Raw genomic sequence first — 107,234 nt, 5'->3', positions numbered from 1 at the left:
CCTCTCCTCTCCTCTCTCTCCTCTCCTCCTCCTCTCCTCTCCTCTCCTCTCCTGCTCCTCTCCTCTCCTCTCCTCTCCTCTCCGTCTCCTCTCCTCTCCTCTCTCTTCCTCTCCATCTGCTCACCCTTTCTAACCCCTCCCTCTTCTCTCCCCTCCCACCCTTTCATACCCTTCCTCTCCTCTCCTCTCTCACCCTTCCATACCCCTCCCTCTTCCTCTCATCTCCCCTCCCACCCTTCCATACCTTTCCTCTCCTCTTTCACCCTCCAAACCCCTACTCTCCTCTCCTCTCCTCTCTCACCCTTCCATACCCCTCCCTCTTCTCTCCTCACACCCTTCCATACCCACTCCTCTCCTCTCTCACCATTCCATACCTCCTCCTCTCCTCTCCTGTCCTCTCCTCTCCTCTCTCCTCTCCTCTCCTCTCCTCTCCTCTCCTCTCCGTCTCCTCTCCTCTCCTCTCCTCTCCTCTCCTCTCCTCTCCTCTCCTCTCCTCTCCTCTCCTCTCCTCTCCTCTCCTCTCTCACCCTTCCATACCCCTCTTCTCCTCTCCTCTCTCACCCTTACATACTCCTCCGTCTCCTCTCCTCTCTCACCCTTCCATACCCCTCCCTCCTTCCATACCCCTCCTCTCCTCTCTCACCCTTACATATCACCTCCTCTCCTCTCATCTCTCACCCTTCCATACCCCTCCCTCTCTCTCCCTTCCATACCCCTCCTCTCCTCTCCCACCCTTCCATACCCCCTCTCTCCTCTCCCACCCTTCCATACCCGTCTCTCTCCTCTCTTCTCCTCTCCCACCCTTCCATACCCGTCTCTCTCCTCTCTTCTCCTCTCCCACCCTTCCGTACTCCTCCTTCTCGTACGGCCTATAACACTCCTCCTATTTCCACCTAATCCTTCTTTCTCTTGCACTTTCTCTCCTTTTCCCACCTCTCAGAAAATATGATAAAAGCTCAACGCCATTGGAAGAGAGGTTTACTGGTTGAAATCTTGACCCTATTGGCTTCTTCTGAAATCTCATATATCTCCAACCTATCAAAGATAATAAGTCCAGAACATCTAATATTACGTGTGACATGTACATACTGTATTACATTTAGGAGGTGGGAAAACATAACATACATTGAAAGAGGGGAGGAACGCGTTCCCTAAAAGTGGTTTGGATTAATAAAGCTCTAACAACACTTTCAAAATACTGATAGACTCAATTTTGTAAAGCAGACATATTTGTCACTCGAGTCATACAGTGTTGCCCCCCAGGCCCCCATGGTAGACTAGATGATCCAGAGACCCAGTTCTGTCCTGGACCGGGCACACCTGTAAATTACACATCTTGAGCGAGAGTGTGGCTGACCTGCTATTTATGGGCACGTGAGACATAATTGCATGCTGAGAGAACCACACCATTTTGGTGGTAATAAACATGTACATTGGAAGGTTGGTTGAGGAGAAGTCTATTTCTGTCTTCTCCTTCACGAGTTCAAAGCAGCGATGCATGGGGGGCCATTTTTACAGTCTTTAATATGACTCGACTAGGAATTGAACCCCCAACCTTTTAATCTCAGGGCGGACACTATAGCCACAAGGCCACTTATTTGTCCGTAAACAGGAAACTCTGCTTGGCAGGCAGGCAGGCATGGGCAAGCAGAGCAGTGATATATTCAGGCTGTAAAGACTAACCACCAGAGAGCTCTAGTCAGTTCAGTAGAGCTGTGTTCATTAGCACACATAAACACCTCTGCTGTGCAGACAATAGCAATGGTGCTATATAGTCAGAATGAACATTCTAGTAAATGTAATTCTATGATTGAATCATCCTATATACTGGCTTAAAGTCAATCATTCAGAATACTTACTCTCGAAAGAAAACATACCTTAAGAGACATGTTACAGTATTACATAGCATATAATAACATACAGATTAACATATTATATGCATAACGAGTAGGAGAGAGTACTGAATACAATAGCCTATATAAATACACCTATGATTACTATGTCTAAAAGCTGTGTAAATACAGCAGGCCTACACTCTATTCGAGGTGATTATACTGTACATGTACACAATGCTCCTCCACTACCTCACATAACCCCACCGTCCTCTCACCCTCTCCAAAGACTACACTGAAAAAACATCTAGCCACGTTGTCTCTCTTACTCTCACTCTCCTCCGTGTCTCTCTCTCTCTTTTCTGCCTCTTCCTCATTCTCTCGCTCCCCGTTTCCCTCAGAGTTTGTCTTCTTCTTTTCCCTCTCCCTTGCTGTGTAGTCCAGCCTTTCTGTGTAGACCAGCTCTTCTGTGTAGTCCAGCTCTTCTGTGTAGTCCAGCTCTTCTGTGTAGTCCAGCCCCTCTGTGTAGCCCAACTCTTCTGTGTAGTCCAGCTCTTCTGTGTAGTCCAGCTCTTCTGTGTAGTCCAGCCCCTCTGTGTAGCCCAACTCTTCTGTGTAGTCCAGCTCTTCTGTGTAGCCCAACTCTTCTGTGTAGTCCAGCTCTTCTGTGTAGTCCAGCCCTTCTGTGTAGTCCAGCCCTTCTGTGTAGTCCAGCCCTTCTGTGTAATCCAGTCCTTGCTGTGTAGTCCAACCCTTCTGTGTAGTCCAGCCCGTCTGTGTAGTCCATCCCTTGCTGTGTGGTCCAGACCTTTCTGTGTCGTCCGGCCCTTCTGTGTAGTCCAGCCATTCTGTGTAGTCCAGACCTCCGGTGTAGTCCAGCTCTTTTGTGTAGTCCAGCCCTTGCTGCAGTGGGAGGTGTATGATGTGGTTGTTGCAGGGATGAAGGGAGGGTCAGTGTAACTGAGTTGTTTCCTGTGTGCAGTACAACTTAAATGCCTTCTTGGAAACCACAGTGCTCCGGCTGCATGAAGGTCACTGACAGGACCTACAGTCAAACTGCCCTACTGGAGTGACACAACTTGGATAAAGAAATGAAAGTCACACATCTCACTTTTGCTGTGTGTACTAGACCAGTGTTTCCAAGCCCTGGTCGTCCAGTACCCCCAACAGCCCTGGTCCTCCAGTACTCCCAACAGCCCTGGTCCTCCAGTACCCCCATCAGCCCTGGTCCTCCAGTACCCCCAACAGCCCTGGTCCTCCAGTACCCGCAACAGCCCTGGTCCTCCAGTACCCCCAACAGCCCTGGTCCTCCAGTACCCCCAACAGCCCTGGTCCTCCAGTACCCCCAACAGCCCTGGTCCTCCAGTACCCCCAACAGAACCTGGTCCTCCAGTACCCCCAACAGCCCAGGTCCTCCAGTACCCCCAACAGCCCAGGTCCTCCAGTACCCCCAACCGCCCTGGTCCTCCAGTACCCCCAACAGCCCTGGTCCTCCAGTACCCCCAAAAGCCCTGGTCCTCCAGTACCCCCAACAGCCCTGGTCCTCCAGTACCCCCAACAGCCCAGCCCTGGCCCTCCAGTACCCCCAACAGCCCAGCCTAGGTCCTCCAGTACACCCAACAGCCCAGCCCTGGTCCTCCAGTACCCCCAACAGCCCAGCCCAGGTCCTCCAGTACACCCAACAGCGCAGCCCTGGTCCTCCAGTACCCCCAACAGCCCAGCCCTGGTCCTCCAGTACCCCTAACAGCCCAGCCCTGGTCCTCCAGTACCCCCAACAGTACACAGTTTAGTTGTAGCCCTTGACAAACACACCTGGTTCAGCTCATTGAGGGCCTGATGATTAGATGACAAGTTGAATCAGGGTGCTTGTCCAGAGTTATAGTAAAAATGTGTACTGTTCGGGATACTCGAGGACCAGGGTTGAAAAACATTGTACTAGACTATAGTCACAGGTCCTTCGACTCCTTGCTTCACTGTCATATGAGAGTTCTACAAGGTAAAATGGCACCTTCACCTGTTCCCATGTCGAGTCTTCACATTCTCTCGAAAGAGACATTTAAATAGTTGATATACTCATACTCTGTAAGATGTACATGCACACCATCCCTGACTGGGCCACCAACAAAAACAGAAACCATGCAGCAAATGCATCCCAAAATAGTACAAATAGCGTTTTGTGTGGTCATTTAACCTTTACATAACTAGGATCTCACAGTGAGATCAGAAGACCTCTTTCACGCGAGCTCTGACACATATAACACTGCACCTACTATATGTTGTGAACAAAACTAAATTGGGACATGCATTCAGCCTGTATGTGAAATTATTGTGCAGGTACAGTATATGGCCAATCTTTTCCACTGCCTTCCATTGTGGCTGGTTTTTCTTCGTACAATATGGTTGCTGTTTTGTCCAAACTTGTCTACATACCTGTGCAGTCAGAAATATAGCAACGGCCTGAAGGCTTCTGTAGGTCACATAATATATTTAAGTACCTGCTTGGATAAAATATCCAACATTTTATTTTTAGCAAATAACTCAAATGTTTAGAGGTCACCTATTTTATGGCTTTTGTTTTAAGTCACAATAGAACTCTACTTTTACTATCCTAATCTTTAGTGTTTGAGAACCATTAGAGTTTCTTAGCTCACCTGTATTCTGCTCTTCTGTTTAATCATATGTTGCACTTTCTCTGTGCAAATAAATAGATTCAGCTAATGAAACATGGTGCATTTTTGTGTGATTTGCTCACCTAAGAGCGCTGAGATATTGCCTGTCAACAACAGTAAGCCTGGGGGGACAGCTTCATCCTTTCTTTTCTTTCCATTCTTGAATTCGTTTGCTCTGTGTAACTATCTATTGCAGCATGCTCTTCAATATTCTGTGCTAATGACCCCTGAAAAGGGAAAGTTCAAGGATTTCTTAAGCAACAATGAAGAAACATATGAAAGCAGGGTCGTACACAGACCTGTTGGGAGGCAGGTACTCAAACCAAAAGAAGGGCACCCCAATATAATATGGTCACAGACTCGTTGGGCAATTCTGACTTTTATTAGACTTGATTTAGTTCCATAGCAGCAATAGATGGCCATATCTTAATGGCTAATTCAATTAAACGTATTGAACAATAATTTAACAACCACTTAAATGTTTTTACCCAAAACAAAAGGGTACTTTAGGGAATAAAAGGGCAATGAGGCATGTGCTCTGCTGAGGTCAGCGGTTGACCCCTATCTGTGCACGTGTCTGCATGAAAGCAACTCAGAGAAAACTTTCAGCAAGTATTTTTTAATTTATGTCAAATATACAATAATGCTTGTAAATCTTTTCCAGGGTCATGAAAACATGATGGAATGGAACCTAACCTAAAGCATGCTTAAACATGGGTAGGGTTGTACGCAAGTGCAACCATTTTGGAAAAACATACTCAGCTTAGCAACAGAAGCTTAGTAAGTACAGTACAATATCTAGACGGATATCTGTACGAAAGAATGCTACAACTAAGGTTGCAGACACCTAAACAGTATGCACACTGCTTATGACTAAAAACCTTAAGCCTTTGGCATCAGTCTGAGGAACGTGAAGCATTCTCAAATCCACAGCTTATTCTTGGGCCGTCCCAAACAATTTCATCAGACAAAAAAAAAGAGATGGGGAAAAAGTGAACAGTTTCTATAAACAGAGAGGATAAGAGGTAGAAAATTACAGAAACAATGAAAGAAAATCACCAAACAGTGACTCAGAAGAGTGAGAAACAAAGACCAGGTAGGTAGAGCCAGGTAGGCAGAGCCAGGAAGGCAGACAGGGCCAGGTAGGCAGAGCCAGGCAGGGAGAGCCAGGAAGGCAGAGCCAGGTAGGCAGAGCCAGGAAGGCAGAGCCAGGTAGGCAGGCCCAGGCATAGCCAGGAAAAAGTAGGCAGAGCCAGGCAGGCAGGACCAGGTAGACAGAGCCAGGTAGGCAGGACCAGGTAGGCAGAGCCAGGCAGGGAGAGCCAGGAAGGCAGAGCCAGGTAGGCAGGGCCAGGCATAGCCAGGGCAAAGTAGTCAGAGCCAGGTAGGCAGAGCCAGGTAGGAAGAGACAGGTAGGCAGAGCCATGAAGGCAGGCAGGCCCAGGTAGGCAGAGCCAGGCAGGGAGAGCTAGGTAGGCAGAGCCAGGCAGGCAGAGCCAGGTAGGCAGGCAGGGCCAGGTAGAGCCAGGGCCTGGCAGGGACAGGTAGGTAGAGCCAGGGCCAGGCAGGCAGGGACAGGTAGGTAGAGCCAGGGCCAGGCAGGGACAGGTAGGTAGAGCCAGGGCCAGGCAGGGACAGGTAGGTAGAGCCAGGGCCAGCCAGGGACAGGTAGGTGGAGTCAGGGCCAGGCAGGGACAGGTAGGTAGAGCCAGGGCCAGGCAGGGACAGGTAGGTAGAGCCAGGGCCTGGCAGGGACAGGTAGGTAGAGCCAGGGCCTGGCAGGGACAGGTAGGTAGAGCCAGGGCCAGGCAGGGCCAGGTAGGTAGAGCCAGGGCCAGGCAGGGACAGGTAGGTAGAGCCAGGGCCAGGCAGGCAGGGACAGGTAGGTAGAGCCAGGGCCAGGCAGGCAGGGACAGGTAGATAGAGCCAGGGCCTGGCAGGGACAGGTAGGTAGAGCCAGGGCCAGGCAGGGACAGGTAGGTAGAGCCAGGGCCAGGCAGGCAGGCAGCGCTGTGAACCCCAGTACTCTGGGAGTGACTGGTCTCTGTATCTCAGACTCCATGAGTGAGAGAGCAGCCTCCTCTTCTGGTTAAATATCCAATAAACAACAGAAAGAAGAAAACACAGCAGAATGATCTCTTTGTATTTTGTTATATATTTACTGTGTGTGGAAGGGAATGACAGAAGTCCAATTGATTTCAGTCAAATTTCAGTCAAGTAAGTGTCTGTCCAAATCTTTTTTCGATAAACACAACAGAAGAACCAATATCATGTTGATGAGTAATCAAAGTAAGTCTAATTGACTTATTGTTTGTATCCTGTGTTTCTGTCTGCTTTCTGTAACCACTCTCCACATTGAAGTTTAGATTGTCATGGTCATGATAGACTTTTGAAGACGCGTCAGCAGCATTTTATGTTCCACTCGGTGGCGCTACACGACCGCTAACACCATTCCCTGGAACAGGATCTGGTACTGTTAAAAATGGAAAGGAGTATGGCAAGAGAAAGCTGACCCGTCTTTATCTAACGTCTCAGGAAGCTGCCCAGTCAACTGACGGGAGGTGGCAGATAATTCAAGGATTTTTTATGTTTGGTATCAACACAAATCGTTTGCTTTGTTCTCTCCATATCCTGTGACATAGCAATACAGCCCTATCTAAATTCACCTCAGAATGACCTTAGTGTTGTATTAGTCAGTGTGGCTACAGTAAGGCAAGTACAATCAACATCCTAGTGTATAACCTATAAATGACCTTTAACCTTTGACCTGAAGAATCTGGATGATCCCGTTGGCTATTCTACGATCCTGCAGTGAAGTCCAGTTGGCTGATGTCTTTATATATCCTCCAGAGACGGACCCAAATACACAAAACACATCTGTGTGTGTGTGTTTGTATAGAGTGCATTCGGAAAGTATTCAGACCCCTTGACTTTTTCCACAGTTACGTTACAGCCTTATTCTAAAATTGATTAAATAAAATGTTTTCCTCATCAATCAACACACAATACTCCATAATGACGAAGCAAAAACTGGTTTATATTATTGTTATTTTATTCCAAATAAAAAAGAATCTAACTTTGTGAAACGCCACGTGATATGTATTTTCTATGAGTTATGTTCACCAAGGATGACAAAAACCTCTAGACTGGTTAAATAGACCCTAAACCTATTTAGAACTGGACTGGAGAGGTCAATCTCTTAAATCTAAGAGTGCAAGGACAGAGAGCTGTTTGGCATCTGTGTTGGCTCTAAGATCATAAGGGTGTCTCTGTGCTGTGGTGGGAATCTAGATAATTTTTCTTCAGAAGGGGTTTCACCATAGCAGTTTTTAGTGCAGTGGGGAAAGTGCCTGTGAACAGGGAGTGATTAACAATAGCTTGCACTTCTTCAGATATGTAATTAAAAACTGTTTTGAAGAAGGTGGTCATCCAGGGAACATAAATCCATAGTGCCTTTGCGTGGTAGGCTAAGGCACACAATCATCAAACTTCTCATCAGGTCTTGCTTGACTGATACCCAGCCTAATGTTGGTTATCTTATCTCAGAAATATGCCGCAAACTCATCAGATTCAGATGTGGAGGAAATTTCACATAGGTTTGTGCTGGTAGGATCAGAGACAGGATTGTGTCAAGGCACAGATCTGGGGAAGGGTACCAAAAAATGTCTGCAGCATTGAAGGTCCCCAAGAACACGGTGGCCTCCATCATTCTTAAATGGAAGAAGTTTGGAACCACCAAGACTCTTCTTAGAGCTGGCTGCCCGGTCAAACTGAGCAATTGGGGGAGAAGGGCTTTGGTCAGGGAGTTGGCCAAGAACCCTATGGTCACTCTGACAGAGTTCCTCTGTGGAGATGGGAGAACCTTCCAGAAGAACAACCATCTATCTCTGCAGCACTCCACCAATCAGGTCTTTATGGTAGAGTGACCAGATGGTAGCCATTCTTTAGTAAAAGACACATGACAGCCCACTTGGAGTTTGCCAAAAGGCACCGAAAGAGCTCTCAGACCATGGGAAACCATTTTGTCTGGTTTGGTGAAATAAAGACTCTTTGGCCTGAATGCCAAGCGTCACATCTAGAGAAAACCTTGCACCACCTCTACTGTGAAGCATGGTGGTGGCAGCATCATGTTGTGGGGATGTTTTTCAGCAGCAGGGATTAGGAGACTAGTCAGGAGAGGGAGAATTTAATGGAGCAAAGTACAGAAAGATCCTTGTTGAAAACCTGCTCCAGAGCGCTCAGGACCTTAGACTGGGGCCAAGGTTAGCCTTCCAACAGGACTTCCTAAGCACTGTTGGGTGGTCTTTTGCATGGGGTGATGTATGTTTCCTCTAACAATCAGTATTCCAGATAGATGCCACAGACACAGGAACTTTGGTATAAAACTCTTTAGTAATAAAATGCAATTGCAGACAGAGATTCACATATAGAATACCTCAGTAGTCTAGAGTAAAGATCTGTTTGGCGAAACAGGAGACAACGCTCTTTATACTAGTTGGTGTGGACAACCTACCGGCAATCATATCTTAACATTGTTGCATTGGATTAGATACAAAGTATGTAAAATGAGAAAAACATGTCTAGACTGTGGTTTCTCACTCTACTATCTCATCCTTGAGGCTACGTGACTATCAGCAGGTGCAGACAATTCTCAGTCTGAGAACTAAAGCAGTACATCTCCATTTACCCAGTACTTTTCCACCATTGCGCATTGCAAGCATACAAAGGTTATCACATATATACAGTAATCATGGCACTGGTGTAAAAGCATTGATGAGTATATATTGAGTATATATTGAGTACATATTTTTTTTAATCCATTTTTAATTCATGCTGTAAAGTAACAAAATGTGGAAAAAGTCAAGGGGTCTGAATACTTTCCGAATGCACTGTATATACTGCAGAGATGGACCCAGTAGCAGTGCGTGGTTAAAATCACTGGGGAAGCAAAGCCAAATAAAATGCACTGTATATACTGCAGAGATGGACCCAGTAGCAGTGCGTGGTTAAAATCACTGGGGAAGCAAAGCCAAATAAAATGCACTGTATATACTGCAGAGATGGACCCAGTAGCAGTGCGTGGTTAAAATCACTGGGGAAGCAAAGCCAAATAAAATGCACTGTATATACTGCAGAGATGGACCCAGTAGCAGTGCGTGGTTAAAATCACTGGGGAAGCAAAGCCAAATAAAATGCACTGTATATACTGCAGAGATGGACCCAGTAGCAGTGCGTGGTTAAAATCACTGGGGAAGCAAAGCCAAATAAAATGCACTGTATATACTGCAGAGATGGACCCAGTAGCAGTGCGTGGTTAAAATCACTGGGGAAGCAAAGCCAAATAAAATGCACTGTATATACTGCAGAGATGGACCCAGTAGCAGTGCGTGGTTAAAATCACTGGGGAAGCAAAGCCAAATAAAATGCACTGTATATACTGCAGAGATGGACCCAGTAGCAGTGCGTGGTTAAAATCACTGGGGAAGCAAAGCCAAATAAAATGCACTGTATATACTGCAGAGATGGACCCAGTAGCAGTGCGTGGTTAAAATCACTGGGGAAGCAAAGCCAAATAAAATGCACTGTATATACTGCAGAGATGGACCCAGTAGCAGTGCGTGGTTAAAATCACTGGGGAAGCAAAGCCAAATAAAATGCACTGTATATACTGCAGAGATGGACCCAGTAGCAGTGCGTGGTTAAAATCACTGGGGAAGCAAAGCCAAATAAAATGCACTGTATATACTGCAGAGATGGACCCAGTAGCAGTGCGTGGTTAAAATCACTGGGGAAGCAAAGCCAAATAAAATGCACTGTATATACTGCAGAGATGGACCCAGTAGCAGTGCGTGGTTAAAATCACTGGGGAAGCAAAGCCAAATAAAATGCACTGTATATACTGCAGAGATGGACCCAGTAGCAGTGCGTGGTTAAAATCACTGGGGAAGCAAAGCCAAATAAAATGCACTGTATATACTGCAGAGATGGACCCAGTAGCAGTGCGTGGTTAAAATCACTGGGGAAGCAAAGCCAAATAAAATGCACTGTATATACTGCAGAGATGGACCCAGTAGCAGTGCGTGGTTAAAATCACTGGGGAAGCAAAGCCAAATAAAATGCACTGTATATACTGCAGAGATGGACCCAGTAGCAGTGCGTGGTTAAAATCACTGGGGAAGCAAAGCCAAATAAAATGCACTGTATATACTGCAGAGATGGACCCAGTAGCAGTGCGTGGTTAAAATCACTGGGGAAGCAAAGCCAAATAAAATGCACTGTATATACTGCAGAGATGGACCCAGTAGCAGTGCGTGGTTAAAATCACTGGGGAAGCAAAGCCAAATAAAATGCACTGTATATACTGCAGAGATGGACCCAGTAGCAGTGCGTGGTTAAAATCACTGGGGAAGCAAAGCCAAATAAAATGCACTGTATATACTGCAGAGATGGACCCAGTAGCAGTGCGTGGTTAAAATCACTGGGGAAGCAAAGCCAAATAAAATGCACTGTATATACTGCAGAGATGGACCCAGTAGCAGTGCGTGGTTAAAATCACTGGGGAAGCAAAGCCAAATAAAATGCACTGTATATACTGCAGAGATGGACCCAGTAGCAGTGCGTGGTTAAAATCACTGGGGAAGCAAAGCCAAATAAAATGCACTGTATATACTGCAGAGATGGACCCAGTAGCAGTGCGTGGTTAAAATCACTGGGGAAGCAAAGCCAAATAAAATGCACTGTATATACTGCAGAGATGGACCCAGTAGCAGTGCGTGGTTAAAATCACTGGGGAAGCAAAGCCAAATAAAATGCACTGTATATACTGCAGAGATGGACCCAGTAGCAGTGCGTGGTTAAAATCACTGGGGAAGCAAAGCCAAATAAAATGCACTGTATATACTGCAGAGATGGACCCAGTAGCAGTGCGTGGTTAAAATCACTGGGGAAGCAAAGCCAAATAAAATGCACTGTATATACTGCAGAGATGGACCCAGTAGCAGTGCGTGGTTAAAATCACTGGGGAAGCAAAGCCAAATAAAATGCACTGTATATACTGCAGAGATGGACCCAGTAGCAGTGCGTGGTTAAAATCACTGGGGAAGCAAAGCCAAATAAAATGCACTGTATATACTGCAGAGATGGACCCAGTAGCAGTGCGTGGTTAAAATCACTGGGGAAGCAAAGCCAAATAAAATGCACTGTATATACTGCAGAGATGGACCCAGTAGCAGTGCGTGGTTAAAATCACTGGGGAAGCAAAGCCAAATAAAATGCACTGTATATACTGCAGAGATGGACCCAGTAGCAGTGCGTGGTTAAAATCACTGGGGAAGCAAAGCCAAATAAAATGCACTGTATATACTGCAGAGATGGACCCAGTAGCAGTGCGTGGTTAAAATCACTGGGGAAGCAAAGCCAAATAAAATGCACTGTATATACTGCAGAGATGGACCCAGTAGCAGTGCGTGGTTAAAATCACTGGGGAAGCAAAGCCAAATAAAATGCACTGTATATACTGCAGAGATGGACCCAGTAGCAGTGCGTGGTTAAAATCACTGGGGAAGCAAAGCCAAATAAAAAAAGCCATATTATAACTTGTGTTGTGATAATTGCATTGTTTGCTTTATAACCTGTTAGTTCATATGCCTTGTGACCGTGATATTTTGGCCCAACACCAAGATAAGACACAGTAGCAGAATAAATTCAACCACACCATTATTTAATCTCAGAACCGGAGAGCAACATCTGTCCAGCATTTAACAAACAGTTACATTTCCTACAGCAGGGTCAAGCAAGTTTAAAACCATGGAGAGTTATCGCAAGTCAAGAAGAAAACTACCATGGACTGCCACCTCATATTTAGCTGATGTTGATTGGACTAAATAATGGAGGCAGCTCCTGTGATTTGAGTGTGTGTGTGCAAGTAGAAAAAACATATTGACTCACCCTACTTGTAGAGTAACACCGATGGCGTCCTCCTCTTTCATGTTACCTAAACAATCTATGACTGTCAAACAGTACACACTTTTAACTTTTGTTGTCCTAGGCTACCTGGCTAAAATGTTTGCTCGCTAGCCTGACTTCTTTTCATGGGCAACGATGTTCCAGGCCAGCTAGTTAACATTAGTTAACATTAGTTAACATTAGCTTACTAGGTCGTCATTCTAAATAAGAATTTGTTCTTAACTGACTTGCCTAGTTAAATAAAGGTTAAATAAAATAAAATACAAATCTAGGAACATGTTGAACTTCCATCCTCCAGGCCAGGGGCACAATGGATGGCTTACAGAGACAGAGAGGCCCTGTTTCCCTCACTCAGATGCTTTCTCCGGTGAGAGTCATTCAGCCTCTTGCGAATTTAAGGAAATGTATGAAACACAGAGAGACAAAATATTAAATGATTTGTTTCTTGGTAAATGTTTTCCTTCCCTTGGGATCCATGAATACACACACTGGAAGGACCCAAACACACAACGCACATCTGGGTTATCCCAGGCAGCTCAGCTGGACACTGGCTTGGGTCAATACATGTTCTAAATCTGTGTGAGATACAACTTAGCCTTGTCCCATACTGTATAAGCTGTAGCCCCATCGCTCGTTAAGCCATAGAAGAGTTGGGCACAAGACATAAAGCTTCTGTTCAAGTTTGTGTAACAACAGTCTTCTGAAGTGAGCTTTAACAGAGGGCACGGTAGATACTCATTAGGCAATATCTAACAGTATTTGGTAGAGGGAAAACAGCTCCCTTGTTTGACGTTTGTAACACGTGATCAAACTCTCTAGACTCAATAGGAGATTATACAACCCACTGATAAAGTGCCACTCTGGCTTTATTCAAAGAGGCCAACGAGCCAGAACTGTTTGCAAGCGACAGCTTAATAAAACAGAGGAGAGAATAGAAGAATGAAATGTCAGGAGGAGTTTGATTCGCTTAAAACTCCACACTGCAGAACTGTGTCTGTGTATGTTTTCACTCATTAGATGGTTCTCCAATCGAACGTGCTTCCGCATATCAATACTTAGGCATTTGGATTGATATGGATTTGACGTTTAAAAAACATATAGATTAGTCGCTTTAGAAGCTACGTTTTAAAGTTGCCTTTTTCTCCAGAAACAGATCGTACCGTTCTCTAAGCAGTGGGATGAAGATTATTCAGTCAACCTTGTTATCTGTTGTGGTTTATGGTGATATTATTTATCAAAGTGCACCTGCTACTACTGTTAAACCGTTGGATGCCATCTACCATAGTGCCCTTCGTTTTGTTACAAGCGACAGTTTTGATACTCATCAAATCAAATCAAATTGATTTATATTTATTTATTTATTGTTTAACCAGGTAGGCTATTTGAGAACAAGTTCTCATTTGCAATTGTGACCTGGCCAAGATAAAGCGTAGCAATTCGACACATACAACAACACAGAGTTACACATGGAATAAACAAAACATACAGTCAATAATACAGTAGAACGAAAGAAAACAAAAAGTCTATATACAGTGAGTGCAAATGAGGTAAGTTAAGGAAATGAATAGGCCATGGTGGCGAAGTAATTACAATACAGCAATTAAACACTGGAATGGTAGATGTGCAGAAGATTCATGTGCAGGTAGAGATACTGGGGTGCAAAGGAGCAAAATAAATAAATAAATACCAGTATGGGGATGAGGTAGGTAGATAGATGGGCTGTTTACAGATGGGCTATGTACAGGTGCAGTGATCTGTAAGCTGCTCTGACAGCTGGTGCTTAAAGCTAGTGAGGGAGATGTGAGTCTCCAGCTTCAGAGATTTTTGCAATTCGTTCCAGTCATGGGCAGCAGTGATATAGCCCTTCTTACATCAGCTGATATCTCAAAGTGCTGTACAGAAACCCAGCCTGAAACCCCAAACAGCAAGCAATGCAGGTGTAGAAGCACAGTGGCTAGGAAAAACTCTATAGAAATGCCAAAAACTAGGAAGAAACCTAGAGAGGAACCAGGCTATGAGGGGTGACCAGTCCTCTTCTGGCTGTGCCGGGTGGAGATTATAACAGAACATGGCCAAGATGTTCAAATGTTCATAGATGACCAGCATGGTCAAATAATAATAATCACAGTAGTTGTCGAGGGTGCAACAAGTCAGCACCTCAAAAGTAAATGTCAGTTGGCTTTTCATAGCCGATCATTGAGAATATCTCTACTGCTTCCGCTGTCTCTAGAGAGTTAAAAACAGCAGGTATGGGACAGGTAGCACGTCCGGTGAACAGGTCAGGGTTCCATAGCCGCAGGCAGAACAGTTGAAACTGGAGTCATCATGCCAGGTAGTCCTGAGGCATGGTCTTAGGGCTCAGGTCCTGAGAAAGAAAGAGAGAATCAGAGAGAGCATACTTAAATTCACACAGGACACTGGATAAGACAGGAGAAATACTCCAGATATAACAGACTGACCCTAGTTCCCCAACACATAAACTACTGCAGTATAAATACTGGAGGCTGAGACAGGAGGGGTCAGGAGACACTGTGGCCCCATCAGATGATACCCCCGGACAGGGCCAAACAGGCAGGATTTTACCCCACCCACTTTGCCAAAGCACAGCCCCCACACCACTAGAGGGATATCTTCAACCACCAACTTACCATCCTGAGACAAGGCTGAGTATAGCCCACAAAGATCTCTGCCACGGCACAACCCAAGGGGGGGCGCCAACCCAGACATGTCAGTGACTCAACCCACTCAAGTGACGCACCCCTCCTAGGGACGGCATGGAAGAGCACCAGTAAGCCAGTGACTCAGCCCCTGTAATATGGTTAGAGGCAGAGAATCCCAGTGGAGAGAGTGGAACCAGCCAGGCAGAGACTGTATCCTGTATCAAAAGGTTGGCTGGACTTCGCTAAAGATCCGTAGATGGCTACATTACTCCTTTTTGTTTACAAGTCCCTACTTCATGAATTCATAAATTCCATCTTATCTGACTTTGAAGTATAGACATCTGAGTTGCCTAAACTGTTCACGGGATTGGTTAACTCTTGAAGTTCCTAGGGTCTCCACTGAGCTAGGTAAATCTGCTTTTAGTTTTAATGCAACGCATTGCTGGAACAAAATTCAAAATACATTTAATCTTGACGTTCGGGTTACGTTCGGCCATTTAAGGTACTGATTTGGGATTCATTGTAGAGGGATTTTATTTTCTGGGTGATATGTGATGTTTTATTTGTGCTTAGCATGACTATGTTTATACAGTGCATTAAGGAAGTATTCAGCCCCATTTAAATAAGTATTCAGACCCTTTACTCATTACTTTGTTGAAGAACCTTTGACAGTGATTACAGCCTTGAGTCTTCTTAGGTATGACGCTACAAGCTTGGCACACCTGTATTTGGGGAGTTTCTCCCATTCTTCTCCGCAGAACCTCTCAAGCTCTGCCAGGTTGGATGGGGAATTTTGCTGCACATCTATTTTCAGGTCTCTCCAGAGATGTTTGATTGGGCTAGTGAAGTAAATTATAAAAATAGTGAAGACATCAAAACTATGAAATAACACATATTGAATCATGTAGAAACCAAAAAAGTGTTAAACAAGTGTAAATATATTTTAGAATCTTCAAAGTAGCCACCCATTTACCTTGATGACAGCTTTAGACACACTTGGCATTCTCTCAACCAGCTTCATGAGACACTCAACTGGAATTATTTTCCAACAGTCTATAAGGAGTTCCCACATATGCTGAGCACTTGTTGGCTGCTTTTCCTTCACTCTGCGTTCCAACACATCCCAAACCATCACAATTGGGTTGAGGTCAGGTGATTGTGGAGGCCAGGTCATCTGATGCAGCACTTCATCACTCTCCTTCTTGGTCAAATAGCCCTTACACAGCCTGGATGTCACGTGTGCTCCCTCTTTGACCTCAAGGTCTCTAGGCTGCTGGTTTATGGCGCACACCTGTTACCAGCGTTACGTGCATTTGCACATAATGAAACTCACCTGGACTCCATCACCTCCTTGATCACCTCCCCTTTATGTGTCACACTCCCTTTGGTTTCTTCCCCAGTCGTCATTGTTTCTGTTTCTGTTTAAATGTCGGAGCGCTTTATGTGTTTCTTGTTTTCTTTATTTATTAAATGTATTCACTCCCTGAACTTGCTTCCCGACTTGTGTAACAGTATAGCTTCCGTCCCTCTCCTCGCCCCTACCTGGGCTCTAACCAGGGACCCTCTGCACACATCAACTGACACCCACGAAGCATCGTTACCCATCATGCCACAACAACCGCAACTACTCCAAGTTCTCAGAGCGAGTGACGTCACCGATTGAAACGCTATTAGCGCGCACTACCGCTAACTAACTAGCCATTTAACATCGGTTACACTCACAGTATACATCGTTACATTGGAGGTGTGTTATGGGTCATTGTCCTGTTGAAAAACAAATGATAGCCCCACTAAGCGCAAACCAGATGGGATGGTGTATCAGTGCAGAATGCTGTGGTAGCCATGCTGGTTAAGTTTGCCTTGAATTTGAAATAAATCACTGACAGTGTCACCAGCAAAGAACCCCCACACTATCACACCTCCTCAATGCTTCACGGTGGGAACCACACATGCAGAGGTCATCCGTTCATGCCATAATATGTACATGGTCTTTTACCAAATAGGGCTATCTTCTGTATACCAGCCTTACCTTGTCACAACACAACTCATTGGCTCAAATGCATTAAGAAGGAAATAAATTCCACTAATTAACATTTAACAATACACACCTGTTGATTGAAATGCATGAAGCTTGTTGAGAGAATGCCAATAGTGTGCAAAGCTGTCATCATGGCAAAGGGTGTCTATTTTGAAGAATCTCAAATATAAAATATATTTGGATTTGTTTATCACTTTTTTTGGTTACTGTATGATTCCATATGTGTTATTTCATAGTTTTGATGTTTTCACTGTTATTGTACAATGTAGAAAATAGTAAAATAAAGAAAAACCCTTGAATGAGTAGGTGTTCTAATATATATATATTGTGTATATTGTGTAAAATGTGTTTTTGTATTGTGTTACACAGGGTGCATTTGGAAAAGAGACCTAGGTCGCAATATTTCTTACCTGTCAAAATAAAAGGTGAAATATAAAATTACAATAAAATACGAATCCCTACATTTGTAAAAGGCGTTTTTCTCTGCAGAAGTTGCATTTGGTCTGGTGTGTGTGTGTGTTCGTGTGTTCGTGTGAGTGTGTGTGTGTGTGTGTGTGTGTGTGTGTGTGTGTGTGTGTGTGTGTGTGTGTGTGTGTGTGTGTGTGTGTGTGTGTGTGTGTGTGTGCGTGTGTGTGTGTGTGCGTGTGTAAGTGTGTGTGTGTGTGTGGTTACTGTATGATTCCATATGTGTTATTTCATAGTTTTGATGTTTTCACTGTTATTGTACAATGTAGAAAATAGTAAAATAAAGAAAAACCCTTGAATGAGTAGGTGTTCTAATATATATATATTGTGTATATTGTGTAAAATGTGTTTTTGTATTGTGTTACACAGGGTGCATTTGGAAAAGAGACCTAGGTCGCAATATTTCTTACCTGTCAAAATAAAAGGTGAAATATAAAATTACAATAAAATACGAATCCCTACATTTGTAAAAGGCGTTTTTCTCTGCAGAAGTTGCATTTGGTCTGGTGTGTGTGTGTGTTCGTGTGTTCGTGTGAGTGTGTGTGTGTGTGTGTGTGTGTGTGTGTGTGTGTGTGTGTGTGTGTGTGTGTGTGTGTGTGCGTGTGTGTGTGTGCGTGTGTAAGTGTGTGTGTGTGTGTGCGTGTGTATGTGTGTGTGTGTGTGTGTGTATGTGTGTGTGTGTGTGTGTGTGTGTGTGTGTGTGTGTGTGTGTGTGTGTGTGTGTGTGTGTGTGTGTGTGCGTGGCATGTGTGTGTGTGCATGTGCATCAAAGGTGGACAATGACTGACATTAGTTTATTGTGAAATGCCATCTTGATTGAGGAGTGTTAAGGCCATGGGTGATTCTTTGACTCTGAGCTCCTTTTTATTAGATGCCCTTGGTGCATCAAGACCCTCTGTCAGTTACACAATCCTGCTTCAAGACATGTGCTTTTTATTTGTCCTCAGTTGAACACGTCTTGGTGTTATTTCCACAATATTCACCTAGCCTAACACGAGTCTCCTTGGCCAGACTCAGCGCTCTGCAGCTCTGCAGCCTAACACTAGTCTCCTTGGCCAGACTCAGCGCCCTGCAGCTCTGCAGCCTAACACTAGTCTCCTTGGCCAGACTCAGCGCTCTGCAGCTCTGCAGCCTAACACTAATCTCCTTGGCCAGACTCAGCGCTCTGCAGCTCTGCAGCCCAACACTAGTCTCCTTGGCCAGACTCAGCGCTCTGCAGCTCTGCAGCCTAACACTAGTCTCCTTGGCCAGACTCAGCGCCCTGCAGCTCTGCAGCCTAACACTAGTCTCCTTGGCCAGACTCAGCGCTCTGCAGCTCTGCAGCCTAACACTAATCTCCTTGGCCAGACTCAGCGCTCTGCAGCTCTGCAGCCTAACACTAGTCTCCTTGGCCAGACTCAGCGCTCTGCAGCTCTGCAGCCTAACACTAGTCTCCTTGGCCAGACTCAGCGCTCTGCAGCTCTGCAGCCTAACACTAGTCTCCTTGGCCAGACTCAGCGCTCTGCAGCTCTGCAGCCTAACACTAGTCTCCTTGGCCAGACTCAGCGCTCTGCAGCTCTGCAGCCTAACACTAGTCTCCTTGGCCAGACTCAGCGCTCTGCAGCTCTGCAGCCCAACACTAGTCTCCTTGGCCAGACTCAGCGCTCTGCAGCTCTGCAGCCTAACACTAGTCTCCTTGGCCAGACTCAGCGCTCTGCAGCTCTGCAGCCTAACACTAGTCTCCTTGGCCAGACTCAGCGCTCTGCAGCTCTGCAGCCCAACACTAGTCTCCTTGGCCAGACTCAGCGCTCTGGAGCTCTGCAGCCTAACACTAGTCTCCTTGGCCAGACTCAGCGCTCTGCAGCTCTGCAGCCTAACACTAGTCTCCTTGGCCAGACTCAGCGCCCTGCAGCTCTGCAGCCTAACACTAGTCTCCTTGGCCAGACTCAGCGCTCTGCAGCTCTGCAGCCCAACACTAGTCTCCTTGGCCAGACTCAGCGCTCTGCAGCTCTGCAGCCTAACACTAGTCTCCTTGGCCAGACTCAGCGCCCTGCAGCTCTGCAGCCTAACACTAGTCTCCTTGGCCAGACTCAGCGCTCTGCAGCTCTGCAGCCTAACACTAATCTCCTTGGCCAGACTCAGCGCTCTGCAGCTCTGCAGCCTAACACTAGTCTCCTTGGCCAGACTCAGCGCTCTGCAGCTCTGCAGCCTAACACTAGTCTCCTTGGCCAGACTCAGCGCTCTGCAGCTCTGCAGCCTAACACTAGTCTCCTTGGCCAGACTCAGCGCTCTGCAGCTCTGCAGCCTAACACTAGTCTCCTTGGCCAGACTCAGCGCTCTGCAGCTCTGCAGCCTAACACTAGTCTCCTTGGCCAGACTCAGCGCTCTGCAGCTCTGCAGCCCAACACTAGTCTCCTTGGCCAGACTCAGCGCTCTGCAGCTCTGCAGCCTAACACTAGTCTCCTTGGCCAGACTCAGCGCTCTGCAGCTCTGCAGCCTAACACTAGTCTCCTTGGCCAGACTCAGCGCTCTGCAGCTCTGCAGCCCAACACTAGTCTCCTTGGCCAGACTCAGCGCTCTGCAGCTCTGCAGCCCAATACTATCTTTCTATATGTAATACAGTCAAACCAGGACACGGCAAACTCCTATTTCCAAGTTTGATTGAATAGAACCGTCCATATCCACTTATCAGGGACATGATCCAGCTGGGCTACCCCCCACCCACCCCCCCTACTGTTGAAATATTACTGACAGGCTGCAGATATACTGTTGAAATATTACTGACATGTTACAGATGTACTGTTGAAATATTACTGAAAGGCTACAGATATCGTCACACCCTGATCTGTTTCACCTGTCTTTGTGATTGTCTCCACCCTCCTCCAGGTGTCGCCCATCTTTCCCCAATTATCCCCTCTGTATTTATACCTGTTTTCTCTTGTTTGCCTGTTGCCAGTTCGTCTTGTTTGTCAAGTCAACCAGCATTTTTGTATCTCAGCTCCTGCTTTTCACAGTCTCTCTTTTTCTCGCCCTCCTGGTTTTGACCCTTGCCTGCCCTGACTCTGAGCACGCCTGCCTGACCACTCTGCCTGCCCCTGACCCTGAGCCTGCCTGCCGACCTGTACCTTTGCCCCACCTCTGGATTATTGACCTCTGCCTACCCTGATCCTCAGCCTGCCTGCTGTCCGGTACCGTTGCCAGACATGCAGTTGACATGTTACTGATAGTTTATAGAGCATCTACAGATGGACTATCCAAATAAAGTGTTACCATAATGACGCCAAGATGTCTGTATCATTTACGGTTCACAAAACATAGAGTCTTACATGATCCATGTACAGGTCTAAAAAGGGCCTAAAATTGCCAATTTATTCACGATTTTATTCAAAAATGTTTGTTATACAAATGTAAAAAGCATGTTAAACATCTATCCTCTGAATGTGTCGAAGTCTAGGTGATGTGAGTAAGGCGGAGTCAGGCGCAGGACACAGAGATGAGTAATAATAGTAACTTTACTCAAAAATAATCTTCCAACAAGGAGAAGAAAAATCCAGAATCACATAAACGAGACAACTGACAACAATAAACACGCACAAAACCATGATGTCTCCAGAGGGTTAAATAGGGAAATAATTCAAACGTAATGGGAACCAGGTGTGTACAATACAGACAAAACAAATGGAAAAAGAAATGTAGATCGGTGGAGGATAGAAAACCGGTGACGTCGACCTACGAACGCCACCCGAACAAGGAGAGTCGTGACACAAGGAAGTTCCTATGTGAGAATAGTAGAATAAAGCACATGGTCCTTGTCCCAAATGTCACCCTATTCACGTTATATACGTAGATGTAGGATAATAATTTGTTCACATCTATTTTTGCAGAGAATTTTTCTGCACAGCAAGCAATGCAAACTTGTAGTGTATTCAAAGTTTAAAAAGGCTTTTAAAGTTTATCATTTCCACTTTAAAATGTCAGATTTTATTTTATTTGCCCTAACGAAACCCCTACAAAAACAAATTAATTCATTATAATCCACATAATAATTCACATTTCCTGTTGCTGCAGGATTATTTTCCTGTTGTAGTAAACTGGCTCAAATTAAGATCCGACATCTGAAGTGCACTCGCTACTTAAAGGGCCCTTTAAGCTACCATTTGGGACGAAGTCTAAAGCACATGGACGGTAATGTCTCTTGGGTTCCTGGAACCACAGACATTATTAGTGGGGGGAAAAAATCACAGCCACCTTTAGATAACTACAAAAGTGGTTCAAAACAAGAAAAAGAAGAGACAAATTGAAGCATCAGTGGTTGAATAGAGTTTGTGTCTTTATCAGACAAGCATCAGTCCATAACAATTATTGCTGTAGACAGCTAGTAAAACATATACTAAGGTATATATAGGCTATCCTTTGTAAGTACATTAAATGTATTTACGTTAAATGCAATAATTGGGGCCTCACTCATTCAGTCCTCAGTTCAGCCTGCCGTGCTACTACTCTATGTGTAAGTGCTTAAAGGGATAGTTCACTCACATTTTGGGGGGATTGTATTAACAGTGGACTAATGAACAAAATACTAAAGACAGTTTTTGAGTGAACTATCCTGTTAATGTACATTTAAATACAACAATTGATCCTCGCTGATTCAGTTCAGTCTGTTGACTGAATTCAATTCAATTAATTCAACTAATTTCCTCATCAACTTCCCCCTGACAACCTCTACATGATTCTGTCAACCCCTATCTCTCCTCATTCATGATGGATAATAAAACATTTACATACCATAACGAGTCAACCCCAAATGGGATAGATTCAAGCTAGTGCATAAGTAAGCCTCACAACAGATGAAACTCATTCGAGCATCTCCAATAGCTCTGCTTTTGGCAGGAATAGCTGTCATATGCATCCCAAATGGCAACCTATTCCCTATATAGTGCACTACTTTTGACCAGAGCCCTATGGGAATAAATATGGAATTTATTTAACCTTTATTTTAACTAGGCAAGAATAGAAATAGGTTACCATTTAGAATATAAACGATGTGTTGCTACGGTTTCTTCTCATGTCTTTTGTCCTTTTCAACGTTGACTGTGGAGAAGATTTAACATCAAAGGACGGATTGTGTATGCATTAGAAGGACAACTCACGGACTGAACCCCCTGCAGAGAAGAGGAATCACATTGGATCCAGGCACAGCAGTGATGATATACGCATGAGCCCTGGGATTCAACTGTTCAACTGTCTCACATACCAGTACTCTGCTTTAAGGAGTAACCGTCAAGCCAATTTTGCCTCTCTGACCACTCAACAACAGGAAGTTCTGGGGTTCAAATAGTTTTTGTTTTCTTTCAAATACTTTGAGCGTTTGGGTGAGATGGGTGATGTTTGCACTTTTGGGAATATTCCATTGGTTACATTCCACCAGTCAAGCTTAATAAGTAGGCAAGCACAGTTTAAGTATTTGAAATATGGCAGTACAAGCACTTCCCATAGTTCTGGAATACAGAATCATTTCAGAATCATTGAAATTACATTGACAGACGGCAACACAGGGACCCCTATGGGTTTAGAAGGATGGGAGGTACACTGAAGTCATTTTCAGTGTTTACTGCCTCCAGCTAGTTATTTTTCTGTGAAAGAACTCAGTTCACAATTTAATAACAAAGGAGAAACAACAACAAAAAACAGCAACTAAGTGAAATGCTCAACTGAGGATCCTGCGGTGAACATATTTATGTTTTGTGTGATGACAGCATTCCATTGTTTTGTGGAAGTTAACTAAATGTACCCAACAGATTCAACCCCCTCCACCTGACATTGATTGATACACAGTCATCATGAATTGTATTCAACATTTATGCTCCTTTTCTTGAGCCTAGAAGAAACAGCCTTCAGTCCTGTGTTACCTACAGATGATCTAACTAATAGACATCATGCACAGACTTAACAGGAAATTGAGAAACTCTTGGAGGACAGTGGAAGTTGATAAAAGTGTCTTTGGGCCCTTAGCCTTGTTCAGGGTTTTGAAACACAGACAGCCGGCCTGTATGACTAGAGGCTACTTCAATCAACACGTTCATCTTTCAGATGTTCCACTCATGTGTCTTTTGGAGCAACAACAGCGAGAGAGAGAAAGAGAGAGAGAGAGAGAGAGAGAGAGAATGAGAGAGCACCATGGGAGATGGCTAATCTGTTAATCAATAGGCTCTCCTTCCTGAGAACCAGTGCACCTATTAATCACTCTTGCTGAAATATAAGCAGATTTGCTGAACGGTAATTAAAGGTTGTGGAAAGCATTATTAGGCCTGTTGGGATTGGCCGGGGTGAGTGTGTTGCTATCCAGAACCACTAGGAATGGAAATGGAGAAATGGAGACAGACACACACAAACACACACACACACAAACACACACAAACCCACACAAACACAAGGGCAGTGGGCTGACAAATGAAACTAAGTTAAAACTTAATCAACAGGGTTGATTTGTTCGTCTTTAGAGCTCCAGCTCTAAGATCACCAGTCTACCACCTGTACCACAAAAGACCTGGGCTTCTGAGGTACAGACTAATCTGGTCCACAGAAGACCTGGGCTTCAGGATGAGGTACAGACTAATCTGGTCCACAGAAGACCTGGGCTTCAGGATGAGGTACAGAGTAATCTGGTCCACAGAAGACCTGGGCTTCAGGATGAGGTACAGAGTAATCTGGTCCACAGAAGACCTGGGCTTCAGGATGAGGTACAGACTAATCTGGTCCACAGAAGACCTGGGCTTCGGGAAGGTACAGACTAATCTGGTCCACAGAAGACCTGGGCTTCGGGATGAGGTACAGAGTAATCTGGTCCACAGAAGACCTGGGCTTCAGGATGAGGTACAGAGTAATCTGGTCCACAGAAGACCTGGGCTTCGGGAAGGTACAGAGTAATCTGGTCCACAGAAGACCTGGGCTTCAGGATGAGGTACAGAGTAATCTGGTCCACAGAAGACCTGGGCTTCTCATGTAGTAGCAGTGGAGCCTGGGGACGATGTCAGGCAGAGACATCTGTGTCTGTGTAGAAATTAGGCAATCTTAGTTTGAACTGTGAGGGGGGGAAAACACAGTTAAAAAATTATATTCCCCTTCGGCACTAATGGTTGACAGCTTATCAGTGAAGATTGAAGTGTCTCACACCAGATTCCAGTGCTGTGAAGATCCGCTCAAGTGTCAGTTACTATCGTGTCCAGAAGAAAACAAAATGGACTCGTTATTCATTCTCACAGTGAACTGGGCCAGTAGTGAAATAAGATCCAAAGCAACGCTTCTCTGTCTGATTTTCAACTATTTCTGTCCCTGTGGATGAAGACATCATGCAGAATGGTGAATATCAAAGCATAACCAAACTCTGTATTAGTGTTATCCAGCTCAGCCTCTCTGCCTCTTTAATATCTCTTTCAGTTTTTTTCTCCACCAGTAAACATCAGTTGGACATCCTCCTCTTTCGGTATCTCAAGCACGCACGAACCAACCCAGCTACCCACGCAGGCATACACACACACATACACACGCAGGCATGCAAACATGCACAGTGTCACTGCTGACTAGGTGTGTAGATAGGAATCAGGCACAGAGAGCAGAGAGGTCCAGGGGAAAGAGGCACTTTAATGCGGCACCAAAAGTAAATGCCCAAACACGCAGGCCCGGGGGAGCCAACTTCGGCGGGAGTCGTGACACACAGACACGTACGCCCACACACATGCCCGCACAAATGCACGCATACATACCACCCTAATGCAATCACTCAGATTAAAGATGCACAATCATGGCCTGGCTTTAACGTATACTGTTTAGCTTAATCTGTGAGCTTCTAAATGGGTTTAAAGAGCTTTTAAATGGCTTTCAGACAGACTGACAGGATGACTTTGGGAAGATTTTGGTCTCTAAACTCTTCAAAGTGACACAGTTATATAATATAAGGGTTTAAAACTTTTGATTTTCGGCTGCGACATATCAGTCAGAAATCGGAAACCATGGGATGAAAAACGATTGACCCTTGGCACCTTTCAGAGAGATAATATTGAGGAGTACAGAAGAGGCAGCCTTGAGAGACATTTAAAAAACACAGGAAAGGAGATTAAATTGAAAAAGCTTAGATGGAAATATATTTCCATGTCCATTTTAATTTCCAAATAGACAGGTTGTTTGTCTTGAATGACAATGACAGTGATGCTCTTTTGCAGACAAAAGGTTTCTCTATCCTCAAGAACAAACGTTGTCTGCAGTCTGTATTCATTTTGTTGACCGGATTTGTGATCATACAAGATCATACATACAGGGTTGTTTATTTAAGTATTAAGGCCTGAGGGGCTGTGGTATATAGCCAATATACCACGGCTAAGAGTGCCTGGATACAGCCCTTAGCCGTATCAGCCCTGGCTGAGGGAAGGAGGTTCTCACCCAAGATTTGACGGTACATGGCCCCGTCCATCGTCCCTTTGATGCGGTGAAGTTGTCCTGTCTCCTCAGCAGAAAAACACCCCCAAAGCATGTTTCCACCTCCATATTTGACGGTGGGGATGGTGTTCTTGGTGTCATAGGCAGCATTCCTCCTCCTCCAAACACGGAGAGTTGAGTTGATGCCAAAGAGCTCCATTTTGGTCTCATCTTACCACAACACTTTCACCCAGTTGTCCTCTGTGTGGATCTCTTCAGACGGGCATTAATATCTGCTTTCTTGAGCAGGGGGACCTTGCAGGCGCTGCAGGATTTCAGACCTTCACGGCGTAGTGTGTTACTAATTGTTTTCTTGGTGATTATGGTCCCAGCTGCCTTGAGTTCATTGACAAGATCCTCCCGTGTAGTTCTGGGCTGATTCCTCACCGTTCTCATGATCATTGCAACTCCACAAGGTGAGATCTTGCATGGAGCCCCAGGCCAAGGGAGATTGACAGTTTTTTTGTGTTTCTTCCATTTGCGAATAATCGCCTCAACTGTTATCACCTTCTCACCAAGCTGCTTGGCGATGGTCTTGTAGCCCATTCCAGCCTTGTGTAGGTCTACAATCTTGTCCATGACATCATTGGAGAGCTCTTTGGTCTTGGCCATGGTGGAGAGTTTGGAATCTGATTGATTGATTGTGTTGTGTCTTTACTATCATTAACTGAAGACTGATAGTTTTTATCAAAGATTCTCTGTAATTAGTTATTACGCGATTAAACTGATTAATCATGTAACCGTAATTACTAGGAAGTCGGGGCACCAAGGAAAAATATTCAGATTACAAAGTTATCATTTCCTAAAATAACCTTTCAGATATTTTATCTGATCAATTAGTCTTCGAATTAATGAAATATTTACTTTACCTCACGTTAGTCTCATTCCAAACATCGTAAATTGTTGGTTATCTGCACGAACCCAGTCTTCACTATGAGTCATCCATACATCAATTGTCTTAAATAATTTATTTATTACTAACTAAGTAATTCACAGAAATGTATAAACAAACAAACAATCAAGGTAAATGTGGTTACAAGAAATGATAGGAGAATGTGCCCTAGTGGGCTAAACCGGCATGGTGGCTTGTTAGACAAAAGGGAAGTGGGGGTCGACTAAGAAGTCACTACAGAGTGATAATTATAACAATTGAAATGCTAATCCTTTGCACATGAATGCTCACTCATTCGGGAACAATTGCAATCAATATATATATTTACGCTCAGTGTTTCGTCTTGATCGCTGGTGAAAATATTATTTATTTTGTATAATTGTCCATCTCTCTCCCTCTCTCTCTCTGTCGTGGTTAGAGGGGATTGTTCAGAGTGACATTCGTTATAGAATGGATGTTTCGGCGGTTGTCATTCTTCGAGTTCAATGATACCGAATTCCTAGCTGCAGACTAGTAATTAATATCAAAGACTTGTTCTTATTCTGTCGGTCATCGGGTCCTCATGAGGCATCCGGCTCTTTGTTCTCTGTACCTGTGTCGCTTCCTCTTGCAAATAACGGGGATGTCGGCCTTGTTGGGTGTTTGGAGAATGTCCTGTGCATCCTGCTTGTTGTAGAAAAAATCTTTGTCTATTCCGAGGTGAGTAATCGCTGTCCTGATATCCAAGATACGGTTGCAGAAACATTATGTACAAAATAAGTTACAAATAATGCAAACCCCCCCCCCCCCACATAATAGCACAATTGGTTGGGCGCCCGTATAACTGCTGTCATTTCTTCCGGCGCCATTTTATCCACCATGAGAAACATAATTTTCACCTCAGAAAAGATCAATGAAGATGTAGTGTACATTAGAAGTTTAAAAAATAAGTCCTTTGCACAGCAGTCCAATTCTTAAAACAATTCACACACTATTGAATTTTAGTAAAGATGAGGTTTCCATTGTTGCAAAAATGCACTGATGTCCTTTGTATAATCACTTACAGTATGCACTTTTAAAACTGAGACAATTTTTTACTTAATACTAAACTCAATTTCGTTATCTGGGAGCATAGCCACAGAAAGTCTTTATAGGCTGAGGAGTAGATATTGAAGCCAGGATCTTCATCAAGATATGTGGGGAACATAGAGGCTTGTCCCGAGAATCTGGACTAGATGGCACTGTTGCTCTTTTCAGAGTAGAGTGCCATAAGATGGAATATTATGTCTTAATACAAATGAGAAAATAATAGAACCAGTGAAATGAATCAAGATGCTTCAAGGCTCCGAGAACTGCTGTTTGAAAAGACCGCCTGAAATTTCAGCCTGTTTTGGTGGGATGACATCACCAGGCATTAAATGAGTTAATAGACCAATAACAAAGATAGTTCTAAACCTCTTAGCCAAAAACAGCTTATTTTCACTTTTCCCCTCCCCACTCAGACCAAAATTCTTGCTTTAGAAATTGCTCTTTGCTAAGATGCTATTTCTGTTTATTTGTTAACCATTGTAATTGAAAACAATCACAGTAAGGTTGTGACCCAGAAATGATTTGATATTGAGATAAAAAATGGCTGCATTGGACCTTTAAACTGGTAAAATAACTAGCTAATCATACTACGTATGTAATAGATGCCATCACATGACTAATGGCCGTAAGTAATTGCACTCGTCATAATAACTCATGAGTGTTCATTGGCCACAGGGCACTTCTACCGCCGTCAGATGATGCAAAGAGAAAGAGTACATGTTGAGAGCAGTATTAGGGTTTTGGCTTTGTCCTTTTGACAGACATCTAGGATGGGGTTCAAATATTTTAAAAAGTACAGGGATCCTTCACACCCTCACTAGGTCCTTCTCTAAACTGTGTTACTCTCACAGAGAAGTCAGAACACGAGACAGCCTGAGAGAGGCTATCGATGGGTGCCCAAATTGACAGTCACCTATGGATAACGTCACGAAACACTACAACTCATCCTAAGTATCAAGAAGATTTCCAGGGGGATTTGCAACGATGATTCATTGTATACAAAAAACTGCTGGGTTTAATTAAGAATGTTAATGAAGTTGTCCTCTCATCAAACATTCTCTGTGAGGCTTGTGTGTGGATCTCTGCAGATATATACCTATAGCTTAAGCTGTAGGCTACATGGTGAGAGGTGCGTGGGCTTCCCTTTTCATTCCACTTGCTTAACGCCTACATTTATGTCAGATTCCACCTTTTCAATGGATATTTGCCACTGACAATCAATCTATTTAATTTGAATGTTGCGAAATCTGACAATCAATCTATTTTCATTTGAATGTTGCGAAATCTGACAATCAATCAATTTTCATTTGAATGTTGCACAATCTGTGGCTAGAACAGATTAAATCATGAATATAGAGAATTAATACATAGATTTCAAGGAAATTACATAGAAAAGAATGTGAAATTACCTCCACAAATACAATAGCAGTCAAACGTTTGGACACACCTACTCATTGGGGCGGCAGGGAAGCCTAGTGGTTAGAGTGTTGGACTAGTAACCGAACAGTTGCAAATTCAAATCTCCAAACTGACAAGGTACAAATCTGCTCCTGAACAGGCAGTTAACCCACTGTTCCTAGGACGTCATTGAAAATAAGAATTTGTTCTAAACTGACATATATAAAGGTTAAAAATAAATGAAAGTCAAGGGTTTCTCTTTATTTTCTACATTGTAGAATAATAGTGAAGACATCAAAACTATGAAATAACACATATGGAATTATGTAGTAACCAAAAAACTGTTGAACAAATCTAAATATATTTGAGATTTTAGATTATTCAAAGAAGCCACCCTTTGCCTTGATGACAGCTTTGCACACTCTTGGCATTCTCTTTACCAGCTTCACCTGAAATGCTATTCCAACAGTCTTGAAGGAGTTCCCACATATGCTGAGCACTTGTTGGCTGCGGTACAACTCATCCCAAACCATGTCAATTGGATTGAGGTTGGGTGATTGTGGAGGCCAGGTCATCTGATGCAGCACTCCATCACATCTGGCAGGTTTTATTTCCGATCACAACTTGCAGACTTGTTTACGTGTTGCTGTGCGTTTTGTTGCCAACCTTACTTTGCTACCTGGCAACTTTACGTTTTTTTTTTTAGTATAGTTTTAAGTCCAATACCCGCATTATTAGACTTAAAACTAATCATCCAGCTAAAACTGGCGAGTGTAGAGAGTATAGAGATATTGTTATCCACGTCGGCACCAACAATGTTAGAATGAAACAGTCAGAGGTCACCAAGCGCAACATAGCTTCTGCGTGTAAATCAGCCAGAAAGATGTGTCGGCATCAAGTAATTGTCTCTGGCCCCCTCCCAGTTAGGGGGAGTGATGAGCTCTACAGCAGAGTCTCACAACTCATTCGCTGGTTGAAAACTGTTTTCTGCCCCTCCCAAAAGATAGAATTTGTAGATAATTGGTCCTCTTTCTGGGACTCACCCACAAACAGGACCAAGCCTGGCCTGCTGATGAGTGACAGACTCCATCCTAGCTGGAGGGGTGCTCTCATCTTATCTGCCAACATAGACAGGGCTCTAACTCCTCTAGCTCCACAATGAAATAGGGTGCAGGTCAGGCAGCAGGCTGTTAGCCAGCCTACCAGCTTAGTGGAGTCTGCCACTAGCACAGTCAGTGTAGTCAGCTCAGCTATCCCCATTGAGACCGTGTCTGTGCCTCGACCTAGGTTGGGCAAAACTAAACATGGCGCTGTTCGCCTTAGCAATCTCACTAGGATAAAGACCTCCTCCATTCCTGCCATTATTGAAAGAGATCGTGATACCTCACATCTCAAAATAGGGCTACTTAATGTTAGATCCCTTACTTCAAAGGCAATGAACTAATCACTGATCAAAATCTTGATGTGATTAGCCTGACTGAAACATGGCTTAAGCCTGAGGAATTTACTGTGTTAAATGAGGCCTCACCTCCTGGTTACACTAGTGACCATATCCCCCGTGCATCCTGCAAAGGCGGAAGTGTTGCTAACATTTACGATAGCAAATTTAAATTTACAACAAAAAAATGACGTTTTCATCTTTTGAGCTTCTAGTCATGAAATCTATACAGCCTACTCAATCACTTTTTATAGCTACTGTTTACAGGCCTCCTGGGCCATATACAGCGTTCCTAATTGAGTTCCCTGAATTCCTATCGAACCTTGTAGTCATAGCAGATAATATTCAAATTTTTGGTGACTTTAATATTCACATGGAAAAGTCCACAGACCCACTCCAAAAGGCTTTCGGAGCCATCATCGACTCAGTGGGTTTTGTCCAACATGTCTCTGGACCTACTCACTGTCACAGTCATACTCTGGACCTAGTTTTGTCCCATGGAATAATTGTTGTGGATCTTAATGTTTTTCCTCATAGTCCTGGACTATCGGACCACCATTTTATTACATTTGCAATTGCAACAAATAATCTGCTCAGACCCCAACCAAGGAGCATCAAAAATCGTGCTATAAATTCCCAGACAACACAAAGATTCCTTGATGCCCTTCCAGACTTGCTCTGCCTACCCAAGGACGTCAGAGGACAAAAATCAGTTAACCACCTAACTGAGGAACTCAGTTAACTTTAACCTTGCGCAATTCCCTAGATGCAGTTGCACCCATAAAAAGTAAAAACATTTGTCATAAGAAACTAGCTCCCTGGTATACAGAAAATACCCGAGCTCTGAAGCAAGCTTCCAGAAAATTGGAATGGAAATGGCGCCACACCAAACTGGAAGACTTCCGACTAGCTTGGAAAGACAGTACCGTGCAGTATCGAAGAGCCCTCACTGCTGCTCGATCATCCTATTTTTCCAACTTAATTGAGGATTTATTTTTATTTTTTATTTTTTATACTGTCGCAAAGCTAACTAAAAAGCAGCATTCCCCAAGTGGGGATGGCTTTCACTTCAGCAGTAATACATTAATGAACTTCTTTGAGGAAAAGATCATGATCATTAGAAAATGGACTCCTCTTTAAATCTGTAAAACTGTAAAAAATGTTACCTTTATTTAACCAGGCAAGTCAGTTAAGAACACATTCTTATTTTCAATGACGGCCTGGGAACAGTGGGTTAACTGCCTGTTCAGGGGCAGAACGACAGATTTGTACCTTGTCAGCTCGGGGGTTTGAACTCACAACCTTCCGGTTACTAGTCCAACGCTCTAACCACTAGGCTACCCTGTCGCCCCAAAGCTCAGTTGTCCTGAGTCTGCACAACTCTGCCAGGACCTAGGCTCAAGAGAGACACTCAAGTGTTTTAGCACTATATCTCTTGACACAATGATGAAAATAATCATGGCCTCTAAACCTTCAAGCTGCATACTGGACCCTATTCCAACTAAACTACTGAAAGAGATGCTAATGTGCTTGGCCCTCCTATGTTGAACAAAATAAACAGCTCTCTATCCAACGGATGTGTACCAAACTCACTAAAAGTGGCAGTAATAAAGCCTCTCTTGAAAAAGCCAAACTTTGACCAAGAAAATATAAAAACCTATTGGCCTATATCGAATCTTCCATTCCTCTCAAATGTTTTAGAAAAAGCTGTTGCACAGCAACTCACTGCCTTCCTGAAGACAAACAATGTATACGAAATGCTTCAGTCTGGTTTTAGACCCCATCATAGCACTGAGACTGCACTTGTGAAGGTGGTAAATTACCTTTTAAAGGCATCAGACCGAGGTGCTGCATCTGTCCTCATGCTCCTAGACCTTAGTGCTGCTTTTGATACCATCGATCACCACATTCTTTTGGAGAGATTGGAAACCCAAAAAGTTCTGGCCTGGTTTAGATCTTATCTGTCGGAAAGATATCAGTATGTCTCTGTGAATGGTTTGTCCTCTGACAAATCAACTGTACATTTCAATGTTCCTCAATGTTCCATTTTAGGACCACTATTGTTTTCACTATATATGTTACCTCTTGGGGATAATATATATGTTACCTCTTACTATACATGTTAACTAATGTTAACTTTCACTGCTATGCGGATGACACACAGCTGTACATTTCAATGAAACATGGTGAAACCCCAAAATTGCCTTCGCTAGAAGCCTGTGTTTCAGACATAAGGAAGTGGATGGCTGCAAACTTTCTACTTTTAAACTCGGACAAAACAGAGATGCTTGTTCTAGGTCCCAAGAAACAAAGAGATCTTCTGTTGAATCTGACAATCAATCTTGATGGTTGTACAGTCATCTCAAATAAAACTGTGAAGGACCTCGGCGTTTCTCTGGACCCTGATCTATCTCTTGACAAACATATCAAGACTGTTTCAAGGACAGCTTTTTTCCATCTACGTAACATTGCAAAAATCAGAAACTTTCTGTCCAAAGATTATGCAGAAAAATTAATCCATGCTTTTGTTACTTCTAGGTTAGACTACTGCAATGCTCTACTTTCCGGCTACCCGGATAAAGCACTAAATAAACTTCAGTTAGTGCTAAATATGGCTGCTAGAATCCTGACTAGAACCAAAACATTTGATCATATTACTCCAGTGCCATTTCAGGGTTTTACTGCTAACCTACAAAGCTTTACATGGGCTTACTCCTACCTATCTTTCTGATTTGGTCCTGCCGTACATACCTACACATACGCTATGGTCACAAGACGCAGGCCTCCTAATTGTCCCTAGAATTTCTAAGCAAACAGCTGGAGGCAGGGTTTTCTCCTATAGAGCTCCATTTTTATGGAATGGTCTGCCTACCCATGTGAGAGACGCAGCCTCGGTCTCAATATTTAAGTCTTTACTGAAGACTCATCTCTTCAGTGGGTCATATGATTGAGTGTAGTCTGGCCCAGGAGTGTGAAGGTGAACGGAAAGGCTCTGGAGCAACGAACCGCCCTTGCTGTCTCTGCCTGGCCTGTTCCCCTCTCTCCACTGGGTTTCTCTGCCTCTAACCCTATTACAGGGGCTGAGTCACTGGCTTACTGGTGCTCTTTCATGCCGTCCCTAGGAGGGGTGCGTCACTTGAGTGGGTTGAGTCACTGATGTGATTTTCCTGTCTGGGTTGGCGCCCCCCCTTGGGTTGTGCCATGGCGGAGATCTTTGTGGGCTATACTCGGCCTTGTCTCAGGATGGTAAGTTGGTGGTTGAAGATATCCCTCTAGTGGTGTGGCGGCTGTGCTTTGGCAAAGTGGGTGGGGTTATATCCTTCCTGTTTGGCCCTGTCCGGGGGTATCTTCGGATGGGGCCACAGTGTCTCCTGACCCCTCCTGTCTCAGCCTCCAGTATTTATGCTGCAGTAGTTTATGTGTTGGTGGGCTAGGGTCAGTTTGTTATATCTGGAGTACTTCTCCTGTCTTATCCGGTGTACTGTGTGAATTTAAGTATGCTCTCTCTCAATCTCTCTTTCTCTCGGAGGACCTGAGCCCCTGAGCCCTAGGACCATGCCTCAGGACTACCTGGCATGATGACTCCTTGCTGTCCCCAGTCCACCTGACCGTGCTGCTGCTCCAGTTTCAACTGTTCTGCCTGTGATTATTATTATTTGACCATGCTGGTCATTTATGAACATTTGAACATCTTGGCCATGTTCTGTTATAATCTCCACCCGGCACAGCCAGAAAAGGACTGGCCACACCTCATAGCCTGGTTCCTCTCTAGGTTTCTTCCTAGGTTTTGGCCTTTCTAGGGAGTTTTTCCTAGCCACCGTGCTTCTGCAGCTGCAATGCTTGCTGTTTGGGGTTTTAGGCTGGGTTTCTGTACAGCACTTTGAGGTATCAGCTGATGTACGAAGGGCTAAATAAATAAATAAATGTGATCTGATTTGATTCCTTATTGGTCAAATGGCTCTTACACAGCCTGGAGGTATGTTGGGTCATTGTCCTGTTGAAAAACAAATGATAGTCCCACTAAGTGCAAACCAGATGGGATGGCGTATCGCTGCAGAATGCTGTGGTAGCCATGCTGGTTAAGTGTGTCTTGAATTCTAAATAAATCACCGACAGTGTCACCAGCAAAGCACCCCCACACCATCACCTCCTTCTGCATGCTTCACGGTGGGAACCACACATGCGGAGATAATCCGTTCACCACAAAGACACAGCGGTTGGAACACAAAATCTTCAATTTGGAGTCATCAGACCAATGGGGCAAATTTCCACCGGTCTAATGTCCATTGCTCATGTTTCTTGGCCCAAGCAAGTATCTTATTCTTATTAGTGTCCTTTAGTAGTGGTTTCTTTGCAGCAATTCAACCATGAAGGCCTGATTTGCGCAGTCTCCTCTCAACAGTTGATGTTGAGATGTGTCTGTTACTTGAACTCTGTGAAGCATTTATTTGGGTTGCAATTTCTGAGGCTGGTAACTCTAATGAACTTTTCCTCTGCAGCTGAGGTAACTCTGGGTCTTCATTTTATGTGGCGGTCCTCATGAGAGCCAGTTTCATCATAGCGCTTGATGTTTTTTGCGACTGCACTTGAAGAAACTTTAAAAGTTCTTGACATTTTCTGGATTGACTGACCTTCATGTTTTAAAGTAATGATGGACTGTTGTTTCTCTTTGCTTATTTGAGCTGTTTTTGACATAACTTGGTCTTTTACTAAATAGGGCTATCTTCTGTATGCCCCCCTTCCTTGTCCCAACACAACTGATTGGCTGAAACACATTAAGAAGGAAAGAAATTCCACAAATTAACTTTTAACAAGACATACCTGTTAATTGAAATGCATTCCAGGTGACTACCTCATGAAGCTGGTTGAGAGAATGCCAAAAGTGTGTAAAGTTTTCATCAAGGCAAAGCGTGTCTACTTTGATTTGTTTAACACTTTTTTGATTACTTCTGTACATGATTCCATATGTGTTATTTCATAGTTCTGAGGTCTTCACCATTATTCTACAATGTAGAAAATAGTAAAAATAAAGAAAAACCTTGAACGAGTAGGTGTGTCCAAACTTTTGACTGGTACTGTAGTTCTGACTACACAAATAAAACAGTTATATGTGATGCCTGAGTTTTGCAAACAGGCATTCCCTCATAATATGAACTAAGAAACAAGCTTGATTATGTTTACCAGATGGCCACTTCTCTTGTGTTCAAATCCTCTGATTGACAGTCAGTTTCTCTGGGGGAAATACATTCTCCAAATACAGTCTGGGCCCCCGTCTATGCCAAGCAAGGCGTGAATAAAGGAAATAACTGGTATCGTGTTGAATTGACAAGCACTTTACACCTGTTACGGAACGTGCGGTCCATCGCTGTGCTGTTGGCTGCTACCCAAGGGGGGTTAACCCAGGCTATTTACTCTATTCAGCAAACTATAAATTACTTGTCAAAGCCTGTCACACAGAGAACCAGCAGTTAGAGGCGAATGGAATTGAGCCGTAGTAATACTCAATTATACAGGACAAAAGCATGCAGAGCACGACACACCGAACTGCCTTCCAAGGGTAATAAAAAACACGGCTGCATCAATGCATACAATTGTGAATTTACCTCAGAATGGATTATTTCTGTTGGCCGTGTAATAAGAAAAGCAACAAGACAAAACAGTGATGTCTATAAATAAGATGTGATGATGCATGCAAATTCTCCTGTTAACATATTCAAAGATCAAGACGAGGACATCGGTCTTATTTGTTCGGTCAGTGTTCAGTCACTCCCACTCTTTCATAACACTTGTCAGAATCAGGGCAGATGCAATGTCAAAACAGGCTTCCACTATTATGGTAGTCAGACTTTGAGACCTTGGAAGTCCTGGTTCAAGATGGTCACCAAGACAACCCACACAACTACCTAATTCATTTCCATCATTATTCATTAACCTAGGTATAGATAACTTTGTCAGTGGCTTATACAGTGACTCATCAGTGATGCTATTTTTTCACCTCACAATGTTTTTCCTTCATGTTTAATTCTTAAGATTCTATTGATGCGTGCGTCAATCTAAGGAACATAATAAACACATCCCCATCAAAATCTGTCAGTTTAAGAAAATTGTTATACTTGAGTAAAAGTAAAGACACATGAATAGAAAATGACTCAAGTAAAAGTGAAAGTCGCCCAGTAAAATACTACTTGAGTATAAGTAAAAAGGTATTTGGTTTTAAATATACTAAAGTATCAAAAGTAAAAGTATAAATTGTTAAAAATTCATTATATTAGGCAAACCATGGCACCATTTTCTAGTTTTTTTAAATTTAGGGATAGCCAGGGGGCACACTGCAACACAGACATAATTTACAAAGGACGCATGTGTGTTTAGTGAGCCAGATCAAAGGAAGTAGAGATGACCAGAGATGTTCTTTTGATACTGTAACTGTGTGAATTGGACCATTTTCCTGTCCTGCTAAGCATTCAAAATAGTTTTGGGTGTCAGGAAAAATGGATGGAGTAAAAAGTACATTATTTTCTTTAGGAAATTAGTGAAATGAAAGTAAAAGTTGTCAAAAATATAAATAGTAGAGTATAGATACCCCCAAAAACGACTTAAGTAGTACTTTAAAGTATTTTTCCTTAAGTACTTTACACAACTGGTCTCAATTTACTGAATCTGCCTATTTCGGCCTTCCACATCTGCAGTGGAAAGTGACTAACCTACAGCAGTGTTTGTCAGACCAGGAGACATCATGAAAATCTGTCTTCTCACGAAAACGTCTGTAGCGCTCAAACGGTTTGGCTTTTAAACTAATATGACCCCTCTATGGAAATATGAGATGCCCCCGAACACGATGGTGTCACGGGACTCGTCTGAAGGTAACCCATACAAATTAATGGAAGTATGGAGGTAGTTTTGTGCCAAAAACAAGGGGTTAAATATGTGTCCAAAAAAAAGCATTCTTATATCTCATAGATATAGGACACTTCAAAACCTTATTCCTCTTTTTTGCCATTTATGAATGTGTTATTCAATGCATTTCTATGGGCTATAGTAGTAAAGGCCAAATCCAATATTTATAAAATAGGTTTTCAATATATTTGTTTTATACCTAAAGGGGTCCTAAAATTCTAAATCAAATAGCTAAATGATCCAAGGTATGACCATCTTAAAACAATTATATATGTTAGCTTTTACAGTGCACTACCGTTGACCAGAGCCCTATAAAGGGAATAGGGGGCCATTTGGGGAGATACCATAGAATGACCGATAAGGATCCTTCAAATCGTCACTGGGTCACTAGGTAGTTCTATAGGTAGGTTATTAATATATGCAATTTAGCAGACACTTTTATCCAAAGCAGCAAACGGACTTGGATTACTGAACACCTTGTGAAACATCATCAAGGACAACCATCTCTACCAGTCCACCTGGTAGATCATCCTATGGGCAGGCAGGTATACCCCAAAGTCAAATAGAGGACAGCCTCTATAACAACCATGTAATAATTCAATGATCTCAGCAGGTCTACTCACTGCCTTTCCATCTGGCCATACCAATAGATAGTCTGTGTTTGTTGTTATTTATTAAGAGTTTTCTTTCATTCAGTCATTGACGCAAGCCACTGTTTCCAAGGCAAAGTACGTCTAATAGACCGCCTATGATATTTATCAGAATCTGTATTAGAAACAACACTGATACAACACCATTACATGAGGTGAATAATCCTCATCTAATGTTCTCCTGTTTAGAGTTTGTCCAGGACACCATGGACATACAGCCTGTTTTATTTATTGAACCTTTATTTAACCATGTTGGCTCTGATTAAGCTAAACTAATATCAAGCATATTTCTGATGAGTATCATGATCGGTCATATGTGCTCCTCGGCTTATAGGTAGTTCAGTTGTTGTTGCTGTGCATGCATTTTGAATCCAGATTTGAGATCTGAACAGGTCCCCCATAAAAAAAGAGATCACAATGGGATTCCCTCACCTGTACAATCAAATAATTAATCAATACAGATACTTGCATAGCCTCATGGGTCCTGTCTGTCAGATGAGTATACAAGTCAAGGCTTCATTTAACTGACAGCAACGATTCTATTGCCACATCCTAAAAAACACATACATCTATGTGGAGGAAACAGGCACAGTTCTGTTGGGTCCTTTCGTGATGGGGAAGGTTTGCGTGGCGTAGGAGTGAGGCTCTAGGGGAGTGCAGCAGTCACACAGAGGAATCATGATATGTGTTTCCCTGCTGAAACCTAGCCCAAAACTCAGAGAACTTATTTCAGCTTGAGTAATGACTCCTTTAATTAGGACTGACTTGGTTCCCTGAAGGTATTCATGACCACAGAGACAGAGGCTTTTAGATGGATGATGTAGGGAGGTTTTCGGCAGTCTCTCAGTCAATTCAAATGATTTCCCAAACAGACAGACACTAACAGCAATTATCATCCAGTTTGTAGATCTAAAGGAATCTGCTAACATCAAGCTAACACTGTTGAATGGAGCAACCTGTTCCATGTATCCCTTTTTAACACAACAAAACAAAAACATGTTGAAATGAAATCACAAGAATCTCCCCATGTAAAGAACAAGGAGTATTGCTAAGACTCTCTAGCCACTCAGAGACTCCCCCGACCAGCTGGATTTTACTTTTTAAAAAGGACTAATTTGCAGTCAAATTGATTTTTAGCATCACTGAGGGGCTAGGGGAATTCTTTAAAAAAAGAGTTCAGTAGAAAACCTTCCTTTTCTTCCTCTGACATACTTTCTTTTAATCTATTCTCGCTGTTCTCTGACTGATCTCCCCATTCCAAAAATAAATTAGCCTAATCAGGATGAATCAGATAATAAACTGTAACATCCTGAGCAGCTAGAGAAAAACTGAGATGGCTAAAGTATTTACATATTAAACAGATTTTAATATGATTGTTTTTTTGCATGTAACCTACTAAATATATGCAAGCATTAGCAAAAATAGGCAAGCATCTACTGGTGTTAGGGAACCGATTGACACATCTAAGGACATGAAACAAACGCAAATCAACGTTGGTCCCAAAAGATTTCAGACTTTTTAAAAAGCTTCTATAATCTCCCCCTTAGGGAATAGTTTGCTCTGATCCCTATAGCTAAAAGATGTGTGACCATCAGTCAATCAATTCACCTGAAGCGAGAGAAGAGATGCTGCAGAGATTAACAGTGTCCTCTGTCCTGACAGCTTTTAGAGGCCAAGAGTTGAAAAGGGCTTAGTAAAATGCTTCAGATGGGGCTAATCTTACCAGATCCATAAATATAACGAGAACGCACGCACAGCTAAATGAATGGGCTCTTCCCTCCCTCTGACTCTATAAGCATAGTGTGGGAAAAGAGGGGCTATGTGGATGGGAATTGAAATGCATTATATGAGCTATAGTCCTTAAAATTAGATTTAAGATGTATTTATTAGCCATTGTATTTGAATAAATGAGTATCATAACTTGTCTCCAGTGATATTGACAACGGTAAGGCTGAGAAATTATTTATGTTGGATTATTAGGAGATGGAATAGGTAATGGATGATGAAACAGTGTCTAGAATCTCATTGAAGGAGATGTTTGAAAATATGAATATGAGAACATTAAAGTTTAGAGATATTACACATCTCAAGCTCATCCTGCATGCCACATACTGAGAAACACGTTTTCTGTTAGTTAGCCCACCTGCTAAACCAATAGAAGAAGTAAAGAATATAATACCTTTGACACTTCAAAACGACTGCACCCCCAAAATGCCTCTTTAGGGGAACTCCTTATGTGAAGTGTAGTCTGTAGTCTCTACAACTCTTGGCAAGCAGCTTCCAAACTATCAATGAGAGTGAGTGAATACACTTGTGAGGTACAGCTTTCTGTAATAGTGTAGTAATAATTGTGTATAATGTAATAGTGTATTCTTACTGTGTTAATGAGGAGTAGTATAGAGTCGGTCCATGCTGCTATTGTCAGGTTCAAGCTCTTGCAGCAAGACCATGAGAGGGCCCCTGTCTGTGAGCATTCAATATTACAACACCGATCATATAAACAGGGGGTGTCAGTCATCAATTTGTCGTCAGTTTGATGCGATCATGTCACGTTAATCATAACTTACTGAAAGGTAATGAAAGTTAATATCTTCATTCAAGCCATTGACAAACATCATCAATGCAGAATTGTTTTATTTATTGAATTTATAGTGAAATAGCTATGTTTTAATTGATAGGTCTGTCGTTTGAGTCACGTAGGTTCTCTAAACCTTTTTCACCAGCACTTCTCATCTCCTCTGTCAGCTCCTGGTTCTAATTAGAACCATCAGGATGTAACGCTACTGTCTGTCTCTCATTATAATAACTTCCCCCACAATCTCCCTGTTCACCGCCTCACATACGCTACATCCACAACCTCCACATCTGCAACAGTGATTGGCATTCATAGGCTTAGGCAACATCCACATCTGTAACAGTGATTGGCATTCATAGGCTTAGGCAACCTCCACACCTCCAACCGTGATTGGCATTCGTAGGCTTAGGCAACCTCCACATCTGTAACAGGGATTGGCATTCATAGGCTTAGGCAACCTACACACCTCCAACCGTGATTGGCATTCATAGGCTTAGGCAACCTCCACATCTGTAACAGTGATTGGCATTCGTAAGTTTAGGAAATCTCCACATCTGCAACAGGGATTGGCATTCATAGGCTTAGGCAACCTCCACATCTCCAACAGGGATTGGCATTCATAGGCTTAGGCAACCTCCACATCTGTAACAGTGATTGGCATTCATAGGCTTAGGCAACCTCCACACCTCCAACCGTGATTGGCATTCGTAGGCTTAGGCAACCTCCACATCTGTAACAGGGATTGGCATTCATAGGCTTAGGCAACCTCCACATCTGTAACAGTGATTGGCATTCGTAAGTTTAGGAGATCTCCACATCTGTAACAGTGATTGGCATTCATAAGTTTAGGCAACCTCAACATCTGTAACAGTGATTGGCATTTGTAAGTTTAGGCAACCTCCACATCTGTAACAGTGATTGGCATTCGTAAGTTTAGGCAACCTCCACATCTGTAACAGTGATTGGCATTCGTAAGTTTAGGCAACCTCCACATCTGTAACAGTGATTGGCATTCGTAAGTTTAGGCAACCTCCACATCTGTAACAGTGATTGGCATTTGTAAGTTTAGGCAACCTCCACATCTGTAACAGTGATTGGCATTCGTAAGTTTAGGCAACCTCCACATCTGTAACAGTGATTGGCATTCGTAAGTTTAGGCAACCTCCACATCTGTAACAGTGATTGGCATTCGTAAGTTTAGGCAACCTCCACATCTGTAACAGTGATTGGCATTCGTAAGTTTAGGCAACCTCCACATCTGTAACAGTGATTGGCATTCGTAAGTTTAGGCAACCTCCACATCTGTAACAGTGATTGGCATTCGTAAGTTTAGGCAACCTCCATATCTGTAACAGTGATCAACCTATTAAACATTATTTTCATCTCTACACCTAGAATCCTTTTTTTTTTTGCATAATTGACGGTTTCCATGAGATTCACTCCATGGTGCTGAAAAGAAAGCTCTGCTGTTGGGACAGCTTTATATAGGCTCTAACAGTTTGTGGGCACCATTTGTCACCGTTATAGTGCAATTAATGTATTGTTTAGTGTTGTGGCTTTGCTGGCATGCATCTAAAAAAACAAATGTTGAGTTTCTCACCAAGGTTTACATACTAAAATCGCCACTGTACTCTTCACAAGATAGCATAAGTCTAGTGGAAGCAACTTTTACATCACTAATTCACTACCTCAATACTCTGGATCCTTTATTGATGTCACTTGTTAAATCCCCTTCAATTAGTGTAGACGAAGGGGAGGAGACAGGTTAAAGAAGGATTCTTAAGCCTTCAGACAATTGAGATATGGATTGCGTATGTGTGCCATTCAGAGGGTGAATGGGTGCCTTTGAACGGGGTATGATAGTAGGTGCCAGGCACACCGGTTTGATTGTGTCAAGAACTGCAACGCTGCTATTTTTTTCAAGCTCAACTGTTTCCTGTGTGTATCAAGAATGGTCCACCACCCAAAGGACATCCAGCCAACTTGACACAACTGTGGGGAAGCATTGGAGTCAACATGGGCCAGCATCCCTGTGGAACACTTTCAACACCTTGCAGAGTCCATGCCCTGATGAATTGAGGCTGTTTTGAAGGCAAAAGTGAGGGGTGCAACTCAATATTAGGAAGTTATTGCTAATGTTTTGTATACTCAGTGTACATCTGGCCTAATGAGTGCCATCTCTCCCTTTAAGGTTACCTCCATGACATGCTCTCTCCAACTCTTGTCATCCCTTACTAACGAAAGGAGGAGCCCCATAATTGGATAGTGAAACTCAAAATGTCACATTAACGAAGAGAAGATAATAGGAGCGAATTAGAGGTTATACCACCATGACTCACAAATCTGATCAATTTCTTCCTCATCAGTCATCAAACCTTACACCTCAATTACAGATGATATAGCTGCGTCATCATGACTAACACTTCAGTTGCATATCATATTGCTACATCATCACGCCTAAAACCACAGTTGCATATCATATTGCGCCATCATCACGCCTAGATACTATTTTGTGCAGAGACACTATTGGTGTCATCAAGGCGTTATGCCTCGATCACACCTTTAGTGTTAGAGCTAAATTGTGCGCAGCATCATCTGGATATGTGTGCAGCAAAAGATCAACATTCACCTTCTGCTACCATTTCTGTCAAGCCGTCTATGCACAGCTTTGACGCATACGGTACGTTCGATAAATCCAACATATACACCACACAGAACGCACTGCAACTGCCTCTGGAACGCAATGCTGCAAGGCAAACGCAGTGTTCCATCGGATAGGAATGTACTTCTGATGTACCAAAATGCAATGATGTTGTTGGTGTGGTCGATGTGAACAGTAACAGATCATATTGCCAAAAAACGTAACTTCGTTTCCTACCCTCTTTGATATTGCTGCCCCAAAGATGTATGAATTAGAAGAATAGTAGAATGGAAATGAACCTTCTTGATGGGATAAAGGTCAGAAATTTTGGTCAGGGAGTTGGTCAGCCATGGTTTGCCAGTGTTGTGATAAAATATTGGGTAAAATAATGAATTTCAAGAATTTATCTGCAATGTATGTTTGTTAGCTAGCTAGCCAACCAGTTTTAGAAGAATGATTCCATAAATGTTTTTTAACTGCCAATATGCCAACATTCCATTCAAACAATGCAGTCAATCCACAGATTATAATCACCATGCTTGCACAGATGATCAATTCCTTTTGGGTTTTGTAGACTCCTAAAATAAAATTCCCCATTGTAGATTTTACATTTATTCTCTAATTTATCTATTTGTTTGTGTCATGACATCCATTGCACTCGCTGTGACTGTTAATTGAGGGCAATTATTTTCAAATCGTTATTATTGCTCTCGGGTGCGGTGATGAAGTAAAAATATAATTGAATCCTCTGCGATGAAATTTTAGTATTTGCCTTATCGGCTTCCGTACGATGTCGTGGCGTTTCCGATCTTGTTGAATTAGTGTTAGCTTGCCAGCTACCAACAAAAATAGCTACTGCTGCTCGGATAAAATCTCTGACATTAGCTATCACCTTGAAGATAGGACATCTCTGATAGAATAAATCAAAATGAGACGCGCAGGTTTGGGTAAGTTTCTGTTTTAGTCCATCGTTTTCAATGGAGAACGCTCATTCGGGCTAGTTAGCAGGCTGGCTAGCTCACATATGTATAAAGAACGGGCTAGCTAGCTACTACACTTACTGACCAACTTGTTTTGGTAATTGTCATCATGGTTGCATTATAGCTAACTAGTGAACTGTCTTTTACCTACTTAGCTAAGTTACATTTTAATGCGTAAGCGTGTTACCCACACTGATGCTACTTGACAGGCCTTCATAGGTAACGTTAGCTAGATATTTCTAGTTTATTTAGCTAACGTAGATCAATGCTTTTGTACATCATGTCAAACAGGCGAAGGAGGACCTGGAAATTATGTGGCCAGTGGTTACAGCGCGTATGAAGAGGAAAATGAACACTTACAAGAGGGTCTGAGAGCCAAAGTCAGCGCCTTGAAACATGTAAGCATGTCAATGTGGGCAGGGCTCCGGGAAATTATATAACATGGGGTTTAGAGGTCTGGCTATCTCATATTGTTATCAAGTCCTCTGATGAACCTATTCCATGTTTGTCCTACAGCTGTCAATAGATATTGGAACCGAAGTGAAGTACCAGAACAAAATTTTGGATGATATGGTAAGGAAGTGAGTCATTGTCTGTCTACTCTGCATAAGTACACAGCAGCTCAATACCTATTCACACACATCTCACTTTCTGTACCCCCTTCTGCCAGATTGCACAAATGAAAAAATAAGCTGAGTTGGCATCATTTCACGATATTACACAACAGATCGGCTATTTCACAGAGCAATTCCTATCAGGACAGCAAAACATGTCACTGGATTTATTTTTTTATTTTTTTCTGCTAACAGGACTCAGACTTTGACTCAACAGGTGGTTTGCTGGGGGCCACCATAGGGAGAGTGAAGCAGCTTTCCAGAGGAAGCCAGACCAAGCTCCTGTGCTACATGCTGCTCTTCTGCCTCTTCGTCTTTACCCTCCTCTACTGGTTTATCAAACTGAGGTGATACATTACAGGAGGCCCTGGCTTTTCCCTCCCTGCCTCCGCCATAAGTCCGCCACTGGATCAGAAGACCAGGATGATGATGACGATGATAATCAAATGTTAAAAATCAAATTGTCACACGTGCCGAATACAAGTGTAGACCTTACCGTCAAATGCTTACTTAGGAGCCCTTAACCAACAGTGTGACAATGACAATAGGGGGTAATAATGCATGGCTGTTCACTTTAGACAGCTCTGATGGAATTAATAGACACCACCATAAGTTCACGATTGTAACAATGTCCATTAACGATGAGGTATATTCTAGGTTCATTTGTAACTGAGTGATCTAGTTCATCAGTGATCTGGTAAGGCTAAGCAGTAACATACAGTGCGTTCAGAAAGTATTCAGACCCCTTGAATTTTTCCACATTTTGTTACATTACACCATTCTAAAATTGAAAAGCAATTTAATCCATCTAAACACTATCCCATAATGACAAAGCAAAAACAGGTTTAGACATTTTTGCAAATTCAATAAAAACAAAATGGATCACATTTACATAAATATTCAGACCCATTACTCAGTACTTTGTTGAAGCACCTTTGGCAGCGATTACAGCCTCAGTCTTCCTTGGTATGACTCTACAAGCTTGGCACACCTGTATTTGGAGAGTTTCTCACATTCTTCTCTGCAGGTCCTCTCAATCTGTCAGGTTGAATGGGGAGCGTTGCTGCACAGCTATTTTCAGGTCTCCAGAAATATTAGATCAGGTTCAAGTTTGGCCTCTAGCTAGGCCACTCAAGGACATTCAGAGACTTAGGGCCGTTGTCCTGTTGGAAGGTGAACCTTCGCCCCAGTCTGAGATCCTGAGCAGGTTTTCATCAAGGTTCTCTGTTCTGTTCATCTTACCCTGGTCTCCCAGTCCCTGCTGCTGCCAGGGTTTTCTCCAGATGTGATGCTTGACATTCAGACCAAAGAGTTCAATCTTGTTTCATGGTCTTTAGATGCCTTTTTCAAACTCCAAGTGGGCTGTCTTGTGCCTTTTACTGAGTTGTGGCTTTCGTCTGGCCACTCTACCATAAAGGCCTGATTGGTGGAGTGCTGCACAGATGGTGGTTCTTCTGGAAGGTTCTCCCATCTCCACAGAGAAACTCTGGCGCTCTGTCAGTGACCATCGAGTTCTTCATCACCTCCCTGACCAAGGCCCCAATTGCTCAGTTTGACCGGGCTGCCAGCTCTAAGAAGAGTCTTGGTGGTTCGAACTTCTTCCATTTAAGAATGATGGAGGCCATTGTGTTCTTGGACATTCAATGCTGCAGACATTTTTTGGTACCATTCCCAGGATCTGTGCCTTGAAACAATCTCGGAGCTGTAAGGACAATTCCTTCAACCTCACGGCTTGCTTTTTGCTCTGACATGCACTGTCAACTGTGGGACCTTATATAGACAAGTGTGTGCCTTTCCAGAATCATGTCCAATCAATTGAATTTACCACAGGTGGACCCCAATCAAGTTGTGGGAATATCTCGATCAAAGGAAACAGGATGCACATGAGCTCAATTTTGAGCCTCATAGCAGAAGGTCTGAATTAATAAGGTATATAGCAAAAATGTCAAATATATTTTCACTTTGTCATTATGGGTATTGTGTATAGATTGATGAGGGGGGAAAATAATTGAATCCATTTTAGATTAAGGCTGTAACATAACAATGTGTGATAAGTCGAGGGTTCTGAATACTTTCCGAATGCACTATATACAAATGCGACTAAGCTCTCTAGTCACTGAGGAGCTCTCCAGTGCATGATTCATAATGCTATTTGTATGCAAGTGTGATAGATGTCATGATCTTGAAGATATTGCTTGATCCAGTGTGACACTGACATTTGATCAATAGTGTTCAACTGTAGAGTTCCACTATAAACACACACCTTGTTTATTTGTTTTGAGGAATAAATTATCAGGCTACACTCTCACTTCAAAACATTTCCTATCCAGTCTAGAGCGACTGTTCATCTCCACCACGTGAACAACTTTAATGTAAATGTGTTTTATATGTAAATAAACAAGATGTATGTTTTGAATTTGACTCAGCGAGTAAGATCCATTTCCCCACTTTCATTAAGTAGATGTCAACATATTCAGGCTCAGTTGAGGTGCAGTGTTTAGCTTATTTTATACAAATAACGGTACATACTATTCATTGCATTCCTGAGATTATCTACAAAAATTGGACAGAATCTGTGCTGACAAAAGTTGATTTTTGACATTGATTACAAATCCTTTCCACTTCACATTGAAAAGAATACACAATAATTATAAATTCACATCTGTAGGATGGGCTGTTTTCAATTGCTGTAAGGCAATGAATGGAACCAAAGTTATACTGAAGAATCTTATGGATGGAAATCTTATGCATGTTTCCCCAGGTTGGAACTATGGAGGAGATATTTGAAAAAAAATGTTTCTGGCTTGCCCTGTAGTCTAGTAGATGCATTATCATATGGTAAATGGGAAAACTGCCCAATAGCCATGATGAGGGGTTAAATGGATTCATTTAAGAGTTTATGAACTGCCCTTCAGTTCTTTGATTTCTAAGGCTGCATTAAATTCCAGAAAATGTTTCTGTTCCTTCTGACCTTGTTCACTCCCCTTCACGGACTTGATAGGACTGGATAGATGTAAGCAAAATGGCGGAAACTAAGTTGAGGTATCGCTACCACCTATCCAGTCATTATAGATAAGTGAAAGAAAAGGGAACTATGAGGTGATTCGATTCATCTGCCCTGGGTAGGTGTGTTTTGCACCGGGTGAAAGTTGATTGCATTCGTTTTGGAACCGGGCTGCCTCCCAGCGGGAGCCAGGTGACCGGTTCAAAGCCCACGGCGAAGTCGGCTCGAATCAGAAGTCACATAATTACCACGTGGAGTAATGAGTAGGATTCTGTGTTATCACATGCAAAAGTGATTGCTGTTGATAAAAACACTATCTGCCTTGTTTGAAAATTCTAACATATATTTAATAGAAAGAGATGTTTCTGGACAACATACCATGCTGCCTTGTTGACAAAATGACAGTGGGGGAGATTACTGTTCAATTTGAGAAGAGTGCTCCTCCCTCACCGCTTTTGCCCATTTATGTCACAGGCCATAGACTTGTGTCCAGCGGCTCAGCATAATCCAATCCGCCTAATGTTCTGGATTGACGTGTAGCTCAAGGGAAAGAGACACTAGCACTGTGACATCAATTCTTGTCTGGGGCCTTGGGTAGGGTGTCCATGTACTTGCAGATGATTGACAGCATTACCTCATCAGCACCTCATCCAATGGACAATAACCTGGCGCCTGTGCGAATAAAAAAAGAAAAGAAAAACAAATGAACACTGGGGTCATTCAATGACAGTTATAACCTATTCTTAAAAAACATGTAAACCACGTACTATTTTCGTCCATGAAGTACGACAATGGGGACTCTTTTCTGATTAGATGCTTAAATTATTAAAGTTTCATTTCCTGAGCAAAATTACCAATCTGACCCAGAATGTTCATGGAATCAACTACTGTAGTATCGAAAGTCAACTTCACTGTTGCGTAACTATATTGACAAAAAAATGGAATCAAATTGTATTTGTGACAATCTGTGTGCATGCATTAAAAGGCCCAGCCGCAAACAAAATTTCCCCATGGAAATCAGTCATTGTCCGAAATAGCAACCTATTCCCTATGTAGTGCACAACATTTCACAATTTCCCTGTGTAGTGCACTACATTTGACCATAGCCATTTGGGTCCTGGTCAAAAGTAGTGCACTACATAGGGAATGAGGTGCCATTTGGGACGCAATCATTACCTTATCTTGAATAGACCCACCTGTGGAGGGAGTGCAGCAGCTCGATCTCTGTCTCCAGCTCAGCCAGTCTGAAGTGGACTGACTGGTGGTAGAGAACAGACATCTTGAAGATCTTCCTCTGTCTGGTGTACTGAATGGTGTCCTGGATGATGTTGTCCCTCATGGTTACAACTGAAGGGGAAATTAACAGTAATATAGAGACATTTTTTGTTTACAAGCAAATGTCACGTTTGAGGGGATTACGGTTGCATCACGGCCTGGTATGGGAATTGGTCCGTCTACGACTGCAAGGCCCTCCAGCAGGTGGTTAAGAAGGCCCAGTACATCACTGGGACCATGCTCCCACCTATTCAGGAAATTTTCTCGAAACAATGCCTGAAGAAGGCCCACAGCATCATGAAGGACAAAACACACACCCCAGCCACTAGCTGTTCTCTCTCTTACTGTCGGGAAGATCAGAGCATGAGGTCTGATACCAACAGGTTCAGAGACAGTTTCTATCTACACTGAACAAAAAGCTTATTTCTCTCAAATTTTGTGCACAAATTTGCTTACATCCCTGTTCGTGAGCATTTCTACTTTGCCAAAATAATCCATCCACCTGACAGACGTGGCATATCAAGAATCTGATTAAACAGCATGATCATTACACAGGTGCAACTTGTGCTGGGGAAAATAAAAGGCCACGCTAAAATGTGCAGTTTTGTCACACAACACAATGCCAAAGATGGCTCAAGTTTTGAGGGTGCATGTAATTGGCATTGTCATGACGTTGGCCTGGGGGCTGGTTTACGACAGTCATAAATATCTCTTCCCCCCTTTTTCCTCTCTCTACCCTACTGATATGAAATTTGAAAACCCCTTGGTTAATGTAGAGAATCTGGGAACATCAGAATCTAGTGATATTTGACCTTTTTAAAGAACTAATTAACCTGATTTTGTCATCAAATAAAACAAATGTAACATACGCAACAACTGAAATATTTGATTAAATTAAAGTTGTGAATAAACTGTGGTTAATAAGTAAGTGATAAGTAGTAATGGGCAGTCACTACCATCATGGGACTTTGTTTTATTCTGTGTTGTTACAGCATTCAACCCACATAATGCATGGCGCATTTAATGTTTAAAAAAAATATTGAAATCAAAAAACATGATTTGCTCAGCAGTACTTGCTAGCTTGCTAGGTAATAAACCTCTTATCCAGTGGTTCTCAAACCTCTCCTTGCGGACCCCCAGCCATTCTATGGATTTGATCTATTCCAGAGCTAGCACACCTGATTCAACTTGACAACTAATCAGCAAACCCTTGATTAGATTAATCAGGGCTAAAACAAAATTGTCTGGAGGTCCTAGAGAACAGATTTGAGAACAACTGCTCTGATGACATCTGCGATGATTACCTGTTTGATTACATGTTTGTTAACTTGCATGAGCTGCATTTGAAATTGCATGTGATCGTATCCACTCCTAGGTAAACAAAGAACTTTCTGATTCCAAACTGCGTGCTTTACTTTTCATGATGTGGCCGGGAAATGGGTCTATATATATATATATATATATATATATATATATATATATATATATAGTTGTTTGTCAATTGTATTACAGAGGGTGGAGTACGCAGAGGCTGTGATTAAGTTGCTGTGTGAGGAAGTTCATGTCCTATTTTTTCCCCTCTTTGTGTGAAACTAGTTTTAACTTGGAAGTGGGTGGATGATACAAATCAATGAGCATATACAGATATAACTGTCTGTCTATATGCGTGTGTGTTTGTGTGTCTATATGTTTGTGTGTGTGTGTGTGTGTGTGTGTGTGTGTGTGTGTGTGTGTGTGTGTGTGTGTGTGTGTGTGTGTGTCTATGGGTTTGTGTTTAGTGTAACAGTCAATGAATAAATGAATAAGAAGCTACTCAGACTGTTATCAAGCCCAGTCTAAATAATAATAGTAATTTGGTTACTTGCCCAATGCTCTAACCACTAGGCTACAGTACCAATCGACAAATGAACACTGGGGTCATTCAATTACAGTTATTACCTTGGCTACATTCTTAAAAACCATGGAAACCACATGTATTTTGTCCATGAAGTGCGACAATGGGAACTCTTTTCTGATTAGATGCCTAAATGAATTGGATTTCATTTCCTGAGCAAAATTACCAATCTGAATGTCCAGAATGTCCTTGGAATGAACTGAAAGTCAACTCTGCAGTGAAAAAAAACAATGTTGTGTAACTGTATTGACTCTGATGTTTCAGAACTGGTTTAGCCTGGCTATGAACTTCCTTCTTTCGTCACACTGGCTGACATGCGGAGACCCTTTGAACCCATTATGAAAAATGACGTTTGGATTAAGTTTCAAATTGACAACGTCTCTCCTTGAACTAGAAACACTTTAAGGAATACCGGAAAACCCCCACAGACGGCAAGACAGAGTAGAGTATTGATAGGAAGGAGAGAGAGAGGCAGAGTGGGGGAGGGAGGAAAGAAACAGGACTGAATTGGAGAGGTTCGTTTACTATTGCCCACTGCCCAAAGTCTCTCTTCCTGGAACTGCAGCATCTTTTTTATTAATTTTTTTATTTCACCTTTATTTAACCAGGTAGGCAAGTTGAGAACAAGTTCTCATTTACAATTGCGACCTGGCCAAGATAAAGCAAAGCAGTTCGACACATACAACAACACAGAGTTACACATGGAGCAAAACAAACATAGTCAATAATACAGTATAAACAAGTCTATATACGATGTGAGCAAATGAGGTGAGTTAAGGGAGGTTAAGGCAAAAAAAAGGCCATGGTGGCGAAGTAAATACAATATAGCAAGTAAAACACTGGAATGGTAGATTTGCAGTGGAAGAAAGTGCGAAGTAGAAATAAAAACAATGGTGTGCAAAGGAGCAAAATAAATAAATAAATAAATACAGTAGGGAAAGAGGTAGTTGTTTGGGCTAAATTATAGGTGGGCTATGTACAGGTGCAGTAATCTGTGAGCTGCTCTGACAGCTGGTGCTTAAAGCTAGTGAGGGAGATAAGTGTTTCCAGTTTCAGAGATTTTTGTAGTTCGTTCCAGTCATTGGCAGCAGAGAACTGGAAGGAGAGGCGGCCAAAGAAAGAATTGGTTTTGGGGGTGACCTGAGAGATATACCTGCTGGAGCGCGTGCTACAGGTGGGTGATGCTATGGTGACCAGCGAGCTGAGATAAGGGGGGACTTTACCTAGCAGGGTCTTGTAGATGACATGGAGCCAGTGGGTTTGGCGACGAGTATGAAGCGAGGGCCAGCCAACGAGAGCTTACAGGTCGCAATGGTGGGTATTTTATGGGGCTTTGTTGACAAAACGGATGGCACTGTGATAGACTGCATCCAATTTGTTGAGTAGGATATTGGAGGCTATTTTGTAAATGACATCGCCGAAGTCGAGGATTGGTAGGATGGTCAGTTTTACAGGGGTATGTTTGGCAGCATGAGTGAAGGATGCTTTGTTGCGAAATAGGATGCCAATTCTAGATTTAACTTTGGATTGGAGATGTTTGATGCGGGTCTGGAAGGAGAGTTTACAGTCTAACCAGACACCTAGGTATTTGTAGTTGTCCACGTATTCTAAGTCAGAGCCGTCCAGAGTAGTGATGTTGGACAGAAGGGCAGGTGCAGGCAGCGATCGGTTGAAGAGCATGCATTTAGTTTTACTTGTATGTAAGAGCAATTGGAGGCCACGGAAGGAGAGTTCTTTGGCATTGAAGCTTGCCTGGAGGGTTGCTAACACAGTATCCAAAGAAGCGCCAGAAGTATACAGAATGGTGTTGTCTGCAAGAGCGACATCATTGATGTATACAGAGAAGAGTTGGTCCAAGAATTGAACCCTGTGGCACCCCCATAGAGACTGCCAGAGGTCCGGACAACAGACCCTCCGATTTGACACACTGAACTCTATCAGAGAAGTAGTTGGTGAACCAGGCGAGGCAATCATTTGAGAAACCAAGGCTGTCGAGTCTGCTGATGAGGATATGGTGATTGACAGAGTCGAAAGCCTTGGCCAGATCAATGAATACGGCTGCACAGTAATGTTTCTTATTGATGGCGGTTAAGATATCGTTTAGGACCTTGAGCGTGGCTGAGGTGCACCCATGACCAGCTCTGAAACCAGATTGCACAGCAGAGAGGGTATGGTGAGATTCGAAATGGTCGGTAATCTGTTTGTTGACTTGGCTTTGGAAGACCTTAGAAAGGCAGGGTAGGATAGATATAGGTCTTTAGCAGTTTGGGTCAAGAGTGTCCCCCCCTTTGAAGAGGAGGATGACCGCAGCTGCTTTCCAATCTTTGGGAATCTCAGACGACACGAAAGAGTGGTTGAACAGGCTGGCAACAATTTTGGCAGATAATTTTAGAAAGAAAGGGTCCAGATTGTCTAGCCCGGCTGATTTATAGGGGTCCAGATTTGGCAGCTCTTTCAGAACACCAGCTGACTGGATTTGGGAGAAGGATAAATGGGGAAGGCTTTGGCGAGTTGCTGGGGGAGTGCAGTGCTGCTGACCGGGGTAGGGGTAGCCAGGTGGAAAGCATGGCCAGCCATAGAAACATGCTTATTGAAATGTTCAATTATAGTGGATTTATCAGTGGTGACAGTGTTTCCTATCTTCAGTGCAGTGGGCAGCTGGGAGGAGGTGTTCTTATTCTCCATGGACTTTACAGTGTCCCAGAACTTTTTTGAGTTAGTGTTGCAGGAAGCAAATTTCTGCTTGAACAAGCTAGCCTTGGCTTTTCTAACTGCCTGTGTATAATGGTTTCTAGCTTCCATGAAAAGCTGCATATCACGGGGGCTGTTCGATGCTAATGCAGAACGCCATAGGATGTTTTTGTGTTGGTTAAGGGCAGTCAGGTCTGGGGAGAACCAAGGGCTATGTTTGTTCCTGATTCTAAATTTCTTGAATGGGGCATGCTTATTTAAGATAGTTAGGAAGGCATTTTTTTTTAAATAGCCAGGCATCCTCTACTGACGGAATGAGATGAATATCCTTCCAGCATACCCCGGCCAGGTTGATTAGAAAGGCCTGCTCACTGAAGTGTTTCAGGGAGCGTTTGACAGTGATGAGTGGAGGTCGTTTGACCGCTGACCCATTACGGATGCAGGCAATGAGGCAGTGATCGCCGAGATCTTGGTTGAAGACAGCAGAGGTGTGTTTAGGGCAAGTTGGTTAGGATGATATCTATGAGGGTGCCCGTGTTTACGGCTTTGGGGTTGTACCTGGTAGGTTCATTGATAATTTGTTTGAGATTGAGGGCATCAAGCTTAGATTGTAGGATGGCTGGGGTGTTAAGCATGTTCCAGTTTAGGTCACCTAGCAGCACAAGCTCTGAAAATAGATGGGGGGCAATCAGTTCACATATGGTGTCCAGAGCACAGCTGGGGGCAGAGGGTGGTCTATAGCAGGCGGCAATGGTGAGAGACTTTTTAGAGAGGTGGATTTTTAAAAGTAGAAGTTCAAATTGTTTGGGTACAGACCTGGATAGTAGGACAGAACTCTGCAGGCTATCTTTGCAGTAGATTGCAACACCGCCCCCTTAGGCAGTTCTATCTTGTCTGAAAATGTTGTAGTTAGGGATGAAAATGTCAGAATTTTTGGTGGTCTTTCTAAGCCAGGATTCAGACACAGCTAGAACATCCAGGTTGGCAGAGAGTGCTAAAGCAGTGAATAAAACAAACTTAGGGAGGTGGCTTCTAATGTTAACATGCATGAAACCAAGGCTATTACGGTTACAGAAGTCATCAAAAGAGCCGCCTGGGGAATAGGAGTGGAGCTAGGCACTGCAGGGCCTGGATTCACCTCTACATCACCAGAGGAAAAGAGGAGGAGTAGGATAAGGGTACGGCTAAAAGCAATGAGAATTGGTCGTTTAGAACGTCCGAAGCAGAGAGTAAAAGGAGGTTTCTGGGGGCGATAAAATAGCTTCAAGGTATAATGTACAGACAAAGATATGGTAGGATGTGAATACAGTGGAGGTAAACCTAGGTATTGAGTGATGATGAGAGAGATATTGTCTCTAGAAACATCATTGAAACCAGGAGATGTCATCGCATGTGTGGGTGTTGGAACTAATAGGTTGGATAAGGTATAATGAGCAGGATTAGAGGCTCTACAGTGAAATAAGCCAATAAACACTAACCAGAACAGCAATGGACAAGGCATATTGACATTAAGGAGAGGCATGCTTAGTCGAGTGATCAAAAGGGTCCAGTGAGTAGTGAGGTTGGTTGAGGTCACGGCGATTCAGACAGCTAGCCGGGCCATCGGTAGCAAGCTAGCATAGGATGGAGGTCTGTTTTTAGCCACCTCGTGCGTTTCCGTCGGTAGGATTAGTGGGGTTCCGTGTGGTAGAGGGGATCAATCCAATTCGCAAAAAAAATTGATATAGTTATAGAGGCCCAAGAAAAAAAGAAAAAAATTGTCCGATAGATCTATTCAGATAGCAGCCAATAAGACAGCTAACAATTAGTGGACCGCAGATGGGCGTTCAGGTAACGTCGCGACGGAGGAGCCAGCTGGATAACTCCCTCGGGCAGATAACGTCAGTAGTCCAGTTGTGAAGGCCCTGTGGGGCTCCACATTGGCAGTAAAACGGGTCCGGATAGGTGATTGTAGCCCAGGAGTGGCTGATAGAACTCTTCAGCTGGCTAGCTCCAGAATAATTGATGTTTGCTCCGGGATCGACGTAAGCCGATAGTCATACGCATAGCAGCCAGCTAGCTGCGAGATCTAGGTATAAATGTCCAAAGCTTGCGGATGAAATCCGGGGACATGAAGAGAAAAATAGGTCCGGTATGTTCCGGTACGAGCTGTGCCGTACAAAACTGGCGATAGATTTTCGAGCTAAAGGATAGCTGATGACCACAAACAGTGGTTAGCTGAATACTAACGATTAGCCAGTAAAGAAGCTAACTGTCTGATAGTTGAAGCCCATCCCCTCCTAACCAATGAGGTTATTGCAGGGCACGCGCACGTCATCGAAGAAGACCTTGGCTGTGTCGGAAGACATCCCCGTCTTGTCGATTGTGCGGGCGATGTGAACCCCTGCGAGGGAAACAACGGAGAGAGAGACGGAGCATCATCATGTGGGTCTTGGGTGGGACACCAGAGACTATGAGCTAGCTCCCTAATGGAATGACACAGCAGAGTGAAATGACAATGTAATCCCTTTTAGGTCACAGTGCCAAGAGCACTGAAAATTGGAGTAATCAGAGGTACTGTATTACAAAAATTTCAATATCTACAATGTCTTCAGAAAATATTCACACCTCTTGACTTTTACCACATTTTCTTGTGTTATACCTTGAATTTAAAATGGATTGGTTTTTTTGTCACTGGCCTACACACAATACCCGATAATGTCAAAGTGGGAATTATGTTTTTCTACATTTTTACAAATTAATAAAAAATGAAAAGCTGAAATTTCTTGAGTCACTAAGTATTCAACCCCTTCAGGAGTAAACATTTGCTTAACAGGTCACATAATGAGTTGCATGGACCCATTCTGTGTGCAATAATAGTGTTTATAACATGATTTTTGAATGACTACCTGACTACTTTGTTTCTGAATTAGGCCCAAGAACGGGAGATGAAGATATTGACTATTGGAGAGTTTGCTTAGACAAAGGGTGTTTTCACACATAGTACTGAGCTATAGTTCGAATCAGAGTTTGATTATTTGTTACAATGTTGTTTTTTTTCATTTGGTCCGGTTGGTTTCACATTGCCAAATGTCAAATGGTCATCCATCAACATGCGGGAGGCTATATTCAGTAGCCTATATTGGTTGGGCTCCCTGACCATCAATACACAGACTCCCGATGTTGTGTCTCAAAGCGACCGTCTCTCCTAATCTGCATGGGATGCGCTCATAAACGCATTGCTACACGCATAATGTTTCAGTGATATCAAGTTATGCTACTGTGTACATTTAATCAAATGCTCGCAGTCAAACAACCAATAATACTGCACGCCTCTGGTTCTTCTCCTGTGTTTGGTCCAGACTGCATTCTCACCTGCAGAGAACCGCACCAGGGTATGGATGGAATCAGACTGCAGTGTTTTTGAGCGAACCACGCTGCATTGTTTAGTGTGCTGCCGAGTGCGGATAGAGTGTTCACACCAGTCCAAATGAACAGAACTAAGGGGGAAAACCGCTCCAAACAATTTGGTGTGAAAGCCCCCAAAGTATATATCAGTGTGTCTCACCAGGAGAGTTCATAGGCAGACAGATGAGAGACTTGTTCTTGTGAGACGGACCGCCACTGGTGCTGGCCACATCTTACCACCATTCACCACATACTGCTGAGAGAGAGAGACTGCTTTTGGACTGTACTCTTAATAGATGTAATTCTAATTCCAGTTGGTCAGTTCCAGTTTTATCCTGATCCATAGAGCCACAGCTTAAAAACAGAGAATATTAGAAACAGACCATCTTGGATCCATGACACTGTATGATCTAAATCCAATATGACGCCAAGTTCTGTAGAATAACCTTTTCCAAACAACTGTGATCCACCAACTTTTTCGACCTGAGTGGTTGAGTTCTTACTGAGAATTCACTTTAGGGGAAGCGGAAGTCAGGCCATAATAAATTACTAGTGGGATACTAAATTAAGGCAACTTACTAGCAACATCGGAACCGGCTCCCACTTCACTCACTCCCAGGCAGGCCACTTTGTCTCCCATTATGGAGGGCAGCAGAAACTCCTTCTTCAGCTCTTCAGAGCCAAACCTACAGTACCACAACACACAGAGACAGTGGTGTTGAAGAGCTGTTCAAGTAACTGTTCCGGTAGACTTCCAGTCACTGCTCTAACGCAGTAGCTCACAAACTACCTTCAACTTCTTCAAACTGCACGCGGAGACATACAAATGGAATTCGTTAGTTTATCTTAGTAGAAAGCGGGCTTAATTGCTAAAATCTCACACCATCCCTTTAAGCTTATTTTGCTATGTACAATGAATAGCTGATTGACTCATCATGAATAACATGATCTATGTATTTAAACCTCTGTATTAGAATACTTCTAGAAGTCACTGAGCCCTAGTTTTGGATTGTTATTGTTGCATGTTGAAACTCAGATGAGTAGGTGGTCTGTAATAGTGTCTTCAAAAAAGCTTGACTTTATAAATGTTTATGTGTGTGTAATAAACAGAGGCTAATTACCATAGAGATTAAAATAAACATTCTTCATTGGCTCATAAAGAAAATAGCATGCCTATGTGCCAGATGGGTGCAGTATATACCTTACCTAGCCAGGGCAGGTGTGGCCATATCAGTCTGGACTCCGATGGCCATGGGGATGCCTCCACAGCGGATGTTACCCAGCTCCTCTGACACAGCAATACTGTAGCTGAAGTCCAGGCCTATGCCTCCATACTCTGCACAGCACACATAAACACAAACACCCTCTTATAGGAATAGTTCACCCAGGACACATAACATACAAACTCCCTCTAAAAGGGATCGTTCACACACATTACAAAATACATATTTGTTTACTTTACCCTGTAAGTAGTCTATGGACATCGTATGACAGCAAGCCATGTTTTTAGTTCACCGAGCCACTGTCTCCAAATGCTAACTTTTTAGCATTTGCGGCATAAATCCAATGCTAAATTGGCATTTTTCGCGCTTCATGTCCAAATCACTTTAAAGTAACTTAATTGCACTATGCAAACAATGAAATATACTTTAGCATATCCTAGTAACCTGGGTGACTGGCAACCTAATAAGCAAGGCTTGGAATGTATTTAAATGTGAATGTATTCAATGAAAGTAGCTGTAAAGTTACGCAGAAAATAGAATACATTCAAAAGGATTTCTGTTTTTCTTGAAAAGTATAAGATCATTGGTGTATCATGACAGTTATGTAAATTGCCCATACAGGTAAGACATCAGGGCTTTAAAGATTTTGACCAAATTCACATTCACATCACTATGTGAGTTATAGATCTGTCATTGTCATTGAAGGCAAGTCTAAGAAGCGGTAGATCTGTTCTATGTATGGTTTTTCTATGCTTCCTGTTTTTAAGTTACATTTTTTTGTCTTTTACCTTCGGTTTTGTACACCAGCTTCAAACTGCCGAAAAAACAATATTTTTAGTTATTGAAAATATATTTAATAGTGGTTTAGATGGTACAATGATCCTCTACACTAGACATTGCTTCTTTTGTCACATAAATGGAAATTAGGCAAACTATTCGAATTTTAGCAATCAGGAAATGGCAGAGCGATTTCTGCACATTGCACCTTTAATAACACAGTGTTAAACCATCTAACTGTCAGTTATCTCGCAGAGGGAACTCCACACCGCCCCCTTTCTTTTCTCTTCATTATCTGTTAACACAGCTTGAAATGAGTGGGCACTTTCCACACAAGACAGAGAGCGCTGAAGGCCAACTAGCAATCTTTTAAATGTTCAGTAAAGTTAATCTATGTTAATGCACCCATTATGTTTCAATAGAGAATTTCTCTGCAGTTCTGATCTGATACCCATATATTTGTCAAGCTATCTGAACAAAATGCTTTAATGTAAAAAGAGAAAAACAATATCAAATTGGGCAATTTACATGAATCAACTAGCTCTAATCTGCCGAATGGAACCAGACAGTAATTCAATGGGAAAATGACAACAGTCTGACACCTCTGTCAGATTTCATAACATCACAAACCCCCAACAAAACATCAGACGCGAGAGAAAAAGACATAAACAGACACTAATGATGACGAGGATGAATAACTACAAGAACATTTTGACACCAGAGAGTTTTATCCTCTCCTCTCCAGCCAGAATGGTCAGATTCACCTACCAAATGTCTTTCGGAATGTTGCAGCCAGGGGAAAGCTGTTTGGAGATAAATGTGTGACAGGCCTGGAACCCCGTTGAGGATAATATTGACAGTTGGAAATGCAGAAGGTTCGACAGAGTTTTAGCAAAATAGCTGGGCGTGGTAGTGGAGCAACGGAAAGCAAACAATGTCAGCCATAGATATCCCTTACATGTGTGTCGTGACAGGAAGGGATTCCACTATAGCACAACAATCACCCACTTACAACAAACAACAACTTTGAAGGTATACATAAGGACTACATAACTGCATTATAAAGCCCCTCTTCAGCAAAATGAGCAGTAATAATGTCAGAGATCCAACCGTTTAATTGGTAGCGACTCCAGAGTGTTCCCATGACTTCCAATGAGAATGCTATAGTACGTAAATTAGAATCCCAAAAAGTAATTGTGCTCAAAATCACTTCATTTAGGATAAGAATAACGAGTTACTGGTAGAGTATGTGTAATGTTATTATATTATTACTAAATGGCTGAGAGAGAGAGTAGAGGGCACTGAGGAGGCTAAAGTCAGGGTAACATAACATTGGACCATCATAACAGAACTAGCAGAAAAATTCTGGTCAGTGGAAAACCCAGCCGTGTTGCCAAGCCTCGTCAGTCTGGTCAGAGGCGGGCCAATGTCAGAGGCTGAATTTTGGATCCCACTGTCCTGTCTGAGGGTGGAATAACATCACGAACGAACGAACGCACACACACACACACACACACACACACACACACACACACACACACACACACACACACACACACACACACGCACACACACACAGGGAGGGAGGGAGGGAGAGGTCATCCATGCTATGCTCCCCATTGCCTGTGCAACACTTCCTGTTCTGGTTATAGTGTTTCACTGTTATCCCGCCTTTCCTTATGTCCTTATGGAAGAAAATGTATCTTATGAAATGTGAAGGTTGGCTTTGTGCTTCCAAACTTGGATATAATTTGTAAAAACTAGAGTGGGAGTGGGCCGTCCCCGCTGGATAGATTAGTAGCCGAAATGTGATTGTTTCATACATGGATACTATCTGCCAAGGTTTTGTTTTGTACTGTATTACAGCTCCAAGAGATGTTCCAAGAAATTAAACGCTTTGAAATAGTTGGAGCTACTCTAAGGTCGGAGCTTGCCAGCTTGGTATTGCCTCTGAGCCCTAGAACTCTCATTCCATTGGGTGACTCCCAGAGTAGTAACACTCCACATTCTCACCACAGTCATGTTTGCATTCCAAATGACTCCTGCAGTCTACGTCCCTCATCGTTCTCAGCTAAGTCTTTGCCGTCATCTGAAGATAAGGATGTGTCATCTGTATTTGACATTTTAAATCCCTCAGTGGCTATCTCTTCTGTGAAAACCATTCTCTGTCTACCTGGTATTTCTCCATCCCAGCAGTGCAAGGCTAAGCCTCCTAGTCAGTGCTAAGCCTCCTAGTCAGTGCTAAGCCTCCTAGTCAGTGATAAGCCTCCTAGTCCTCTTCCATTCCAATCAATCTAACCAGACTCATAACAGCACACTTTGAGAGCTTAGCGCTTTAATACATGTTTTAGCATAGAGAAGCTTTATATTGGGGACAGACCTGATCTCTATTGTACAGGCATTCAGGGTAACACAGAAGGTACTACTAACTATTTGGAAATGATTACATTAGAGTAGATCAGGCGATACATACTAGACAAAAGTCTGGAGGCACATTTCGGGAGACCAACATTTTACAATTTAGTATTCTGAGGAAAACTACAGAGATAAAACTGACAATACACATAGGCTACAGTGTTTTGACATTCTTACCTTTTAAATAATCTAAAATCTAAAATATATTTTTATTTGTTAAAACACTTTTTTGGTTACTACATGATTCCATATGTGTTATTTCATAGTTTTGATGTCTTCACTATTATTCTACAATGTAGAAAATAGTCTAAATAAAGAGAAACCCTTGAATGAGGAGGTGTGTCCAAACTTTTGACTGGTACTGTATAGCTACAATAATAGCACAAATAGGCCTAACAGTGGTATCGCTTATCCCTATTAGTGCCACATTTGGGATATTAGCAATATGTGTCTCATCTCATCAGTGTCTCTTACAGTGTAGGCTAAACCACAAAGGGGATATCTAATATACCATCTGGTAATATAGTGTGTCTCGGACAGCCTTCCTAGTCCCCATTCTTTCTAATCCAGCTGTTAACGCTGAAGGGCTTTAATACTCTCCTCTGACCTAGCTAGATTTATGAGCCAATTTCCCCGCAGGGCCCACGACCTATGACACCCACTGCATTACTCTCTTTGTTAAAGAAGTAGTTGACTTCAAAATCAACGTTTGTTAGATGTTTTGACATCTAGTGCGACTAATGTCGAGATGAGTTCTCGTTTCTATTAATTTGGTGTATTATATACTGTATTTGATCGAGATTGGTTTGTGGTGAGACTTGAACCAATCTCGCCCACTTATGAGGTCTGAAAACATCTTGGCAAAACTACATCTTGGAATGAATCATCACTTTAAATCCTCAAACTTCTTATACATATCATATACACTGAACAAAATTATAAATGCAAAATCCCATGAAAAGTTCTATTTGCACAAAAAGCTTATTTCTCTCAAATGTTATGCACAAATTTGTTTACATCCCTGTTAGTTAGCATTTTTCCTTTGTCAAGATAATCCACCCCCTGACAGGTGTGGCATATCAAGAAGCTGATTAATCAGCATGATCATTAAACAGTTGCTCCTTGTGCTGGGAACAATAAAAGGCCACTCTAAAATGCGCAGTTTTGTCACACAACACAATGCCACAGATGTTTCAAGTTTTGAGGGAGCGTGCAATTGGCATGCTGACTGCAGGAATGTCCACCAGAGCTGTTGCCAGAGAATTTAATGTTAATTTCTCTACCATAAGCTGCCTCCAATGTCGTTTTAGAGAATTTGGCAGTACATCCAACCGTCCTCACAACCGCAGACCACGTGTAACCACTTCCTCCACATCTGGCTTCTTCACCTGCGGGATCGTCTGAGAGATTGGGTGGTTGGGTGCTGAGGAGAAATTTATGTCTGTAATAAAGCCAATTTGTGGGGAAAAACAAACTCATTCTGATTGGCTGGGCGTGGCTCCCCAGTGGGTGGGCCTGGCTGCCAAGTGGGTGGGCCTATGCCCTCCAAGGCCCACCCATAGCCGCATCCCTGCCCAGTCATGTGAAATCCATAGATTAGGGCCTAATGAATGTATTTTAATTGACTGATTTCCTTATGTGAACTGTAACTCTTTGAAACTAAAATCTTTGAAATTGTTGCTTATTGCGTTTATATTTGTGTTCAGTATGCATACAAATTTGAATCAAAGTTGTCCCAACAGTCTCATCTTTTTTTCTCAGTGACACTGCAGGCGGTAGAGGACAGCATCTGGAATGGAGATGCGACTGACAGCTGTTGTGGGATGTGACTACACACATTCACAGTTGGAAAATATATACACTATATTTATACCACAATATGGCAGTTTCTCACTTCCACATATTCATTGGAGTGGGCCAAAGCCAGAATTACATGCTAAGCACTCCTTAAAGCTGTAATGTGTACATTTTTGGGTGACCTGACCAAATTCACATAGAAATGGGAGATGTAGATCTGTCACTCTCATGGAAAGAAGTGGTAGATCTGTTCTCGGTGCGTTATTTCTATTTTTCCTTTGGTGTCTTTTACTTTTGATTTTGTGCACCTGCTTCAAACAGCTGAAAATATTTTGGGTTATGGAAAATATATTTCACAGCGGTTTAGATGGTACAATGACTCTATGCTTATTTTGTCACATAAACTGAAATTAGGCGAACTATTACATTTTTTTAAATTGCGGGAAATAGCAGAGCGATCTCTGCATAGTGCACCTTTAACTTTTCTTATGAAAATGAAGAGTAATCTTCGGCCTATTTCATCTTCAGTCTGGTATGCAATGAAATAATTACTAAACTTAATTTTCTCACGCTAGACCTTGAGAGCTTCTTTTGTTGACTTCTGATGAAGAGCAGTGCATAGTTTGACACATCGGGCACTCAGGGGTCTCTGAGGAACCCATTATCGCTTGCTACTGCTCTATCTATCTAGACCCTTTCACGGGGAATGATGCTTCACCATACAGAAGCACAATAGACTTCCGTTGCTCCTTGTCTCACTCCGATTCAGGTGATTGTTCATGAAAACACTAAATTAATTAAACCATCTACGTAGTCTGAAATGACTCATCCTCTTCTCTTCAAAGGGAAGTGCATTTAACTGACAACATCTTTAAGGAACGAGACAGTGAAATAGGTTAAGCATAATTTTCCATAAATTAATCAGAATCAGGCAAAGAAATATCTCAGAACTCTGAAAAAGTTTAATGGGTAATTACAGGAGAAGAGGAAATCATTTGGAAAAAAAAGGAAGTGTGTAGTTTGTACCAACTGGTTTGTTGACACCCAAAAACCCGGCTTTTCCAAGGAGTTTGAAGACTTGGTGGGCAATGCTACCCATTGGTCCACATAGGGGTTGATCTCCTGGTCGATGATTTATGACACCGACAAGGAAAGAGGGAAAGGTGACATACAGTACACATGGACATGGAATTGTGCAACATTTCCCCATTATAATTTTCAGAATTCTTCAAGCTCTGTCATTGGTTGTTGATCATTGCTAGGTAACAATTTTCAGGTCTTGCCATAGATTTTCATGTAGATTTAAGTAAAAACTGTAACTTGGCAACGCAGGAACATTCACTTTCTTCTTGGTAAGCAACTCCAGTGTAGATTTTACCTTATGTTTTAGGTTATTGTCCTGCTGAAAGGTGAATTCATCTCCCAGTTTCTGGTGGAAAGCAGACTGAACCAGGTTTCCTCTAGGATTTTCACTGTGCTTAGCTCCATTCCGTTTCTTTTTTAGAATGAAAAACTCTCCAGTCCTTAACGATTACAAGCATACCCATAACATGTTGCAGCCACCACTATGCTTGAAAATATGGAGAGTTGTACTCAGTAATGTGATCTATTGGATTTGTCCCAAACATAACACCATGTATTCAGGACAAAAAGTGAATTGCTTAGCTACATTTTTTTTGCAGTATTACTTTAGTGCCCTGTTGCAAACAAGATGCATGTTTTGGAATATTTGTATTTGGTACAGGTTTACTTCTTTTCACTCTGTCATTTAGGTTACTATTGTGGAGTAGCTACAATGTTGTTGATCCATCCCCAGTTTTCTCCTATCACAGCCATTAAACTCTGTAACTGTTTTGTGCGTGCAACTCCCCACATATTTATTACAGTCAGGTGAATAAAAGCTTTTTCTCCACTGTCAACAAGTCTTTATGAAATATTGCAGTTTCACAAGACTGAACACTCCCGTTCTTGTGCAGTATATAGGGAATATGGTGCTACTTGGGATGTAACAAATTTTGATTTGTTCTTCCAAATAGTCTTCAGCTGGAAAATCACTTAAAAAGATACTATCAATATCCCACATTTCTCTGGTAACTCAACAGCTTCTTAGGGGAAGATGATTTGCCTACATGCTAAGATGCTGACCTCATTGGCCATGACAAACAACATGATGAGATGGATGGTGTTCTTTCTCAAAGGTGCATAAAGTACAGTACAAAAACAAGAGATTTGAGCCTTAAAGTATAACTATTATAAGCTTTAAGTGTTGATCCTATCAGCATTTAATTTATAATGCGTGATTGGTTTCAACAAGCCACCTGAAACTCAGGTTGAAAATGGACGTTTTGCTTCGTCTAGATCCTCATACGTCCTCATACAAATAGGTGTCCATTTGGGGGGAAATTATCTAAACAATGAATACTACCTTCGCAAAATAGCTCGAGTTTACACAATTACCTGTGCTTCCTCCTAATTCTATTACAGTAGTTAGTATAGAGAACACATTGTTTAAATGCACTGTTACTTTTAATGTCCAAAAGAGTCAACAGACCCTTGACAAACCCGTCTATCAATATGCTTTCAAGCATTGCTGTGTGGTAGAGAAAATGAAAAGCAATTAAAACCACCATAATTATGAAGTTAATGGGGGAAAATGACAAATTTAGTCTAATGTAACTTCCTTCAGTGCATAAGCTACTGTCAGGTGTTCATAATGGAGTTTGTAATACAATCTTAAAATTCAGTCTTATTCAATTTGATTAAGTTCATAATCAAAGAACAGCACAGGATCTGGCTTTCCATGTGTGTTGGAAGGCATTTCAAGACAAATAAAAAACCTGTCAATTGGTAAATGCACCCCAAAAAGTTATTTCCAGATTTCCGAAAGATTGTGCAAGAAGGAATACTAGGGCCCTATAAAGACTGTTACATTTTTTGCCTGATTCCATTTAGTTTTTCCCCAAATACAGCTTCCTCCATTTAGTTTTTCCCGGTAAAAAAAATGCCCCTTTAATAGAAAAACAACTATGTTTGTCTGTTCTAAGAACACAATAATGCTTCAAATATTGCAGTTTCACAAGACTGCAGATAGAGACAGGTTAAGTCTCTGACCATCTAACCTAGCTCCACCAAACCCAATCCAAATTCTTGTCATTCCGGACAAATAGAGCAACAATCATATAGTTTGAGAATTACAAGCCTATGTTTGCATCTAACAATGTTAGCCAAACATAAAATCTAATTTCCCAATGAAGTCACCCTAATACTAACTGTACCCGTTGGAGTATACCAGCTACATGGACATACAGTACAGATATTTGTGCAGGCATTGAGTAGCATGAGATGGAAGCGGTTCACAACATTAGTCCCTCCAAATAGAGCGACAGTAATATATTTGCATCCCGTTCTTGAGAAATGGGAGCTCCAACAGAGACTTGGTACCACGGATCACTCCCAAATGGCACCCTATTCCCTACATAGTGCACTATTCTTGACTAGGTCCCATAGGGCTCTGGTCAAAAATAGTACAGTATATAGGGAATATGGTGCTACTTGGGATGTAACCCAGGAACAATTTTGATTTGTTCTTCCAAATCGTCTTGCATTTTTTAACTGAAGATCATGATTAGTTCATTATTGGAGGCAGGTGTGTTAGCTGGGGCAAAAGTGTGACACCAATCAAGCCCCCTAGAGTTGTCCAGGCCTGCTAATTGAAGCACACACCTACTGTAGCAAGAGGCTGTTGTTTAGCTGTGTTTTTGTAGCGCACATGTGATGTCAGACTTTGCAAAACAAAGTTTACACACAATACCCCAGGTTGAAAAAAAATTGGAAATATCACATTTAAATAAGTATTCAGACCCTTTACTCAGTACTTTGTTGAAGCACATTTGGCAGTGATTACAGCCTTGAGTCTTCTTGGATATGACGCTATAAGCTTGGCACACCTGTATTTGGGGATTTTCTCCCATTCTTCTCTGCAGATCCTCTCAAGCTCTGTCAGGTTGGATGGGGAGCGTTGCTGCACAGCGATTTTCTGGTCTACCCAGAGGTGTTCGATCAGGTTCAAGTCCGGGCTCTGGCTGGGTCACTCAAGGACATTCAGAGACTTGTCCAGAAGCCACTCCTGCATTGTCTTGGCTGTGTGCTTAGGGTCGTTGTCCTGTTGGAAGGTGAACCTTCGCTCCAGTCTGTGGTCCTGAGCGCTCTGGAGCAGGTTTTCATCGAGGATCTCTCTGTACTTTGCTCTGCTCATCTTTCCCTTGATCCTGACTAGTCTTCCAGTCCCTACCGCTGAAAAATATCTACACAGCATGCTGCCACCACCATGCTTCACCGTAGGGATGGTGCCAGGTTTCCTCCAGACGTGACGCTTGACATTCAGGCCTAAGAGTTCAATCTTGGGTTCATCAGACCAGAGAATCATGTTTCTCATGGTCTGAGAGTCCTTTAGGTGCATTTTGGCAAACTCCAAGTGGGCTGTCATGTGCCTTTTACTGAGGAGTGGCCTCCGTCTGACCACATAAAGGTCTAATTGGTGGAGTGCTGCAGAGATGGTTGTCCTTCTGGAAGGTTCTCCCATCTCCACAGAGGAACTCTGGATCTCTGTCAGTGACCATTGGGTTCTTGGACACCTCCCTGACCAAGCCCCTTCTCCCCCGATTCCTCAGTTTGGCTGGGCGGCCCGCTCTAGGAAGAGTCTTGGTGGTTCCAAGCTTCTTCCATTTAAGAATGATGGAGGCGGGCCTCCTGAGGGGTGCAGTGGATTAAGGCACTGCATCACAGTGCTAGCTGTGCCACTAGAGATCCTGGTTCAAGTCCAGGCTCTGTCGCAGCCGGCCGCGACTGGGAGACCCATGGGGCGGCATACAATCGGCCCAGCGTCGTCCGGGTTAGGGGAGGGCTTGGCCGGCAGGGATGCTCTTATCCCATCGCACACTTGCGACTCCTGTGGTAGGCCGGGAGCAATGCACACTGACACGGTCGCAGTTGCACGGTGTTTCCTCTGACACATTGGTGCGGCTGGCTTCCGGGTTAAGCGGGCATTGTGTCAAGAAGCGGTGCGGCTTGGCTGGGTTGTGTTTCGTAGGATGTATGTGTCTCGACCTTCGACCTCTCCCGAGTCCGTACGGGCGTGGCAGCGATGGGACAAGACTGTATCTACCAATTGGATACCACGAAATTGGAGAGAAAAGGGGGTAAAGGAATGATGGAGGCCGCTGTGTTTTTGGGGACCTTCAAAGCTGCAGAAATGTTTTGGTACCCTTCCCCAGATTTGGGTTTCAACACAATCCTGTCTCTGAGCCCATGGACAATTCCCTTGACCTCATGGCTTGTTTTTTTCTCTGACATGCACTGTCAACTGTGGAGCCTTTTATAGACAGGTGTGTGCCTTTCCAAATCATGTCCAATCAATTGAATTTACCACAGATGGACTCCAATCAAATCTCAAGGATGATCAATGGAAACAGGATGCACCTGAGCTCAATTTCGAGTCTCAAAGCTAAGGGTCTGAAAACTTATGTAAATAAGGTTTTTATGTTTTTTTCTAAAAACCTGTTTTTGCTTTGTCATTATGGTGCATTGTGTGTAAATTGTTGAGGCACATTTTTTATTTAATCTATTTTAGAAAAAGGCTTTAACGTAACAAAATAGGGAAAAAGTCAAGGGGTCTGAATACTTTCTCAATGCACTGTACAAAGGTTATTGTTAACTTGTAGTGTTGCATACCAGAACAATTTCACACCGCAGAGCTGTGAATTGTGAGTCGGGGTCAAGAGCACTGTCAAGAACACTACTTTCCCCTGACATCTGACAGCTGTAACATCTGAGCAACATAATTAAATTAAGACTCAGAATGTTCACTTTAAAATGTATGTCAAACAAAAAACAATGATTGAAAATTAAAACAAACAATACAACTCTATGCACAAGGAGTACTTTTAAAAATGTCCACTTTGGTAACAGAATGACAACACAAACAGCACTAACACGGAACCCAAACCGGCTGCGTGCGTGCGCCATCGTGAGCTATCGTGCATACATTTATTTTGCCCCCTACACCAAACGCCATCACGACACGCAGGTTAAAATATAAAAACAAACTCTGAACCAATTACATTAATTTGGGGACAGGTCGAAAAGCATTAAACATGTATGGCAATTTAGCTAGTTAGCTTGCACTTGCTAGCAAATTTGTCCTATGTAGCTAGCTTACTGTTGCTAGCTAATTTGTCCAGGGATATATAAACATTGAGTTGTTATTTTACCTGAAATGCACAAGGTCCTCTACTCCAATTAATCCACACATCTACGACAATTAATCCATACATAAAACGGCCAACCAAATCGTTTCCAGTCATCTCTCCTCCTCCAGGCTTTTTCATCTTTGAACTTATATGGTGATCGGCATCTAAACTTTCATAGTATTACCACGACGACTGGCAAAACAGTTTGTCTTTCAATCACCCACGTGGGTATAACCAATGAGAAGACGGCACGTAGGTACCTGCTTCTATAAACCAATGAGGAGATGGGAGAAGCAGGACTTTCAGTGCGATCTGCAGAGAAATAGAAAGGAGTTCTATTTTAGTCCTTGGCATCGCAGACGCTCGTTGGCGCATACGAACAGTGTGGGTGCAATAATTGAATAACATGGATTTCTAAATGTATTTTGCGATGCTCGCGCACGCGACTTGTCCGGTCTGGTCTGCATGTTAGCATCGCAGACCGTCATTATTTTACCAAATTTAGCATCTGCACTGTTCTTCAAGTCAATGTATTTTTGTCAAATCTTCTGTGGACATTGTTCAAAGTAGTCCTTGTGCATAGAGCTGTATGGTTTGTTTAACTTCGCAATAATAATACATTTTAATGTGAAAGTGGAATTGCCTATCACTTGAGGAAGAAGTAAGCAGAAGAAGTATACTACAGTTCAACATTTTGATTAAACGGAATTTCCCCCAAAATCTTGATATGTCAAACAAATATAACATAGGCTAGGTATGATTAAGCTGATGTTTTGGAATTGAGTAAACTCAGAAGTTCTACTTTACTCTAAAATTAAGTGAGGTTAGAACATTCTGGTGGGATAGGTCTGAATCACTCTGATTGGATATGCAATGTGATTATGACATTGTAGTCACTCAACAATTTCTCGTAACCCTTTTGTGTGCCATTACCAAGTTTACAATGCACGGAACCTTCAACTGTATTCTTTTAATAAACGGAAGTTCCTATATTCCCCACTGGTGCGTTGTATTCATATTGTTCCTCATTTCCTTTTTGCTTTAATATCCTTCCTATTCTTTCGCATGTCTGTTTATTTTCAACCTACCTGCATCCTTTGGGGTTTGAGTCACACAAAAAATGTATTCCATTTACCGCTCAGTCTTTGTTTGTTTCTATTTATAGGGTCTCTGTTTGTAGTTTGAGATTGTTGCCCCCGGTGACTGTCTAGTCTAGCAATATGTAGCCTTGAAGGGCTGCAGGTAGCCTACTGTAGGGTTTAGCTTATGCCTTGCTCCAACTAGTTACAGTATCCCACACCTGACTCGTCATTTAAAGAGTCACTAATGATAAACATGAATGATTGGCAGGATTCTACTTACTGGTCTCCCAGGTCTAAAGCTAAAAGTGTGGGCTATAACCAGAGAAGCAGAGGTGAAGCGAGAGGGTCTGCCCAAAATCTGTCCACAAAAATAATACCACGAAGTGGAGGTCAATGTGTGTTTAATTTTGTTAACATAAATGTAATTGCTAATGTGCTATGTCAGGCTTATTTGATCGAATAGAACATGATGCTTATTTGATCGTACAGAACATGATGCTTTTTTGATCTAATTGAAGTTTCATAATGGTTGGGCTCTCTTCTCCTCCCGCCTGCCCTCCATCTTTGAGGACATGTATTTCCATTGTTAGAGCAGTCACTCGACTATCTTGTCAATAATAGATCATCTTTGCTATAACTCAAACACCTCAGTACCTGTGGCACTCCAAGACCAGGGTTGCTTACAATAAGCCTGATTAATATGAAGAGCATGTTTATAAAGCAGATTATTGCTATACTGTTTTCTCTTTCTCAGGGAGTAAATTACAGGAAATTTGCTAGTTGTTCCTTAATTATATGGGCAGTAACGACTGCATTAACAAAATACAAAGTATCTATATCAAATTGATGATGTAGAATGTTACCATCTTGCAAAGGTATCACTTCAAGTTCAAGACAGACGTCACGTGACAGCCAGTAGATATTTTTTTCTCCCACAAGGCTGTAGCAAAACAATGTGAGGCTTTTGCAGTTCTGTTAAGGTTGAGAAGCTTGTAATATTGGGAAATATTGTCGTAGGGCATAACTGGAACGTTATTCATACAATACCAATAGAACCTGACTCGTTTCTGTCAACATAAAAAAAAACGTAATGTTTATGGACAGCTCGAGCTGAATTAGCCTTTATGCTAGTGACCTTTCATCTACTTTCACGTTATGTAGTGTTACTATCATTTGCGAGTTATATCACAAATATTCATATCCACGAAAGCTGTATTAGTTAACTTTCTTTGTGAAATTTAATCATGATTTATCTATTCTGTTTCTGTTTCTGTGTTTCATTGTTGTCATGCTATGCTATGATAGCTAGTTAGGATAGCACTCGTTCATAGCTTTTGAGAGACACCTTTCGTGCAAAATGTTCTAGTCTATAGTCTTTAAATGATCAGCCGTTGTCTGCGAACCACTGGCGGCTTTGGATTTAGATGACACATTTCCAATCAGCTTCCTTGTACTGCTAATCAAGGTTAATTTGTAGAAATGACGGCCACCTGCCAAGTTTAGTCGCAGAGCTCCGTCAATCAGCCATTTCTGTACAAATGACAGTTGTGTGTGCGTCTAGGATTCGCTCATGCGCAATGGTCATGTCAGGTATCAATGCATTTGGCATAGGTCATGACAGGCAAAGTATCAAGGCGTAATGTACCAAGGGTGAACTTTATAATGGCAGGTGGTGACTTAAACATACTTGCTGCTTATTTTCCCTTTGACATTTTTCCATTGAAAAAGCACTTGAAAAAAACAAACAATGGATAAGTTTGAATGTTTGCTTTAGAGTTATCTGTGCTACAAGCTGTCTGTCTCAGTACCATCATTCAATAATTCATATTAGCCTATCCCTTTACAACATACAGTACCAGTGAAAAGTTTGGACACACCTACTCATTACAGGGTTTTTCTTTATTTTGACTATTTTCTACATTGTAGAATAATAGTGACGACATTAAAACTATGAAATAACACATGGAATCATGTATTAACCAAAAAAGATTATTCAAAGTAGCCACCCTTTGCCTTGAGGACAACTTTGCACACTCTTGGAATTCTCTCAACCAGCTTCATGAGGTAGTTACCTGGAATGCATTTCAATTAACAGTGCCTTGTTTAAAGTTCCATTATGGCATTTCTTTCCTTAATGAGTTTGAGACAATCAGTTGTGTTGTGACAAGGTAGGGTTGGTACATTGAAGATAGCCCAAGAACAGCTCAAATAAGCAAAGAGAAACAACAGTCCATTATTACTTTATGACATGAAGCTCAGTAAATCCGTAATATTTCAAGAACTTTTAAAGTTTCTTCAAGTGCAGTCGCAAAAACCATCAAGCACTATGATGAAACTGGCTCTCATGAGGACCGCCGCCACAGGAAAGGAAGACCCAGAGCTACCTCTTCTGCAGAGGATACGCTCATTAGAGTTACCAGCCTCAGAAATTGCAGCCCAAATAAATGCTTCACAGAGTTCAAGTAACAGACACATCTCAACATCAACTGTTCAGAGGAGACTGTGAATCAGGCCTTCATGGTCGAATTGCTGCAAAGGAACCACTACTAAAGGACACCAATAATAAGAAGAGATTTGCTTGGGCCAAGAAGCAATGGACATTAGATTAGTGGAAATCTGTCCTTTGGTCTGATGAGTCCAAATTTGCGATTTTTGGTTCCAACCACCGTGTCTGTGTGAGACACAGAGTAGGAGTAGGATGAGCTCTGCCTGTGTGGTTCCCACCGTGAAGTATGGAGGAGGAGGTGTGATGATGTAGGGGTGCTTTACTGGTAACACTGTCTGTGATTTATTTAGAATTCAAGACACACTTAACCAACATGGCTACCACAGCATTCTGCAGCGATACGCCATCCCATCTGGTTTGTTGGACTGCAGAGGGAAGGAAAAGCAGCCAACAAGTACTCAGCATTTGTGGGAACTCCTTCAAGACTGTTGGAAAAGCATTCCAGTTGAAGCTGGTTGAGAGAATGCCAAGCTACAATGTAGAAAATAGTCAAAATAAAGAAAAACCCTGTAATGAGTAGGTGTGTCCAAACTTTTGACTGGTACTGTATATCAGTTATAATATATGAGCTCAACAGCTATTTAGTCTTTGAAAACAGCCCAGGTGACTTGTAGTTGTAAACAAGCTCATTTAATGACTTTGGTTTCATCTAATAACTAAACAGATGGTGCACACTAAAGATATGGGAGACAAGCACATTACTGACAAATAAACCATCCAACAAAGCTCTGACAATCATTGCCAAAAACTACTCTTATTTACTGCATTAATTCAGGGAGATGAATTTACATGGGTTCATGAGGTTTGTATATATTCAGAAATTTAAATTCATTATTTTTGTTTTTTGTTTCTTCTTGGTTGGCTAATGGTGATCCAGCAATGTTTCCTGGGTAGGGGGAATGTCCTTGGGCACTAGAGGGGGTCTAATCTGTTCTTCCTGTCCTCTTCAGCAGATGACACATCCACCTTTAAACTCCTTGAATGGGTTCTTGTCCTCTGCAATACCTTTGACCAGGGTGTCCTCTTCTACACCGGCCTGAACGGCCTCCATAAACTCAGTACAGCACTTAGACGTCTGTCGTACAAAATAATGGTCTACCGGTAACACACACAACTTTAATATCAAGAATGCCATTACAGTCTCATTTGATGACCAATCCAGATCTCTTATTGTTCCTACATAGATATTACTTTTACAATTGGAAAAATGATCAATTAAAGTAAGCTGGTCAAATTTACCAGCCATCTCTCAAGCTTGACTTCAATCTTCTTTTGGTCTCTTTCCATTTTAGCCTTATCCACGTCTGTCAACTCGTCCATATTTATCACCCCCCGGCATTGTCTGTCAAAGAAAATAAATACATTGTTGCCCGAAGGGAAGGTAAACATTATTCTTAAAGTAGAGCCACACTCACAAAAACTATTTTAAAATGTGCCACGCAGAAGCTTGATAATCATAATTGCATACATTAGGTGGTACTTCATTAATTGTTTTGTTGATTGGGGTTGTGAATATTCATTGGTATATTATATTTTTTAAATAGACCCCAATCCTACACTCAGATTATCCCTTCCCTATGATTGCTAGATTAAGGAATTGAATAATATTAATTCATCAAATATATATTAATTCATAAAAGACAAGGAACAAAAGGACTTACCAAGTCTTACAAGGACCAGTCTTCCACCCCTGAAAACTGCCAGAGAAATCCCTCTCCCTCAATCCAGGTTATAAAGTCATCTGCATAAACATCCTAATCTCTTAATCTGATTAAAACAATGCCCTTTATTCCAACACTGTAGAATCATAGCAGAGGGCAAAGGGCAACTCTCCAAAGTACAGGTGTTAGGTTGGAAGTTGTGTTGTTGAGACGTCTAAAAATGCCATTGAGAGTGGAAGAATATCAATAATACGTGGATACGTGCAATATTTTGCCTGTGGTTCTCTTCACTGTTCCAGTGCAGATATGGGCTTTGGGACGAAGCAAGGTAACGTGTTTTCAGTGGAGAGTGTAGATGTAGGAAAGAAACTGCAGCTGATGCATCCATGAGATGGGTTTCTATGTATCTATTAGCCTACATGTTCTGTGCCTTTCAGATGTAGAAAGCGTTTCATGTCAGTGCAGAGAAAAGGTGCAGAGAGAAAAAGTGTGTGGGAGTATAGTGGTCACTGGTCAGACATGATCCTGTCAAGGGAGAAAGTATTGTGCCATGTTGAGAATGGGGTGGAGGAGGTCATTTCTATGGAATGAATGACAGCCTCCTCTACAATATACTGAGAGCGATGGAATCAAGGTTTAACTAAGAGGACAGTCAGGGGTTCATGTTATGAAATAATTTCCCCCTCTTGTTGCTGTCCTCCACCTATGTAATTGAAATGTATTGAGATTGAGAAATAAGCCTTTCTTTTCTTAGACCAAGGCTCCTATTCAATATTCAATCAGTTACAGGTCAAGCACTGATGCTAGCCTACATTTGAATTGTGCTGCCTGTATGTTTTGGATTCAGGCACAGAACAAAACAGGGTGACCGGTGTGAAACGAAAAGAATCTCCACTGCAGATGAATTGAAACATGTTTGGTGCTCTACATGGTGGGAGACAATCTCTATAACTAGGTTTCCATCCAATTTGCAACAGATTTTCATGCGAATATTCAAAAATCTGCAGAAAACAATATGCACATTTTCCCAGCAGAGGTATTTCCATCTAACTGACTTTTTGCATATAAAGGGATGTGCTTGATGACATAGTGCACGTAAAAAAAATATTTTGTCATTTAAATTCCCATGTACCGAATGACAAATACAAGTTAATTGGGGTTTCATCGCACTTTCAACTCTACTGATGTATTTGTTACAACTACTAGGTTTCAAATGCTAACTTTGTGTGTGAGTAAAGTACCTGTTGGATAAAAAATATCATGACAGGCCTGATGGAAAGAGGCAATTTGTCGGTAAACTTTATAAATGTGACAACACAAAATATGCTACAAAAGTTGGGATCTTTTTGTGTCAGTAAAATGTATCATGTAAGAAATTGCGGTGGAAATGCTTTTATGCACAAATATTGATATAATAACCATCATATAGAAATAAACTTGGAGTAATGTGATGACATGTTGTGTGGTCCTCCCACTACAAGGCGGGAAAGCATGTCGTTTATTGGCTACAGATTAAATATATTATGAATTTCACAAGGTGTTAAAAGTGGATGGTGATGAGTTTAATGCTCATTTCCAATAAATATCAAGGATCTTATTCTGGTGACATGATGATCGATGTTTTGCTGTTTGACAAATAAAAATAATCTCGCTATTTTGTCCATAATAATCTCATCATGTAGTAATAGGCTATACCGTCACTGTAGTTGCTAGTTGTCGGCTAGAGCACACGTGTTTATACCAGAGAGGGCACATTCTCTATGTAACAACATTTTTGTGTGACAAAACCATCAGTAGAGTAGAAAATGGAATGGAAACACATTTGTATTGACATTTTTATCCGATACGTGAATTTAACCGCAAAAGTTATGTTTATGTGCACTTCGTAATCATGCACAGCCTTTTATCCTCAACAAGTACATATGTTGGAAACATCTCTTATGTGGAGAATGCGGGATTTTGGAATGTATAGAGACACCATTATCATGTAATTGAACTACTCTGAAGACAGCAGTCCACAACATGACACATATGGTCATAAACCTGTTAACAACTCATTATTCTCATGATACCGATGATTTATTAATCATCACTAGCATAGTAGTTTCGTTCCCAGACTAGCCTACATCTATTCTGGTGTATTTCCACAGCAATGAGTAGACCATAGCTATTATCCAAGATGGGCGTCTTGCATAAATAATGTAGCTGTCTATCAATGTGACATTGTCTGTGATTCAAATCATCACATTAATCAGGTCGTTTTAAGACCTACTACGAATTTTTATGAAAATGACAAATGAGTCATCAGCTATAGCCCGCCCCTCCGGCCCCTTGGGAAAACCTTTACAATAGTATAAATGGCTGCTCATCTCGTGCGTAAAATTAGAAGGGTAGTTGAATTTAGAACCGATCTACAACAATGGAGTTCAGTTCATTGATTTTTCTGATATTTTCATGCTCCCTTTGTTACGTTTTTGCGTTGTCACCGAAACAAGGTAAAGAAACATTTGATTACCGTGACTGTTGATTGTATTCGTTATGAGAGGTCTCAAAGCACCAGAATACCGTTCAACCCCATGATAATCAATATAATGGGCGTTGGCTCAAGCCTTTCTAGTAGTGATAAAGTTGTTGTTGACATGAATCTGTACTTCAGCAGAGATATCTTTACCTAGGGGAATAATTCAACCCGTATCGTGGGATTTCAGCGTTACAGTTTGATTGACAGTTAAAGGCAATGTTCCCTCATTATGGTTAACGCTACCGATTTAACTGGAATTTACTTTTACATGTCAAGCATGTTATCTGTAACGCTTCAGCGATACAGATTGAATAGAGCCCCTAATTACATAGCCAGCAATAGTGTTGATGTTGTGTGTTTCTTCTCATTCCAGAGGTGTGTCTTCTTCCAGTAGAGGAGGGGCCTTGCAGAGGAGATAGCCAGCGTTACTACTACAATACTATCACTCAACAATGTGAGGTGTTCAGCTATGGAGGCTGCCAAGGGAATGGCAACAACTTCATGAGTTTTATGGAATGTAAGAAAGCATGTTTTAGGATACCAAGTAAGTTTATTTGCATTTTAATGAAAGACTCTATTTGTTTAGTAATTGCAGTAATTTTCCTTTGCATTGAAAAGTTTGCTGTTTATAATAATGTATTTATTTATTTAATATGCCATCAAAACTATTGTAACCACTGAAATCATGATGTTTGTGGAAATCTGACCTATTAAAGTACTAAAGATTTGAAATGGACACATCAACTTATTTAGGGTAAATGGCAATACACCGTGACATGTTTCATTTTTCAATAGTTCTTATACGAATGTGTGTCTTTGCACCTTCTACACCCACCAGAGATCCCCCAGATCTGCAGGTTCCAGAAGGAGGAGGGCCCCTGCCGTGCCATGCACTGGCGCTACTTCTTCAACATGACCACCATGCAGTGTGAGCAGTTTGTCTACGGTGGCTGTCAGGGCAACGAGAACCGCTTCCAGAACCAGATGTCTTGCATGGAGTACTGTAGACCACACAAAAGTATGTGGAGAATGGTCAAAGTCAACAGTCAGGCTGTTTTCTATCAGCTGTACTGCACAATAGGGAAAACAATTCCACATTAACACATCAGTGTTGAGCACATAGGCTCATTCCACATGAACAAGGCTTGTTATAACCATATTCTACTGTGTTCTACTGTGCTCACTCTGTTGTGTTGTTAACTTTGTATTAATTTTGAGGAAACATATTTAACTTTGCTCACAAGAATTACATGAAGAAGTATGTAGAAACAAGATTAGAGGAACCTCTTTCATGAAATCGTCCGGGGAATTTGATTGTAAACACCCACATCCTCGTCAGACCCTAACCATGAGGATGTGTAATAGTTGATATTTACAGATGTAGGATCTTAATTTGATCACACTGTTGTAGGATAACTTTCCTGCAATGCAGGACATTTTAAACGTGTAGTGTATTTGACATTTAAAAAGGCTTCTGAAGTTTGTAATTCCCACTTTAAAATGTCAGACTTGATTTTCCCTTATGAAATGCATCAACCCCTACAAACATTTCCATTAAAGGTGCACTATGCAGAAATCGCTCCACCATTTCCTGGTTGCTAAAATTCAGATAGATTGCCTAATTTCAGGATATGTGACAAAATAAGAAATTATAGTGTAGAGAACTGTACCATCTAAAGCACTGTGAAATATATTTTCCATAACCCAAAATGTTGTATTTTAAGCTGTTTGAAGCTGGTGCACAAAACCGAAAGTAAAATATGCAAAAATGTAACTTAAGGAGCATAGAATTAGCGCGCATAAAACAGATCTACCGGTTCTTGGACTTTCAATGAGAATGACAGATTTATAACTAACATTTCTATGTGAATTCAGTTGGGTCGCCCAAAAAGTTACATATTGCATCTTGAATTATAATCTACACAATCATTCACATTTCCTGTTGCTGTAGGATTTGTTTCCTGCTGGCTCAAATTAAGATCATACATCTGTAAGTAATCAGGAAATTAAGCAAGATAGAAGGAACAGCAGTACAAAAATACCAACCCTGTCTAACAGCCTGCTCTATCAATACGATACTCAAGGGCCTCACAGTTTGCGAGTGCCTTAATTTTCCTGCAAAAATTGCCCTGAAATGATTCCAAATGGCCCTCTATACAGCCTTCTCTCAGTTGTGTGTCTGTTCATGTTCAGAAGCCAGAGATGATCCTCTTGGTCTAAAATCAGACAATGCTAGCTGAAGAGTAGACTACATTTACAGAGTACTCATTGTCCTTTCTTTAGACTCCATTATTCCGATATGATTACATCCAGTGCCCTCGCTCAATTTTACATCTACTAATGTAATTAAGACACCAGAAACGAGATAATGTTAGCTGAAGAGTAGCCTTCTCTTTGAGAGTTCTTATAGTTGTTTTGTGTGATTGACAGCTACTCCTGTGCTCTGCCTGGATCCCCTGGATAAAGGAGGCTGTGCTGCGTCTATACTGCGCTATTACTACAACTCAGCTTCCAGGATGTGTGAGCAGTTCATCTATTCAGGCTGTGGAGGAAGCAGCAACAACTTTATATCCAGGCAAAGCTGCATGGACGTCTGTGCTAAAGGTATAATAATGGCCATGACACACGTACTCATGCACAGACGTAATCATTTAAATGTGGCAGATTATAGACGGGTAGAAGTTACATGTAGCTGTGGTCATGATGTGACTGGGGATACTGAAAAGATGAACCGCTCACACGTCCAGGAAGATGAGTTGTAGTAGTGGTGCAGTATGTGGATCAGGTTTTAAGGAACAGGCTTTATTTCTAACGGGATCAAGCACATCAAGCTTTCAATGCAGTACAGTGCCCCAAAATAGATGGATTACGCCTCAATCTCTCAATTTTGGCCACATTAATTGGATATTTGTGTAATATAATACATGATTATGCTATAACTGACAAGTATGTGTAGTTTAGGTTAATTTGCACACAGTTTTCAATAGTTTTAGATGGTTTTAGTCGAGCTGAGGCTCTCCCTGCCCCCCCAGCAGGCAAACCGATCGTTCTGCACCTTACTGTGACATAGTAAGGGAAAGTGAAAGGGGGATACATAGTCAGTTGTACAACTGAAGAATAACCTATATGACGATATGTCATTTTCTTTGTTTCAGCTGGGAAACCATGGAAACCCAGAAGAACAGGCTTGAAGAGAACAACCACCAAAAAACGCATTAGAATAAAGTCTAATAACGGTATTAAATGGTCAACAATTTGATTCAGAGATTTTTATTCAAAGAGACACATGAATTGACTGTAAATGAACATACATTGAAATGTTGATTTGTATGTTTGTTTTTTACTGCACTAGAAGTAACTAGCTACTTGCACTGCCTTTTCTATAGATGTTAACTGTGATGCACTGTTGAAAATAGCGAACCAACCACCCAAATGGGAATCAACCTACACCAGCAGTATTTTTGCTGTGTATCTTTCTCAAGATGGTGTATTGTAGAATACATTTACCATAGCAACTATCATACAATATAGCATTTAATTTTTGTTAGCAAAATAATGAATGTATTTTTAGTATTTTGTGTTTTTAACATAGTATATTTCAACAAAAACCTTTGGTTAGCATTATATGAAGTTTTCACACAATGGCATATTTTGGATAATTTTTTTTTAAAACTCAACTTTTCCTTGTCTGGATAGTCCTGTTATTAAGCAGGAATAAGAACTGAATGTGTATCGATACTTATTTTGTATTTGTTCTTAACTGACTTGCCTAGTTAAATTAAAATAATTATTTTCCTCTGGATATTCTTTGGTCACGTATGCTCCACGTGATAGCACAGCCACAAGGTCAAAAATAGGCTATTATCATACAGTGATCATACATATCATACAGTTAGCAGTGTGGTTAGGGTTCGGTTTAAAATCACATTTTAAGAAGAGAAATTGTAGAAATATGCAGGGTTTATGGCTGGTCACAAAGTCAACACATCAATGTAATATGTGATACATACTGACACACCTGCAGGTACATTCCCATCCATTATACAATTACATGACAATTCAGATTTATTTCGTTGTTTTGACATGAACCCTAACTTGAAAGTTTTGTTTTGAAACAAACTCAGAATAGAAAAGTAATAACCTGTTCTGTTAACTCTCATGCATTTGATTGTATCTGAAAATATTAGTTTTGGCAGCATAATCAGTATACACAGTGTTTGACTTGGTCAGGAGCTCACCAGAACTGAGTACCGGCACCTCAAAATGTCTACAGCTTCCAATAGAATATTGGCTTAAAAATATTGGCTTAAAACTATTGCAGAGTTCCTGCACCTAAATACAGTATAAACACTACCGGCACACAAAATGAGTACCGGCACCAATTTCAGACCAAGTGGTGTTGTGGTGTTGTCTCCTAAAAATACACCTAGGAGCCTTTTTTTGTCATCCTGTGCTTTTTCACATTTTTCTATTTATTTTTATTTATCTAGGCAAGTCTGTTAAGAACCAATTCTTATTTATAATGACGGCCTACCCAAGCTAAACCTGGACCAATTGTGCGCCGCCCTATGGGACTCCCAATCACGGCCGGATGTGATTCAGCCTCAGTGCCTCTTAGCACTGAGATGCAGTGCACCACTCAGAAGCAATGTAGCATTGTTCAACCACATGATTCAACCATTCCAAAAAATAATAGTTGCGGCACTGATTCTGCGACAATAAATAATGATGGAAGTCATCAAAGGTAAACTGCTAGCCCATTCAGTTGGGATATAAATAGTATAAAACCTGTCGGGCTGGTTCTCTATTAGGACTCCAGGGTAAACCATCCATTGCTGAGGATGTGGTATCAGAAAGGATGTCATAAGTAGGCCTATCAATCTATCTCCCTGTCCTTAGATGGGGTCACAGGATGCTAGCGTTGGGAAGGAGGCGGACAGTGACACAACTCAGAAAATCCAATAGTAAACCATGGACCAGAAACGTAATAAGCATTAAAAAGGATTTAGAAGGAATTAAAATGTTCGCATAGTTTTTCTGTATGCAAATTGCTACTTTGAAGTTTGCACTCCTTGCTTTTGTAAAAAAAAAATAAGACGCATTTCAGACAAGCTTGTTAAGTTTAATCACATAGAAAATGTATCCCTGTTTTTTGTCGCTTTGTTATGAGATAAAATCTCCAGCAAAAGCCATTAAAAGCTGTCCATCTCTGTAATAGACTTGGTGGTTTATTTTCTATTACAGACAAACCGTCTGAAATGGAACCTATTCATTTTGAATGGTGCTGATTATGAGAGATTTGACTGACATAAGAGTACTTGAGGCCACTGTACTAGTCACAGGACATTAGGTAGGGCAATTTACTAGTAATTAATTCACTGTTTTAATTAAATTACTTTTATATACAGAACCATGAGCTCCATGTGCTAATCAGTCCATTTCATGAGTTCTCAGACCCTTTAGCTCTATACCTTACGTACTGTATAAGCCAAGCCTGTTGTTAGCAATTTTCAGTTGCCATAATATTACTTGTCATTCTATAAACATTTAAATAACAAAACATTAGTATTTTTCATAAACGTGATTGCATGTATACCAATTAATCATGTGTTCTATAAATAATATAATTGAATGTGCTGGAAGCTAAAAGATTACCCAAGTTTGAGGATGACTTGGGGACTTAGGTTACAGAACTTTAGGCGCCTCCTGGTGGCAGAATTATACCTGTTGCAGCTGCCCTTGGCAAACCAAAAGGACGTGCATCGCAAATGGCACCCTATTCCCTGTATAGTGCACTACTTTTGACCAAGACCCATAGGACTCTTCTCAAAAGTAGTGCACTATATAGGGTATATGGTGCCATTTGGGACACACAGTGTATGCTTGAGAAAGTAAACCGCCCAGTAGCTCCATGTAGACTGTGTTCCTAGTATATTAGTATCCATAATTAACATAGTCTATTAACAGAGTTATACCAGAGTCTATTACTTCTAACTACTCTATCTGTGGATGGATTTGGTCCTAGGTCCGTTAGGACCTTCATTGAGCATGACCTGATATCTTGGCAGCAGGGCCTGGATCCTTAACAGCCACTGGGTGGGGATCCAAGGCAACGTTTTACAGACTTCACCTTCCACCCATATTAACTGCTGTAAATGAGTAAGCAGCAGCACCCCTCTTCTTTCTTTCATCCCTTCATCAGGCATTTCACTCATACATACCTCTGAAATATCCATCAAAAGGGAATCAAGAAGTTTGGTCATGTTGAGGCGACTGATATAATAAATAATCTAATTAAATCCTCCTATGATAGAAGTACATTTTCTGACCTTTGCCCACCAGCTGGAAATGTTTGGTGTCAGTGTCTGTACGTGTTAAATGGCACCCTATTCCCTACATAGTGCACTACTTTTGACCAGAGCCCTATCAGCCCTGGTTAAAAGTAGGGCACTACAAAGGGAATAGGGTGCTATTTGGGATGCAACCTAAACCAAACATCTTCTGACGCAACCTAAACCAAACATCTTCTGACTGAGTGCTCTGGAGCCTGGCTGTTTCCGTACCAACACATGGTATCACACTTTCCCCAGAGTCCATCATCCAGTGGGGGATTAAGAGGAGTGTCTCTCTCTCTCTCTCTCACCCCTGCCTGAATTGATCTCTCTGGTCTGGTCCGAGGCTAGGCTGGGCTAGGCTGGCCTGGCTGACACTCCCTATTGATCTGTCTCGCCGCCTACATTCTCTGTCACGTGGCCATGTTATGGAAACATAGATCAACTGTACTGTGTACCTCTGCTGGAGTGATGCAGTGGTGAAAAAAGTAGTTGTGATGAAAAAGTTACACTCCCTATACTTTCAATGCAGTTTTCTGCAAAAGGTGGGTAAACTGTCAAGCAATTTTTATTTTAAAAGCTGTGGAAACGTTTACTTGCGTTTACACTCCACTACACCACTGCTCTGCTGTAGACGTTGTAATGGGCATTGCTTTAAAGCATACGACCCCAAATTCTTCCCACAGTTCTGTCAAGTTGGCTGGATGTCCTTTGGGTGGTGGACCATTCTTGATTCACACGGGAAACTGTTGAGCATGAAAAACCCAGCAGTGTTGCAGTTCTTGACACAAACCGGTGCGCCTGGCACCTGCTACCATACCCTGTTCAAAGGCACTTAAATCTTTTGTCTTGCCCATTCACCCGCTGAATGGCACACGTACATAATCCATGTCTCAATTGTCTTAAAAATCTTTATTTAATAACCTGTCTTCTCTCCTTCTTCTACACGGATTGAAGTGGATTTAACAATTGACGTCAATAAGGGATCATAGCTTTCACCTGGTCTGTCTATGTCATGAAAATAGCAGGTGTTCATAATGTTTTGTACACTCAGTGTATAACTGGTTGTTTAACATACACGTCCATAAAGCTTGGTATCTTAAGTTCTACATGCACAAAATAAGAGCTCGAATGTGATTTTAGTATTCAAAGGATGTAATCAAAGGCTCTATAATTTCATCTGAATCCCTATGAAAAAAGTTAAACAGTGAACTCTGCATTCACGGAATCCTGGGTTTGAGAGTGAATATTTGATTTAAAATCATCTGTGTTTATTCACAGACCTTTGTTTTATGTTGAGGCTGAAGCAATACCTTCAGTCTGTAAACAGAAACATCCTTGATGGCACACATTCTATGACTCTCAATGGAGATAAAGTAGTTCCACCACTGTAGCCTGCACGCTGCACGCGTGCCAGAGTCATTTTCAATCAAAGTATGGAAGATTACAAATTACTCAAATGAATCCCCTGAATACAGACACACAGCCACACATTTATTTAACCTGATGTATTTTACAACACATTCACAAAGTAAAGTGAAGAAAGATTTCAATCTGTGCACTCCACGCGGCAGCCTCCAAAGGTTAATAACTTTATATCAAAAATAAATGTCATCCGTTCTCAGCAGACTTGGCAGGTAAACACATTGTCGCTATTGTATTTGTGTGTCTTAATAAAGTCATATTTTTTGTTAGGTTTGTGGATGGAGGCTACTGTAGAGCGCTCCACCTCCTGAGAGCTGAACTTAGAACCCCCTGAATAAGCAAGGCGTATGCAGATGTGAGGCGTGGAACCATCCTTCTTCTGTGATTACCTCCGTAAATCAAACAAAACGTTATTCTGCCAATGGAGCAAAGCTCAGAGGAATGGTCACAAAATGCTGGCCTGGCACCAGGGGAAACTGAGTGCATATGCTTCTAGCACAACAGTTTCTGGAGTTGAGTTGTAGTGGGTCTACAGTAAATAGAATGTGTCCCAAAGTTTTGCCTACACACAATAAATCAGACCAAATTTTGACCGTAAAGGTCTTCTCCAGCTGATGGGATTGAACTCTGTGTTTTTTTTTTTTTAAGTTCTTGGAAGAAAGCTTAATTTCTCATATGACAGTGACATGTGATGTCTGTAACAGCATCTTACCCCACCCACTGTGAGTAGACCTGCAGGTCTTAAGATTGTGACTTTGATAAATACATTTGGGAGGTTTGAATCTGTGTGGGCATCCGCCATTTTTTAGCCATTCCAGAATTAAGGACCTATCAATTTGTGACCAAATAGGCTAATTGAAGGAGTTGGAGGAAGTCTCCAGATTTTACCAGAGGGATCCTCTCTGTGGATCCAGACAATGGATGCCCGTGACATTATCTGTCACCAGCCGCCATTACGTGCCTTTATTTTCCCCTCCAGAGCCTAAAATGTAGCATCTCCTCGTGAAACAGGTGGTTCCATTTCCTCCTTACCTGGCTCAAACAATGGCCATGATGGGCTTAAGCTGGCTAAAGATCTCTTCCTTGCTTGTGAAGGTCACTGTGGCTGCCTCATATCTAATAAAACATGGAAACCAGTGGGCAGCTGAACCACACTGCTAACCTTATGCCTAACCCTAACCTTAAATTAAGAACAAAATACTCATTTATGTTTTCATTAATTTCTACAATATAGCTCATTTTGACTTTGTGACTGTGGTAACTAGTTGAAACCGCCACTTTGGCTTTCTGAGAGGATTCTGCCTGATGAAGGGTCAAGTGAGGACAGCTTGTCTCAGTGTTTTACGCTATGTCAAAACCTTCATCCAGGTGTAATTGCCCTTTTAAAACCCCAACGCTCACTGGTCTCTAATGGACAGATGAACTAGGGGAGAGAAGCTGCGAAGCTGGCGAGAAGGCCCCTGTGTAGTATGGTTATTATTACCAAGGCTGTGTCTGAAATGGGACCCTATTCCCAATCCCTACATAGTGCGCTACATTTGACCAGAGCAATGAAGGCTCTTGTCAAATGTAAGGCACTACAGTGTGAAGATAATAGAGTGCCATTTCAAACACATCCCAGGAGTTTCTTCTCTCTACCTTAGATGAACATTGTGGCATCGCTGATGCACAGTGTGTATTAAAGTGTGTATTAAAGCATCACTAGGAGATGGCAGTTTAATTTGATATGCACCTATAAAGGTTAATCTAATGATCTCATGGAGATGTGAACAAACACTCCTCACATACAGTCGTGGCCAAAAATATTGGCAACCCTGCACTTTTTTCAAGTAACTCACAATTTTCCCTAAAAATAAGTTGACAATTATTTGGTCTCCAAAATTCTTTATTTCACTGTTAACATTACAGAGCCTTTGTTTTTCATTCAGAACTTAATACAGTATTTCCATTTGAATCAGAAAATTAACAGAAATGCCATCGACAGCGTTATTGACACCCAAGACTTAATATTTGGTAGCACAGCCTTTGGTCAAAGTAACTGCAAAGCTTCCTGCACCTCTGTACTGGCAGTTTGGCCCCTCCTCTTGGTCAAACTGCTCCAGTTCTCCCAGATTAGAAGGGTGCCTTTTCCTAACTGCTGTTTTCAGATCTTTCCACATGTTTTCAATGGGATTTAGATCTGGACTCATTGCTGGCCACTTCAGAACAGTCCAGTGTTTTGTCTTGAACCATTCCTGGGTGCTTTTTATCCTGCATTTTATCCTTGATGTGATTTTCAAAGCATTTCATGGCTACCGACGTGAGTGCTACGTGGTCTGCTTAAAACATGTAGGTATTACAGACTCGGTCAGGGAGAGGTTGAAAATGTCAGTGAAGACACTTGCTAGTTAGTCCACGAATACCCTTGTGAATGTTGACCTGTTTAAAGGTCTTGTTCACATTGGCTACGGAGAGCGTTATCACACAGTCATCCGGAACAGCTGGTGCTCTCATGCGTGCTTCAGTGTTGCTTGTCTCGAAGCAAGCATAAAAGACATTTAGCCCATCTAGCAGGCTCGTGTCACTGGGCAGCTCGCGGCTGTGTTTCCCTTTGTAGTCCGTAATAGTTTGCAAGCCCTGCTACATCCGATGAGCTTCTGACCCAGTGTAGTAGGACTCAATCTTAGTCCTCTATTGATGCTTTGCCTGTTTGATGGTTCGTCTGAGGGAATAGCAAGATGTCTTATACGTGTTAGTGTCCCGCGTTCCAGATGTGGCTGGAAGAGAGTGGTGGTGAACAACGGTGGAGGGCATCTTCAATGAGTTGTGGGCACATGTAGGAGCTTATCCTCATATAATGACAGTAGGTATTTTGCATTATGTAGGCCTACTACTAATTGGATAGATAGGATGTGGAGGTTGCAAGCATAGAGGTAGATAATGTCTACAGTATTTAACTCTATGTTTGCAAGTCATTACAAGTCATTACTTGGCACTGATTCTCCTCATAGGTAGTACCAATAAAAAAAGGTAGTACCTAAAAGTCATGTTATTGCATGAGTTGCATCCGATTCTCCACCGTTCTCCCCAAAGTGTCCACTTGCACCCTTCTTGCATGGATTTTTCTGAATCAAAATGGGGAACAGGTGAAGGGCGTGGCTGAGGCTTGGCGAACGGTACATTCCCAGACCTAACATTTTTTAGGCCCTGCATATGCATGTAGAAAAAAGACGGAAACTGCAAAGTTATTTTCAAAGTTGGAAGAAGAAAAAACATATATGGAAAGATCCGCCCCGTTCTCCCCAGTGAATTAAATGTCTATCTTCTCAGCATTGTTTTCCCCTGCTGTTTGAGACTTAGAGATAACAAGACCATCATGCATTTCAGTCTAATAATATGTCATAAATATGCAGCTTCACGCCCCCATTACCCCCTCTCTGTATGTGTATGTGTCTGTGTGTGTGTGTGTGTGTGCGTGCGTGAGTGTGTGTAGAATACAGACAGATAAATGCTAAAGCTGTAATGACATTGACGTCAGTCAAACACCTGGAAGTGCACTTATGAGGTGGGTATAGAAAATAAAAAAAGAACAGAGAAAAACAAAATGTTCTTCCAAATGTCTTGAACTGGGGCTTCTGATTTAGCGAATGATGAGGAGGAGGAAGTGCAGGAGGAGGAAGAATAAAAAGGTGGTGACAATGGTGATGATGTTGATAAAGATTACCAGGACAATGACAGTTCTGATGATGATGGGGAAGGTGATGTTGGTTTCTGCTGCCCTCCTTTTTGCCATTGTCTTTTAAGGATTCTATGGGGCTTGTGCTTGGTTTTCAGTGGAACCCGACTCAATCTCCACCCCACACATAAGACACTTTTTTGTAAAAGGAAAAAAAAACATTTCAATTTTAATATATGAAATCACAAACTCCTCACCTCACAAACGAAAAGAGAATTATATCATTTAAAAAAAAATGAGTTAGTTCATGTTCGACATTTTCTTAATGAATCAATATCCATTGAGGAGAAAAATGATAACGACAGCAATAATCAACCGGTGGGAGTCTTAATTTCAATTGGGTTGCATGTACATTACCTCACCCGGGACAGTCACCCAGCACCATCGCATATTGTAACCTGAGCGTTGAATGTCCTTTTTAAGAGTCCATCACTTGTGCCAAAAGCGCCAGTCAGAAGAAAGCACACGCTGAGATGCTCGCGCCTCGCCACTGTGAGTCTTTAACAAAGTGCTGAAACCCACCAGGCAGTCACAATCCTAGGAGGAACTCCGCGAAACGGGAGGCAGTTAGATGCACTTGGATTATCGGTTGGTGAAGTGTCACAGCGTTAACCGCGAACAGACTGGCGCGTTATCACCGCAGAAACGTAAAGCACGCGTCGGTCATAAAAATTTGCTTTCATAGCTGCAATGAAATCAACAATGGCAATTGTCGCACTTGATTGATTTTATTATTATTTGATTTTCGAGTGGATATTCCTTTTCCGGTTGAAAAATATTGTAAATGTACATTTGGTTGAGTTAAATAGAATCACGGACGATGGAAGTCAGTCTCAGAATAAGCTTTCTGTCTGCATAGGCTGCACCACCGGGCTCTTCTGAAATACATCACTATTGGACCCTTTACAGAATTGTAATCTTTCAACCCATTTTTAGCAAGGTAAGAGCTTTCAATTATGTTGTTGCTTTTATTTGATTCCTATTTGGATTCATTCACTTCTTTTAACGTGACTGTCACAATCTTAAAATTAAAATTAGGTTTAAAAAATGTACTAGAATAGCCTGCCAATCAACAGTCATTGATCATTGTTAAATTTTGCGATTTTACATAAATAAATTGCGCCTTCATATTCCGTTGTACAGCTTGTGCTGAGCAGATGGCAGTGAACTTTGCTTTCCACCTACTCTGTTCATAATACTGGCTGATATGGAAGGAATGAGACCAAGGGAATCCAATGTTATAAACACCAAAGAGGCACAATGGTAAATGTTTTATGAATTTATCTGTGACCATAAAAGGGCATATGTGTAGGTCTACTGGTTGGTTTCTGATTGATGAGCTCCCTACACTCATCAGTCATTAGTCAATGGGATGGCATATTTCGTTGACCATATCAAGCAATTGGTCTCACACAATTTAACATGGTTTATAGGAATGTGACATTTATTTAATATCATAACAAATCAAATCACAAAATGAAATGCTGTATTGACTTTTAAAATGTTTCATACCTTAAAAGCCCACACCGATCCCTCCCAAATAGACTAATGTTGTTGACACATATTCTAGATTTCTGTTTCAGCATGTGGAATATGTTGATTGAAGACATTCTCGCAAAGCTTATGTAGAAGACATTGCTTAGCCTACAATTTTCCCTTCCCATACCATACTGTATATCCACTTTCCCTCTCAGTCATTTGGGCAGATTTCTAAGTATAATCAGGAGCATATAATTTACATGTGAATCAAAGTAGCCAGTTGAGTATTAAACATTGTGTCTAAAGTAGCACGGGTGTGTAAAGGAGATGAGATTGGGACTGGGGAGACTGTGGCTGTTATCAATGTACCGAAGGTCTAACGTAGTCAGCCACCAGTCTAAATTAGAATCAGTGTGGTATTATCCAAGCACCACAACGTGTCCACTCAGATGATTTAATAGTGAGACGAGAACTGCCATGACACAACCTGGAACCATTTCCCTTATACATTGTTTTAGCATATTGATGAAGAAGATCATTAGCAATCAATGATGTCATTCCGTAGGCTACTTTTATCAAATCCATTATTGTAGAGAATCAGTCAGGCTAAGTCCCAAATGGCACCCTATTCCCTACAAAGCGCACTAACATTGACCAGAGAAGGGGCAGAAAGTACCCAGGCGGCTATTGTGGCTAAATCCGGATGTGATGCCTTGTTGAATAGATTAGTTCTGTTAATGTAATCATGTTTAAGGAAATGTATTACCCTCTGCCAGTCTGTCGGTCTGTCTGAACAGGCATTGATTTGAGACGGGATGATGGGCTGAAGGGGCGATGTGCACATATATGACGGGATACTGTCAGAAACAGACACAAGCACACAATTGGAGCTCAGTTGCATACGTCTGGTTGTTCTATCTTTGAGATTGGGGAGTGATACATCAGCTGTCTGATCAGTGATGAGTGGAGCTGCAAATATGCCAGACTAACAGGAAAGCAGAGAACCAGGAGGGAGATCAAATTCAAATGAAAGTTAAACCTCGGTGCTCTCATGTCCTTAAATGGCACACACACACACACAGAGCGTGAGATTGAGAGAGGGATACCAGTACATTCTCACGCACTCACGCGCGCACACAATCACGCACGCACGCACGCACGCATACACACACACACACACACACACACACACACACACACACACACACACACACACACACACACACACACACACACACACACACACACACACACACACACACACACACACACACACACACACCCTACCCCACCCTACCCTTCCACCACCCCACCCACTCCCCTCCTCCACACACAGACAAGGACACCGGACACAAAGACATACACTACCGTTCAAAAGTTTGGGGTCGCTTAGAAATATCCTTGTTTTTGAAAGAAAAACATTTTTTTGTTGTCCATTAAATAACATCAAATTGATCAGAAATACAGTGTAGACATTGTCAATGTTGTAAATGACTATTGTAGCTGGAAACGGCAGATTTTTTATGGAATATCTACATAGGCGTACAGAGACCCATTATCAGTAACCATCACTCCTGTGTTCCAATGTCACATTGTGTTAGCTAATCCAAGTTAATCATTTTAAAAGGCTAATTGATCATTAGAAAACCGTTTTGCAATTATGTTAGGACAGCTGAAAACTGTTGTCCTGATTAAAGAAGCAATAAAACTGGCCTTTAGACTAGTTGAGTGTCTGGAGCATCAGCATTTGTGGGTTCGATTACAGGCTCAAAATGTCCAGAAACAAATAACTTTCGTCAGTCTATTCTTGTTCTGAGAAATGAAGGCTATTCCATGCGAGAAATTACCAAGAAACTGAAGCTCTCGTACAACACGGTGTACTATTCCCTTCACAGAACAGTGCAGAACAGAACAAAGAGTAGTGGGAGGCCCCGGTGCACAACTGAGCAAGAGGACATTTTGAGCCTGTAATCAAACCCACAAATGCTGATGCTCCAGACACTCAACAAGTGTAAAGAAGGCCAGTTTTATTGCTTCTTTAATAAGCACAACAGTTTTCAGCTGTGCTAACATAATTGCAAAACGTTTTTTTAATTATCAATTAGCCTTTTAAAATTCTAAACTTGGATTAGCTAACACAACGTGCCATTGGAACACATGACTGATGGTTGCTGATAATGGAACTCTGTACGCCTACGTAGATATTCCATTTAAAAAATGGCAGTTTCCAGCTATAACAGTCATTTACAACATTAACAATGTCTACACTGTATTTCTGATCAATTTGATGTTATTTTAATGGACAAAATATAGGACATTGGAATGAGTTTGACCTATGATGATTCATTGGTCCTTTGAGAAGGGCTACAGGAAAATAAAACAGACTGAGCTTGTTGTTCCTGTGTATTAAACTAATGTTTCATTTTTGATTCATTGGTTCGTTCATGTACGTCACTCTGCCTCTCTCTGTCTGTCTCAGGCTGCGGTTCTGTTGTCTACAACGCTCCACTGGGGTCATTTGACAGAGCAACGATACTGGTCATAATTGTTTTCAGTAGACAATATAAACGCTGTCCATTTAAAGGTACGGTCTGGGATCCGGGAATCTGTTGAATAGTACATTTCCTTCTTCCATGTTGTTGTCTTTCCAATCCCAGACTGTAGCTTTAAATGAAATGGGATTGAAATGTGTTAGTTGCTGTGGGGACATGTTGTCCTTTGGCCTTTTGCGTAGTGTAGGTTGTGTGTAAGACGACGTTTGTGCAACCTTATCTTGTAGTCATTTTCTATTTGTCTTCCTCTTTTATTGACCTTGTAAAATTTCACAGCATCAATTTTTTTTTGTCAAGACATTAGCCAGCCAGGATGACGTGGGGATGTTTTCCCATTATAAAATACACATTAGTGCATGAAGCCAGTGTGAGAGAATACAGCTCCCTTTCGGATACTTGTTCTCGCGGATGTGTGGATGCAGCTGCTCCCACAAACATTGATTAAATCCCCGTAATGTAGTAAAGACATTTACAGAGCTAGCGATGATATGATGTGGTAATTACATTACATGTGGAAGTGTTTCAATATGTGTTCTGTGATTTTCAGATTACTGCATACCACTCATGTTCTTGGAGCAACACGATCGGCTGGCTGTCTGCGACCTACCCATGAAATGACACCGTAGTGAAATATTTTCTTAACATTTCCTTATTCATTAATCTGCTCCAACACAAAGAGGAGCTGTTCTCTCTGGGTCTATTTTTGGATCGTCCCGGTGCGCCAGTTCTCCACACACTAAGCGGTGAACAATTTCCAGTGATTGCCTGCGCTGTGTCTACCTAACATTCACTCCAGGGAGAAGTTTCCCCTAGGTACAAATCTAGGATCAGCTTCCCCTTATTCATTCCTAACATTAACCATTAGTGGGGGAAATGCAAAACGGACCCAAGATCAGCATTTAGGGATAACTCCCCCATACTCTCCAGAACTACCGTGTCTATTATATACTGAACACTAGTGATGGGGGAAAAATCGCTACAGTGACATATCGAGATATTATTTTTGACAATATAGCATCGTTTTTGACAATATCGCAAAAAGGGTAGTTGGCTGTACCTGCACCAAAACGTTTCCTTCATAGATTGTTCTCCATCTTCTTTTTAAATAAGGAGCCAATTAGTTTTCAGCACTTTTATTTCCAGCACTGATCAAAACTCGTTTTCTCATGTCTCTCTCTTGTCCCTCTGTAGCAGACATATGGTGAGCAATATGTTTTCGAACATCGAATCGGAATAAAATCACAGTATCGAATCACAATACATATAAACTCAGCAAAAAAGTAAACGTCCCTTTTTCAGGACCCGGTCTTTCAAATATAATTCGTAAAAATCCAAATAACTTCACAGATCTTCATTGTAAAGGGTTTAAACACTGTTTCCCATGCTTGTTCAATGAACCATAAACAATTAATGAACATGCAACTGTGGAACAGTCGTTGAGACACTAACAGCTCACAGACTGTAGGCAATTAAAGTCACTATTCTGAAAACTTAGGACACTGAAGAGGCCTTTCTACTGACTCTGAAAAACACCAAAAGAAAGATGCCCAGGGTCCCTGCTCATCTGCGTGAATGTGCCTTAGGCATGCTGCAAGGAGACATGAGGACTGCAGATGTGGCCAGGGCAATAAATTGCAATGTCCGTACTGTGAGATGACTAAGACAACGCTACTGTGAGACAGGACGGACAGCTGATTGTCCTCACAGTGGCAGATCACGTGTAACTACACCTGCACAGGATTGGTACGTCCGAACATCACACCTGCGGGACAGGTACAGGATGGCAACAACAACTGTCCGAGTTACACCAGGAACGCACCATCCCTCCATCACTGCTCAGACTGTCCGCAATAGGCTGAGAGAGTCTGGACTGAGGGCTTGTAGGCCTGTTGTTAGGCAGACCCTCACCAGACATCACCGGCAACAACGTCACCTATGGGCACAAACCCACCGTCGGCTGGACCAGACAGGACTGGCAAAAAGTGCTCTTCACTGGCGAGTCGCGGTTTTGTCTCAGCAGGGGTGATGGTCGGATTCGCGTTTATCTTCGAAGGAATGAGTTTTACACCGAGGCCTGTACTCTGGAGCGGGATCGATTTGGAGGTGGAGGGTCCGTCATGGTCTGGGGCAGTGTGTCACAGCATCATCGGACTGAGCTTATTGTCATTGCAGGCAATCTGAACACTGTGCGTTACAGGGAAGACATCCTCCTCCCTCATGTGGCACCCTTCCTGCAGGCTCATCCTGACATTACCCTCCAGCATGACAATGCCACCAGCCATGCTGCTCGTTCTGTGCGTGATTTCGTGCAAGACAGGAATGTCAGTGTTCTGCCATGGACAGGGAAGAGCTTGGATCTCAATCCCATTGAGCACGTCTGGGACCTGTTGGATCGGAGGGTGAGGGCTAGGACCACTCCCCCCAGAAATGTCTGGGAACTTGCAGGTGCCTTGGTGGAAGAGTGGGGTAGCATCTCACTGCAATCGAACAGGCAAATCTGGTGCAGTCCATGAGGAGGAGATACACTATAGTACTTAATGCAGCTGGTGGCCACACCAGATAAATATTTTTACTTTTGATTTTGACCCCTCCTTTGTTCAGGGACACATTATTCAATTTCTGTTAGTCACATGTCTGTGGAACTTGATCAGTTTATGTCTCAGTTGTTGCATCTTGTTATGTTCATACAAATATTTACACATGTTAAGTTTGCTGAAAATAAACGCAGTTGACAGTGAGAGGATGTTTCTTTTTTTGCTGAGTTTAGAATTGTGAGAATCGCAATACATATCGTATCGGTACCCAAGTATTGTGATAATACCAGCCCTACTGAACACCCCGTCTGCATCAGTAGGTGGAGCTGATGTACACGATAGTTGTGTGCCCATCCAATCTACCTCATCCCCATACGGTATTTATGTATCCTGCTCCTTTTCACCCCAGTATCTCTACTTGCACATTCCTCTTCTGCACATCTACCATTCCAGTGTTTAAATGCTATATTGTAATTACTTCGCCACCATGGCCTATTTATTGCCTTACCTCCCTTATCCTACCTCATTTGCACATGCTGTATATAGACTTTTCTACTGTATTATTGACCTTATGTTTGTTTTACTCCATGTGTAACTCTGTGTTGTTGTATGTGTCAAACTGCTTTGCTTTATCTTGGCTAGGTCACAGTTGTAAATGAGAACTTGTTCTCAACTAGCCTACCTGGTTAAATAAAGGTGAAATTAAAAATACAAAAATAGCAGAGGGCTGCGATTACACTTGATCCTATGCAGAGCTGATCAGAGTAGAGACATAGGGTATGATTCAGATGTCATTTTTCTCCAAATGAAGGAGTTCTATGCATTGTTGTGATTTTACTTCGAGGGATTTTTCTATTTGTGAAAGGTGTAAAATTCCTCCACGTAAAAGAATGTCAGAAATATGTTTATCATGAAAACATGATGGACAGACTCAGAACCCAGCCTAGCTGTTCTTTCTCATAGGGACAAATACTTTTTATTTAACGAAGCAAGTCATTTAAGAACAAAATCTTACTTGTAATGACAGCCTAACCTGGCCAAACCCAGACAACGCTGGGCCGATTGTGTACTGCCATATGGGACTCCCAATCATGGCGGGATGTGATTCAGCCTGGATTCAAACCAGGGACTGTAATGATGCTCCTTGCACTGAGATGCGGTGCCTTAGACCGCTGCGCCATTCAGAAGCCCAAATATACTCCTACACAGAGCCAATTTGCTTGTATAGCTGCAGCAACCATGCTTTCATACTTCAGAATTGACACAAAGCACCTAATGTATCCAATCTAAAATGCTTATTTTCAGTGAGCACTAAGATGAAATTCAGCCAAATTCTTGTGGTTAAAGGTAGATTTTGTTGAGTATGTTCATTCGGGTCTTTGTGGAAACACAATTGTTTGTGCCAGAGAATTTCATCACCTTCATGAACATACCTGCACATATTTGTTATCAGTGAGGCACCTCATCTTTCAATACTTGCATTCTGTATAGACGCAACACAAGCCCCTCTCTCTCTCTCTCTCTCTCTCTCTCTCTCTCTCTCTCTCTCTCTCTCTCTCCCCTGTCTCCCCTGACATGAGAAAGAAGAGAGGACATTTTCTGAAGATGGGCAGGGACTCCCCTGGCCTGATGTTAGGGGGAAGCTTGTTCCAACATTGGGGTTCCAGGACAGAGAAGAGCATTGACTGGGCTGAGCGGGAGCTGACCCCCTGTATGGATAGGAGGGCCAAGAGACCATAGGTGGCAGATAAGAGTGCTCAGGTTGGGGTATAGGGTTTGAGCTTAGCCTGAAGGTAGGGAGGGGCAGTTCCCCTTGCTGCTCTGTAGGCAAGCACCATGGTCTTGAAGTGGAAGCCAGTCAGTGTGCCGAGGAGCGGGGTTACATGGGAGAACTTCGGAAGGTTTAACACCAAGCATGATCTGGCATTCTGGATAAGTTACGAGGGTTTCATGGCTCAAGTGCGGAGCCCAGCCAACTGAGAGTTGCAGGAGTTCAGACACGTTTTATCCATTGGGCAAGAACTGGTTGAATCAACGTTGTTTCCACGTCATTTCAACAAAATGTTATGTGATGACGTTGAATCAATGTAGAAAACTGTGAGGATGTCGACCATAGATATCTTTTGATTAATGAGCAGATGTTCTATGCGACATACTGTACATAGATATATGTTCTATGCGTCATACATAGATATCTTTTGATTAATGAACAGATGTTCTATGTACATCTATGTACATCTATGTACTGTACAGGTTATCATGAGGTTGGGAGGAAAAGGGCACAACGGATCTGTCAGCCGGTGATAAAACTGAGGAAAACACTGACACAGTCAGATTTGAAAGCTTAGTTCTCATTCCAGCCATAAGAACAAGACTTTGCCTAACTAAAAGGCTTCCCCAGTCTTACACAAGTCTATCAGAGAGTATAACTGTCTGGTTGCAAATTATAATTCATTTGTCTCAACAATTCATTAACAATTGTGAGACATTTATAATTCTGACTGATTATGCTTCCGATTTCCAAGTCTCTCTGTCCGGATAATCCCTCAATGGGAATTGATTTTCCTACTCCTAATTGATTGCGTTTTACCTGGCCACCTATACGTAACTGCCATTTTGGCACATTTTGGAACACAAGGAACAATCATCCCCAGATGGGTTTTTTCTATTCTATTGATTATGAACCCTAGGGCCTGTCCTGGTGACTTAAAAGGAAGTTTGCATCCCAAACAGCACCCTATTCCCTATATAGTGCGCTACTTCTGACTAGGACTGATAGCGCTCTGGTCAAAAGTAGTGCACTATGTAGGGAATAGGGTGCCATTTGAGATGCAGGCGAACGGATCAATATTCTTTGTTAAACCTTCTTAATCTCCTGTCTGTGTGGGGGCTATTTCTTCTGGATAGGTTTTTGAGAACGAAACAAAAGTGGATGCTGAAGACAATTTAGCGTTTTTAGAAACATTTAGTCAAATGTACAAAAATATTATTAAAACGGTTTATATACTTTAACAATTGTAATCTAATTTAGGCTACTGCTATGTGAACACTGTTTATACAGTGGAATTGTCTCTGCCAAAATCAATATGCTACCTATTTCCATTGGTAGCAATGGAAATTATGCACCAATGTTGTGGTATAAAATCTCTATATACTCTCCACACTTGATAAATGTATTGGTTTTAGAATTGGTTAAAAACAATTGATTAAAAGCTATTGTTCTCTACATTGCAGCTCTAACATGCATCAACTCAGCCTAAGATAACAACCAACAATAAAATGATCGGTTGAGCATTATTAACCATAGTCATTGGCGAACAGGCCCTCGGCTGCCGTTAAACAAGCTTGTCAGAGCAGTATAGCGGCCCGGCTTGAGTTCTCTGTCCCTGAACCAGAGCATGCTCCTCAGTTACCTATTTAACGAGAGACCGGGGGCTTGTCATGAAATAACTAGCGTCCTCTCTGTACACTGACACTGTTCTCTCTCTCTCTTTATTTCTCTTTTTGCCATCTCACACCCTCAATGTTTGTCTTTTATTTCACACACCAAACTCTTGTGATGCTATTTCTGAGACTCTCTTCCCAGCTCTGGTGCTTGTTTTAGTTCTGTGTGTCTGTGATCACCGGACCGTGCTCCTAGCTCCTCTGTTCTCCTCTGCTTATCCACACCCCACTACATCCAAATGCAGCCCAGTTAGTCCAACACCCAAAAGACTATACTGGAAAGCTCAGTGCAGAAGGGAATCATAATGCTTCCCGGCTAATCTCCAGCCACAAATGTTTATTTAATCACTTTTCCCATTTCTACCAGCCACAAGTATAAGGCTACTTCCTCAATTATACCATAGGGAAATTTTTCATTCAGGACAAAGGGTGAATTTTGTTTTTATTTTTACATGAATATGAATCTCGCCTACTCTGCATATCAGCAAGTTTTTTTGATCTTTTGATGAATATTTTTCTCATTTATTCAGCATTTGACAAAATGTTGGTACGTTTAATTCACATGACAAAATGTTCTCTTTAAAACTCCAGTAATGCTATCTCATTTGGTACCAAACTGTATTAATGAAAACTCTTATTGAAAATGAAAAGTTCTCCAGAAACTTTTTCAAAATGTCTGCCATGTTCAGAGAGATAGAACCTTTGATTACAATGAGGTCGTTTTCTCATGATGTTGATATATAATGATATCTGCTGCCTCTGCCTGTCTTTGCCATGTCAGGTTGAGATGATGAGTGATAGAGGAGAAAAGGAGAAACCGTTAGAAAAGCACATCACTCCGTCTTCGAGATGGAAAGGGAGGGAGGGTAAGAGGGGATTCTTGGGAAAGGTCTTCTCTCCTGGTAATAATTGAAAGCACACACTAAAAGAATGGGTAAGAGGGGATTCTTGGGAAAGGTCTTCTCTCCTGGTAATAATTGAAAGCACACACTAAAAGAATGTGAGCAAGTTTTTCTTGAAAAAGGAGGATATCAAAGCTCATGAGTTATGATCCACAGATGCATTATCATATATAGAACGGCTTATACTGAGTCAACATACATGTCTGCATACAGGGTTCTGGGTTCAATCTACTGGATTCTTTTCTTCATTTATCTTCTATAAATTCTTCTAAAGATCTTGACATGTTTTATGTTCATTTTAATTGGTTGTACTAAACACTACTTCAATCAAAGATGGTGAAGTAATTGGAGAGAATTTGGAATACGCTGTTTTCAATTTGCCATAATAGATGGAATGGTCCTAGTTATTTGCCATAATAGATGGAATGGTCCTAGTTATTTGTCATAATAGATGGAATGGTCCTAGTTATTTGTCATAATAGATGGAATGGTCCTAGTTATTTGTCATAATAGATGGAATGGTCCTAGTTATTTGCCATAATGGATGGAATGGTCCTAGTTATTTGTCATAATAGATGGAATGGTCCTAGTTATTTGTCATAATATATGGAATGGTCCTAGTTATTTGTCATAATGGATGGAATGGTCCTAGTTATTTGTCATAATAGATGGAATGGTCCTAGTTATTTGTCATAATAGATGGAATGGTCCTAGTTATTTGCCATAATAGATGGAATGGTCCTAGTTATTTGTCATAATAGATGGAATGGTCCTAGTTATTTGTCATAATAGATGGAATGGTCCTAGTTATTTGTCATAATAGATGGAATGGTCCTAGTTATTTGCCATAATGGATGGAATGGTCCTAGTTATTTGTCATAATAGATGGAATGGTCCTAGTTATTTGTCATAATAGATGGAATGGTCCTAGTTATTTGTCATAATAGATGGAATGGTCCTAGTTATTTGTCATAATAGATGGAATGGTCCTAGTTATTTGTCATAATAGATGGAATGGTCCTAGTTATTTGTCATAATAGATGGAATGGTCCTAGTTATTTGTCATAATAGATGGAATGGTCCTAGTTATTTGTCATAATAGATGGAATGGTCCTAGTTATTTGTCATAATAGATGGAATGGTCCTAGTTATTTGTCATAATAGATGGAATGGTCCTAGTTATTTGTCATAATAGATGGAATGGTCCTAGTTATTTGTCATAATAGATGGAATGGTCCTAGTTATTTGTCATAATAGATGGAATGGTCCTAGTTATTTGTCATAATAGATGGAATGGTCCTAGTTATTTGTCATAATAGATGGAATGGTCCTAGTTATTTGTCATAATAGATGGAATGGTCCTAGTTATTTGCCTTAATGGATGGAATGGTCCTAGTTATTTGTCATAATAGATGGAATGGTCCTAGTTATTTGTCATAATAGATGGAATGGTCCTAGTTATTTGCAATAATGGATGGAATGGTCCTAGTTATTTGTCATAATAGATGGAATGGTCCTAGTTATTTGCCATAATGGATGGAATGGTCCTAGTTATTTGTCATAATAGATGGAATGGTCCTAGTTATTTGTCATAATAGATGGAATGGTCCTAGTTATTTGCCATAATGGATGGAATGGTCCTAGTTATTTGTCATAATAGATGGAATGGTCCTAGTTATTTGCCATAATGGATGGAATGGTCCTAGTTATTTGTCATAATAGATGGAATGGTCCTAGTTATTTGTCATAATAGATGGAATGGTCCTAGTTATTTGTCATAATAGATGGAATGGTCCTAGTTATTTGTCATAATAGATGTAATGGTCCTAGTTATTTGCCATAATAGATGGAATGGTCCTAGTTATTTGTCATAATAGATGGAATGGTCCTAGTTATTTGTCATAATAGATGGAATGGTCCTAGTTATTTGCCATAATAGATGGAATGGTCCTAGTTATTTGTCATAATAGATGGAATGGTCCTAGTTATTTGTCATAATAGATGGAATGGTCCTAGTTATTTGCCATAATGGATGGAATGGTCCTAGTTATTTGTCATAATAGATGGAATGGTCCTAGTTATTTGTCATAATAGATGGAATGGTCCTAGTTATTTGCCATAATGGATGGACTGGTCCTAGTTATTTGTCATAATAGATGGAATGGTCCTAGTTATTTGTCATAATAGATGGAATGGTCCTAGTTATTTGTCATAATGGATGGAATGGTCCTAGTTATTTGTCATAATAGATGGAATGGTCCTAGTTATTTGTCATAATAGATGGAATGGTCCTAGTTATTTGCCATAATGGATGGAATGGTCCTAGTTATTTGTCATAATAGATGGAATGGTCCTAGTTATTTGTCATAATAGATGGAATGGTCCTAGTTATTTGTCATAATAGATGGAATGGTCCTAGTTATTTGTCATAATAGATGGAATGGTCCTAGTTATTTGTCATAATAGATGGAATGGTCCTAGTTATTGTCATAATAGATGGAATGGTCCTAGTTATTTGTCATAATAGATGGAATGGTCCTAGTTATTTGTCATAATAGATGGAATGGTCCTAGTTATTTGTCATAATAGATGGAATGGTCCTAGTTATTTGTCATAATAGATGGAATGGTCCTAGTTATTTGTCATAATAGATGGAATGGTCCTAGTTATTTGTCATAATAGATGGAATGGTCCTAGTTATTTGTCATAATAGATGGAATGGTCCTAGTTATTTGTCATAATAGATGGAATGGTCCTAGTTATTTGCCATAATGGATGGAATGGTCCTAGTTATTTGTCATAATAGATGGAATGGTCCTAGTTATTTGTCATAATAGATGGAATGGTCCTAGTTATTGCAATAATGGATGGAATGGTCCTAGTTATTTGTCATAATAGATGGAATGGTCCTAGTTATTTGTCATAATAGATGGAATGGTCCTAGTTATTTGCCATAATAGATGGAATGGTCCTAGTTATTTGTCATAATAGATGGAATGGTCCTAGTTATTTGTCATAATAGATGGAATGGTCCTAGTTATTTGTCATAATAGATGGAATGGTCCTAGTTATTTGCCATAATGGATGGAATGGTCCTAGTTATTTGTCATAATAGATGGAATGGTCCTAGTTATTTGTCATAATAGATGGAATGGTCCTAGTTATTTGCCATAATGGATGGAATGGTCCTAGTTATTTGTCATAATAGATGGAATGGTCCTAGTTATTTGCCATAATGGATGGAATGGTCCTAGTTATTTGTCATAATAGATGGAATGGTCCTAGTTATTTGTCATAATAGATGGAATGGTCCTAGTTATTTGTCATAATAGATGGAATGGTCCTAGTTATTTGTCATAATAGATGGAATGGTCCTAGTTATTTGCCATAATAGATGGAATGGTCCTAGTTATTTGTCATAATAGATGGAATGGTCCTAGTTATTTGTCATAATAGATGGAATGGTCCTAGTTATTTGCCATAATAGATGGAATGGTCCTAGTTATTTGTCATAATAGATGGAATGGTCCTAGTTATTTGTCATAATAGATGGAATGGTCCTAGTTATTTGCCATAATGGATGGAATGGTCCTAGTTATTTGTCATAATAGATGGAATGGTCCTAGTTATTTGTCATAATAGATGGAATGGTCCTAGTTATTTGTCATAATAGATGGAATGGTCCTAGTTATTTGTCATAATAGATGGAATGGTCCTAGTTATTTGCCATAATAGATGGAATGGTCCTAGTTATTTGCCATAATAGATGGAATGGTCCTAGTTATTTGTCATAATAGATGGAATGGTCCTAGTTATTTGCCATAATAGATGGGAATGGTCCTAGTTATTTGTCATAATAGATGGAATGGTCCTAGTTATTTGTCATAATAGATGGAATGGTCCTAGTTATTTGTCATAATAGATGGAATGGTCCTAGTTATTTGTCATAATAGATGGAATGGTCCTAGTTATTTGTCATAATAGATGGAATGGTCCTAGTTATTTGTCATAATAGATGGAATGGTCCTAGTTATTTGTCATAATAGATGGAATGGTCCTAGTTATTTGTCATAATAGATGGAATGGTCCTAGTTATTTGTCATAATAGATGGAATGGTCCTAGTTATTTGTCATAATAGATGGAATGGTCCTAGTTATTTGCCATAATAGATGGAATGGTCCTAGTTATTTGTCATAATAGATGGAATGGTCCTAGTTATTGTCATAATAGATGGAATGGTCCTAGTTATTTGTCATAATAGATGGAATGGTCCTAGTTATTTGTCATAATAGATGGAATGGTCCTAGTTATTTGTCATAATAGATGGAATGGTCCTAGTTATTTGTCATAATAGATGGAATGGTCCTAGTTATTTGTCATAATAGATGGAATGGTCCTAGTTATTTGTCATAATAGATGGAATGGTCCTAGTTATTTGTCATAATAGATGGAATGGTCCTAGTTATTTGTCATAATAGATGGAATGGTCCTAGTTATTTGTCATAATAGATGGAATGGTCCTAGTTATTTGCCATAATAGATGGAATGGTCCTAGTTATTTGTCATAATAGATGGAATGGTCCTAGTTATTTGTCATAATAGATGGAATGGTCCTAGTTATTTGTCATAATAGATGGAATGGTCCTAGTTATTTGTCATAATAGATGGAATGGTCCTAGTTATTTGTCATAATAGATGGAATGGTCCTAGTTATTTGTCATAATAGATGGAATGGTCCTAGTTATTTGTCATAATAGATGGAATGGTCCTAGTTATTTGTCATAAAGATGGAATGGTCCTAGTTATTTGTCATAATAGATGGAATGGTCCTAGTTATTTGTCATAATAGATGGAATGGTCCTAGTTATTTGTCATAATAGATGGAATGGTCCTAGTTATTTGTCATAATAGATGGAATGGTCCTAGTTATTTGTATTTTTTTATCTGTTGTAATATGCTGTACTTTATCAAAGTGAGTAAAATCATTTGAAACAATTAGGAATATAATGTTTTTGCTTTGCCAATATAGAATGAATGACCATTGTTATTTTTCATGGATTTTTTAAACAAATTGTTTTATCCATTCTAAATCATACTAGCTAACTCAAAAGTAATACAATGCACGTTCCCTCACACTAACTATGAAACTCCAGGTAGGACCTCCTACCAAATGTCTGCAAAAATAAATTATAGCAGTTCATGAAATGTTATTATCAGCCTATCAAACTCTCAAAAATACACCAACGTGTCTGTGATCATTAAAGACGTACAAAACTTGGCTCAAGTCTAGAATGACATCATTTCACTTGTGGCATGCTCACCTTAATGCCAAGTGTTTTCATGTGGTTATCAACATTTTCCTGGACCATCCAAGGTATATTTTAGTGCCAATGGAAGAATGTGAGGAGAAAAGTTGATTTATGATGTCTTAAAAAGATAAGCTCTACTTTTGCCACACTTCCAGCTTTGTTTTATTGCAAGAAATACAATGTGATAAAGAAAAATACACTGGCCTGCTGGTGAACACCAAACCGCTTCTGGCTGAGATGGATTTATTGCCTTCTCTTCTAATCCATGCAACACAACCGATGGCCATTCTTCATCATTCGTTTTCTACAATCAAATGTCCCCCGAGACTTTCCAACACTGCTAAATAGCCCTGATTTATTTGCATCTACAGTGTCATCAGAAACAAAAATGCATCAAGACTGAATTGTTTCTACTTCTCCACAGAAAAGGAAAGATCTTAGTTGGATCTGTGCAGTGTATCTCACCTAGGCAGACCTTGGAAATTAATTTTGAAGATCCACTGCAGATTGCTTTACTGCCCATAAAAAGACATAGGCCAGACCCCATCTAGTGATTAGTTAATAGTTGTGTAATTTAGACCTTACTTACTTAGCTGTCCAGAGGGAGGGAGAGAAACAGAGAGAGAAACAGGGAAACAGAGAGAGAGAGATGGGCAGAAAGAGCGAGAGAGAAACAGAGAAAGAGTGTAAAGTGAATGGCGCGTGTTTTCCTCACTGACAGACAAACACATTTAAAGAAAATGCATCCCTTCAATGACCATTTGTAAATTTGTCATCTGAGACCAGAAATAGGTTAAGGCAGAATAGCGAGTAGACAGAAGTTACGTAGTTATCTTCACAGTAGAGCTAGGCATGCAGTATTTCTATAAATATACATGTCAATGATCAAAGTGGCGTTAATTACCTTTCAGGTACAGTCCCAGTGCTCATAACTTCATTACAATTTCATTCGAATTTGCTAAGTATTAATTATTATAGTTATTTAATTGTAAAAGGCACTGTAAAAGTGTTAGGCATGTTATGCACATATGTTGGATTTCAGATGTGCCACCTGTCAGTCACCAGAGCCAGATGAGATCACAACAGGAACCGCCTCACTAAAAGGGTTATTTTGGACACAGGGAATGGGTGTATTGTATGGGTGTCTGTGTCTGTGTCTCTCTCTCTCTCTCTCTACCCCCTTCTCATGTGTAATTTCTTTTAGTGTTGTTTTGGACACAGGGAATGCAACTGTATGGATGTGTCTGGCTTCACTGAGAATCTCTCTCTTTCTCTCTCTCTCTCCCTCTCCCCTCGCTCTCCCTCTCTCACTCTCAATTTCAATTTCAATTTAAGGTTTTTATTGGCCCTTAAAAGGGAAAAGTACAAAAGGGAAAATTAAGAAACATAAATATGGGTTGTATTTACAATAGTGTTTGTTCTTCAATGGTTGCCCTTTTCTTGTGGCAACAGGTTATTGAATTCTTTGTGTATCTGTGTAATCTGAAGGAAAAATCTGTCTCTAAGATGGTCATACATTTGGCAAGAGGTTAGGAAGTGCGGCCAGGTTGAGGCCAGGTCATGCAGACTGCTCTAGTGCCCTCGCCAATTCGTTGATATATATGTTGAGGAGGGTGGGGCTTAACCCTTCTCATGTGGAAGCTATTTCTTTAACCGGAAAGTCATTCCTTTGATTGAACATTCCACCGTAACAAAAACCTTTGTCATTGTGACATGAAAGGATCCTGGATTAAAGGTATGTGGTACAAACGCAAGTTTACCAATTCTCTATTACCTCCTAGTGGTCTGTCTAAGACTATAGAGGTAAATGTCCTCTTTGTTTCTGAT

At 41.5% G+C, this 107,234-nt stretch overlaps 3 protein-coding genes and 1 pseudogene across 3 annotated transcripts; 2 read left to right on the top strand and 2 right to left on the bottom strand.

Moving 5' to 3' along the window:
• The first annotated feature begins 44,420 nt into the window (after positions 1–44,420).
• LOC109904660 (BET1 homolog) lies at positions 44,421–46,095 on the top strand. Its single transcript, XM_020501845.2, has 4 exons — positions 44,421–44,586; positions 44,911–45,017; positions 45,136–45,192; positions 45,429–46,095. Exons 1-4 carry the CDS (start codon positions 44,568–44,570, stop codon positions 45,582–45,584), a joined length of 339 nt encoding a protein of 112 aa, XP_020357434.1. The 5' UTR covers positions 44,421–44,567; the 3' UTR covers positions 45,585–46,095.
• A 604-nt stretch (positions 46,096–46,699) lies between these two features.
• LOC109904395 (probable acyl-CoA dehydrogenase 6) lies at positions 46,700–72,840 on the bottom strand (annotated as a pseudogene).
• A 1,508-nt stretch (positions 72,841–74,348) lies between these two features.
• Positions 74,349–74,957, bottom strand: LOC109904396 (guanine nucleotide-binding protein G(T) subunit gamma-T1-like). Its single transcript, XM_031789262.1, has 2 exons — positions 74,776–74,957; positions 74,349–74,722 (listed from the first exon to the last, which is right to left on the bottom strand). The coding sequence occupies exons 1-2, from the start codon at positions 74,919–74,921 to the stop codon at positions 74,479–74,481; spliced, it is 390 nt and encodes a 129-aa protein (XP_031645122.1). The 5' UTR covers positions 74,922–74,957; the 3' UTR covers positions 74,349–74,478.
• Positions 74,958–77,415: 2,458 nt separating this feature from the next.
• On the top strand, positions 77,416–81,516 carry LOC109903385 (tissue factor pathway inhibitor 2-like). Its single transcript, XM_020500056.2, has 5 exons — positions 77,416–77,688; positions 78,088–78,258; positions 78,553–78,732; positions 80,145–80,318; positions 80,870–81,516. The coding sequence occupies exons 1-5, from the start codon at positions 77,613–77,615 to the stop codon at positions 80,971–80,973; spliced, it is 705 nt and encodes a 234-aa protein (XP_020355645.1). The 5' UTR covers positions 77,416–77,612; the 3' UTR covers positions 80,974–81,516.
• The last annotated feature ends 25,718 nt before the right edge of the window (positions 81,517–107,234 follow it).

Source organism: Oncorhynchus kisutch, linkage group LG14 (genome assembly GCF_002021735.2).
Source record: "Oncorhynchus kisutch isolate 150728-3 linkage group LG14, Okis_V2, whole genome shotgun sequence".
Lineage (NCBI taxonomy): Eukaryota > Metazoa > Chordata > Actinopteri > Salmoniformes > Salmonidae > Oncorhynchus > Oncorhynchus kisutch.
This window is presented reverse-complemented; position numbering and strand designations above follow the sequence as displayed.

Excerpts from the sequence above, each read along its gene's own strand:
- LOC109904660 (XM_020501845.2), top strand. Across the intron at positions 45,018-45,135 it reads AAGTCAGCGCCTTGAAACAT|CTGTCAATAGATATTGGAAC; the intron begins GTAAGCATGTCA and ends TTTGTCCTACAG. Across the intron at positions 45,193-45,428 it reads ACAAAATTTTGGATGATATG|GACTCAGACTTTGACTCAAC; the intron begins GTAAGGAAGTGA and ends TTCTGCTAACAG.
- LOC109904396 (XM_031789262.1), bottom strand. The coding sequence starts at position 74,921 with ATGTTTACCTTCCCTTCGGGCAACAATGTATTTATTTTCTTTGACAGA. Across the intron at positions 74,723-74,775 it reads GAAGTCAAGCTTGAGAGATG|TAATATCTATGTAGGAACAA; the intron begins GCTGGTAAATTT and ends CAATTGTAAAAG.
- LOC109903385 (XM_020500056.2), top strand. The coding sequence starts at position 77,613 with ATGGAGTTCAGTTCATTGATTTTTCTGATATTTTCATGCTCCCTTTGT. Across the intron at positions 77,689-78,087 it reads TGCGTTGTCACCGAAACAAG|AGGTGTGTCTTCTTCCAGTA; the intron begins GTAAAGAAACAT and ends TTCTCATTCCAG. Across the intron at positions 78,733-80,144 it reads GTACTGTAGACCACACAAAA|CTACTCCTGTGCTCTGCCTG; the intron begins GTATGTGGAGAA and ends TGTGATTGACAG.